The sequence below is a fragment of the Vombatus ursinus genome, unplaced genomic scaffold (genome assembly GCF_900497805.2).
Source record: "Vombatus ursinus unplaced genomic scaffold, bare-nosed wombat genome assembly UNPS02014798.1, whole genome shotgun sequence".
Classification (NCBI taxonomy): Eukaryota; Metazoa; Chordata; class Mammalia; order Diprotodontia; family Vombatidae; genus Vombatus; species Vombatus ursinus.
The window spans coordinates 20,291,621-20,435,799 of NW_020954576.1; the positions used below are offsets into that span (position 1 = coordinate 20,291,621).

Below are 144,179 nucleotides of genomic sequence, written 5' to 3' on the forward strand. Positions count from 1 at the left end.
CCTATGAAGGGTGAGGTGTTCTAGATTGCTTCCATTTACAGATGGCATTATTCTGGTTGCATCAAGCCCTGGAACTTTGTGTTCTCCTAGAAGAGATCTATAATCAGTAAAGAGAATTTGGCTTTACCATCCAGACAGTAAAAACCAAGTGGATAAAGAATTTCTATTGCTTAGATTATTACATGCAATTGGATGGACAATCTATAGAGTTTGTCCATCACCGTGTATAACTGGGATGATACAAATGGTCAAGTTGAACCCAGAATTAAGCATGAGGAAGAGTATGGGCTGGATTGCCTTCAGAAAATTGCAAAGGTCCTTTAATAACCTGAGATTTCTCCTGGAATCAAAGGCTCATCTTTTTAAAACATGCATTCTTTGTTGTTAGATGACTGCAAGACATAGTCTTTAAAGAAACCAAAAATTGATATCATAAAGAGGTTAAGAGAGATGTGTTTTGTGATCATGTGTCTGCTGCAATTAATAACAAATAAGGAACTTTGAAGAAAAGCAGGAGTAAAGACCATTATCAGGGAAATACATTATTAAAAGAGAAAACGGCCTGCTCACAGGATGGATAACGGGGACATCCAAGCTCCACTGGTATCATCATAATGTCTAGAGGAAATAAGGAAGGCTCCCCCGTGGGGAACTTAAGGGATGACATGGACAAGAGCCATACAGGATGGGCAAGAATGAATGGTTGTGATCCGCATTCTTGAAGAGAATTTCAGTACATACCTGACCCTCTCCTGTCCATCGTATGTTCTGTGCTTTCCTTACCTTTATAGTATTCCCTGTACTTAGCAAGTCCTTCTCCTAATCTCTGTCTGTTGTAATCCTATCCATTTTGAAGAACATGCTCAAAGCCTACATTAACCCTTTCCTGATCCACTCTGTCAGAAATTATATTTCCTTGTTTGGACTTCAAATATCACTTACCATGTTCTATTTTATATTATATACTCATCTGGGCACATGTCTCCTGTCCCTTACTAGATTCTAACTTCCTTGAGGGAAAGAAGTGTGTCTTATTTATTTGTGTCTACCCTGGTGCTCTAGATAGTGCTCTGCCTATAAGCAGATACTTAATAAAATGTTCTTGGACCCCCCAAAGTAATAAGGTTATTAATTCATTCAATAACTTTTTCACTGCCCCCTGACAATTCTCTAAAACTGTAAGTTGTAGAGGAATCTCCAATCTCAATGAGTGGAGGGAGTTTTCATGGTAGGAATTCCTTACCCAGATGGCATCACAGGTCCAGACAATAATAACTGACATTTAAATACTGTTTTTTTTTAAGTCTATGAAGCCCTTTATATACATTAACTCATTTAATCCTCACAACTACCCTGTGAAGTAGATAATACAAATATGATTGTCCCCATTTTACAGATGAGGAAACAGACTTAAAGAGTTTAAGTGACTTGCCTGAAGTCACACAACCACTATGTATAAAGCTCTGTGCTAGGTCAATTGTTGTTTGTCCTTAGAACCCAGACATCTGGGAGGTGATGCCATGACTTGCAAATGAATTAGATTTAAGTGAGGGAAGGTTGTGCAAAAGCAACAGTCTCAGTTTCTCCTCCAGAGCCATCTGGGTTCAATGGCCAGATATAGACCAGGGCAACTGGAGGTAGCAATAGGTCATGAATGAATTGCCCACAACTTTACATTAAGTTGGTCTCTCTGAGGTACTTTTGGATAATACATCAGAGGACTGATCAAAGCCATCCTCTCCTGGAACATCAAAGATGGGCTAAAGTGATCTAAATATTTGTCTCTTGTTTACAGCTTTTAAGTGTCTAAAAGTCATATAGGTTTAAACATGACCTCTTCTCCCTGGGCCTTATATCTTTGGTATAATTCCAACTGAAGTATCTGTTTAGCTGCTGGTTTTAATACAGTCTAGCATGGGACTTTCAGAAGCCTATCTACTTACTGGTTATATGTACAGTTTCATTAAGAATTATTTAATTAGGAAAAGTAAGATTCAGCAGTGCTGGCAGCTCCTGGACAGAGTCTAACTTTTAGCAGCTTTGATCCTGACTTTCCACGTTAGTCATCCTGGGCCACTTGGGTCATGAAATACTCTCTATGTGTCTATTTTCTCATACTGCATTAGGGAATGATTACTTTATCATCTCAGCATTTATTAATATTATTTATTTTAAATCATAGTAGTTCCCTGTCTGGATAATTCTGTTTTGCTCTCCTCTACTTATAAATAGATTTGACTACTTACCAATGGAGTATATTCAGTTTTATAGCTGTACTACGATCAGAATGGGAGGCTGGGGGTGGGGCAGGGTTCATTGGAGTGTAAACAAGAGAAAACTTCAAAGTCAGAAAGACCTGGGTTTCATTCTGCCTCTGACCCATCCTAGGTGGATGACCCTGAGCAAATCCTTTAACCCCACTCTTCCAGTCTCCCAGTGCTCTTGGAGAGAAGACATTGACCTGCATTGCTAGAGGAATTTTCCTCACTGTTCTCTATGCCAGTGAAATCACAGGCCCAAGCCCTACTTTTATTGTCACAAACTCATTTTGAGAGGTCAGAAAACTGCCCATAAAATGGTAGAGCTGGAAAGGATTTGGGGGATCATCTACTCCAATTTTCTTGTTACAGCAAGTAGCCCAGGAACCATCATTTTAACCTATTGAATGTTTTGGAAAATGGTATTAAAAGAAGGAGGGAAGATGTATTGGGGCCAAATCATGATCCCCATTCCCTTTTCAAATCCAAATTTCAACAGAAATCCTATCCCCTCCCCACCCCACCCTCCTGTCAAATTGATGAGAAAATCCACACCAGTGTGGGGCCTCATTCCACAAACGGAACAATGCATTATAGTCCCAAGCAGATTTCACAGGTAGGAATAGCATAATATAGCCACATGTTTCCATTTCACAATACTTAATCCGGTGATATTGCCTAATATCTTCAGATAGAAGTTTTTAAAGTCTGTAAATCAGTGTTTATGAATGTGGGTGGGGTGGAGAATGATAGGGGATGATTAATGAGTCATTCATTTATTCAAAAGACATTTACAAAGCACCTATTGTGTGCAGAGCACTGAGACCAGGAGAATTAAAAAATTGCAACAAGCCACTGTTTCTGTCTATAAGACACAAATAGTTGACTATAATGCACAACATTTTGTAAGTACATTAAAGAGTTGCAAAACAAAGTCCTCTCTGAGCTCTGAAGGAAAACTGACCAGGGAGATCAGGTAAGGATTCATTGAGGAACTGAGATCAATGTTGCCCTTTAAGGGATGAGTAAGAAAGAATTCAACAGGTAAAGAGGTGGAGGGAGGATAGCTTAAAGAACAATTGGAGAGCAAAGATAAAGATAACTAAAGCCAAGGAAGTCAAGAAGATTGCCCAGGAGAGAGCAGGACCCTAGATCTTAATGTAGAAAGGATCTCAGAGGTCACCTAGTCCAACCTCCTTATTTAACCCGTGAGGGGACTTAACCTTAATGAGGTTAAGTATTTGACTAAGATCACTCAGGTAATAAGCCTTAAAGGTAAGGTTTGAACCCAGGTCATCTGTGTCAAGAGCCAGTGCTTTTTTTCGTATTGTACCAGTCTGCATAGAGAGAAATGAGAACCATGGACAGAGCACTGGGTAACAGAAGAGTAGCCAACAGAGTGTTTTCCTGAGCAGGAAGAGAACCAAGATGGTGTAGTTTGGCTAAAGCCAAGGGAAGAGACTATCGTTGGTGACATCATTTACTGTGGGGATGTAGAGATGAAAAAAACCTCTCGTGGTCTGGCTTTCAGGTGGCCTTTCAGAGAATGGTATGAAAGAGGGACAAAAAGACTTGAAGGACTTGAAGGAGAGTAGCTGGTAAAGAAGTGGGGGCAGAGGGAAGGAGCATTGAGTTTAAACAACTTTTCAGGAAGTTTAGCAGTAAAGTGAGAGATGAAACAGTAACTTGTTAGGATAAAAAGAATCAAGGGAGGTGGGGGTTTTTTGGTATAATTTTTAAGGATAGGTTTTTTTAAAAAAAAAATACATTTGTAAGTGTAGGAGGAGGCAGAGGGGAGGTAAGAGATTGAATGGTAAAAAAAAAAAAGAAAGAAGAAGAAGAAAAAGGGGTGTTTGTTAGTACAAAGTCCTAAAGGAGAGAAGATGGAATCGGGGTGGAAATAGAGGAATCAGTCATCTTCTCATCCCTTATCATTAAAAGCCTCCTTTGAAGCCAATTTCCATCACCCAAAATTAGCTCACAAAACATATACATGATTTCATAACTTAATATTTTCAAGAGGAAAATATCATTAAGCAATCAAATTTTCTCACAGATCTCTTATTCCCACCCCATGAAAGATTCTATAGAAGAAAGTTTAGGAAATGCTGTTCTAGAACACTCTCAGTTATCTATGTCTCATTTATGTTTCCTCTTTCACAATAAGATTTCAGTAATGGATAGAAAAGTGATCCTAATTGTTTTTCTGTTTCATATGAATTTGGATTCTCCAGAGTTACCAAGAAGACACCATGAGCATGCTGTCGCAAAACTTGGCACAGTAGACTAACTTTTCAGTCAATCAACAAGCATTTATTAAGCCCCAACTATGTACCAAGTACTGAGTTGCTCATTGGGGGTATACCTATAAAAGCCTCTGCCCTCAAGGAACTTACATTCCAAGCCCCACTATCTGAGGTACTTCATAATACCTCAATTATGACATAAATGGTTAAGTCTAAGTCACCATAAGGGAAGTTTTCTATTTCATCATCAGATTTCTAAAATGAGGTTATCTAAGATACTACTGTTCTCCTAATGCTGCTTTTTTCCCTTTCATCATGTAAGAAGGGCAGATTTTCCTCCCACCTTGATACCAGCCTAAGCAGGTAACTCTAATGGTTATTGACTACAGAAACCTGACCTCCCAGAAAAGTAAATATTTCTGAAAACTCGCCAAATCTGTACAAATTGAATCTTCTTTTAAATGCTGTAAGGGAAGGAGTGTTAGGACTTGGTGGATGAAAGACCTGGGTTCAAATCCAATACATAGTGACCGTCTCTAGACACACTCTGCCTCTCAGTGTCCCAGGCAGCTCTTTAAAACTACCAACTGCAGGGCTGTTACTGAGATGCTTTGGTGGACAGAGTTTCCTCTTTGGCCTATGCATATAAAACCCACAGAGCCATGGGTCTGAACCAAAAAAAAAAAACGAAAAACAAAAAACTGGGCATAGAAAGTGGAAGAGATAGGTTGCTTTTTAAAGGAATCCTAGAGTAAATAATTTTAGAAGGCAAATAATTATTTTCTGAGCTTCAAAAGGGTGCATTTCATGATCTCTAAGGTCCCTTCTAAGTATGTTTATGAACCTATGATTTATGAGTGTCTGGGGTTCATGGATCTGGATCAATCTGCCATTGTGATTCATAATGCTCCAAAGTCCACATACAACATGTACATAAAAACACCAAAAAACTAGATGATAAAAATTGTTCTTGGATCCACTCCATTACACTCTATCTTGTGCCTGATTTTCTTTCTCTAGAGAAGTAGGGAAAGTGGTAGACCTGATAGTCAAATATGGTCAACACACTTCCCACTTAATATACCACATTGTATCAAATCAGTTACTAGCCAGAGTTGTTTAATCACATTTTGGAAAGAAAACGCTGAAGCCTTATTCTAGTCACCAGGAAGCTAATCTGGCCAGGACTACTCATGGTGGTTAGAGGCAGCACAAAAGATATTGGGCCTGGAATTCAAATCCAGCCTCAGACACCTACTATCTGTGGGACTTTAGGCAAGTCACTTAACCTCTCTCTGTCTCAGTTTCACTGTAAAATGGGGATAATGCTAGCACCTACTTTCCAGGGTTGTTGTGACAATCAAATGAGATAATATTTGTAAAACACCTGGCACATTTTCAGTTGTGTCTGACTCTTTGTGACCTCATTTGGGGTTTCCTTGGCAAAGATACTGCAATGGTTTGCCATTTTCTTCTCCAACTCGTTTTTACAGATGAGGAAACTAAAGCAAACAGGGTTAAGTGAATTGCCCGAGTTTACACAGCTAGTCAGTGTCTGAAGTCAGATTTCAACTCAGAAAGGTGGGTCTTCCTGACCTTACCTCAGCACTCGATCCACTGAGCCACCTCACTGCCCTTAACCCTGGCACCAGGTGCTATATAAATGCCAGCTATTATCATTATTAATTAGAATGTATTCCCCAGTCACTCTTCAAACTCTCCCCCTGTGCCTTAGACAAAGAGGTAGCACCCTCAGAGGCAAAAGAAGAAAAATAATGCAGGAATTAAGGGCAACTCTGGGAACACCCATTGACAACCAAATTGGACTTAGAGAAAAAATTGTTTCAGTTGATCACAGAAATTAAATACAGCTCCCTAAAATGGTCCTGAGTTTATCTAAAATAGATTAGATTAGGGCCCCGGGATTATGATTCTAAGACCTTGTCCTGTCCTTGGATCTAGCAACAATGACCTTGCTTCACCCACTGACTTCCCTGGATTCCTTCAAAACTCAGCTCAAATCCCACCTTCTTCAGGAAGTCTTTCCCATCCCTCTCTTGGTAGTGCCTTCCCCTCTGAGATTACCTCTCATTTACAGTTGTATACATTGTATATACATAATTGTACATGTTACACTTGTATATGTGGACGTGTAAACATATTATACTTGTATATACACAATTGTTTGCTTGTTTCCTCTCCCATTAAAATAAGACCTCCTTGAAGGAAAGTACTGTGAGGGGTTTTTTTTTTTGCCTTTCTTTATATCCCCAAACCTTAATTACAGTGCCTGATGCATAGTAAGAACTTAATATATGCTTTGCTTGTTGACTGGCTGACCACCTACCTCCCAGGATTATCGTAAAGTGTCATTTAAAATTCTTCACAATCTACCTTTCCGGGCTTATCAGACTGGACATTTTCCCTCTTCGTAGACTCTGTGGTTGAGCCAAACTGGCCTTCTTGCTGTTTCTCACTCATGACCCTCCATCTCCCATCTCCATGCCTTTCTTATGGCTATCCTCCATGCTTGGGACGTATTTTCTCACCTCCACCTCTTTAGATCCTTTGCTTTCCTTCAAAATTCAACTTGTGTCATCTTCCACATGAAGCCCTTCATGATTCCCACAGCTGCTTGTGCCTCCTTGTCTCCCATTCCCCCCCAAAAAATTACCTTGTATTTATTTGGTTGGAAAGAAGAAAGGAAGGAAGGAAATGAATAAATAAACAAGTAATGGAAATAAAGTATGGAAATAAAAATGGAAACAAAATATGAAAATAAAACAAACAAATAAATAATCAGCATATCAGATTATTAAGCTCTTTTCCTTTAGTTGAATTCCTGGGAAAAATTGTCTTCATTCCCTGCCTTTACTTCCTCTCCTCTCTTTAACTTCTTGGTGCTTTGCAATCTGGCTTCTGACCTCATCACTCAACTGCAACTGTTCTCTTCAGTGTTACCAATGATCTCCTAATTGCCAGAGGAAGTAGGAGGAGAACCCAGGGCTTCTCTGGACCTTCATCTTTCCTGAATTCTCTGCAGCATTTGACTATTGACTATTGACTATTCCTTGGATACTCTCTCCTCTCTGGGTTTCTATGGCACAGCTTTCTTGGTTCTCCTCCCACCTGTCTGACCACTTCTGAGTCTCCTTTGCTGATTCATCTTTTATATCATGCTCCCTAAATTTGCATGTACCCCAAGGTTCTGTCCTGGACCCTCTTGTCTCTCTCTATTCTCTCACTTGGTAGCCTCTATGATTTAATACATCCTATTCATATTCATGTAATACCAGGTAATGTCATATGGCTCTATTGTATTCACAATTAGAATAAACATTGTAGAAAGTGCTAAGGGTTCTAAATGCTTGCTCCTAAATCCAGCATGTTGAATAGCCATATAAAAGAAACCTGTGGTTCATTCCCAATCCCTAGGCCAGAAGTGTCCAGCTTGGGTGAGCAAAACCCTCAAGTGTAGCCTGAACCAGATTAAAATGTAATTGGGAAATGCTTAACAAAATAAATAAAAGTACAATCCAACGTAGTTAATTATTGGTGATTTTCTGAGTTAAGACGGGAGGAGGGGCAGAGTTCTATTTGAATTTGACACCACTACTCTAGCTGACTAATTTCATGGCAGTGATGTTTTTTTTTTAAAAAGTAGATCCATTAATAAGTTTTCATTTCAGAGTGCAGGGAATGTGACTTCCTAACCAATACAGCAGCCAGATAAAATTCTCAAATGTGGATCAAGCAGAACTTGAATCTTGGGGCTCTGTCTCCTCTGAGGCAAGGGACTTAGAGTTTGCTTTGGTTCTGGAAGAATTTATCATGTGAAAATCTGAAGGAGAATCCATCACTAAAGTTACAACCAATGAATAATAATCTATATTTTTTAATGAGATGAAAGATGTTGTTGATGATGGTGAAGAAAACAGTTACACAGTACAGGCTGACAAGAACATGGAAATGATGGTAAATATAACAGTGAAGCCCAACAGCTAGTGTCATGTGTTCATATTTCAGTTGTCACATTTAGATTGGGGATGTGGTTACATTTTGTAAGATTGACTAAAATATTCACAGAAGCCTATAATCATTTCAATTCAATTCAACAACAAATATTTATTAAATACCTGCTAGGTATCAGGCATTATGCTAATGCTAATGCTTTCTCTCCTTTTAGACTTTTTGTACATAGTCATTTACACGTTCTTTCCACCATTAAACTGTGAGTTCCATGAGAGCAAGGCTGAACTTTTGTCTCAAATCCCCGGTTCTTGGCACAGTACCTAGCACATAGTAGGTACATAATAAGTGCTTATTTGTTTATAAATTAAAATTATTTATAAACTTGTATATTTCATATTATAAATTTGTACATTGTATTTTATAAATTTGCAGGAGGTAACATCTGAGCTGGACTTTAAAGGAAACTAGGGATTTGAAGTAGAGATAAGAACTAGTACATTCCAGAGATGAGGTCAGCCCATGCAAAGACACTGGCAAAGGCAAATGGATGTCATGGAGGGGAGGTCTACAACCAGAAGGCCAGTTTGGCCTAAGTAGAGAACTTGAATGTGGAGTAAGATGAAATAAAAGTGGAAACGTTTGCAATTTCCTCTTACAGCATTCGTTTCTGTAAAGGAGAGAACAGAGGGAGGGCAGCCTGGTAAGGTGAAAGGAGGCATTGAACTTGAAGTCTGAAAACTGGGAATAGAGGGCCAGGCCTGGAATAAAGGAGACTTGAGTTCAAATGTGAGTTCAAGCACACTTAGTAGCTATGTGACCCTGGGCAAGTCACTTAACCCTGTTTGCCTCAGTTTCCTCATCTGTAAAAGGAGCTAGAGAAGAAAATGGTAAACCACTCCAATATCTCTGCCAAGAAAACTTCAAATGGGGTCATGAAGAGTAGGTCATGACTGAAACAACTCAACAACAACAAATAGCACTTCTGCTGACTGTCTCACAAAATTGTTGTTACATCTTTAAGGTAAAGTGCCAAAAACACTTGGTCTGGTATCAGAGGACTTGGGTTCAAATCCTATCCCCCCCATGTGACCTTGGCCACATCATTTAACATCTCTGCATCTTAATTTTCTCCTCTGCAAAATGAGGAGTTTGAACTTTAAAATCTGTGATCAGGTTACTCTTATTTGACTATGCCTGTGGGCTCATAAAGAGGCAGCCAGTGGCTCAGTGGATAGAGCACTGGGCCTGAAGTCAGAATGACCTGAGTTCAAATCGAGCCTCAGACACTTCTTAGCTGTGTGACCCTGGGCAAGTCACTTAACCTCAGATTGCCTGACAAAAGGATCCACTGGAGAAGGAAATAACTAACCACTCCAGCATCTTTGCCAAGAAAACCCCATGGACACTATGATCCATGGGGTCACTAATAGTCAAACATGACTCAATAACAACGGGTCCATAAAGTACTATATAAATGTTACCCATCATATCTATTGTTATGTGGCATAAGGAAGTTGTTGTAAGAAAAGTGTTTTTAAACTTTAAAACACTATAATAATAATAGCTAATATTTCCTGAATGCTTTATGGTATATTGGGTGATATACTGTGTATGTATGTATACATGTGTATATGAGTGTGTGTATATATACATATGGCTTCCTTTAAGTCCCAACTAAAATCCCACCTCCTCCAGGAAGCTTTCCCAACTCCTCTTAATTCTAGTGCCTTCCCTCTGTTAATTATTTCCTATTTATCCCATACATAGCTTGTTTTGCATATCTTTGTTGTCTTTCTATTAGATTCTAAGTTCCTTAATGATAGAGACTGTCTTGCTTCCATGTTTAGCACAATGCCTGGCACATAGTAGGCACTTACTATATGTTTATTGAATTGAATTGAAAAACAAGAGAGAGATACATATCTATTTATATGTATCTCTATCTACTTTTTCAGGATAAAATTATAGATAGAGATATATTTATCCTACATAACTATTTGAGATAGGTGCCACAGGTATTAATAGCAATTAGCACAGTTCCTGTAACTTAGTAGATGCTTAATCAGTTTGTTGAATTGAATTGAAAAAGTGTATGTATATATATATGTAAAAGTATATGTGTATATGTGTGTGTGTATGTGATATTACATGTGTGTATATATATTATATATATATATATATTATCCTAAATAACTGTTTGAGGGAGGTACTACAAGTATTAACAGCAATTAATTGGCACAGTTCCTGAAACATAATAGACACTAAATAAATGTTTATTGACTATTGACTACCCAATTTTACAAATGAGAAAAAAGACACTCAGAGAGATTAAGTGATTTGTTCACTGTCACACAGTAAACACCAATGGTAGAAAATGAACATAAATTTTCCTGATCCCAAATCCAACACCCCACACCTTGCTGCTCTTTCTTAATGTGAGTTATTGTTTTGACATAGAGGGCTAATGTTCAGAAAAGCTACTGACTAACAATGAACAGAAGAAAGTGGTATGATAAATAAATAAATAAATAAAAAGTATTATATTTGATTAAAGTTAGAGGACCTGGCTTTAAATCCTGGTTTTGCTACTACCTACCTGTGTGACCTTGGGTAAGTCCCATCATCCATAAAGTAGGAGGTTGGACTAGAAGACTTTTGAGTCCCCTTTGTGGTTCCTCAGTTGTGACTGACTCTTCATGATCCCATGTGGGGTTTTCTTGGAAAAGATATTGGAGTGTTTTGCCACTTTTTTCTCCATCTCATTTCACATATGAGGAAACTGAGGCAAACAGGGTTAAGTGACTTGCCCAGGATCACATAGCTACTAAGTTTCTGAGGCTAAATTTGAAATCAGGAAGATGAGTCTTTCCTGACTCCAGGCCTGGCACTTTATGCACTATGGCGGCTCCCAGCTGCCCTTGAATCCCCTCCCAGGTCTAAAACCTGTGATACTAAGTGAGTTAGCTGAAGGGGTAACCAGGCAGCCTCTCTCAGCCCATTTCCCTAAAAAGTAGGCACTGTCAATATCTATTAATTCTTTGAAGGTCAAGTTATCTGCTGTTCCCCAAGGATTCCCCTTTGACTGTAGTGAAAATTTGCCATTGATGTTGCTGCTTGAGTGTAGCAAACCAGGACTGCTTCTGATGACTGACAAAACTTGGTAACCAACAAATGATTTCTTTATTCCAAAGAGTGGTGACTCAGACTTTCTAGACGCTGACAAAATATTCCATTCTCAAAGGCAGAGTCAATTCCAGTTTTATTGGGAAGACATTTTTCCAGATCCACTGAGCTTATTTGTCAATGTCCACCACCCCTCATTTCTTCCTTGGGAATGAAAAATAAACTTTGATAGGCATGGCAGAGTGGAAAGAACACTGGATCTAGAGTCAAAGGACAAGGGTTGAATACTTGGCACCTCCACTTAATTTCTGTGTGATTTTGGGCAAATGGCTTCACCTGGGAATTAGGTTGAGTAAAGAGAGGGAGATTTAGACTAGACTAGGGGCGAGGAACATGTAGCCTCAAGGCCACATGTGGCCCCCTAGGTCCTCAAGTGTGGCCCTTTGACTGAATCCAAACTTCACAGGACAAATTGGATTCTGCCAAAGGGCCGCACTTGAGGACCTAGAGAGCCACACATGGCCTCAAGACCACAGGTTCCCCACCCCTGGACTAGACAATTCCTGAGGTCCCCTTCCATCTCTATGATCCTTAACAGCTATGTTGCTTTTCAGGCTTACACTATCAAATTAAGCACAGTAAAGTAAGTAGTTAAGCAAAAGCTTAATCCATTTTGTACTGGTTTCTCCCTGTTAAGAGACAGATGCTGGAGCAATGGGTCTGAAGTCAGGAAGAAACCTGAGTTCAAATCCAGTTCAGACGTTTACTAGCTGTGTGACCCTGGACAAGTCATTTAATGTCTGCCTGTCTCATTTTCCTCAACTGTAAAATGGGGATAATAATAGTACCTACCTCCCAGGGTGGTTTTGAAGATCAAATGGGGTAATAATTGTAAAAAGCTCTTAGCACAGTACCTGGCACACGGTAGTAGCTATAAAAATGCTTATTCCCTTTTCTCCCTTCCCTGCGTACATCTAACAATAACAATTGACGTTTATATCACTCTAAAGTTTACAAAGCACAAACATGCATTATGTCATGAGATATCCTCTCAACATCCTTGTGAAGTAAGTACTGAAGATATTTTTATTTCCATTTTTAAGGTTCATAGAGGTTAAATTACTTGCCCAAGGTCACACAGTTAGTAAACATCAGAGGTAGGCTCTGAATCCAGGTCTCTCCTGACTCCAAGTCCAGCACTATTTCTAATACACCAAATGGCCTCTTATAGCAGTGAGATACATGAAAAAAACCACTGTAATGAACTCCAGGGGGCCATCAAGTTGTTTGGTCATGATGGAATTATATCAATGTTAACACACTACATGAAAAGATAGTCCATCTTTTCAAGATATGGTGATAACACAGAGCTAATGCCCAACCTTCCTTATAACAAATTAGTTGGTGGAAAGCAATGTTTTGAATCCAGTAAGGGAAGGAAGAGGTTGTCAATCAAAGAGAACCATGGATTTATTTGATGCCTAGGACAAACTCAATGGTTGGGTGGGAAAGGTGGGCTAGGAAAGAAGGCAGACCACATGGGGTATTAGTTGGCCCCAGTTCAGAGCTCTGCAGTAGTAAGGGCAAACCCTGGAGGACAAGGGGAGAAACAAAGTCGGCGAGAGGCAGTAGAGAGGGTGGATCAAGGCAAGATCACAAAGGCACTTAAAACAGTCAGCCCTGGTTAAATGCAGTTGAACTGGGCAACCTTAGAGCAAAGAGCAGGAGGAACTCATTGGGAGGTTTCATAGTGAAACAGTATAGGAAAGGAATTCTTATGGTGGAAGATGGAACTTGGGAGAGAGGCAGGAACCCATAGTTTCAGCCTCTGAGAGGAGACAAAGAAGGGAAAGGCAGTAACTTAGTGGGGGAGGATTGAAGAGGAGGAAGGGTTTAATGGATGAGCAGGATATTACCCAGGTCAGATGTTTTCACCGACTATAGGTGAAATAGCTCTATGAGGCAACTAGTTGGTGCAGTGGATAGAAAGCTGGCCTTGAATCAGGAAGACCTGAGTTTGAATCCTGTCTCAGATACTTATTATTATCACTGTATGTGACCTTGGAGAAATCCCTCAGCCTCTCTTTCCTCCACTGTAAAATGTGGATTAATAACTATATCGCCTATTTCACAGGGTTATTGAGGGTATCAGCATATTTGTAACATGCCATAGAAAACTTAAACACCATATAAACATTAATGTCAAGAAAGAAGTCTTACCCTGTACCCTCCACTTCAACTAATATAATCACACAAAACCTTGAATGCAATCACAAGGCATCAAAGGGAAGGGGTAGTCACAGACAAGTTTTCAATGTTTTGTTACAAATATTTATCTTGAGCCATGCAATATGGGATGTCCCATGAAAGATGTTTCTTATGCATCGGTGCACAGGATAATCAACAAGCATTTATTAAGCACCTACTATATGCCTGGCACTGGGCTAGATGCTGGAGAGCACAAACAAAACAAAGAACTTATACTCCATTGGAGGAAACTATATATACATATATATATGTATATGTATATAACACAAACTATATACCCAGTAAACAAAAAAATAATTACAAAGAATCAAAGGAAGGCTAGCAAGCCGGGAGGTGGGGATAAGGAAAGGCCTCTGTAGGAGGCATGGCTTGAGCTGAGTGTGAAGGGAGCTAGGGATTTTAGGACAAAGAATGGAGGAGAGAATATAGTTGAGACGTAAATGTCAGCCTGGCAAAGGCATAGAGATAAGAGATGGAATATTGTGTATGTCCAACAGCACCTGGGCCAACTTGATCAAACCAACTTCACTAACTTTTTTTTTTGTTTTTGGCCTCCCCAAAGAGAAGCCGAGAGGCCTCTTTCCATTACCTGAAACTTGCTTTTGTGTTCTGGCTTTATTATAGCATGAATGTCAAGGTTAATACTATTCGGCTCCTCCAACAGTATGACCACTCACTGGTCACTGGACAAAGAGCTCACATTTAGAATACCCACAGTCAAGTTTAAGGTTCCCTACCCATGTTACAGACTATCAAAAATGGTGAGATTCTTAGTACCCTTTGCGCTCTTATCTGGCCCTCTGCCCCTTGGCTGCAGAGCTAGAGGGGGCTGAACAGGATGGAGGACCATGCTGTCTTCTCTGTTCTATGGGCTGCCAAAGAATTTATCATCAGCTTACTAATGCTGAACTTCTTTTAGTTCCTAAAGGGAAAATTAGCTTTTTCTTTTGAACTTAGTACAACTGTGCCTCACTTAACACAACAGATGTGCTACAGAGAAGATGTGTACAGATTATATATTTTTCATAAATTGAATCACATTGTACAGGCAGACCCTTGCTTAGCAGAGTTCATTGCTTCTATGAAAACATGATTTTAGAGGAGCAGTTCTTAATCTTTTTTGTGTCACAGACCCCTCTAACAATCTGGTGAAGCCAATAAACCCATTTTCAAAACGATGTTTTTAAATGTATGAAACAAAATACATGGGGTTCAAAAGGAAACCAATTCTATTAATATGTCATGTGTGATTTATATCTACATATATCTTATATAACTATTAAAGTGGTTTTATATATAATCTATATAAATGTAATACATACAAATACTGCATATGATATATATGTATACATAAATGAGTTCACAGACTTGAGGGTAAGAAAAAATGTAAAAGGGACAGTTTTTCCATAAGAACCCTGCCTAAAGTGTTGATTTTGGGGTTTGGATTATGTCAGTGTTTGGTTATAATATATTAAAAGCACCTAATATACTACCTTGCACACATAAAGGATGATATCATAAGCAAATTAAGAGAGCATGAAATAGCTTATCTGTTAGATTTATGGATAAGGGAAAAATTTAGGGCCAAAGAAAATATAGCTAGCATTACAAAATGTAAAATAGATAATTTTGATTATATAAAATTTTAAAGTTTTTGCGCAAGCAAAACCAATGCAACCAAAATTATGAGGAAAGCAGAAAACTGGGGGAAAATTTTGCAACAAGTATCTCTGATAAAGGCCTCATTTCTCAAATATGTAGAGAACTGAGTCAAATTGATAAAAACACAAGTCATTCCTCAATTGATAAATGCTCAAAGGATATGAATAGGCATTTTTCAGACAAAGAAATCAAAGTTATCTATATTTACATGAAAAAAATGCTCTAAATCACTATTGATCAGAGAAATGCAAATTAAAACAACTCCAAGATACTACCTCACACCTATCAGAGTGACCAATATGACGAAAAAGGAAAATGTTGGATGTTGGAGGGGATATGGGAAAACTGGGACACTAATGCACTGCTGGTAGAGTTGTGAACTGATCCAACCATTCTAGAGAGCAATTGGAACTATGCCCAAAGGGCTATAAAACTGTGCATACCCTTTGATCCAGCAATACCACTGCTAGGTCTATATTCTGAAGACATTGAAAAAAAAGGGAAAGGACAAATTTGTACAAAACTATAGCAGCTCTTTTTGTGGTATCTAAGAAATGGAAATCAAAGGGATGCCCATCAATTGGGAAATGGCTAAACAAGTTGTGGAATATGATTGTAATGGAATATTATTATGTCGTAAAAAATGACAAGCAGAATGATTTCAGAAAAACCTGGAAAGACTTCAGGAAATGATTCATAGGGAAGTGAATAGAACCAGTAGAACGTTGCACACACTAACAGTAATATTGTTCAATGAAGAACTGTGAATGAATTAGCTATTCTCAGCAATACAATTATCCAAGACAATCCCAAAGAATGAAGCAGACTACCCACCCCCAGAAAAAGAACTAATACTGATTGAATACAAACTGAAGCATGCTATTTTTCACTTTCTTTAATTTTTTTCTTTTATTCAAATCTTCTTGTACAAAATGACTAATATGGAAATGTTTTACATAATTGCACATGTATAACCTATAACTGATTGCTTACCATCTTAGGGTGTGGGGAGGAAGGGATAGAATTTGGAGCTCAAAACTTTAAATAAAAATGTTTTTAAAATTTTGGAAAAATATATGTCAGTTGAATCATTGGTCAGGGCATCAGAGTGTATCATCAGAATGGATGCTGGGCTTGGGGTCAGGAGAGAACTAGTTTCAAATCTAGCCTCCCTAGCTTGACAACCATGAACAACTCACTTAATGCCTCTGAACCTCAGTTTCCTCAACCATAAAATGAGAATAGTCCATACTACTCACCTCAAACAGTTGTGAGGGAAGTGATTTGCAAACTCTAATATGGTCATATAAATGTGAATTACAATCATTTATGCAGCTGTAATGTGGCTTTGTTTTACACGTGTCGATCACTTAACATGGACACCCATAAGGGAAATGCCAGGAAATGCCAGGATTGTCTTCGGAGAAGACAATCTTGTGTCCTCCCACCATGTAGATAAGAACAGCCTCTCTCCTTTGACAGCATAGCTGGAACAGGCTGCATCTTGAAAATTCCCACATCCAGCCTGGGGCAATTTCTCTCTCTTTCCAGCTATGTCCAAGAGGAGTGCTTCTTCCCAGTGCTTAGCACAGTGTTTGGTGCATAGTAAGCATTTAATAAATGTTTATTGACTGCCTGACTAATGCTACACACCTTGGATTCTCAGAGCTTCCCCGCTGATCTGTCTGCACATACAGTCTGGAATCTTGACTAATGGGTCCCTAAGCCTAGAGACTCGGTCTAGGGAGATTCCACACCTTGTGCTTGGAATTGAATAGGACAAATGGAACAACAAAACCACAAGCCTGTTTGTCAGAGCCATAGGACCTGAAAGGAGGGAAGGAAAGATATTCCTTCCTCTCATCCAGCTCAGTTTGCGGTCCCTATGCTGTGGATGAATAGGACCTTTGCCTCCCTTGCATGAAGCTAGAAAGAGAGATTGTCTCAGTCTGGTAGTTTTGAAGACCCAAGACTGTTCCAGCTACATAGCCAGTGGGAAAAGGCTGGTCCCACCCATTTGGTAAGGGAATGCAAAATATTTTCACCTGAAGCAGGTCTCTTACCCTGGGTATGCTTATAAACATACTAGAGGGCCTAGCCATCTAATTGCAGTTGGATGTAAATGCCTTGAAGGTAGAAACTACAGTTATTCCTTCCATATCATGGAGGTTAAGGGTGCAGTGCACTCCTCCATCGGGAAAATCTGCATAAAATGTTTTGGCCCTCCTTTTGTACCAGAGAAGTCTGAATTATTATGTTATTAAAATGTAAAATATGCTGATATTATATAATACTATGTATATATTATGCATTTCTGAGTTTCTAAACTTTTTCTGTATGTCTGCTAGACTTTGCATGTCATCTGCGGTTCCGTAAAACTCCCAAAAAATTCCCTTTTAATTTTTTATGCCAACCTGCTATAGTCGGAATGTGGAAGGGATAACAGGAGTTGGCTTTTATCTTTGTATTCCCAGCATCTAGGACAGTGTGCTGTCCATCATGGGTGTTTAATAACTCTTTGTTAAATGAAAGGATGAATGCTTCATCAAGTGAAAAAATCACTTCCAATACGTGCAAAAATCTAGACTTTTAAAAGTAGAATGAGCCTCCATAAAGCACAATCTGTATTTGTTGGCTTAGGATTTGTTTTACTATTACTTACCTCACCATTTGTGTCCTTCCCTAGGTATTCTCAAAGACGAATGTTCTTATTTCCTGGAAGAGGCTAGTCATCCCACGTGTCATTTTTCTTCTGTGAAGTAACCGGGGAGAGTCGAGGTTGTGTCTTAATGTCTTTCAATAGACAATTTAAAAAAAATTTTTCAAACACAAATATTCACCTTTTACATTAAATTTTTCCCACCCAGGCCTCTATCCACTATGTCTTTCATAAGACTACGAGAATTCAAGGATCGCAAGCCTGTCCAGCATCCCAGGTAAAGTACTTACTGGTATAGGTGCATCTTCCCAATGCCCTATTTGAGATGAGCAGATGCACACCAGAGGAATCATACAGATGATTCCCAACTGATTAGTTGGAATTAGTTGCTGCTGGAAATGCCAATAGTGGGGCTTTTTGGATGGCTGGCACAGTTTCATGGAAGCTCCATGAATGGTCAAGCCATTAGTTCTGCTCATTGAATTCACAAATCCTTCCACTTTGAATGACTATTGGTCTGGCCTCAGGAGAGCCATAACTGGAAACTTGGAGCTCCCTACCCCCATCACCTCTTGCCATTTGTTAATCACAAAATAAATAGGTCTCTAATCTTTCTATTATTTTTTTGAGAAATTTTGAAAGAAAGACTAAAGAAGACTCTTGCATTTTTCCCAGGCAACCCAGAGTCACAGCATTAATTAACCCTCAATAAAGTAAACACATTCATTGAGTGGGTACCTTCTGTGAGCTTAAAAGGGATAGGTATTATAGAAGTCCCCCATAACACTTTCTAGATATTTCACATGTCATAAGGTAAGCCTTCACTTTATAGTTAGGTTAGAAAGGCCATAGTCGCTACACTAGAACCTTCAGTTTCGATTCTCATCGATGCTTCAGCCCAGATCCTAAGTCTCACAGTGACTACATAGGCTTCAGTACCTCTCTATTACTGCTAAAATTAAACACACATTTCTTAGCATGGCATTCAAAGCTCTTCATAATGTGGCTCCAGCCTAACTTTCCAGGGTTATGACATACTATTCCCTTTCTACACTCTGTGTTCAGCTTGTTCTACTTGTCTCTTTTGGAAGAGATGTGTCACTACAGAAAAATATATTGGTTGTATTTCTTTTTCAAAAATCAAATCACATTAACAGGAACATCCTACCTAGCAGAGTTGATTGCTTCTATAAGAACATAACTTCAGAGCATTCCAGCTGCTGACTCTATGCCTTTGTCCCATGGGGAACAGAATAGGCCATCTTCTCATGAGGCCTTTCAGTCAGGTAACTTCAGCTCATTAAGACTTCTCTAATTACATTCATAATCTTGGGAACTCCAGTAACTATTGGCCTTTTTCGTTTTGTTCTTTCCAGACCAGTTGTCATTCTCTTTGGAAGAGAAAATAAAAGCAAACAAAAATTGAGAAGCTTTGCCTTCTCTCTTTTGCCATTTCTCATTGTCCTATCACCCTGAGCTGTGGTCCTATCCCTTCTCTTAGGTTTCTTTCTCCTAAATAGCTACAAAACCTGCCATTTCCTTTAGCTTTTTTCCCCAGACTCCATTCATTCTGAGCTCTAACACTTCTGATATTATTCTTAGAATTGTCCATATTCATCCCCTATTACCTTCTCTCTTCTTTATACAACTTTTAAGTTCTTTGTTGGGGTGGCTTCAGAGCATTAAAAGCACTGCACAATTTCTCAAGGGCAACACAGCCCACTTTGCTTCTTGATTTCAGATTGGGCCCAACTTATCTATCTGTAGCAACTATTCCGGGTATATCAATCTATCAATAAGCATTTATTAAGCACTTACTATGTGCCAGGCCCTGTGTTAAGAGAGATATGGAGGATGGGAATTGAGGGAGCACATTCCAGAGAAGCTCAATCTTCTCAATATTTTAAGAGCTGAAATCATTTGATTAGACTGTTTGGGTGGTGGGGAGGGTTGGGGTTGAGATGGGTTACATTTATAAACATTCAATTAATGACATCATAGTGTCCCATGAAAAGCACCCTATATTTCTATGGAGCATTTTTACTCCATAGATTCTTGATTCATAATCAGAGCTGTGTGTAGGTAATACTGTGCATGAGTGACATTCCTTGTTCAATCATTAATTGCACTAACAGGGCATTTAGGTGGCTAGGGAGGGTGAGAGGGCAGATTGGCTGGAGTTGCTGGCCCCATTGCCACAGTCACCTATGCATCCCCCAGCCTAGCCATGGAGCCCAGGGCACACCACCATCTGTGAAGGTTGGTTCCAGGAGACATGCAGACTTTGGCTCAGCTGGGCCATGCCTCTGCAGGTGGAAGAGATGTTTTACCACCAGCACTCCAGCTATGAGGAGATTCTGGTCTTCCACAGTAAGACCTATGGCAATGTCCTGATGCTGGACGGAGTCATCCAGTGCACAGAGAGGGATGAATTCTCATACCAGATGATTGCCAACCTACCCCTCTGCAGCCAGCCCAGCCCAAGAAAGGTGCTAATCATTGGTGGTGGGTACTGGGGCACCCTTCGGGAAATGGTGAAGCATCAGTCCATGGAGTCTGTGGTCCAGTGTGAGATTGACGAGGGTGTGATCCAAGTCTCTAAGAAATATTTAGGGGACATGGCCAGGAGCTACTCTAGAAGCTGACCTTGCACGTTAGAGATGGATTTGAATTCATGCAGCAGAACCAGGACATCTTTGATGTCATCATCATTGACTCGTCAGTCTCCATGAGTCCTGCCAAGGGTTTGCTCAGTTGTATTACCAGCTGATGAAGACAGCGCTAAAAGATGATGGGATCCTTTGCTGTCAAGGTGAATGTCAATGGTTGCATCTGGACCTTATCAAGGAGATGTGTCACTTCTGCAAGTCTCTGTTCCCTGTTGTGGAATATGCCCACTGCACCATACCCACCTACCCCAGTGGCCAGATTAGCTTCATGCTCTGCAGTAAAACTCTGGCCACTAATTTCCAGGAACCAGTGCAGCAGCTGATGCAGGAGTAAGTAGAGAAAATGAATTTCAAATAATACAATCCTGATGTCCACCTCGCAGCTTTCATGCTGCCCAAGTCTGCCTGCACTGCCCTGAGTAATGTGTGAAGAGACCACTATGCCTACCTTGGCTTTTCCCAGACACTGCAAGTCGCGAACGCCCATTCCAAGATATCCCTCTTCCTTCTTTGAGGGCATCAGCTGGCACTTGGTACCCCCTCCCAACTGAGGAACTGCCCCTCACCAACCATCCTGCCCATTGACCAAGTATCACTGAACCCAGGACATGACTGAGGGGCTCCCTGGGCCATGCTCTGCTGGGTGAGTAGAGGGAGTATAAAAGATGTCTGTCTGTCCATCTCTATCTCTGTTCAGTCTGGTCAATTAGCCATCTGATAATATTGATCATCTGTGTACAGAATGATCCTTCTCACCTCTAAGTATTTATAACTGTAGGGGAAAAAAAACAATGCATTTTGCCAACTGGGAGACGTGGCTTTCAATAAAGTTCTCATTTGTCGTACCCTCTTAGAAACAAGCATAAGAAACCAAGAAAAAAAAAACTTTCCTTTTTTTGTTTTTAAAATATTTTTATTTATGCTCTTTAAAAAATAGTCACTTGCTAATGATCCCCTCCACCTACTACCAATATCATCAAGTAAATAGCTACAATGGCTAAATCAATCATCATACTACCTCTAAAAATGTATGCCTCACTGTTACTGATAGTCTGCCACCTGCTGATTAGGAGATTGGAAGTCCAAAGTCATAACTGATCACTGCAATGATCAGAATTCTAAAGTTTTTCAATGTCAAAAAAACAACTTTCTTGAGAAGGCCATTTCAATGTCATGTGGATTTTTAAAATAATTACAATGCATGATCAGAACCTTTTTGAGCCTTCTTCAGCCACTCAGGCTGCTAGACTGTTTGTTCCAGGTCTCTAGTCTCATGGAGGTTATGATTCACATAAGCAGGGGTTTGGTTCCAACGGAAGCTGTCAGTTTCCTCCTCTTTTCCATATTTATAAATGTCATCTATTCCCTACCATTATTCCACTTCATCTCCCATCCTATGACTAAACTCTCCCTGCTAGCTTATACTCTTAGGATCCTATCATATGATTCCAACCACTAGGCAGGCTCAGACTTCCTGAGGTTGTTTGGAAAACCAGAACTCCTCCGTGCTTCTATTTATACAGACAAGCCCTTTATATACACTGTCTTGGGCTCTCTACTCTAAATTGGACATTACCCTACCAATGTGATGCTTACTCCTACTTCCATGTCTTTCCTCATGCAGGTTTTCTTGCCTGGGATACTTTCTCTTATCCCTTTTGGCTTTTCAGATCTTACTCATCCTGGAGCAATAAAAAGAGGGCTAGATTTAGAGTCAGAAGAACTGAGTTTAAATTCCTAGGAATGCTTTCATTACTTTTGGTCAAGTTGCTTAACTTCTCTAGGCCTCAGTTTCTTCATCTGTAAAATAACATTGGATGAGATAATCTGTTGGGTGACTTCCATCACTAAGTATATGATCTTATGATTAATCTCTCAAAACTAGCTCACACACCACCACTTCCACGAAGCTTCCCTGACCACTCTACACTTTGTTGGTCTCATTCATTTATCCACTCAACAGATATGTATTGAATTGTTACATAATGTACTGCATTGGATGAGTTGGAATTTGCCACTTTCAACCTATTTTTTAAAATATATATTTTTATATTTTCTTTTGTTTTGATATCACCTTCATTTCAGAGTATATTTATCCTACTTTCCCTACTAAGCAAACTAACTTTTGTAATAAATTTTTTAAAAGAAGATTAAAATTTTTGAGTAAAATCAACAATATGACAACTTATGTAATACACAGCACCTATATTCCCCTGCCCTTCTGCCTCTGCAAAAAAAGAGAAAAAAATACATTTTCTAAACTCTTCTCTAGGACCAAGCTTCTTGGTCATTATAATAACATGGTATTCTCTTTCTTTCTTTCCTTCTTTTTTGCTATTGTTCTTTCTATTTGCATTTTAGTAATCAATATGTATATTGCCTTCCTGGTTCAACTTGCTTCACTTTGCATCAGTTTACATGCATTGGGTTGCTTCTCTGAATTCTTCATTCTCAAATGGTTTGAGATCTCATTAATTCAGGAATTCCATTCAATGATCAAAATCATGCCAATTCATGACTTTCTATTTTATGTGATTTTTGTTCATGTTCTCTCCAAAGTTCACCACTTAGGGTCCATCTAACAGATTAGAGGCCTTCTTGGATTTCTCCCAACATTGCTAGGGCACAAGCAGAGCACTCTGGTTATCAGTCTTACCTGCCATCCTTTACTCTTGCCATGTGAGCAGTTCATCTTGTCTTCCTGTCATCCAATTCCTGGATGTTAGCCTTTATTCTTGTTCTTCAGAGTTCCTCATCTCTTACGTACTACAGTCTGCTTACACCCACCATGGGCCTCTTCATTGTTCTTTGTGTGATACTCATCTATAGCTCTTCACAGATAGTAGTGTTCCACTTCTTGCTGCCATGTGACCATAATGGTAAAACAGTAGTATTGAAAAGATGAGTCATTGTTTTCATAGGAAGCCTCAGGGAATGGGGAGAGGTCAGTAAAAGAACTGTAATTTTTCAAAATCAACTAGTCTACTCCTTTTTTTTTTTTAACTCTGTGCCCAGTTCATTGTTCATCAATACTGTCTGTCCCAAATCTATGTACCATTCAACAAGTGCTGCAAGGTGTCCATCCAAATGTGTATTGAAATTCAAGCAACAGACACTCTTCTCCACTGAGTCTTTCTTCTGTGAATGGTCAAGCCAAAGTCCTTTTAGTGATCAAAGTTCTCTCCCAAGAGGCTTTGCAATATCCTAGAGCTTTATGAAATCAGCAGTGACACACACTCACAAGAGCAAGAGCATCTGAAGGATCTCAGCATCCATAGGGAATCCTTCTTTGAATAGAACTCTGTCCTATATCTCCTTTATCTCAGGGCCAAATGACTTTGGTGAGCACTCATTTCCTTTCTTTCAATCATTGAAGAGGTTATTTCTGTTGTTAAATATTCCAAGAAATCCTGAACAATCTTGATTATGGACGGGAGACACCTCGCTGTAAAAGAGTCCATGAGGTGGGATTTTGTTCTGCTGAATCAAATACTTTTTCATAATCAGCAAACAATAAGCATGCTGGGATTTATAATCTCTACATCTTTCAGTTGTTGGAGGTTAACATGATCCATTGTTGAATATCTCTTGAAAAAGCCTTTCCCAACTAATTACCTTATTAAGGATATTCTTAGGAATATAACTCTCATAAAGAAAATGGGAGAGGGGATAGGTTTGGTAGTGTGACAAAAATGTCCCAAGAATCTGCTGATAAGTACTGCTGCCAATCAACAATCAACACTGCAGAGACAGGAAAGAACTGCAGTTTTACTATGCTCAGAGTTTAGGTTGCACTGAAATCTTAGCAATCACTCAGTTAGCCTAGAGTATCAGTTTCAGCAACCTTATATAGAATGTGAGTACATTAAGCAGAATGGATACAATGGAATTTTATAAAGAGTAGAAGGGAAAGGGAAAGGTTTACACATCAGGAAACAAACGACAGAAGGGGAAAATGGGGATACCTGTATCAGGAAGGTCATGGAACTAGCTGGTAAACCTAGAGCTATTTTTTATGTCTCAAGCTTGATTTTTTGCAAACTTCAGTAGGAGAAATGACCTGCCTGCTTCAGGCGAACAACGTCAAGAAGCTCAAGATAGATTCTGTGGCTGACTTTTTCTTAGCACAGTTAGCAAAAAAGCCTGAGCCAGAAATTCACTTATTACAGTAGTTACTGACATTCTTTTGGTCACCTTTTTTTTGGGGGGGGGGGTCAAAGATTTTTTCCCCTCCCTTGGCATCTTCCCTTCCTTCAAAGTCTTGTATTTTGGTCCCTTAATCCGTTTGCAATTTTATTTCCTCCAGCATGGATCTTCTCTACATATACTGGATCTAACTATCCTAGCTTTGTTCTACCTCTTCTACCAGCACGTTAGGGACTGTGAGGATAGAGTCCAAGTACAAAGCTTCTACTAGCCTTGACGGAGAAAACAGTTTGTCAACATAATTTCTGTAAATCTTTTCCATTTTTCATCCTTGAAAATATTTGCCAATCTGATGGATGTAACATGGAACCTCAGAGTTACTTTCATTTGCATTTCTCTTATTAATGACTTGCGGTATTTTTTTCACATTGTTTTGCTAAATTGCCTTGTTTTTATGTACTCAAAGTTGTTCATTTTCTTCTGTGATCATCTCTGTCTTGGTTGGTCAAGAATTCTCTCCTTCCCACAGTTCTGAAAGGAATCTCCTCCCTGCCACTTGAATTTGCTTGTGATGTGACTTTTTATATTTTTATGTATCTATTTGGAGTTATTGTAGTATATGATGCAAGATGTTGGTTTAAACTTGATTTTTGCTAGATTATTTTCCAATTTTTATCACATAATGAGTCCTTACCCAATATTTGGTGTCTTTGAATTTATCAAACACTAAGCTACTGTTTGGGTGCTTATGAATCTTGCATATCTCTCTGTTATACTACTCAACCTCTCTATTTTTAAGCAGTGCCAAATAGCTTTTACGGTTATTGCTTTGTAATACTGTTTGATATTTCATACTGCTAGGCCCACCACTTGCCCACTTTTTTTTCATTATTTTCCATGAGATTCTTGACCTTTTATTTCTCTAGATGAATTTTGTTACAATTTGGTTCTGAAATTGCCAATTAATTTATGGAATTAATAATTGTGACTAAGGGAATAGGACTGCAAGAGAGTCCTTCTGTGTCAAATAGGGGGCAAGTATGCTCAGTTCTCTGTATACTCTCCAGGAAAAACCATAATGTCAGCAATTAGGGAGTAATGCTTCAATCACCCTTTAATAAAGTACAGAGAATACAGAGGCAAACAGCACAGGGGTGCAGAAGTAGATGGAACACAGGGTGGGATGGTAGAGGAAGTCAGGCAGCATGGGGAAGACAATAGGAATGAGAAAGGGCACAGATAGTCAAATAACCATGGATCAGAGTTGGGAGCACTCAGGATGCATGGAACTGTAGCAAATGGAAGAGTGCTCAAAAGAGCAGGAGTCTGGGGTCTCATTTTTATAGGATTTTGGTGGTGAAGGGACTATCCATGCCACCTTAGGGTTAGTTCATTAACATAGACACATCATCCCAAAATTACCTGCAACACCTTAGGGTTAATTCATTAGCATTATATTTGCTAGTGTTCTGCTGGTCTTACTAGGGCTTATCTGAAGCTTACATGAGCATCTGGCAGGACTGAGGGTCCATTACAGTAAAGTCTACCTGGCTTCCCCTCATTTCGCACATAGTTTTAGGATGTGGCCTTAGTTAATGTATGAGAGTTTCCAGTGGCTCCTATGCTCTCCTAATCTATGAGACAGTTTGTAGGTAACTGTTATGCTCCCTTAATTTATGGGACAGTCTGCTAGCGACTAATAGGTTCCCTTCTGCAATCGTACTTTCTACTATTGTTACTTTTTTTTTTTTTTTTTGCTTTTTAGGCAATTGGGGTTAAGTGACTTGCCCAGGGTCACACAGCTAGTAAGTGTCAAGTGTTTGGTCAGAGGTCGGATTTGAACTCAGGTCCTCCTGACTTCAGGGCCGGTGCTCTATCCACTGCACCACCTAGCTGCCCCTACTATTGTTACTTTATACTAGCTATTTATAACTCACTACATCAACTAGAAGGGGTGGTGAGGAGGGAAGTAAGTGGTCAGGGGGATCAGAAGAAGGTACAATTTTTACACAGTCCTGTGTTATAGAGTAACCCATTAGTAGTTTGGTTGGTATGACACTGAATCTGTAAACTAATTTAGGTAGTAATGGCATTTTTATTAGTAGTAATTAATATCTTTCTAATTATTCAAGTTTTCTTTCATTTCTGTAAAGAATATTCTTTTTAGTTTCCAGGAGTTCTTGTCAAACAGGGAGAATCTTCTTTATGTTCTCAGGTTTATCAGACCCTTGATTATGAGAAATTGGTCCTTGCCCTCAAGAAGCTTACCATTCAATAGGAATCTGCAGTCTAGTAAGGAGTTTGTGATATAGTTTTTTTGGTTGTTGTTGTTATTTATGCCTCTCTAATGAAATTGTAAACTCCATGAAGGCACAGGACATGTTCTAAAAGGACATGGTGGTTAACTGATCAATTTACATTTGAAACTAGTCAGCTTTCACACTACTTCAGCTCACATTTATTTTTTTTTTCAGCCAAAGATAAGGTTTATTAGAACATCCATCATATTGGGCAGACTGTTAAGGAGTTTGAACATTAGTAAGCTTTTGCCTAAATTATAAGAAACTGAGCAATGGCTAGATTATAAGAATCTGAGCACCTTAATGGAGACAAGATGGACTTTATACACAGAAAGACTGTGGCAGGGATCTAGGAGTGGCCAAGTAGTTTGGGGGGACAGTGAGGTGATAGAATGCCAGCAACCTGGACCACGTGACCAAGGGAGAATGGAGCCTAGCTAAGATTAAGGGTGGGAAGTGGCTGGGGGCCATAGGGAGGTAAGACAATTTCAGCTCACATTTATTAAATAGTTACAATGACTTCTTTGAAAATTTTATTTTAAATAAAACACATATATAAGAAATATTTGAAAAAAATAAGCTTTTAAAGTGTATCTTTAGCATGAATCCTTTCTAATGTTTCATTTTTCCAGCTAGCTCTTCGTGTTGATCCCTTCCCCTGACAGTGTAGCATTTGGATAGAATACTAGCCTTAGATCCAGGAATACCTGAGTTCAAACCTTGCCTATAACATTTATTTCCTGTGTAACCCTGGGCAAGTCACTTATTCACTATCAGCCTCAGTTTTGCCATCTGTAAAATGGGGACAAAAATAATGGCAGCACTTAACTTTAGTGTTGTGATGATGATCAAGTGAGATGACGTATGTGAAGTGATATACAGCTTGTCCCAAAAGTCTTCATCCAGGTTTAGGTTTTGATTCTTCACAACAGCTCTGAGATAATAGCTTAAAACTATTAAAGCTTACAACCTCACTAGGACTTTTGGTAAACCCTATATAACTGCCAGTTATTCTTCTTATTCCTTCCCAAACAAAGCTCTTTGTACTAAAGATGGGACTTACTTCTTAAACTATTTATATGACATTTCTCAAAATATTGTTTCTCTGCTAATTCTGTGCTTTCTCCCCCAGATTGTGTATTCTTCATCAAGGAAAGTACATCAATGGATATTATACTGGGCAATTGGCAAAAATCCATCATGCTAAGGAACTTCAAAGACCGCCTGGGTGAGACAAGTTCCTAGTTTATAATTTCAAAGAATTTCATGAAGGAAATGCAAGAATTAATTTAGTGCAAGTTTAAAATTGCCTAATTTTATTTTGGGCAAATCACTTTCCTTCTCTGGGTCTGAGTGTCTTCATCTGTCAATGGGGGATCATTATCACATTACTCTAAGTCTAAGACCCTCTTAGCCCTAATGATCCATGATATCAAGAGCAAAGGCTATGTCATCCAAGGTCCCCTCTGAAGCATTTGACATCATTGACCTTCCTTTCCTCCTAGATATTGTCCCCGAATTTTCCTGATATTACTCTCTCATGGTTCTTTTCCTGTCAAACTGTTAGTCTCCTTTGCATAGACATTATCCATATCCCACTCCCTAGTCATGGGTGTGCTCTAGGGCACTGTCTAAGACTCTCTTCTTTATTTATATTTTCTTGCAGATATAAGTAGTTTTTATGAGTTTAATTATAGTCTCTGTGAATAATACCCAAATCCACATATCTAGCCCTTAGTTGCCTGCATTGGCACTTCAAACTCAGCATGTTCAAAGTGGAACTCATGACTTTTTTTTTCTTTAAACTCAACCTTCTTCCAAATCTTTTTATTTTGTTTTGGGGTTTTTTTGTAATTTCTGTCCAGGATACTATTATCCTTCCAATTATCCAGTTTTGAAACCTCAGATTGATCCTCAGTTTTTTTTACTTCCTTCAACTATCTACCCCCACATCTAATCAGTTGTTAATTCTTGTAGACTTACCTCAACAATCTCTTGTCCACTCACATGGCCAAAACATTCATTCAGATTTTCACCATCTCTCACTTGGATTATTGCAATAGTCTCCTAATTGGCCTTCCTGTCTCCAAGTTATCCCACCAACATTCTTTCATCCACATAGTTGCCACATAGTATAGTTGAAAAAGAATTGAACTGAGAGTTGTGAGACCAAAATTCAAATCTTAGCTCTACCACTTACTACCTATGTGACCTTGGGCAAGTAATTTCCCTATCATGCTTGCTCATCTGTAAAAATGAAGGGTTTGTACTAAATGACCTCCAAGGTTCCTTTCAGCTCTAGATATAATCTGATATTTCTCAAGCCCTGATCTAATCACATTACTCCCTGGCTCAAGAAACTTCAATGGCTACCTATTGCCATTTGTTTGGCATTTAAAATTCTTCACATTTTGGCATTTAAAATTCTTTGTTTGGCATTTAAAATTCTTCACATTTTGGATCCAATCTATCTTTCCAGACTAATTTCATATTTAATCCCTCTCAAACTCTCTATGTTCCAGCCAAACTAACAGATAGGCTGCTCCCCATACATGATATTTCATCTCCCACCTCCATGTCTTTGCACAAGAGGTCCCTCCACACCTTCATCTCTTAGAGTGGCCATCTCCAGTCATCTTACCACTGGACTCTGATGGCTCCAGAGGAGAGAGTGAGGATGGTGACTTTGCACAGCCCTCCCTCACTTAAATCCAATTCACTTGCAAGTCATGGCATCACTCTCCTGATGTCATGATCCTCTTTGAGAATGAAAGACAAACAACAATCATCTCTTAGAATCACTTGCTCCTTTTGAGGCTCACGTCAAACACAACTCACTCAAAGACGTTCCCTAAGCTCCATAGCTTTTACTGATCTCACCCGTCCCCTCACTACCACCACTACTACTGTTACCACCACTCATTATTTTGTATGTATATGTATATATAAATATAGGTATGTATGTGTGTATGTATGTATGCTAGAATTGGGCATGTCTAGCATAGATCCATGTACATAGGAGCACATAAAGCTTATTGAATGAAATGGAACAGAATTTAATTGAGTCACTAAAAATACTGAATCTTCGAAGACTTGACACCTTATTAAAAGTGATAAACCCAACAACTGCTTCTGGGAAGAATAAAAGCTTGTCAGAGTCAGTCTTAGACAAATAGAATGGCTTACCTATATGATATGTGTTCAACAAGCTCTTCCTACTTTCTTTAAGGCATCCTGAAGACTGGAGACCTTATTACCAGCCAAAAAGTTCTTATCAAGTTCAGTTTGACCAAATAAGCCTTACCAACTACATTTGTCATCGAAGGAAGGATCAACAACCATTCAAGGGGTGGTACAATGAAACCACTTACCAAAGAGCCTTCTCTTTGCCATTTTACAAATTCGGTAAGTTGAGCCAAGTGCTCAGAATTCTTCTGAAATATATCCTAATCTCCCTTTGGGCAAACTGGTCCTTTCTTACCTTAAAGACTAGGTCATAGATTAGCACCTTGCCATGTGGGAAATATTCAAAGTAGAGGAGGCTGTCTGAAATGGCCAATGGCTAGATAGGAACTCCTAACCCTCTCTCTCCCAATGCCTCAGGGAAGAATTTACCCACCTTCCTATGGGAAATGTCTTTGTGTCTGATTGCTCTGCTGAGAGCCTCATTACCATTTCTAAACTAATTATAGTGTCTGTTAAGGAAAAGGGACTTCAGAAGAGTGTGCTGTTTAATATATACATATATACATAGGACATATATTGAACATATACATAGGACAGTATAAATTTTGAGTTAGAATAATTTTCCAAAAAAAGCACTTACCAGTATTCTTCCAGTTGATAATTTATGACAACTATAATTGTTCTTGCAGACTCCTAGGTCAGACTAATGCATTTAATCCAAGTTGAGAACAAGGGAAGGGCCCACTTTACACAGTATTTGAATCACACCTCTGACACTAGCTATGTAACCATGAGAAAGTCACTTATGTTTTCTGACTCTCAGTCTCCTCATCTGTAGAATGTAGACAGAAATATCAGTGGTACTTACCTGAAAGGCTTATTGGAAAGATAACATGAAGTAACGTACTTTAAAACACTTTGCAAATCTGAATGCACAAAGAATCTTCAATTTCATCCTTGTAGGGAATTCTTGATGTGGGAATTGCGTTCAAAAATTCAGATTACAACCAGAGATTAAATGACTTGCCCAGGGTTATAATAATGATATTAGCTAGCATTTTGAGTGCTTTAATGTTTGCAAGCCATTTTACATAGCTATCTTATTTGATCTTCACAACAGCCCTATGAGGTAAGTGCAATAATTGTTCCCTTTTTACAGAGGAGAAAACTAAAGCTGAGGGAGGTTGTAACCCTCCCAGAGTCATAAAACTAGTAAAAATCTGGGGCAGGTCTTCCGGACTCCATGTCCAGTATGCTTTCCACTGGGCCACGTACCCACCTCAGCTAATAAATTCCAGGGATGGACTTTGACCCCAAATTTTCCTAGTTCCAACCTTGGCATTCTATTTACTACTACATGCTAGTTCTTCATAGACTTTGAAGCATAATATAAATGTCGATTATCATTATTACGATCGGTGGCTTTGTAAAGTGATTTATGCATTGCCATTCAGTCAACATGCATTTATTAAAGACTTTCTACAGACCAGATGCTGTGCTAACCACTAGGAATACACAGATTGGCAAATGCAAAGATCCTGTCCTCAAGAAACGTACCTTGTAATGGGGGGAAGAACATGCAAATAACAACATCTGTATCAGTTATCTGCAGTGCAAATGGAAAATAATCTTGGAGGGAAGACACTAGTAGTTCTGGTTATTTCTGCAGAAGGGTCTGGAAGGACGCCAGGGAAGCTAGGAAGTATAGATAAGAAAGGAGAACACTCCAGGAGCGGGGGCAAGAAGAAAGAGAGAAGAATCAGCATTTATATAGTGCCTGCTATGTGTCAGGCATTGGGCTAAGTGCTTTACAAATATCATCTCACTTGATCTTCCCAAAGGTCATGGGAGATAGGTACTGTTATTACCACTACTTTACAGTTGAGGAAACTGAGGCAGACTGAAATTAAATGAGTTGCCAATCACACAATTAGTAAGTGTCTGAGGCTGAATTTGAACTCAGGTCCTCCTGTCTCCACTCCCAGTGCTCTATCTCCTATGCCACCAGGAGAGAGTGATAAGGAAAGAAGACCAGACAGAGACAGCTTTAGAAGACTCATTAGTAGATACTATTTTTAATTAGTCATTCAAGAGGCAGCTTGAGGAAGAGTATTGGATATTATCATGCTGGATAGAAACATGAAGAAAGAGGGATCCTGCCTCTGACATTCACTAGCCATGTGACCTTAGTCAAGTCACTTAACCTCTCTCTATGCCTCAGTTTCCTCATCTGTAAAATGGGGCTAATAATATCACTGATACCTATGTCACAAGGTTGTGAAATTCTCAACAGAACAATGTAGTGCTTCACAAATTTTAACGTGCTCTATACATATCATTTATTATTAAAACATTTATTGGACATACACAACTCACAGGAACAGCCCAAGTGTTGGTGATATGAAAATGTGTAAAATAGAATAGAAGAGTGTAGATCTAAATGGTGAAAGAAAACATACAAAATAAGCCAATAACTAAAACCACAAGCAACATTATATGTTGTTGTTGTTCAGTAATTTCATTCATGTCTGACTCTTCATGACCCCATTTGGGGTTTTCTTTGCAAAGATACTGGCATGGTTTGCTATTTCCTTTTCCAGCTCATTTTATAGATAAGGAAACTGGGGCAAACAGAGTTAAGTGATTTGCCCAGGGTCACACAGCTAGTAAGTGTCTGAGGCCAGATTTGAACTCAGGAAGAGGAGTCTTCCTAACTTTGGACCCAACCCTCTAACCACTGTACCACCTTGCTGCCTTTAACAAGCAATATATGAGAAAATGCCAAATGACAGAGAGCAGATGTTTACTTGTGCCCATACTCAACACTGCCCCTTAAGGACCCATATTTGGCCTCTGGCACCTATATTTTTCTGTATCAGTCAAGCAAGAGACTAACTGGAGGTCCTAAAGATCATTTTAAAAAAGGCTTCCAGGGCAGGTAGGTGGTGCAGTGGATAAAGCACCAGCCCTGGAGTCAGGAGGATCTGAGTTCAAATCTGGACCCAGACACTTGGGACTTACTAGCTGTGTGACCCTGTGCAAGTCACTTAACCCCATTGCCTAGCAAAGGAAAAAAAAAAGCTTCCATCAGAAGGAAAAGAAAAGAGATGATGAGAGGGCAAAGCCAGTAGAAAAGAAACAGCCAGGTGCAGGGCAGTCAAATTGAAAGGGTATGGCAAAAGAAAAAGAATAAGCATTTATGTAGCATGGTCAGCACTCTAAACATATTATCTCTTTTGATCCTCACAACAGCTCTGTGAAGTAGGTGCTGTTATAATGCCTATTTTACAGTTGAGGAAACTGAGGCAGGCTGAGGTTAAGTGACTTGCCCAGGGTCACACAGCTACTAAGTGGCTGAGGCCAGATTTGAACTCAGTTCTTCCTGACTATAGGTCCAGTACTCCATTCACTGTGGCACTTGCTAGCCTACACAAAAAGCCTAACGGGGGGTTTTTTATACCATTGTTCTTATATAAATTGTTCTGCTCACTTCACTCTGCATCAAGAACTTTTAAAAATATTTTGATAACTGTATCTCAAAATAATCTATTTCCTTTATAATCTTATATATTTTATTTTCTGCATTTAACAACATGATTCTGACAGAGTCCATAGACTTCATCTAACTGTCCAATGGGTCCATGACACAAAAAAGGTTAAGAACTCCCCATGCTAGAATAAAGGCTGCTGGGCTTCTAAATCATTACTGATCAGAGAAATGCAAATTAAAATAGCTCAAAGATATTACCTCACACCTTTCTTATTGGCTAACATGACAGAAAAAGAAAATGAGAAATGCTAGAGAGGATATGTAAAAATTAGAACAGCAATGTACTGCTGGTGGCTCAGCTGGGTGGTTCAGTAGAATCAATTAGGTACACAAAGAACAGTAGGAAATGACCATACTAATCTAGTGTTTGATAAACTCAAAGAAAAAGATAAACTTTGGAGACAAAAGTTTGACAGAAGTTGCTGGGAAAACTGGAAAGCAGTTTGACAGAAACTAGGCACAGGCCAACATCTCACACCATTTATCAAGAGAAGGCCATAATAGATAAATGATTTTAGACATAAAGGGTGATATCATAAGTAAACTAGGGGAGCATAGAAAAATGTACCCTGGGTTTCTTGATACTAGAGCATAATAATAAAGGTTATTAGCTCCTTTTGTGGTGGCAAAGGATTGGAAATTCAGAGGATGCCCACCAATTGGGGAATGGTTGAACAAGGTGTCGTATATGATTGTGATGGAATACTATTGTGCTCTAAGAATGATGAGGGGAATGGTTTCAGAAACATCTGGAAAAATTTATATGAATTGATACAAAGTAAAGTGAGCAGAACCAGGAGAACATTGTACATAGTAACAGCAATACTGCATGATGATCAACTGTGAAATACAGCTACTCTGATTAATGCAATGATTCAAAACAATTCTGAAGGATTCATGATGAAAAATGCTTTTCACCTTCAGACAGAGAACTGATGGACTCTGAGTGCAGATCGAAGCATATAGTTTTTCAATTTATTTTTCTTGCTTTTTTTTTTTGGCAATACGGCTGACAACATATGTACGGGTATCATATTGCTTGCCTTCTCAATGGAAGGAGAAATGACTGGAGGGAGGGAAAAAAAAATTTAGAACTCAAAAATTTTAAAATGAATGCTATCATTTATCCAGCTGTGTGTTCACCACTGTGAAAGGACTATATAGAGGGCCTGATTTTCTTCCTTGTGTCTTTATTTTTTCTTTTTGTTAAACAAGTTTTTTTTTGTTGGCATCTTTTGTTTGTATATTCCCATCATTTACAAATGTATCCCCTTTCCCACCTCTACCCAGTAAGCCATTTCATGACAGAAAAATAAGAAAGAGAAGATGTCTTTTTTAAAGCAGTAAAACTAACCAACGTATCAACTGAATCCAACATCTTTATTTTATTTTTAAATTATTTTAGTTTCATTAAATATTTTCCAATTACATGTAAAAAATTTAACAATCATTTAAAATAATTTTGAGTTCCAAATTCTCTCCATCCCTCACTCCCTCCTTGTTCCTTGAAAAGGCAAGCACTTTGCTTTTGATTACACATGTAAGGTCATGCCAACCATATTTCTATATCCATGTTGCAAAAGAAAACATAAAATAAAACAGCAAAAATAAAGACAAAAACATTATGCCTCAATCTGCATTCAGAGTTCATCAATTCTCTCTCTGGAGGTGGATAGCATTTTTCATCATGGGTCCCTTGGAATTGTCTTGGATCATTGTCTTGATTAGGGTAGCTAAGTCTTTCACAATTGATCAGCCTTACAATATTGCTGTTACTGTACACAATGTTCTCCTGCTTATGCTCTCTTCACTCTGCATCAGTTCATGTAAGTTATTACAGGTTTTTCTGAAATCATCCTGTTCATCACTTCTTACAGTACAATAATACTTCATTACAATCATATGCCACAACTTGTTCAGCCATTACCCCAACTGATAGGCATCCCCTCAATTACGAATTCTTTGCCACCACAAAAAGAGCTGCTATAAATATTTTTTGTAAAAATAGGTTCTTTTCCCTTTTCTTTGATCTCCTTGGGATACACACTTAGCAGTGGAATTGCTGAGTCAAAGGGTTATGTACAGTTTTATAGCCCTTTGAACATAGTTTCAAATTGCTCTCCAGAATGATAGTACTAGTTCACAACTCTACCAGCAGTACATTGTTGTCCTAATTTTTACATATCCTCTCCCAGCATTTCTCATTTTCTTTTTCTGTCATGTTAGTCAATCTGAAAGGTGTGAGATAGTATCTCAGAGCTGTTTTAATTTGCATTTCTCTAATCAGCTGTGATTTAGAACATTTTTTTCATGTGATAGCTTTGAATTCTTCTTCTGAAAATTGTCTGTTGATATCCTTTGACCCTTTATCACCTGGAGAATGGCTCTTATTTTTTATAAATTTGGTTCAGTTCCTTATATATTCGAAAAATTAGGCCTTTATCAGAAAAATTTGTTGCAATTTCCTCCCCAGTTTCCTCTTCTCCTTCTAATTTTGGCTACATTAGTTTTGTTTGTGCAAAAGCCTTTTAATTTCATGTAATCAAAATCATCTACTTTGCTTCCTATAATCTCCTCAATCTATTGTTTGGTCATAAACTCTTCTTTTATCCATAAATCTAACAGGTACATTTTTCCATGGTCCCTTAGTTTACTTATGATATCAACCTTTATGTCTAAAATAATTTATCCATTATGGCTTTTTCTTGATAAATGGTGTGAGATGTTGACCTATGCCTAGTTTCTGTCAAACTACTTTTCAGTTTTCCCAACAACTTCTGTCAAACTTTTGTCCCCAAAATTTGTCTTTTTCTTTGAGTTTATCAAACACTAGATTAGTATGGTCATTTCCTACTGTTCTTTGTGTACCTAATCTATTTCACTGAACCACCATTCTATTTCTTAGGCAACACCAAATTGTTTTGATGATTACCACTTTGTAATATAGTTTGAAATCTGGAACTGCTAGGCCACCTCTCATATTTCTTTTCATCTATTCTCTTGATATTCTTGACCTTTTGTTCTTCCAGATGAATTTTGTTACTATTTTTTCTAGCTTTATAAAATAATTGTTTGGTAGTTTGATTGGAATGGCACTATTAACTTAAGGAGAATTGACATTTTATTAATATTGGCTTGGTCAACCTATGAGCAATTAATATTTCTCCAATTGTTTAGATCTGTCTTTATTTGTGCAGAAAGTGTTTCGTTATTGTGTTCATATAATTTCTGGGTTTGTCTTGGCATGTAGACAAACTCCCAAGTATTTCACATTGACTGCAATTGTTTTAAATGGAATTTCCCTTTCTATCTCTTCCTGCAGGGTTTTGTTGATACTGTATAGAAATGCTGATGATGTATGTGAGTTTATTTTATATCCTACAACTTTGCTAAAGTTGTTAAATGTCTCAACTATTTTTCAGATGATTCTCTAGGGTTCTCTAAATATACCATTATATCATCTGCAAAGAGTGATAGTTTTGTTTCCTCATTGCCTATTTTTATTCCTTCAATTTCTTTTTCTTATTGCTATAGCTAACATTTCTAGTACATTATTAAATAATGATGTTGATAATAGACATCCTTGCTTCACTCCTAATCTTATTGGGAAGTCCTCAAGTTTCTCTCCAGTACAGTAAGGCTTGCTCTCGGTTTTAGATAGATACTACTTATCATTTTAAGAAAGGTTCAGAGGAGGGGTGGGTGGGTGATGGAGGGGTGAGGACCCAGGGAGGCTGGACCTCCTCCCCCTACCCAGGCTCTGCCGCTGTCCAGTTTAGACCTAGCCGAGGGAGGGTGTGCAGGAGAGACCCAGTGACCAGAGCTCCCTGCCTTTGTCCCTCTGGGTAAAAACTTGGACGCTGCCCCTCCCCTAAGCTCTATCTAGGCTGCCCCTCCCTCTACCCCCAGCTGCACCCAGCTCAGGTCTTTTTGTGGCTCTCCTTATCTCCCAGCTTGGGGACTCCCTTCTGTCCTGTCACAGGAGAGAATTCCTTCATGGAGAGTCTCATAGTACAATCATGAAGTTTCTGTTTCAATTAGTTTCTTCTGGAAAAAATATAAATTTTATATGGCAGAATCAAGATAATTGGTTTGATGTATAAAAAAGTAGTGCATATTTTTAATAAATAAATAACCATGACAACTTCCCATATGAATGGGAATGTTACAGATGAATCAGACATTGAAGTAAAAAATGTTGATCTGACATCTCCAGAAGAGCCATTGAGAGATGGTGGTTGATTATCCTAGAGATTTGGGAACAATGATGCCAGTATGTCGAGGTACACAACTAGAATGAATTAGCCAACAGCAAGAGTACGTGAGGTGTAAGAGAGAAGATGGAAAAAAACAAGAACTGGACCTTAATTCTTCCATGGGACTTAAGAAACTAGCACAAATTCCTCCCAAAATTGGAATAGATAATCCTATATTTGATACTGAAGAAGGAGTTGTCTTGGAGAGTCCTCATTATGCTGTGAAGATACTAGAAGTGGAAGACCTATTCTCTTCACTCAAGCATATTCAACATACTTTGGTAGATTCCCAGAGCCAGGATGACATTGCTCTGCTTTTACAACTTGTACAAAATACTGATTTCCAGAATGTATTTAAGATACACAATGCTGTCACAGTGCATATGAGTAAAGCCAGCCCTCCATTTCCTCTTATCTCCAATGCACAAGACTTTGCACAGGAGGTACAAGCAGTTTTGAAACCAAGCCATCAGAAAGAAGGACAGGAGTTAAGTGTTTTGCTAAATGCTCCTCATATTCAGGCACTCTTATTGGCCCATGATAAGGCTGCTGAGCAGGAAATGCAGCCAGAGTCCATCACAGATGAGAGAGTTTATGAGAGCATTGGCCAGTATGGAGGAGAGACTGTAAAAATAGTTCGTATTGAAATGTTCGAGACATTCCATTGGGTGCTACAGTTCGTAATGAAATGGATTCTGTCATCATTAGTCAGATAGCAAAAGGAGGAGCTGCAGGAAAAAGTGGATTATTACATGAAGGAGATGAAGTTCTGGAGATTAATGGCATTGAAATTAGGGGAAAGGATGTCAATGAAGTTTTGGACTTGTCTGATATGCATGGCACACTCACATTTGTGCTGATTCCTAGCCAGCAGAACAAGATCCCTCCTGCCAAAGAAACAGTAATCCATGTTAAAGTTCATTGATTCTTCTGACCACCCTTATTTTACTTGCTGAGAATTAGGCCTGTCTTTTCAAAAAGCAGATATACTTCATATCATCAGTCAAGAAGATCCTAACTGGTGGCAGGCCTACTGGGAAAGAGACGAAGATTATCAACTTCTGGCAGGACTCATTCCAGGGAAAAGCTTTCAGCAACAAAGAGAAGCCATGAAACAAACCATAGAAGAAGACAGGAACCAGAAAAATCAGGAAAACTGTGGTGTGCTAAGAAGAACAAGAAGAAAAGAAAAGAAGTTTTGCATAATGCTAATAAAAATGACGATTATGACAATGAGGAGATACTAACTTATGAGGAAATGTCACTCTATCACCAGACAGCAAATAGGAAAAGGCCTATCATCCTAAACGGCCCATAGAAGCGTGGCCAGAATGAACTTCATCAGAGGCTTATGAATCTTGAAGCGGATAGTTTTGCAGCTGCATTTCCCCACACAACTCGGAGTAGACGAGACAATGAAGTAGCTGGCAGATTACCACTTCATTTCACGACAAGCTTTTGAGGCAGATGTAGATCCTGCAAAGTTTATCCAACATGGTGAATTTGAGAAAAATTTGTATAGTACCAGCACAGGTTCTGTGAGACAAGTAACCAACTCAGGCAAGACATGCCTTTTAAATCTTCGTACACAGGTAAAATTAGAAACCTTTCAGTTATCCAAATGTGCTGACATGTTAATTTTTTTCTACCTCAAGTTCATGAAGTATTGTCTACTAGGAAAAAAAAACAAAACATCTGATTAGGAACTCAAATAGTCATCACCTTATACATGAAGCCTTTTCTGACACACCCTCCCGCAACTGCTAGTGCCTTCCCTCCTTAACTACCTATATTTATTTGTTTTTACCGTGTGTGTGTGTATTTGTATCCTCCTCAGTGCCTGTCACAGTACTTAGTACATAGCAGTCTTTTAATAAACGCTTGTCGATTAATCAAAAAAGGGTAACAAGGTGACAGAAACTCAATGAAGGGCCATAGTCTCCATAGTGTTTCCTAATTCACATCCCCTGCCAAAATTTAGAATAAATAAAATAAAACTTTGGGAAAAAAAAGGTTCCATTAATTCCAATGGTTTCTAGAGTTTTTAATAAGAATGGGTATTGTATATGGTCAAAGGCCTTTTCTGCATCCATTGATATATGAAAAATCATATTATTTTTGTTGTTATTGTTATTGATACAGTCAATTATGTTGAGTTTTCATAATATTGAACCAACCTTTCATTCCTGGTATATATCCCACCTGGTCATAGTGTATTATCTTTGTGGTATATTGCTAGTCTCCTTGCTAGCATTTTATTTAAAATGGTTACATTTATATTCATTAAGGAAATTGATCTATAGCTTTCTTTGTTTTTGCTTTCCCTGGTTTAGGTATCAAAACCATATTTGTGTTAGAAAAGGAATTTGGTAGGATTCCTTCTTTTACCCATTTTTTCAAATAGTTTATAAAGTATTAGAACTAATTGTTCCTTAAATGTTTGGTAGAATTTACTTGTAAATCCATCTGGTCCTAGGAATTTTTTCTTAGGGAGCTGATTAATGGTTTGTTCATTTTCTTTTTCTAAGATAAGGTTATTTGAGTATTCTAGTTTCTCTTCTGTTAATCTGGGCAGTTTATATTTTTGTAAATATTCATCCATTTCACTTAGATTGTCAATTTGACTGGCATATAATTGGGCAAAATAACTCCCAATAATTGCTTTAATTTCATCTTCATTTGACCTTTACATTTTTGATACTAGTAATTTTTCTTCTTTCTTTTTTTAAATCAAATTAACCAAATTTTTTATATATTTATATGTATAATTTATATATATAATGCATATATATATAAATTAATCAAATTTATCTATTTTATTGGGTTTTCATAAAACTAGCTCTTAGTTTTATTAGTTCAACAGTTTTTCTTAACTTTCAATTTTATTAATCTCTCCTTTGATTTTCAGGATTTCCCTTTTTGTGTTTAATTTTGGGATTTTTAATTTGTTATTTTTCTAGTTTTTTAGTTGCATGCCCAATGTTATTGATCTGCCCTTACTTTTACTGTTGTACACACTTAGAGATGGTACATTTCCCCCTAAGGATTGCTTTGGCTGCATTTCACAAATTTTGCAATGTTGTCTCATTGTTGTCATTTTCTTTAATGAAATTACTGATTGTTTCTATGATTTGTTCTGTGACCCATTAATGCTTGAGAATTAGATTATTTTGTTTCCAATTAGATTTTAATCTATGCTTCCACAGACCTTTATTAAATGTAATTTTATTGTACTATAGTGTAAAAAAGGCACTTTTAATATTTCTGCTTTTCCGCATTTGGTTGTGAGGTTTTTAGGACATAAAACATGACTAATTTTTGTGAAGGTGCCATGTACAGCTCAGAAAAAGGTATACTGCTTCCTATTCCCATTCAATTTTCTCCAGAGGTCTATCATATTTAACTTTTCTAAGATTCTATTTATTTCCTTGACTTCCTTATTATTTATTTTATGGTTAGTTTTAACTAACTTTGAGAGGGAAAGGGTGAAGTCTCCCACTAACATAGTTTTACTGTCTGTTTCCTCCTGTAGTTCATTTAACTTTTACTTTAAGACTTTAGATGCTATGCAATTTGATAGTATTGATATTAATTTATTGTCTATGGTTCCTTTTAGCAAAACGTAATTTCTCTGCTTATCCCTTTTAATTAGGTTCATTTTTTATTTTGTCTTGTTTGAGGTCAGGACCCCTACCCCTGCCTTTTTCATTCTAGCTGAAGCGTAATAGATTCCGCTCCAGCCCCTTATTTTACCTCTGTGTGTGTCCCTCTGCTTCAAGTGTGTTTCTTGTAAACAACATATTGTTGGACTCTGGTTTCTAATCCATTCTGCTCTCCACTTCTGTTTTATGGGTGAGTTCATACCATCCACATTCACAGTTGTGATTGTGAGCTGTGCATCTCTCTCCACCCTACTTTCTTGTTTATCTTTCTGTCTTTTTATCCTCCTCGTCTAAAATTTGTTTTGCGTCTTTCCATTGCCTTTTTTTAATCTGCCCTCCCTTTTACCACACCTTCTCGATTTCCCTCCTACTTCTCTATTGGGTAAGATAGATTTTTATTACCAATTGCGTATGCATATACATACACTTCCTTTTTTTAACCAATTTAGATATCAGTAAAGTTCAGGCATTGTCCACACCCCACACCATTTCCCCCCCCACCATATAAATATATAAATATATATATATATTTTAGAATATTGGGGTTAAGTGACTTGCCCAAGGTCACACAGCTAGTAAGTATCAAGTGTTTGGTCTGAGGTCAAATTTGAACTCAGGTCCTCCTGACTTCAGGGCCAGTGCTCTATCCATTGTGCCACCTACCTGCCCCTCCCCCTCTACTATAAAGACTCTTCCTTGAACACCTCTTTTATGTGAGATAATTTTCCTCATTCTTCCTCCCTTTTCCTCTTCTCCCAAGGCATCCTTCTTTCCTGCTTATTCATTTTTTTTAGCCTCATCCCAACATAATCAACTCACTCCTGCACACTCTATATAGAATCCTTCTAACTGACCTAATAATTATAACACTCTTAGAAGATATTATGTATCAGCTTCCCACATAGAAAGATACTCAATTTAACCTTATTGAATACCTTATGATTTTTCTTTCCTGTTTACCTTTTTATGCTTCTCTGGAGTCATATATTTGAAAGTCACATTTTCTATTCAGTTCTGGTTTTTTCATCTAGAATGTTTTGAAGTCCTCTATTTCATTAAACATCTGTTTTTCCCCTAATTATACTCAGTTTTGCTAGTTAGGTTATTCTTGGTTGTAATCCCAAGTCTTTTGTCTTCCAAAGTATCATATTCCAAGCCCTCCACTTCTTTAACATGGTAGCTGCTAAATCTTGTGTGATACTGACTGTGGTTCCACAGTATTTGAATGGTTTCTTTCTGGCTGCTTGAAGTATTTTCTCTTTGACCTGGGACCTCTAAAATTTGGCTATAATTTGGCTATAAGGGAGTTGCATTTTGGAGTTTCAGGTGATGATCGGCGGATTCCTTCAATTTCTATTTTATTTTATTTTTTAATTTTTAGGCAATTGGGGTTAAGTGACTTGCCCAGAGTCACACAGCTAGTAAGTGTCAAGTGTTTGATCTGAGGCCTGATTTGAAGTCAGGTCTTCTTGACTTCAGGGCCGGTGTTCTTTCCACTGCGTCACCTACCTGCCCCCAATTTCTATTTTACCCTCTGGGTCTAGGATATTGGGGTAGTTTTACAACTTCTTGAAATATGATGACTAGCCTCTTTCTTTCATTATGGCTTTCTGGTAATCCAACAATTCTTAAATTATCTCTCAATCTATTTTCCAGGTCAGTTATTTTTCCAATGAGATATCTCATATTTTCTTCTATTTTTTTTTTCTTTTTTTTTGACTTTGTTTTGCTTTTTTTTGTCTTCTGGAGTCATTAGCTTTCACTTGCCCAATTCAAATTTTTAGGAATTATTTTCTTCAGTGAACTTTTGTATCTCTTTTTCCATTTGGCCAATTCTATTTTTTAAGGCATTATTTTCTTTAGTAATTTTTGGTGCCTCTTTTACCAAGCTATTGTCTTCCTAATTTTCTTTCTTTGCTTTCATTTCTTTACCTATTTTTTCCTCTACTACTCTTATTTAGTCTTGAAAATCATTTTAGTTTGGGGCAGCTAGGTGGTGCGGTGGATAGAGCACCAGCCCTGGAGTCAGGAGGACCTGAGTTCAAATCCAGGCTCAGACACATAACACTCACTAGTTGTGTGATTCTGGGCAAGTCACTTCACCCCAATTGCCTCATATATATATAAAAAAAAATTAGCTTCTCTAGGAATTCTTGTGCTTATGTTCAATTCACATTTTTCTTTGAGGCTTTGCTTGTAGATGTTTTGATTCTGTTGTCTTCTTCTGATTTTGTGTCCTGATCTCCCTTGTCACCATAGTGACTTTTTGTGGTCAGGTTCTTTTTTGTTATTGTTGTTTGCTCATTTTCCCACCCTATTTCTGGATTTGAAACTTTATGTTAATGTTGGGCCCTGTTTCCATTGTGGAATAGGGGGTGGAAGAAAGGCTCTGTTTCAAGCTTCAGGGTTTTTTACACTATTTTCAGAGCTGGTTCTTAGGTTTTGGAAATTTTTGGTGCTTCCAAGGTGATGTGGTCTGGGCAGAGGTGTGGTCACAGCTCTCTTGGTCTGCACTCTGGTCCTTACCCAGGAAGGTCCCCTGATCCTTGGGATTACAATCAATACTGTTCTTCAGGGCCCCTCCTCCCTTGGGACCGAAAACAATACTGTTCCTCTGGGTCCCTGATCCCTTGGGGCTGGACGTGATACTGCCTCTCAGTATCCACTCAGCTTCTACTCCCTCTTTATTGAAAGTGCTCTTCTCTATCCTTGAACTATGACCCAGAAGTGGGTACAGGCAAAGGTGTTGCCAAATAATGTCTGGTCCAGCATCTAGTACTCACACAGGGTACCCTGTAATCTTTCTGATTAGTTGCCAGGTCCCCTTGCCATCTCACTGGAGAGCTCCTGAAGCTGCTATTGCATCTATCATCACCACTTAGTCCCACCACTAATGTTTCATGCCTATGGGCTGCAGTTCACAGATCCCTCTCTCAGCCCTCCTATGTTGTCTTGGGCTGGAAGAATGTTTCATTTTGATTTTTTTGTTGTCTCTGCCACTCCAGAATTTGATTAAGGCATCGTTTTAGAGTTATTTGGAGGGGAATGCTGGGAGAGCTCAGCTGAGTGTTTCTCTACTTCACCATCTTGCACCATCCCACCCCTGACCAATCAACAACATCTTTATTTTAGAAAGCAATTCACATTTCCTTTTCTCTGACACTCAATTTTTTTCTTCATCTCAAAGAGGACTAAAGTGAAGCATAGTAACTTACTTAATAAGCAAACAACCATGCCCCCTATCCCTTACATGCTCAGCTCTCTACTAGGCCTGTGAGAGATATAAAAGAAATATGAAGTGGTATCTATCCTCAAGGAGCTTATATGCACAGAAAAATAACAAGTGTTAAACTGTATGGTCTTGATCCCAAGTACAATACAAATTTAGGCAGAGATCAGTACAATCACCAATGATTTTAGGTAGGTGTCACGTAGGAGGGGCACTTGAGCTTTACACTCTAGCAAGGAAGACACAGCTTACAAATGGAGCAAATTTCTTGAGCCAGGGAGTGATGTGATGGAAGAGGTTACTTTACAGAGCTCAATCTGGCAAGAATGTGCAGAATGGATTAATTTTAAGGAATCATATTGTACTCTGTTTTGTATTACCCACAGACATCTACTATGGTGCTTTGCATACAGCAGGCACACAATATTTGTTGAATAAATTTGTTTAACATTGTTTAAGTGTGGTTTTGCCTGAAAATGATAGAATGTAAACTTTTTGAGACTGGGAATCTTTTTTTTTTTTAAAGTTATTTACTATTTATTTTTAACATTCATTTGAAAATTTTTTTAGTTTCAATTTCTCTCACCCCTTCCAGTCCCTCCTCCACTCATTGAGAAGGTATTCAATATATCAACTATACATGTGAAGTCATGTAAAAACGCATTTCCATATTTGCCATGTAGCAAAAAATAAAAGCAAGAAAAATAATGTAAAACAAGTATGCTTCAACCTAACTCAGTCCATCAGTTCTCCCTCTGAAGGTGGATTGGAATTATCTTGGATCACTGTATTAATTAGAGTAGCTAAGTCTTTCCCAGTTGATCATCACTACAGTATTGCTATTACTGTGTACAATGTTCTCCTGGTTCTTCTCATTTCATTTTGTATCAATTCATATGTCTTTACTGGTACTGTTTCAATATTGTCTGTATACCTCCTGCCTTGCACAATAGCCGGCTCATAGGAGGTGCTTAATTAAGGTTTATTGACTCACTGACTTCTAAAAGTCTATGGTCCTTCAAAATCATTGCCTGGAATGAGATATAGTTATGATAAAGTTTTGTACACATTTGCCTTCCCAGAGCTCAGGTCATATTTTAGAAAAATAAGGTTGGCCTCAGTTCGCATAGCTCAAAGCATGTCAAAACCTACCCAATAATCATCCGTTTTTAGTGTTCATGACTGCAGCCCTTGTTGCCATCATGTTCATATTGAAGTTAATCAAAATTGTGACAGAGGCCCATCATGGCAATCTAAATAAATAAATGCAACTTTGGTTTATGGATTTCACAGCAACACTCTAGGTCCAGATTAGTGAAAATAATGAAGCTTATGAAGTAATCCCATTATTTGAATTGTGCTGCATATTTCCATTGGGCTGGAACCAATTACCTTATTTTACACAATTACAACTTCAAGTAGTATAAATACAAGACCACTTCACACTAAAATAATAATTGCTAACATTTATATGTCATCTACTATGAGCTAGGCACTGTGCTAAGCACTTTTTTTTTCATTAGTTCATGATAAGATCTTTTTTCAACTGAACTCTCTATGCTAGTATCTTAGGGTATAGTAAAACAGAGATCGAATGAAAACAGAATGATGAAATATAAGTTAAAGGAAAAAATGGAATGGTGTGGAGGTTAGTTTTCTTTTTTAAAATGACATTACTTTTTCTCTAATTACATGTTAAAACAGTTTTTTAACATTTGGGTTTTTTTTTAAGTTTTGAGTTAAAATTCTATCCTTTCCCCCTCCCCTCTGCTCCCCCTTCCCTGAGGCAGTAAGCAATTTAAATATAGGTTATATGTGTGTAATCATGTAAAACTGTCCATATTATTCATTTTGTACAAGACTCAAACAAAAAGAAAGAAAAAAGTGAAAAACAGTCTCCTTCAGTCTGTATTCAGACAACATCAGTTCTTTCTCTAGAGGTAGATAACAGGTTTTGTCATGTGTCCTTTGGGATCATCATGGATCACTGTATTGCTGAGGACAGCTAAATCATTCACAGATCTTCATTGTACAATATTGCTGTTGCTGTGTACTTTTTCCTGGTTCTGCTCCCTTCATTTGCATCAATTCATATAAGTCTTTCCAGGTTTTTCCGAAATCACCCTGTTTGTCATTTCTTATAGCACAATAATATTCCATCATAATCACATACCACAACTTGTTCAGCCATTCCCCAATTGATGGCATCCCCTTGATTCCCAATTCTTGTGCTAAGCACTTTTTACAAATATTAGCTCACTTGATCCTCACGATAAACCTGAGAGGTAGAGGCTGTTATCCCTATTTTACTGATGAGGAAACTGAGGCAAAGAGAGGTTAAGTGACTTGCCAGGGTCACATAAAGAATAAGTGTTCGAGGCTGGATTTGCACTCAGGTTTCCTGACGCCAGGCCAAGCATTCTATCCACTGCAATACCTAGATGGCCAAGGAACTTACTTGTCAACAATTTGCTTTGGGGGCTCAAATGAATTACTGACCTGGTTAGTATAAATGCCAAATAGAGTCAAAGAGGCACCAGGGTGTAGTGAGAAAACTAGTTTCAGAGTCAAGAAGACCAGAGGGATTGTCAAATCCCTCTAGTAAACTGGCTATAAGACTCTGGCAAGTTAGTTAATCTTTTAGGGCCTGAGTCCCTAAGATTACAATGCATTTTTAGAAAGAGTTGTTTCTTTACAGAAATTCCCCATATATCAATGAAATTAGAGGCTTTGTCTGTCCCTTCTACATAACCTTGCTAGTCTCCTAAATTTATCTAACAATGCAAATGTTAAAATCTAGGTATTCATTTTAGTGCAAATTTGGGTGTCAAAAGAACTAACTCAAAGCATTTATTAACAGGCTAAAAAGGTACTTGTCTTTGTGCAGATGTTCTTGAAATAACATAGTGTTATTATTTAAAATATATTCATTTTTAAGTAATATTTAACACTTGCAAATTAATTATAACCACAATTCATAAAATTAAGTTTAATTCCTTTTTTTTTTTAATTACAGAGTCAGATCAGATTTTAGCCACACCAGTACTTGATTCGAGACCACTTAACTCCCTACCAAAGCTCTTCTGATGAGAAGAAAGCTTTTGAAAGAAGCGGATCTGAACCCCAATAATAACTCCCCATGCAGGCAGAATAATATTTAGTATTCTCAGTTTCTGATTAAAGACAATAGTAGCAAAACCATGTCTAAAGGTATAAACAGGAGTACTGAATCCTAAAACATTTAAATTAAATATTAAAACAAATCCTAAAACATTTAAATCATACAAATGATTGTCTCTCACCAGCTAATTAGACTCCATCCTGAAGCCGTGAGGCTGAGATCAGGGGTTCTATCCCACGGGTAGTTCTCCTCTATCTTACAGTCAGACCACACACACTGCTGGCAGGCATTCTGCTACTGGTTATGAAGGTAGCCAAACGGATGGATTGGAAGCAATTCAAGGGATACTTGTGTGGTTGTGGGCTAATGGATCAATGTGCACCATTTTGGAAAGCAAGACATTTTGAGCAATAGGTTGAATTAAGGTAAAGTACAGGCACACATTACAGATGGATGGTATTGGAGATGACAGAAGACTCTTTGGGTTAACCCTCCCACTCATTTACTGAAATATCTATCTGCTAGGGAAGGAAACTCAATGTACAGCTGTGAAGTATTCTAATCTATGTTTTTCAAGTAGGTTTTATAGTGATAATTTCCATTATAACTAAATGAGCCTTCTGGATTATAACTAAATTACACCTTCTTGTAAGCAACAAGATGGTAAACTAGAGATTTTCTCTGATCTTCATGACCTCTCAAACCTCTCCAAAACAGAAATTACGTATCAAAGATAAAGCAATTTCAGCTGTCTCCATGGTCCAGGGCACCCAGAAAACCAAGAGTTAAAAAAAAAAAAACCAAGCCCCAAACCCTCAAACTGATGCTCACTGACCAACACTCCTACCCTACCTCCCATGCTCCTGGCAGAAAGGTTACACTAACAGATATGACATCAAAACCTACTTCAATACCCCAGTCCCCCTCCCCTCTTTCCACTGTCATGGAGACCCTGGCTCCAGGCTGCAGAAGTTTTTTTTTGTTGTTGTTTTTTTTGCTAGGCAATAGGGTTAAGTGACTTGCCCAGAATCACACAGCTAGTGAGCGTCAAGTGTCTGAAGCCACATTTGAACTCAGGTCCTCTTCTGCAGAAGTTTTTTTGGGCTTCAACAGCTAGCATGGTCACAGCCTTTTAGGAACAAAAAACCTGGTCAGGCGCTGCAACCCAGATGCACCAGTTGTACAAAACTCTGAAAGGTGATGTTCCAGAAAATGGGCTCTGAACTGTTTGTGATAAGTTAAAGAATTAAGGAACAGAGAGAGTGGGGCCAGCCACCAGGACAGGGCATTGTCATATAGGAGACCATGCAGCACTCCACCAAGCCTAAGAGAAAGAGCACAGCATCCAGCTGCAGTTGATTCTGACCACCTGAAAATCAGTTGAGGCAGATATCTAGGCTGGTGAGCCATGTTCCAGCCTCTAAGGAAACTACAATAAAAGAGGAAGTAAGAAAATGAGTGATAAGGAAAATGAGGGGGGTGCAGTGGGAGGTGAGGGAATTGAAAGTACTAAAGATTCCAGGAAAAAGAAAACTCAAAGACGTTGAACATAAACAGATAAACAGGAAAAACAGTAACAACAGAAGGAAATGTGACCTCCAACCCAGTAGATAAATTCAGGCATCTATAAATGAATACTACAAGATTAGGGAAAATGATTGAACACGATGAGACAAAGGACTTGGTAGAATTTAAGGAGAACATGGACCCACATCACACTATTTTTGAGTGCTTTAAAAGAGAAATGAGATTTATGAAAACAGAATTTGTTCTACACAGCAAAAATCACGAGCAGAATAGAAAAACCTGAATCTGCAATGGTAAGCCTCAGCAAAGGAACAAATGAGAGAACAATAGATGGGAAATGCAAATAGAAAGAAATGAAGGACAGCCTTGAAGAAAAGAAGCAAAACACAATAACAATGAAAGAAAATAGGGTTACTATGCAGATAGGATTTTTGAAGATAGGATGTGTAAAAACAACCTAAGGATCATGGGTCTTCCAGAAAAAAACTCACTAAGACAAACACCAGAATGAAGGAAATAATAAAAGATAACTGACTAGAACTTTTAGAAAATGAAATACTAATTAAAAGAATTCACAGATCACCTCCAGAAAAAAATTACCCAAAGCTACAAACTCCAAGACAAATGGTGGTTAAATTTAACAATTCAATTCAGAAACAAGTTCCACAAGCCATTAGGGAAAAAGACCTTCAAATACAAAGGAAAGGACATTCCACTAATTCTGCACTCACTAGAAAAAGGAGGAAAAAGAATAATGTGTTCTGAAGAGCACTGGAACTCAGGATGTACACCAGGGTGAACTATGCAGCAAATCTGAGCTAACCATATCGACAAAGATGGATATTCAATAATAAAGAATCTGAAATATTTTTAGAAAGAAAAATAGAACTAAAGAGATAATTTGCTTCCCAAACACCCCAAAAAACAGAAATGCAGGAGGAATCAATAAATGAAGGAGGCAAGGATAGCAAGAGCAACAAAGTGACAACAGAGACGAGGGTGAGACTTCTTTCTAAATGTACACAAGGGGAAGATGGCGGAGTAGGTCAGAAAACTTTCGGCTCTCCAAATTTCCTCCACAACAAAAGACAGAACATCGCCTCAGAGCAGCAGAAATAAACATGGGGTAAAGCAGTTGATCTCCTAAGACAGAGGTTCCCAAACGTATTTGGCCTACCACCCCCTTCTCAAAAAAAAATTACTCAGTGCCCCCCTGGAAATCTACTTCCTTTAACCCCTTAACATTTTTTTTGAAATTTGTTTTATTTCAAAAAAATATAAAATATTTTTTAAATAACACACCTTAAATTTAATAATTTATTGTAAATTTGTGGGTTTTTTTCTGCATTGAAATTTTGATGATGCAATATTGCATCATGTATTATCCATATAATTTCATATTGTAAAGAAGTCATTACACACACATATTCCTGCTGATGCATGCTGGACTTCTCAATAATGCACAACAAGCTTACCTGCCAACACTTGCTTGTTGAGACCTGTCGGTGGACTTGACCACACTTACATTGTGTATGTTTATTTGGAAAATAATGTAACCAATACAACTTTAACTGTTACATAACAGATGAAATATGTATAAAGATTTTTTAAAATTTTCTTATCTTCCCTTCTTTCCTTATGATTTCAACACCACCTTACTTTTATTCAATGCCCCTCCAATTGTACCCAAGGCTTTACTACTGCCCCCGAGAATCATTCTAGTGACCCCGAGGGGAGGTGTTGCCCACTTTGGGAGCCTATGTCTAAGACAATTTGAGAAGACCCCAGGAAGGACCAGACCTCTGGTGGTTTGGCCTGAGTGAAGTGCAATAGCTCTAGGCTGACTATAGAATCAACAAACAACAAGACCTTGGGGAAGCTGGGTTGAGAGTTGGGTCTAAGCCTCAGCCTTAGAAATTTTCATTTTGCCAACAGTGTGGGGGTCTGATGGCTGAGTAGAAGAAGACTGAAGGACCTTCCATTATGGAGGGATGCCAAGCACAGCTGTGCTGATCCCAGCCTCCCTGGCTGTGGCTGCAGGGAGAAGGAGCTAGCACACACCTGCTGAGCGCAGTAGGAAGGGGCAGGGATCCTGCTGGCTGTGGACACCTGCAGGAGAGAAGAAGCCCCAGTTTCACTTCCAGGGCAGAGAGGACAATTGTAGTTTGCAGCCACCAGAAGGACTATAGGGAGCTAGATCATTTGCGAATAGTGTGGCTGGGGGCCCTGGCTGAGGCTTATGAGTGGAGATGAGAGCCCAAGGTTGGGCTCCCAAGACAGACCTCAGAAAATAACAATAAGAAGGACATGAGACTTGGTGCACATTCCCCATACCTTGGGACTACAACTTGATTACACTAATAGCTGCTAAAAACAAAATAAAACAAAAAAATAAATAAATAAAAATGAGTGAGCAAAGGAGAAAGAACCCAACCATAGTTACTATGGGGATAGAGAAGATCTGGGTTCATATTCAGAGGAAGACACAGGAGCTAAAAAAAGCCACTCCTTTTTCAATGAGAAATGTCAAATGGTCCCAAGCACAAAAAGAGTTCTTGGAAGAACTTAAAAAGGACTTTAAAAATCAAATAAGAGAGACTGAGGAAAAATTAGGGGAAAAAAATAAGAGAAGTCCAAGAAATCAAAAAAATTACGAAAAGAAAGTGAACCAACTGGAAACAGAGAATCAAAAACTTAAGGAAAAAAATAATTCCTCGAAAACTAGAATTGGGCAAGGGGAAGCTAATAATGTTCTAAGACACCAAGAACTCATAAAACAAAATCAAAAGAATGAAAAAACAGAAGAGAAAGTGAAACATCTCATCAGAAGAACAAGTGATCTGGAAAACAGATCAAGGAGAAATAATATAAGAATAGTTAGACTACTTGAAAATTATGATTAAAAAAAAGAATCTTGATACAATACTATAAGAAATTATCAAGGAAAATTACCCTTAAGTTCTAGAAGGCGACAAAGTAGAAATAGAAAAAATCTACTGATTATCACCTGAAAGCGATCCCAGGAGAAAAATTTTTAGGAATATTATAGCCAAGCTTCACAGCTCCCAAGTTAAAGAGAAAATATTGGAAGCAACAAGAAGAAAAAAAAAACAATTTAAATGTCATAGAGCTATAATATAGATTATACAAGATCTAGTGGTTACTACATTGAAGGACCATAGGTCTTAGAATACTATACTCTGCAGAGCAAAAGAGCTTGGGTTATGACCAAGGGTAACTCACACAAAGTTAAGTATAATCCTGAGGGGGGGAGGCATTTAATGAACCGAAAGACTTGCAGGTTTTTGTGACAAAAACCCCAAAACTTAAGGGAAAATTCAACATAACATCCAGGAGATATAGAAGGTAAACATTAAAGATGAATTATAAGGAACTCAATAAGGTCAAACTGTTTACTTCGTATATGTGAAAATATTAGCAGTACTCTTATGATTCTCATCATTATTTAGGTAGTTTGAAAGAAAGGCTTGGGTTAAGCCAAATATGATGGGGTGATTCTAAAGAGAATAAAAACTGTAGGGAAAGATAAAAAGGAGTAATTATCATACAAATGAGACATAAAAGGAAAAACTGATACAGAAAAAGCTAGTAGGAGGTAGGTGAGTAGTGCTAGAAATGGATTAAAGAGGGAAATGTGTGTGTGTGTGTGTGTGTGTGTGTCTTCTAAATTCAGAAAGAAATAAGAGGGCAAAGGTATAGACAAGTTGGAGGACAGGATAAGGGGGATGGGGTAGGTTAAGGAATAGGAGGGCAAGGTAGTGGGTAAAGTAAAGCAGAGGAGTGAGGAGAGATAGGGTAAATAAAGTGAGAAGGATAGTGAGGAAAATACGTAGGTAACTGTAACTTAGACTGTAAATGGGATGAATTTACCCATAAAATGGACATGGATAGCAGATTAAAAATTTGAATTCAACAATATGTTGCTTTCAGGAAACATTATAAAAATGAAAGATAAACACAAAGATAATATAAAGGGCAAGAGTAGAATTTATTATGTAAAAAAAGCAGAGATAGTAATCATGATCTCAGACAAAGTTAAAGTTAAAATAGATTTAACCAAAAGTGAAAAATAAAGGAACTACACTATGTCAGCAATATTAATCAACGTTATTGTATACCATTTAAAATACCTAGCCAGTATAAAATACCTAAGTGTACACCTGCCAAAACAGACTCAGGGAACTATATGAACATAAACACAAAACACTTTTTATACAAATAAAGTCAGATCTAAATAACTGAAGTAATATTTATTATTCATGGCTAGGTAAAGCCAATATAATTTTTAAAATGACAATTTTACCTAAAATAATCTATTTATTCAATGTCATCCCAATTAAATTTCTAAAAAATTATTTTACTGAGTTAGAAAAAATAATAAATTTGAAACAGCAAAAGGTCAGGAACATCAAAGAAAGCAGGAAAAAAGATGTAAAGAAAGCACCACATCTTAAGCTATATTATAAGAAAGAGCATTGTTGAAGTACAAAACAAATAATTTTGATTATTTTAAATTAAAATTTTGTTGAATAAATAAAACCTATGTAGCCAAGAATAGAAGGAATGCAGAAAATCTCTCAGATAGGATGTGATTGGTTGGAATATTGTTGTGGTATAGGAAATGATGAACTGGTTGATTTAGAAAAACATGGAAAGACTTGGAACTATGAAGGAAGATGCTATCCACCTTCAGAGAAACAAATGACAGGTGGAAATAAGCATAATATGGTCATATATATATACATATATGTGTGTGTGTGTGTGTGTGTGTGTGTACATTATGTGTATATTTATAAATATCTATGTGTGTATATATATATATATATCCACACTTAATTGTAACATTCTTTAGGGTGGTAGAGGGAGGGAGGGGGGAAAAATAAAGTAAAACATGCAGAGCAGAAAACAAAAGAAAACCAACAAGGAAGCAAAGAAAAGCTGGGCAGCTCTGAAAACAATGTGTAGTATTTATTAAATAGTTTTTCTTGAAATGAAAATTTATTGTTTTATACTGAATCCTCTCTTATGGTCTGCTGCATACATGGCAACGGTTTTTTTTTTCTTCTTTTTTCTTTTTGCATTTAAGTTTAAAATAAAAGGTATATAAATAAATAAATGAACATGAAATCAAGAAAAAATAAATGTACACAAGGATAAAGGTAGAAATCTGGAAGAAGTAACAGTGAAGAGGCAGATGGGGCCATTATGGACAGAAATGGTCATACTCTGTCTAGAGGTGAATGCTTCTTTTGTGGGACTACATTACAACATGAGAGAGTACATGAAAAGGAGGAAGAGGAACAAGGAGACAGAGAAGAATGAGTAGTATGTCACAGTCAAATCAAGGGTTAGCAATGAGGGTAAGCTGACCTTTATGGTCTCAGAAAAAGAAGAGACTTCAAGGAAGGTAAGAAAGGGCAGGGGAGACTAATAAAAGGGGGGCAGAAGGAAGGAGCCTTACTTTGGAGGTAGGAGGTTCCATTGATGAATGCTCTTATGGGTGAAGGGAGATATGAGGACCTTACATTGGATGAGATCTGAAGGATTTGGTGCTTAAAAACTTGTTTGGAGAGGGAACAAGTTGGAACCTCTTGGGGCAACTGGCACCTGGAAAAGTGGAGATATTCAGGTAAGTGCAAGGGGGGAAAGGTCAACAAGAGAGGATATAGATCAGTGGTATGGGAGGGGCCCTAACATGGGACAGTGTCCTGTCTGATACCTGCAATAATTGGCATTGCTCTGGGAGTGAGGCACAATGGAAAAGAGGAAACATGGGGTAAGCCCAACAAGGCAGTGGCAGAAAGCATCTAGAATGGAAAGCCTAGAGTAGATACCTTGGAATTTGTGATTGCATGAAGAATACAGAGAAGAGAGAGAGACCAGATAATTATAGGGGTCCTGAATCAGAGACTGAGGATGTAGAGTAAACAGAAAGAGAAGATGGATAATGAAAAGATTGAGAGAAACACTTTTGTAAAGGGAACCAAAAAATTAAATTAAAAAAATAACAGGACTAGGTAAAAGGAAGGAGAGGAAGGTAGAATCTACTTGACTAAAGAAGAAGAAGAGGGGGAAGAAACCAAATAAAAGCAGGAAAGAAAAAGGAACTAATAAAACCCTAAAGGGAAAGGAGTAACAAATGATAAGAGGAAATCTGGGGTCAGAGTAGGTGGGAACAAGACCACTTTAAAAAAAAGATTAAAATAATTGAAGGAACAGAATATTGTATTTAAAAGCTTCTGCACAAACAACATTAATATATCTACGATAAGAAGGAAAGTGGTCGAATGGGAAAGAATTTTTATATCATTTTTCTGAAAAAGGTTTGTTATCAAGATATATAAATAATTTATGTGCGTGTATATGTACACATGCACAGACATATACACAGATGACTAACAGCCATTCCACAATAGATGGCCCAAAAGATAGGAACAACCAGTTCTCAAAAGAAGAAATGCAAAATATCCAAAATACACATGAAAAATGCTCCAAATCACTAATAATACAAGAATTGCAAATCAAAACAACCCTTAGATTTCATCTCACACCCTTTAAATTAGCCCCCCCCCCAAAAAAGACAAAAAATGGCAATAGTGTTGGAATTGTAGAAAGATAGGCGTACTAATACATTGTCAGTGGAGCTGTGAAATGGCACAGCTATTTCGGAAACCATTTTGGAATTCTGCAATAAAATAACAAAATGTCCCTACTCTTTGAACCAGAGAATCCATTACTGGGCTTATATTCCAAAGAATTCATCAATACGAAAATAGTCCCTACAGACTCCAAAATATTTATCACTTTTTGCGACAGCTAAGAATTGAAAACAAAGTAGATGACCATCAATTGGGGAATGACTAAACAAACTGTGATATATGAATTATAATGGAATATTACTCTAAGAAATGATGTGTGTGATGAATATTGCTCTAAGACATGATGTGTGTGATGAATACAGAAAAGCATGGAAAGATCTATATGAAGTATAAGCAGAGTGAAGTAAGCAGAGCCAAGAAAAGAGTACCCAAAGAGCAACACCAAAACATTAAAAGTAAATGTAACAAAACTATAAAGGTCAAATGTACTCAGATGAGGAGGTATGAAAAGATACCCCCAAACTACCCCTTTATGGAGGTGGGGGATCCATGGGTGATTTTTGCTTGTTCTGTTTTTCCTGATATCAAGCTTAAATTGGCCTCTTGGCAACTTTTATCTATTGTGCTTTGTTCTGCCTTCTGGGACCAAACAGAACAAGTCTAATTCCATTTTCATATGACAGCTTGAAGATAGTGATCACAAAATTCTCAAGTCTTCTCTAAGCTTAGCATCCCTAATTCCTTGTACGGCATGGATTCAAAGACCTTCACCATTCTAGTTGCCCTTGTCTGGACACTATCCAGCACATCAATGCCTTTCTATAAGGATACAGAGGGACTATCTATGTCTTTATTCCAGGAACTGTGCCTTAATGCAGGCCCATATCAAATTAGTTTTGTTTTGTTTGGGGGTTGGGGGTGTGGGGAGAATCCTGTGATAATATTGCTGACTCATGTTGAGCTTGTAATCTACTAAAACTCCCAGAACTTTTTCAAACTGCCATCTAACCAAGCCTCTCCCCTTGTATTCTTAAGAAATTAATTGTTTGAACCCAGGCATAAGATTTTATATTTATCCCTATTAACTTTTATTAGATTCAGCTCAAAACTCTAGCCTTTCAAGTATCTGTTTGGATCCTTCTCATTGCCATCACCTAGTTCTCTGCAAATTTAGTGGCTGCATATTAAAAGAAAACAGGGATTCTGAGAAGTTCTGAAAGTAAGAAGGGCATGAATTCCAAGTATGGGAGGTAGATGAAAAGCTAGGAAATAAGAAATGAACTGAGGTCCTTAGACTGTGAGCTCTTGGAGGGCAGGGACCATCTTGCAACATGCCACATTTTGTTCTTATCCAAGTCACGGATAAAAGTTTTCTCAGGAACTGAAATCAGTCTCAGTAGTTTATAATTTACACTCTTCCCTTTTCTGAAAACCAGGACATTTACCCTTCTCCAGACCTACAGTACTACTTTTCATGCTCTTCCAAAGAGCACAGATAATAGCTTAGCAGTCATACCTGACAATTCCCTCAGTTTCCCATCATGGCTTCTAATTTGTATTAATGAAATGAGCATTCTTCCAGCCTAATTGAGGTTTTCTTCACCTGGGTATTCCCTCTACCAATGAAATTATATATATATGTATATGTGTGCATATATGTATATATACATATATACACACATATATATGTATCAGTCTTTATCGCTATGATATGTCTAGACAAAATAGTAAGAGCCTATAAAATGATTTTAATATAATGTCATAATCCTTATTTTTAGCATCGCAAATTACAAGGTAAAGGAATACTTTCACTTGAAGCATGGGGGTGAAAAGGGATTTTCATAGCCATGTTTGAGGAAAAGACTTTTGACATTGAACTTTGTTTTCTGACTTGCTTGTTTTGTTTTGTAAAGGTAATCAACAGGGGATGAATCTGTGGGGTATAGTCAAAAGAGTGTGGAACTGCAAGTCAAGATGGGAAGACAGGACTGGGTTCCTTCCAGTCCTCAAGGTTTCCAATGAGCAGTTGTGTGACCTTGGGGCACATGGTTTAATGTCTCTGGATCTGATTCTTACCCCAGACAAATCCAAGAGCAAATAGATACTCCTACAATCTTTAACTTGGGTATTAACTCTGTTAGCAACTTTTGTCCTGTCATCTCCAGTGCAAAGAAAACTAGCATAGCAAATTAAGAACTGGGTCACTTGCCTTTCTCCTGGTTTCCAATATCATCCTATCTACCCCAAGCAGTACTATTTTTAATTATCCTTTCTCTCTAAATGCCTAAAAATTCCTTTTTGTTATCCTTAGCTTTTCTTGCCAATTTCAGTTCATTCCGAGTTTTGGTCAGTCATTAAGCATTAATTAAGTGCTTACTATGAGCCAGGAAATGTGTTGAGTGCCAGGGATACAAAGAAAGGCAAAAGACTATTTCTGCCCTCAACAAGCAGACATTCTAATAGAGGGAAAATGAAAATAACTAGGTACCTACAAGATATACACAGAGATGAAGATAATGTGAGAGGGGAAGGCACTAACAGCTGAGGAGATCAGGAAAGGCCTCATGCAGTAGGTGGGACCTGAAAGCTCAAGGAAGCCAGGGAAGCTAAGAGGTAAAAATGAGAGACTGAAGATTCCAGGAACTGGAGGACAGGAGATGCCAATGCAAAGGCAGAGTGGAGAGACAGAGTGTCATATTCAAGGAACCAGTGTAGTTAAAGAATATGTGGAAGGAGTAAAGTGTAAGGCTGGAAAGGTAAGATGGCTTCAGGTTATCGAGTTTTAAATTTTGTATCTGATCTTGGAGTAAAAGGGAGTCACTGGAGCTCACTGAGCTGGGGGCAGGGGAGTGACTTGGTCAAGCTTATGCTTTAAGAAAATCATCTTGGCAGTTGAGTGGAAAATGGAATGAGTGGAGAGAGAGAAGAGGCAGAGATACCAGTTAGCCTCTTGCAGTAGTCCAGGTGAGAAGTGATGAGGGCCTGAACTATTGTTTTATGAATGGAGAGAAAGGGGTATACACGAAAGTTATCAAGGTAAGGACAACAAAATTCAGCAATAGATTGGATGTGTATTGAGTGATGAGGCAAGGACAACATCGAGGTTACAAGCCTGGGTAACAGAAGATGGTTGGCGCTCTTGATAGTAACAGGGAATTTAGAAAGGTGGGAAGATATTGGGGGGAGACATTTTTAGAGGACCACACCAACATTCTCAGCCATCTTTTATTAACTGCTCTTACTTCCCTCTTCCATGCTAGCTTTAAAGAATCTGTGGTCGGCAAGTTCCCTGGGCATCCACATTGGTTTCCTTCTGTCTTCACAATTTTATGGACTAAAAGATGGGAGGAGTAATGCCAATAACAAGTATCTGTTTTCTTAGAAGATTCATTATAAATAATATAGAGTAGGCAAGCTTCTGTATACAGTACATAACTATAATAGAAACTTTGATACTTCCTATTCATCCTTAAGACATTCATTGACTTGGGTAATATTCTAACCTGTAAAATGAAAACGGCTTGAGATAAAGTCTTAAATGAATAGACATAAGATCAACATTATGTGATTTACTTTATACATTATAATGTATACATACTGTATACATTCTGTTTACAAGTTTAAACATTTTTTAATTGCTTAATCTCTTAGAAACTCTTGCAACTCTCCATTTCAAAAGAACTGTGAAAGAAAGAAAACTAAAATTACTTTAAAAGATCTGTGATTTCATCAACATAGTTAATTCTCACCAGTGAGACACGCTGAAGGTCCATCCATGCCTGCGTATCCTGTGTGACTTTCATCCATATCTTCTCCTAAATTCTCCATAACAAGTAATCCCAACCTGTTAGGGGCCTCTTCTCGTTGTCTCTCTAGATCAGAACCAACAACTGAGGCACAACTGACCTATTCATCACATGTACTATTTCTGTTGTTGTTCAATCATTTTCAGTCATGTCCAACCCTTTGTGACCCCATGTGGGATTTTCTTGGCAAAGATACTGGAGTAGTTTGTCCTTTCCTTCTCCAGCTCATTTTACAGATAAGGAAATGAAGCAGACAGGGTTAACTGACTTGCCTAAGGTCACACTGGTAGCTACCGAGGATGGATTTGAACTTAAGAAGATGGGTCTTCCTGACTTTGGGCCTGGCACTCTATCCACTGTGCCACCTAGCTACCCCAACAACAAAGGTCCTCCAGTGCCTTCTTAACTAATAAACATTTCCATCTATTTTGCTATGTTATAGCAAAGAACCAAGTATTTTATTTAAGACAGTTCTGCATAGCTGACGTTTTTGCTGAAGATACCACGGCACTCAAGTACATAAGGAATCAAAGCTTACATTACTATAGTTGGTACAATTGTGTCATTTTAACATTCTAATTCTTTGAAAATTGGTAACCTAGGTATATATTATGGGAGCTTTCAAGCAGTAATAGAGAAGCTGACCTGGAATCAAACAAAACTATTAAAATCTTTCTGACACTACTGGCTAGGTGACCATGGATAAATTGTTCTCTTAGCCCCAGTTCCCTCTTCTCTAAAATGGAATTTTTTTTTTCAGCCTAAGACAAGGTTGATTAAAGATCAACCATACAGGCCAGACTCTTAAGGAATCTGAACATTAGTGAGCAATTGGCTACATTCTAAGAATCTGAGCACCTTAATGGAGACAAGATGGACCTCATATACAGAAAGACTATGGGAGGGATCTAGGAGTGGTCAAGTAGTTTGGGGTGACTAGAGAAGGGGTCTAAGGAGGATCTGGATAGGAGTGGCCAGTAAGCTGGGGCTAACTAGGCCAAGGGAGAATGGAGTCTAGATAGGATTAAGGGTGGGAAGTGACCAGAGGCAACTGGGAGGTAACAGAACAGAATCGAGAGATTGGGCTTAGCCACCATGAAAAGCCAGTTGATAAGGATTATAGCCTCAGGTGACCTCCAGAGATTTGGCCAGGTGGGAAAGTCCAGGATTTTTCCTTTTTGGGGTCCAGATCCCAAAGACGTGGTCTTTTCCTTTCAGGAGTTCATATCCCATCCCCATCATTCCTCCCTCAAACAAATGGGACCCAAATTCTTTTGGGGTAAGGGATGAAGGTCTTGGCTTCTGAAACTGCTTCCTCCTAGCAAGGGGCGTAGAGCTGTCCCTGCCTCGTCCCAAAGAAGCTGACTAGAATCGAGCACAGGCTGTATCCAGGGGACAATGGGGGGGACATTGGCTGGTACCCACTGTTTGCTACCAACTGTAGGTGAATGGTCCGTAGTCCGGAAGACACAAATCTAACAGAAAAGACTGCAGAGCCTAGATGTAGGGAAAAGTAAAAGTATAAGAGCCCCATTAAAATCATTTACATTTGACCTGCAGGATTATCTGATCTTGTTGCTTTTTCTACACCTTTGCTGATAGAATAGGATCAACAGTTATACAAATGAATTTGCCAGAGGCTGACTTTCACTTCAATTATCACTGAAATTATCCTCCCCAAACCAAACTGAAGATGTTTCTGATTTAATTTCAGTTGTTCGGGGTATTGAATGACTACACATTCAGGTCAAAACAGCAAGATCTCACACACTTGCTTTGATCTTTTACTGACCACTTGCTCTGATTATAGAAATTTGCCATAAAAGGATAAAGCAGGGATAAGATTTAGGGCCCAAATATGACAGGATAAAACATCCTTAGCTTTGTTTGGATTCAGATAATTCAGTTTTCCAATCATACAGTATCAAATCCACCTCATAGCCAGACTCAGGAACAGCCAGGTAGGTAACATTCCTTTTCAAAGGAACATAATGGGGAAACTGAGCCAGGAGGATCCCATCGTAGACTGAGGCTAAAATTGTCCTCTCAGCTTTTCCAGATGTAGACTTCCCACCAGTATCACATTCTCTGAGTAGTTCGTGGCATTTCTCTCAGATGGTAGATTATTGATTATCAATGGATTATTATGATCCATCAAATCAGACAACTCAAAACAAAATCCCATGAGCTTTTACCTCAAACAGCAAGTTTGACTAATCACAGCTTAGTTTTGAAAAAGCTTTTGCAGGATTTACATCTCAAATTTAAATTTGCCCTAATGTAAAAAACCAATCTTTAGAGATTATTTCTATACAGACAAAACCCAAACAAGCTTTTGGGCAAGTTTACACATTAAAACAATAACCAACAATAGCCAAATTGTTTTAGCTATAACCAAATTATGAAAAGTTGCTTGACCTGACAGAAAAAGTTCACCAATTTGAAACTTTGAAACAAACCCATTGCCAATAAAGTGACTCCACCTTTGTTAAATGCATTTCCAAATTACTTTACACAGAGAATCAACACCTCATCATTAACAGTTAAAACTACAACGTTAAAAGTGCATGCTTACCCAAGTTTGGAGGCTAGCTTCTTGACCTTCAGCAGGATATGCTGAATTTGGGTGATGCTTCTGGGTAAAGGCTGCCCCAGGGCCCCAGGCCATCGCCAGTGGGGCCCATGCTGCAGAGGGTAATTCAGAGGTGGGAGGGGGAGGGTAAAATTCTCTTCTCCTATGAGAGGGATTAACAGATACCCTCTTGACTCAAGGGAAGGGAATAGGAGAAGGGAGTGAGCAGGGTTGTAAGTTGTTTCAAAACTCCTTAAGCAATCACAAAACCTCCAGAATCTGCTAAAATGTTTTTAGCTGTTCTAACTTTTCCCTATAGCCTCCATAAAGGATGATCCAGGGGTACAGAGGGAAGAAGTAAGTAAGCCTGAGGGAACCACAAAGCACCTGCAGTTTTCCCAATTCCCTAGCCTGAGAGAATTGACAGAATTGGGCATACGATTCCAGAAAGGGTGTCCATCCTTGTCCTCTATGCTGCAGAAAGTGTACCCAGGTCCATGGCCTCGAACCGAACCAGTGGACCGAGAGCCTAGGAGCATTAGGCCAAGCGTGAGACAGCCTCATACCTGTGTGCCTGAAAAGCACCTCCAAGCCTTCCTAGGTGCATGGAAAGCAACCCCAACTGCAGGACAAGGGGAGGCTTACATACCTTCCAGTCTTGGCTGGAGAAGAGCTTGGGGTCAGGCAGCTTGGCCACACAAGCCACCAATATGTTAAGGTTTAGGAGTGTTGGGACCCCAAAATCATGACATACAGGTCCTGCCCGAATGAATTAGAACCAAGCTTTATTTCAGCCAAAGACAAGATTTATTAAAGATCAGTCATATACGCCAGATTCTTAAGGAATCCGAATGTTAGTGAGCTATTGGCTAGATTTTAAGAATCTGAGCCAGAAATATTTCTACATGTAGAAGGTAGGTACTACATTGACATCATGTTGTTGTTCAGTCATATCCAACTCTTCATGACCCCATTTGGGGTTTTCTTGGCAAAGATACTGGAGTAGTTTGCCATTCCCTTCTTCAACTCACTTTATAGATTAGGAAACTGAGGCCAACAGAGTTAAGTGACTTACCCAGGGTCAAATAGGTAATAAATGTCTGAGGATGGATTTTAACTCGGGAAGATGAGTCTTCCTGACTTCAGAAGACTGGTACTTTATCCACTGTGCTACCTAGCTCATAGAGTTTTGGTAAAACCCAAATGATCTAAGTACTTAGCAAACCTTAACAGCACTGCATAAATATCCATTATTGTCATTATCCCATTGCCTAACTGCTTTGGATAAAGAGTAGGTTGTGTACATGTACACATTAAGCATGTGTTTGTGCCATGATCTGAATATTTTATAACATGCTCTTTTTCTCTGCAAGTCAGCTTTTAAAAGAATTTTACAAGTTTGCATTAAAGTAACTGATTGTTTCTAAGTTATTCCGGAGTTTGTGCATTTGTAGTAATTAATTATCTTGACCTATGATCTGTGGAAATAAATATCTCATCTATGATTTCTGTCTGGTTACAAACTCAAAGGTAGACTCTTACCTCTACCCTATTCAACTTAGAAAAAAGGCCATGTTTAAAGAGAAAAATGCCTGTCAACCTGTCAAAAGCATTACAGCCTAATCTCCCACTTCTCAATTACTCAAAATATATTCTTTGCACCTGTCTCCTAACCCTGCTCACCATCATTCCAAAACACAGTTCCAGATGCTGATAACAATACTAGCTAGATAAGTCTACCTTCAAATACAGGTTTTGTATTGTTTTACACAGAGAAGGCATGATACAGTGAAAAGAACACTGCATGGAGAGCTGAGACCTGGAGTCTAGTTTTGGTTCTGTCAATAATTTATTGTGTGCTTAAGCAAGTTACTTAGAAAGTTCTAATAGATTTCCACATCTACATGAAAAGGGTTGCTAATGTCCCCTTTTAGCTCTGGATAGCTGGCCTATCAGTGCCCAAATTAGGGGATTCAGTCAGGAAAGAAGCAGAAATGAAAGCATTGTTTTAAAAATCCACATAAGATACTTAAAAATCAATGGACTGGTTTGTTTCCATACCAATGCTATCTTGTTTCCCTTTTATTATGCCATTCATTTTCAATTATATCAAATGACTTTCAAGTAATGAGGATCAAGAAGTCCTTAAAAAATGAGGCCTACTCACTTATCTACTTGGAAGAGAATGCTTAGAGACATCTCCAATTTTGCCAACCTTCTTGCCTTCCCTAGCTCTTATTTTCCATCACAGGACAGGTATTGACAGTATCGGTGTACCATAACAGGGTAGTTAATAGGTAACACTTTTAAATCTCTAACGTTGTTCTTCCTCAACCTTCTTTTAAGCCCAATTTTTCCTCTCATGCCTGGGTCTTCAATAATCTGTAAGGCATTTCAAATCAACTGGCATAGAGCTTCTTTTCTACTCCAAAGGTTGCTCCTATTTTTATTACGGTAAAGCTTCAACAAATAGGTTTTTAAAGAACACATTCAAGACCAGGAAGTAGTTCTTAAAAATACACAAACTGAGTCATCCCATCACCAAAAGTTAAAAAGAAATTATACAAGCCTACTTTATATACAAGCCACACTTAGATTCTATTTTTCCAGAGAATAATAATCTCTGATATTTCTAACACTACCAGTAAAAATTTTGTTGCCTTCCTCTCCAGAACAAAGACACAATATGCAAAAGTATACTAAAAATATTTGGTTCTTTTTAATCAGCTATTGATGATATAATAAAATAAAGGAATTTAAATGGCACCTAATTCAAACATTTAAAATATCCCATTTAATGTGTCCTTGTAATCTGAAACACAATATAATTTAAGCCTAATCTTCAAAATTGTGCCCTTTTCCCCCAGGAGAGCAGAAGCATAGTCATCCAAAAATGATTTACATTTTGGGGAGGCTTGTTTGGTGCATTTGGCAACATGTGATTTTATAGGCAGTGGTAGGCACAATGTTGAAGAATAAGCCTACCAGATGGAAGAACAATGCTAAATCACAAAAAGGTACATGATTCTGAGTTGTCTGAAATCACAAAGAATCAAACCCACCAAATATCAGACTAGTTCTTTAATTATTATAAATGAACTTTTTACAATATGCAGCTTTGTGTGGGTAACTTTTTCCTTCTTGACCAATTAAATGTTCAAAGTACTAAATAATTCACAGAAATCAAGTTCTCCATGCTGTCTGTACAAATTAAAATCTGGCAATGGTCTCTGGACAAAAGAAACAGTTCACAATTTGAACAGAATTTACAGCATTACAAAAATTACCAGAACTTTCTTCCTTTAATCATTTACTCTAACAGCAAAGATTACAATGACAGAATTTGAATGATCAGAATGTAAAAGTATTTGTGCAAAATTGCATTAATTGTTCTTACCATCTAAGATTTGTGGGTAACACCAATGACAGCACAGAGACAATGATGAAAATTAAGTACATTTGAAGGGGCTCTCTACGTTAGATTTCTTAAAATGTGGACTATATTACGACTAAACATTAAAAGAAAATGTGGCACCATGAGCAGCAGGAGCAAAAACAATCTGGCAGTTATGCCAGTTAAAGAAAGCTGACACTGGAATATGCCAAAGGTTCTTTCCACAGCAGTCATTGATCCTAAAATCTGAAACCAATGGTGGGACATATTTCCATTCAGTGTCCATATCCTTGGCTTTGCAGATTGAGAATGAAATGTTTAAGAATAAGCAGTCTTTTTTCTTCTTTTTTATTTCTTCCTTTCTTCCAGGAGGGAGGAGTGTGCTTCTTTCCTGCATTGGCAGTCTTTAAAAGAGTTGAATCATTGATTCTCTGGATTTACCTACACCAATCCATTTAACTAAGAAAGAGAAAATAAAAGTAAGAGAAACTTACTTTGGGACTGAACTAATTTACTGAAATCAAAATTACCTATCATGCTTCATTTCCTTTTTGTGGCCTTTCTGTCAAGAACAGTAAAAAGAAGCATAGCTAAGTCACTTAAGAATCATGTAACTCTAGGCATTCCTATTCACCCTTCTGACTTCTGTTTATTCATTCATAAAATGAAGAGCTTCATTAGACCATCTAAAAGTCCCTTTACAGTTCTCAATCAGAAGAATCTATAAAGTGAGTTTTGGTGAGAATATACTTTCTCTTAGCCAGTCATGTACCTGATTTTTAGGTCCTTAATGCTGTTTGCAAACTGAGTTTCACATCTTTTTTTTACTCTCCTCATATTTGGCCAGGTATATATATGCTCTATAAAGGTCCATTTTAGAAAATGTACTATTTTATGAAGAACAGCAATCCTCTATCTCCCAAAGATTTAAAGATATATATAAAATACTCTGTGTTTTAGTTACCTGGAACTTGAAGCTCATCTTGAATGAACTGAACATAATTCTGTGCATTGACAGGGAGATCTTTAAATGTCCTTGCATTTGATATGTCTGTGTTCCATCCTGGGAGAGTTTTATATTGAACTTCGACTTTATTTAAGACTTCCTGGTTTGCTTTATTAAAAAAAAAAGTACATTTTGTCAGCTAACCTATTACACAGTTTGTAATTCATACAGTGCAACATGGTCAACATTTAACTATTTTAACAATAACATTCAACTACTTAACAATAATTACAAAGGAACACTGAACATGATTTGCTTGCTTACGCTTATCTGAAGAACCTAATACTGTACATGGACCTGAAAATGTCTAAAAGCTTAGCCAAAATTTTATCTAATCCTCTTTCACTCTGTATAAGAAACTGAAAATACAGACTGGAAATGGTTAACACTCTCCTTTCCCCCATCCCCACTCAGTATTTTACCCCAGATTTTTTAAAACAAGAAATGAGTATGGCTATCATCAGAGCAAAGTTATTTAATGTAGCTTAAAAACTAAACCCCAAATGTACAATTATACAACCCACAAAATTAATAAGTTTCAATGACTTCACTATTTGACATAATTTGCTTACCTGAATTTGAAAACAGAATTTTCTTCTCACACCTTGACAGATTTATTGGGAGCACCCCATAAGTCATGTTTGACATGATGAGATTCTCCTTAGGGTCTAAGTTAGCCCTAAAGCACTTCTGGAATATTGTGAATCAGTCCTTCAGGCTTTATTCAGAGGAGCTTAGACACTCTGACCCTGCATAACAATGCTCAACTGAACTCATATGTACCAGCTTCTAAAAAGGCATCAAGTATACTTGCAAAGCTGTTTTTTGTAGAGTAATTGTTCACATTAATCTGTATGCAAAGAATATAAAAGATTACCTGGAAAATGAGGTATAATTTCGCCATCTAACTTGTAGGCAACTCCAACTTTGATTTCTGTAAACACGTCCAAGATATCTAATTTGGTAAGAGCCAACCTAATTTGAAAGAAATCAACAATGAAACAGCAAACTACAAAATTCATATTATCACAAACTCATATTGGATTACAGATAAACTCAGACAAAACTACAATTTTCATATCCATCTGATTGACAGAGAAGACAAAGTAAAATGATGATTACTGATACAACTGTTAGAAAATAGGCATACCAATCAATTCATTGTCTGCAGAAATGTGAATTGGTCTAGTCATTCTGGAAAGCAATTTAAAATCATGCCCCTAAACTCACTAAACTGTAAATATTCTTTGACTCAGCATGTCTATGTACAAAGTAAAAGAAAGAAGGTTGTATGTGAAGATGTGAATCTAAAATAGTTTGTTTTTCCCTTTATATAAGTATATCTTAAAGATATCAAAGAAAGGAGAAAAAACCTATATGTACAAAATATATTTATGGCAGCTCTTTTTGGTATAGCAAAGAACTAGAAACTAAGGTGTTATCCATCAATTGTGGAATGGTTGAAAAAAGTAATAAATAAATAAAAATAATAAATAATAGCTAGTATTATATGCTAGGCACTGTGTTAAGTGTTTTACAAGTATTATCTCAATTGATCTTCACAATAACCCTGAAATTATTAACCCAATTTTACAGATGAGAAAATTTAAGGCAGATGATAAATTACTTGCCCAGGGTCACAGAACTAGTAAACATTTGGGGCTGGATTCAAACTCAATTCCAGGCCCAGTTCTCCATCAACTGGGTCACCTGGCTGTTCTGTTATTATGCCCATATCATGTTATATGAATGTATATGAATACTACCGTGGTAAAAGAAATGATAAAGAGATGGTTTTGGATAAAATAGGAAGACTTATATGAATGATGCAGAGTGAAGGAGGCAGAATCCAGAGAGCAATTTATACAATAACACTGTAAGAAGCGAAAAAAAAAAACCTTGAAAGAATTCTGAGTAATCAAAGCAATGGTTAACTATGATCCCAGAGGACAGATGATAAAGCATAATTCATGTCTCCTAATGGAGACATGATTAACTAAAAGTGTGGAATGATATATACATTTTCAGACAGTGTCAATGAGGTTATTTATTTTGCTTGACTATGCTTACCTGTTACAATGGTTCCCCAATCATGAACCCAATGGAATGGAAGGGAAATGGGTTACAACAGGCTGCCAAAAAAAGTCATTGAAGCTCCACCCCCCCTCCAAAAAAAAAAAGCAAAGAAAGTCAAAAGGAAACATATACAAGCACAGCAGCTTTGAAAGTTAAAGTAATCATAAAAGGAATCAGAAGCTGTGCTGGAGATTTACATTTCAAATATAAGCTGCTTTTTCTGCTCCACTTTGAAAGAGAAACACTCGTTTTATTTGATGTTCATTCCAGAGTAAAAACAATTTTAAAGGAAAATTGCTCTATCAATATAGGTTCAACATCTTCTCTGCAACTCTGCAGTCTTAAGAGATTTGACTATACAGAGATTAAGTTTATCCTGTTCAATGCTGCATAAGTAATTTTCCATAAGCATAGATCTGGCCATGAAACCCCAGTACTCAGTCAACTCCAGGAGTTTCCTGTTGCCTCTAGGATAAAATCTTTTAAAGGGCTTTATAACCAGGCCCAACCATCTATCATATGGTCACTAAAAATTTATAACTATTTGAGAACTGTTTATTCTCATCTCTTGACCACTTATCCATTGAGGAATGATATGTCAGTGGTCAAGAGATGTGAATAAACAGTTCTCAAATAATTATAAATTTTTAATGACCATATGAAAGGTCATTCTAAATCACTAATAACAGAAAAGAAAATGAAGACACCCAGCAAATTGGAAGAGATAACAAAAGATGGGAAGTCAATGTTGAAGGGGTTGCCAGAAGATAGTCACACTAACATACTGCTATGGAACTGTTCTAACCACCCAAGAAAGCAATTCTGAATTATGCTAAGGAGTGAATAAAATATACCTTCTGTCTGCCCCAGAGATTCCATTATTAGACATACAATCCAAAGGCAGCTAGGCGGTAGAGTGTTGGGCCTGGAGTCAGAAACAGCTGAGTTCAAATCTGACCTCAGACACTTAGAAGCTGTGTGATTCTGGGCAAGCTACTTATCTGCTTCAGTATCCTCAATTTTAAAATGGAGATAATGATAGGATTTACCACCCAGGGTTGTTGTAAGGATCAAATGAGGTTAATATTTCAAATACCTACCACATAGTTGTTGTTTGTCCTTCATTTCTGAAGAGAACCAATAACATGAGGTGATGTCTTTAACTTGCTCGTGAATTGGATTTAAGTGAGGCAGGGCTGTACAAAGTCTTCAGCCTCATTCTCTCTTCTAGTCATCAAAGTCCAGTCACAATAAACAGTCAAGATGACTGGTGATGGCGTGGGATGCAGTGGATGATGACTTTGGTGTCTTAGATATGTGACCACACTCTAAACATTCCACAGCACCTGCTTCAGCTCCCTTCATGTCCATGTACAGAGATGTAATCTCTGTACAGTTGATCATCATTACAATGTTGCTGGTACCATGTACACTGATTCATGTCTCATTCACCCACACTGCTGAGGGAAGTCTTCACATGCTTGGGGTAGATACCCAACTCACCTACAGGTTTTGTTATCCTCAACCTGGTTTAGCCCGTCTGCTGAGACAGTTTACCAGGGTGTGGCTATTGAGCATGCTATAGCATGGCATAGCATAAGCACTTAATAAAATGTTTGTTTTTTCTAAAGCTAGAAGAAAAGTCTCAAATACAATCTTTACAATAAAAACTTTTTGTAGGGGCAAAGAACTGGAAACAAAGGAAATGCTCATCACCTGGGAAATGGCTACACAAACTGGGATACACTAATACTACATTATTGTGCTCCAATTAACCATGAATATGAAAAATCTGGAGAAGGATTGGAAGACTTGTGTAAACAAATGAAGAGTGAAATAAGCATATCCAGAGAAATAACAAAAATAACAAAGACAAAAACCAAATGCTGCATAATTATAATGTTCAATCACAGCCCCAAAGAAGAAATGAGAAAATATTATTAGTTTTGTCAAACTGCTTTTTTCTCCCTTTTCTTTTTTTATTCTGTTACAAGGCATGGAACTCTAGGTTAGGAGAGGAGTACACTCACAAATGATGGTGATGTAAAACAAAACGATATCAATTCCTTTTTTAAAAAATCAACTTCACAAGTACAAATCAGAGAAGGCAAAACTAGGTAAGCATTTTTTAAGTTACACTATTTATTACTGTGCTGTAGATTTTCTGACTTTCTTTTTCAAAATCATTCTTTAAAATATTAACATAATTTTTTTAAAAACCCAATAAGCTGCTATTTAGGAATCCCTCTTTTTTATGTGAAATCACACAAAACATATTTCCATATTAACCATGTTGCCCCCCCCAAAAAATTTTTTTTTAAATTTTAAAAAGCAAAAAAAATATACTTCAGTTCACACTCAAGAGAATAACAGTTCTCTCTGGAGGTGAATAGCATTTTTCATTATAAATCCCTCGGAATTTTCTTGAATCATTGCACTGATTAGAGTAGCTATGTCTTTCGCAGTTGATCATCGTTAACAACGCTGCTCGTACCGTGTACACTGATTCTGCTCACTTCATTCTGCATCACTCTGAATATGGAACTTCCCAGGTTTTTCTAAAACTATCCCTTCCCCCTCACCCCGCCTCATCATTTCTTATAGCACAACAGTATTGTCACAATTATATACCACAACTTTTTCAGCCCTTCTCCAAATGATGGACACCCCCTCAACTTCCAATTCTTTGCCACCACAAAAAGAGCTGCTATAAATATTTTAGCACTCACAGTCCTTTTCCTTTTTCCTTTGATCTCTTTAAGATATACTTCTGGTAGTGGTATAGTACTGGGTCAATGAGTAAGCACAGTTTGATAGCCATTTAGTTATAAGTTTCCAATTGTAATCCAGAATGGCTGAACCAGTTCCCAACTCTACCAACAGTGCATCAGTGTTAGGTAAGCCTTTTTTTCCCCCCGCCAAATCTGGAGGTTTCAGTAGACTACAAAATCAGCATGAATAAAGTGTGTGACATGGTGGCCCAAAAAGTTCATACAATTTTGGACTGTATTAAGAGAGGTACAGCTTGTAAGAATAAGAAGGTGATTGTCAGGCATGAGCCTGAACCTAATTTAGAACGCTGTGTTCAGTTCTGGGCACGTTATTAAAGACACTGACACAAGAGTGTACAGAAGAGGGCAGCTGACGTAGTGAAGTGCATTAAGTCCACATTATATGAGGATCAGCAGAAGGAACTGGGAATGTGCATTTTGGAGAAGAAAAGGCTCAGGGGGAACATCATGTCAGTCTGAATATTTCAAATACTCCATGCTGATCAGAAAAGAGCCTGGGAAGAGGAGAATCTAAACAAAATTTTAAAAAGTAAAATGATCACTTTTCTAACTTCTACAGACCAGTTTTCTAGGTAACATTGACTAAAATATGTTAAAATAGCTAAAGCAACTTAAAAGTCACATTCGGCATAAACAACATAAATTCTTAACTTTTATCATAATAAAATTAAGTTACTTACGCAGTAAATCCATTAATCATATGAGCATATTTGAGCAAAACAAGATCCAACCAGCCACACCTTCTTTTTCTACCAGTAGTCACACCAAATTCTCTACCTCGGGTCTGTAACAAATCCCCAATTTCCTGCATAACAGAATAAAAATTAAGTAGTACATAATATAACGTTCTCATTGCTTAGTTAAATCATACTAAGAGAATCATCATAGCTTACATTTACACAATGTTTTCCTCAAAGCAACTAAGTGGGTATAGGTAAGACAAAAATATAAATATAGAAACACAATATGCCCATATATTACATTAACAATATAGAAATATTCATATACAGATGAAGAAAAGCAGGTCAAGAAAGGGAAAATGAATTGCACCGAGTCACTCAACTACAAATCCAGGGCTCAAACCCAGGGCTCCTGAAGTCAAGTCCGAGCTTTTTTCTATCACCTCATACATCTTCTCTAATTAAAAGACTATGAAATAATTTCATAGTCTTCCTGAGGTAAATAAGCAAATATCTACCAGAATATAGCCAAATAATCAAATATTAGTAAAGTGAAGGAATTCTACAAATTTTTTAAAATTTAATCTGGAAGAAGTAACACTGTATAAATATACTCAGTGTATTCTTTAACACGCCCCACCTCCAACCTCCCAAAAGAATATAGCCAAAAAGAAACCTGTGGAGGAAAGGCCCAAAATTTGTGCTTAATCAGCTACAGAAATGAAACCTAAATACCGAATTGTCAAAATACCTATTAATATGTTTAGAAAATTTGATTTATTACAATACTCTTATTTTATAAATAAGAAAACTAAGAGGAGTATAAGTATAGTTCAGTGAACTTCCTACAAGTCACAGAAATAATTGGGCACAGTCATAATTGTAGTTCACAGCTCCTAGGTAAGTCAGGAAATCACAATGTTTCTTAGAAAAGAATTAATGCTAAACATAACAAAATGAAAGTCATCACTTAAATTTTCTATCTTTAATTCTCCTTCCCCTCTCTCTTTCTAGCCTCAGGGATCTACTCCACTGCCTCCTATTTTTTCATATTCTTCTAATTAATTTACTAAGAACACTGTTCTGGGTCAATCTTCCAAATGAGATAGCACAAGGAGTAAAGGCCATTGAAAAAGAGAACCCATAAGAAAATATAGTAATGTATACTGTTATTTTGTGAACAAGATTTACTGAGAAATCAGCTTACATTTTTCTGTTCTGTTGGAAAGGCTCCAATTCCAACTCTAGTTGTATATGCTTTTACAACTCCATATACCTCACCCACGTTCTGAGGAGGCATACCCAAACCTGTGCAAACACCTCCAACAGTACAATTTGAAGAAGTCACAAAAGGATAAGTACCTTAAAGAGAAGAAAACAGAACTTTAGATTAATCTTTTTCAATATGAGCTTCAAATGTCACACATTTGTATTAATTTCATTTCCATTTGAGTCCTATTATTTCTTCAATTTATCCCCAAAGAAGTTGCAGAGCAAGACAAAACAAAACTTTATCAGTGTTTTTTTAATCTAAAATCCATGCTGAATAACTACAATTTTTGATCTAGTAAATTAAAAACTAAGCCATGACCTTAAGAAGTTAACTCTATATGTATATATAAAACATAACAGAATTAGGTCATTGGGCTAAATAAACCATTAACACTTTAAAACAAAATTACTAACAAGATTTAGAATTTTAGTATACCTTATATAATTAGAAGGCTTAAATATATCAGTGATATTTCCTTCTCAAATCACTTTTTATTTCTAGTTACCACTCCCTTCTTGACAAGAGGAGGATGGTGGTGAGAAAAGAGGTGTTAAAGTTTTAACACAGGCGCATAAGAACATACAATTTAAGCTAATTTTTCCTTAAAAGGTACTAAGACCATCCTGTAGTCCTGGTTGGCTAAAAGGACTGATATTTTAGTCTAAGAACATCATTTCCTGGTGGACCAAGAAAAAAGCATCCATGAGGAGCTCACGGGCAAAAGCAGACATATGACTGGTGGATCAAGATGGGCAACTCAGGCAAAGTAGTTTCCTTTGCTCAAATGAATCAACTTTGGGTGCCCTCGACGCCTATCTTTGTTGAATATCCTTCATTGGCTTTGGTTAAGTAAATTTCTTTTTGTTAACTGTTGAATAATGTCTTTTTGTTCTAATACTAAACCTAAACTATCAGAGGACTGGCCTGAGTCAGGGCCAGACCAGAACAACTCCTTTCTGTCAGAAAACTAATTAAAGCTCAGCAGCACTTCCCAGGGAGCCACCAAAGTATATTTTTGCATTCCAGGAAGTAGCCTCAGATTTCACTAGAAGGTCAGCTGCTCACTTTGACCCCAAAACAAATCAGACAACACTTGAAGACTTCTGACCTCCACAAAGGAGTGTAATGCGGGTATCTTCTCCTATCTCTTCTGAGCCATCAAAGAGTTTTATAGTTTACAAATACTGTTCCATTCCACATCACACTTAATTAGACAAATGTTTGATTCATTTTATATGTGAAATTACTTGGCTAAGATATTAAGATTTAGAGCTAGAAATCCAAAGTTCACCTAGTATAACACCCTCATTTTACAAAGAAATTAAGCTTAGAGAACTGATTTTTCAAGTCACAAAGGTAGAACCAACAGAGCCAAATTTGAATAAAGGTTCTTTAACTCTAAATCCAAAGTTCTTTTGATTACATCATTGTTCTTTGTCAATCCATAACTATTCTATACACAGAACCATGAGATTATATCTATGAAAGAATAAAGGTTATCTTAGCTTTCACTCACTTGAGCTTACACTCCAATTTGCAGAGCATTCTAGATTATGATTGTCATTTCAACTAAGAAATGAACAAAATGAACAAGAAAGTGTGATAAAACTACCTATATAGAAAATTGTTTTAATTTTGATGGGCTAAATCTCTATAGTATTCATCTGACTTTTTTTAGGGGAGCAAAAGCAGTAACAATTTGTAAAACTACAACCCAGAGTGATCTGAATCAATGTGTAAAAACAAAAAGTAAATTAAAAAAATACTCAGTAACCAGGTCTTGGGAAAACTACTGAAAAATTTAAAAAACAGGGACAGCTACTTAGCACAGTAGATGAGACACTGGCCCTGGAGTCAGGAGGATCTGAGTTCAAATCTGGCCTCCTACGCTTAGTAGTTGTGTGACCCTGGGTAAGTCACTTAACCCCAATTGCCTACAAAAAAAAAAAATAAAATAAAAAACAAAAACCCACAACCCTAAACCAATAAAATATTACCCAAATAAAACAGACACTGGCCTTAGCCAAAAGATAACTTTAACCATTTGGGTATGTGCACCTTGAAGTCATTTTTGTGAAATGTTGTAATGCCAATATTTAATAATGAAAAGTACAAAAACATTTTACAGTTTTATCAAGTTTTCAATAAATGGAAAACACTTACCAAAATCAATATCGAGCAGGGCTGCATTTGCACCTTCTACCAAAATTTTCTTTGGAGGGCCATGGAGGGCCTCATAGAGAAAATAAACACCATCCCTTACCATTGGCTTAATCCGTTCCATATAGCCCTATGCAAAGAAATCACTTTTTCAAATGAGGTTTCTTTTAACTTGATAGGCTACACAAAGACAAATGAACTTTGATCATTGTATACTAAATCAACCCTACGACTCCCACCAATACCATTTATTCACATTATCATCTTACCCTATACATCTCCTCAGGAAGCAAGTGAAGTTTATTTACAGATTAAATACCACCATAGTAAATATTGCTACCAAAAATAATTTCCATTTAGAACACACACTATGAAAAACACCAAAAATACTTCTGAAAACCACTTATTTGATATATAAATCCACTTACATTTGATATAACAAAATTCCAGTATAAGAAAAGGATTGAAGTCCTTTACAATTCATTTGAGTAGAATATGATATGTATATTTTCAGTCAAAATAACTCATGAAACTGTTAGGCACAAAGAAGCCTTGACTTGATTCAATGAAAACAGCATATATAATGATGGAATCATAAATTTCTTTCAGTTTAGTTTGTTTTTTTTTTTACATTCACTTACGGTGCTTTAGAATTGTCTGTGAACATACTTTTGAAAAATGGCATGCCAGGTTGGTGACCTTTGTCATCCTGGTGTGGGGTTGGGTCTGGGGTTGTATGAGTTGATTCTTGTAAGGAAAGGAAGTATAGATAGCATAAAAGAGAAGGTCCAACTCTCAAGAACAACATGAAGATATTTGTGGTGGTAGTGACTGACAATACGCTACAAAAAAATGTCCCTTGTGTTATAATTTGTTACCACTCTGTGCTAGCCTATCATCATTTAACATACACTCCTCTATTTAGCAATGAAAGTCCTTCATAACCTGGCCCCAGACTACTTTTCTAGGCTTATTCTATACTATACTACTCTTTTTTCCACATTCCACAATCCAGCCAAAATAAAATAAAATAAAATAAAAACTTTTTACTTAGTTCCTCATACTGGACATGCCATTCTCCTGTCTCCAAGCTTTAAGGACTGGAGGCTCCCAAATCTGGAATAAATTTCTCTCCTCACTTCTCTTAGGAGTCCATTGTTTTCATGAAGACTGACTCAAGTGTCACCTTCCCATGAAGCTTTTCCCGATGTCCCTGTCCCACTCTTGCCATTACTTTGTATTTATTTTGTAGCTACTAAAGGTTAAAACACGCTAAGACTTTTGAGCCATTTTGAGTAAGTACACATTTTGTCCCCTAGAAGGAACTATTTTACTTTGGTCTTTGTATCCCTAGTGGAGTGTCAGCCTTCTGCAGGTACTTAACAAATGCCTGCTGACTGGTTTAACCTATCTGTTTAAGCCACAGGACTAGTGGAAAGAACAATGGATTTTGTAGCCAAAGAAATCAGATTCAAATTCCAGCTCCGCCTCTTATTACCTGCAAAATCTCGGGCAAAGTATTTAGCCTTTTTAGGCCTCAGTTTCATTATCTGTAAAATGAGGAAATCGAAACAGACAACCTCCAAGGTCCTCCTGGGGCAGCTAGGTGGTACAGTGTTGGGCCTGAAATCAGGAAGACCTGAGTTCAAACCTTGCCTCAGACACTTCTAGCAATGCAATGTGTGATCCTGGGCAATTCATTTAAACCCTCTCTGCCTCAGTTTCCTCATCTGTAAAATGAGTTGGAGAAGGAAATGGCAAATCACTCCAGTATCTTTACCAAGAAAACCCCAAATGGGGTCATAAAGAGTCAGACACAACTGAAAGAACTGAACAAGGTATCTCTCTGTTCTCTCTCTATAGAATCCTTAATCAATGTAAGGAACTTAATTCCAGTTATAGAATTCTTAACTTTCATTTGTTTTCCTATCACAGATTACACCTACCTCTACCCTTATGCAGGCATTCCTCAAATAAAACGCTCTAAGCAGGTTAAAAATGGGGTTCAAGTGAGTGATCTTAAAACTTATGCTATGACGACACTGGTCAGTAATGCAAAAGTTAATAATGTTCATAATAAGTAAATACATTGCCCTGTAGTTATTTCACATCTGAACGTGAATGCTGTGCCTAACTTGAAAGAAAGCTCTTTAAAGGGCTACTACTACACTTTTATTCCCCACAAAATGTAAACAATGCTCAGCACACAGGAATTGATAAAAGCCTGATGAAGGAATTGGTTATTTTCTGCTTCTCTACTTTTAATACTTTTTAGACAGAACAGGAAAAAAATTAATGTATATTTTTATTTTCTAGACATGATTTCATAATAGCACAAGAAGTGCTTTTTTTCTCCTTTCTTTACACAAATGCCACATGGATTCTGATAAATTATGCATATTGCTCATTCTATGGACCCTGAGAGTTAATCCGTTCCAATGCCCTCATTTTGCAGATGAGATACTGAGGCCCAGAGGGGTTAAGAATTTGCAGAAGGTTACCCAGTGCCTTAGTGGCAAAGCCAATAGCTGAGCTTAGGTCTCCTAATTTTAAGTACAATACTTTTTTCAAACTACATAAAATCTAGCCCTTTGGACACCAAGTTGTTCGGAGCCATTGCTACCATAATTCTACAGAAAAGTTTTTATTCACAGTAAGTATCCAAGAATTCTACAGGTAAGGTACTTTGTCCTCATAGAACAAAATATATAATTACCTTATAAACTGATCAGAGAAGGATTATTAATTATTTTACAGCTACTGTGGGTCAACTTTTAAAATTTAATCACCAAAGTAACTTTAGGAAATTTGTTGTTAGTAAATGTATGCATAAAAAATTTTAAAAATGATGTCCACTTCTTAAAATATGGGTACTTTTAAAGGAAAAGTAATAATATCTGAAAACCTTGCCCTTTATATAAGTACACATGCAAAAACTGCTAAGAATGTCGCATAGCTTTACCTTGAGTTTTTGTAATTCACCCTCAATATCAATTTCCAAAGTGGGATATATAGATTTATATTGATTAGCTAAAACTTTGAACCTGCAAAACAAATAAATTTTGGTTAGGGTTGCATGTCATTTGATTTTAAAATCTCCACAACTATATGAGGGTATAAAGTGAGTATGTGTGTGCTCAGCACACATGACTTGGGGGAGTTGGGGGGGGTAGAAGAAAGAAACAGAAGAATAGCCAGTACTTTTTTTTGGCGGGGGGTGGGGGTGGGGGGAGGGCCAAACTTGTGATTTTATTGATATTGGAAATTCCTTGGAAAGAAACTCCTCTATCATTGCAGACTGGTAACTGCCCTATAACTTAAGATGAACTGAGAGGTTAAGTGACTTGTCCTCCATTACCTTTCCTGTGTCAGAGGCAAGATTTGAAGTTACATCTTCCTGATTCTAACACTGGCCCTCCAGTCACTTATACTTGCTGCCTCAGCATATCATTAAGTGAATTTAAAATTTAGGTCAGTTAGACCATAATGGTAACCCACTAATGTAATATTTAACTAGAATATCATTCCTAATGTCACTAACCTGCCACCCTAAAATTTCTAAAACTCAGCTTTTTTTTTATTTTAAACAAAATGTGAATTACCTCTCAGAGAAGCCATCAAAGTCCGAAACAAGATCGCACATCCTGAGTCCACTTCGAGAAGCTTTAGAGGAATAAACTGGGCCAATACCCTTTTTTGTGGTACCCAAACTTAAAAACAAATAAGAAAACTTTAAGCCTGACTTTTCCTTAAAATTGGCAATATAAAAACAAAGTTACTTCTTTAGTTCCTGTGATCATGTCAGCACAAAGAACATTTGCAAAGTAAGCCTAGTTTCTGCTTTAACTATCTGCTAAATTTATCTCAATAATAAATTTACTGATACCATTTAATTGAAGCACTAAATAAAATTATCTAATATTCCTTTCTGTAAAAGTTTGATCCACCAAGTATATGGCATGAGACTGTGTGTGTGTGTGTGTGTGTGTGTGTGTGTGTGTGTGTGTGTGTACACATGCATGCATAAATAAGTAAAAACAGACAGGGACATACACTGAACTTGTGATTTCACTGATATAGGGAACAAGTGAAGGAGGAAACACCCTCTATTAAGATAGGCTGACACCTTTGACAGTTAAGTGACTTGCCCAGGATCACCCTGCCAGATTTGAACCTAGGCCTTCCTGGCTCTGAGTCTACCTCTCTCTATCATTACACAATAGCATACACTACACAATAGCATACACTACACAATAGCATACACTACACAATAGCATACACAGGTGGCCTGAACTATATAATCAGATCTTTGATGAAACAGGACATACTTCTTTCCGGCTTGTTCTTGTCTCTGTTGTTCCTGAATGCCATCTGCTGCTTGATGGAAGTCAAATACTAGGAAAAGAAAACCATAACTATTGATGAAATCAAGACACAGACTATTCATGTACTTGGATCTGCTAAAACAATCAAAAACAAGAAAGTCATCTTCTGTGATCTGTGAAAACCAAATTTATATGGGAGCCATCTCTCCACTTTAAACTCCTATGTATTCAGATGTTTCTCATACAACTGGGCTTCTACCCAGTATGTGTATACACACACACACACACACACACACACACACACACACTCACTCACTCAAAGTTCTTGAGCTTTGGGTAGTCTTTACCCTACAACCACATGAGGAAAACAAGAACACCTTACTCACAATTTTTAGATCCTAGGGTAAGTCAATGAATTTCTCCATGCCTCCTTAACTATTTCAGGAATATAATGTGTATCATATAAAAATATATCTGGAGAGCCTCTTCAAAATATTGCCACTTGTTTCTCCAAATGAGAAAAATCAGTATAGAATCTGTCTAGGAGGAGAACCTGGGACAGAGGCCATACAGACAAATGAACAGAAGGATAACTTGTTTCTATATGTATGCTCCCCTCCAAAAAATTTATTAGAGATCAAAGATTACATGGCAGAACTACTGCAATGAATAATATTTACATTGCTGAGGAGGTATCATCAAAGAGTTCTTTAATTTGGAGTTAACATGTTAAAGCTGGTAAAAATATCCTTAGAAGGATTCAGATGTTAAGGTTTACCTTATTCAACTAACACTAGTCAGGACTCTGGTTCTAGCCTTAGTTCTGTCATTAATGTGCTCATTACCTTTGGCACCATATTTGGATTTTAGCAAAACATTTAACAAAATATCATGTATAATAACTATGGGGGAAATTGGAGATACGTGGATTAGATAAGAGTAGTTAGAGGGTCCTTAGCTGGTTGGATAATCATGATCAATGAAGCAATGCTAATGTGTAGCAGAGGTCTATAGAAGTATGCCACATGGGTCTATCCTGCTCAACTTCATCAACAACTTAAAACAGATACTACATTTATTAAATTTACAGATGAAAATGCTGGGAGACCTAAGATTAGATCACAAAATTAGCAAGTTGGAAAGACAGGGCAAAGCAAACAACTTAAAGGATAGAAATGTAAATCCCGCAAGTTTAAAAAAAAAAATCAACTCCAAAAGTGTATGATGGGTGAAAATATGGCTTAAGAGCTATAGAGAAAAAGAGTAAGTAAACTGATGAATAGTGTGAACAAAAATTCCCACCTAGGTTGATTTAACAAGTGCAGTGCTCAGAACAAAGGAGTTTATAGACCTACTGTATTCTATGTGCTGATAAGATCACATCATGAATATTATTACTCAGTTCTGAGGTACCACACTGAAAAAATGTGTCCAGAGGAAGACAAGCAAGACACTCTGGAAACCCTGTCATCTGAGAAATAGCTGATTGAACTGGGGATATTTAGAGAACACTTGGGTTAGGGAGGAAATTTGGCATTTAAAGTGAAGAAATTGGGGGATTATGTAATCTAACACCCTTATCTGTCTGCTTAGAGAGAGGAAGTGACTTTCCCCAAGGTGCTGCACAGCTAGTAAAGGCTGTAGAAGTGAGTTTAATGCTGAGATTTTTGCCTGAATTTCTTTTAACAAGAGAATGGAACTTGCAAACCTAGGCCAGGGAGCCTGACTTCAATTACTGGTAACATTCTATTATTAAGGGAATAAGTCAATTAAGTGTTTAACACAATGTCTGGCACATAGTAGAAGTTTAATAAATGCTATGTTCCCTTCTATATCTATCTAGAAAAGTAACTAGAGATCACAAAGAGGCTTCATAAAGAATATTAGCCTCATTTCCTTTTTTATTTTTATTTTTTTTACCACATGGGCAGATAGGTACATCAGAGGCTATAGCTATAATTTCGGATTTTAGCAAAGCATTTGGGAAAAAAAAAAAACATTCATACTAATCTTGTGGAAAAGATAGAGTCGTAAGCTAGAGGACAGTAACAGTTTGATGACTTTTGTAACTGGTTGAATGGGAGACCCAAAATATAGTTGCTAATGATTCTATGTACCCAAAAAGACACTCCATCTCCTTTCTCCAAGACTTTGCAATGGTTCTCTTTCATACCAGAACACTCTTTCTCATTTCTACCTCTTAGAACACCTGGGTTTCCTTCAAAATTCAACTCAAATGCCATCTTCTGCAACCTTACCTGGTCCATCCCCCTCCTCCCAGCTGTAAAAAGCCTTTACCTCAAAAGTTACCTTCCATCTACTGTATGTGTACCTCGTATATACTACCTACTAATTTACATGTTGTGTTCCCCATTAGAATGTAATCTTCTTGAAAGCATGTACTGTTTTTGCCTTTTTTGTATCCCTAGTACTTAATATAGTGGCTAGCCCACAACAAGTACTTAATAAATGCTTGTTGCTTGAAATCACCTTGGAAGGGCTCCAAAGGAGTACCTCATGGAGTCATATTTGCCTTATGCTCTTTTTATCAATGACACAAATAAAGGGATAATTACCAGGTTTACAAATGATACAAGGCCAGGAAGTATAGCTAACACACTTGATGACATGCCCGTGTTGGGATTCACAAAGATTTGAGGCTAGACAAACTAAACAATGGGCCACATTGAATAAGATGAAGTTAATAGAGACAAAGGCATAAAATCAACTAAGTGCAAGATGAAGGAAGCATGACTAGAGGGGTTTGTCTGAAAAAAGACCGTGGGTTTAACAAGACTAAAAACCAAATGAGTCAACAAGATAATATGGAGGCCAAGAAAACTAAGGTATATTTAGAATGCATTGAAAGGAAGTGTAAAGAGGACTAAAGGTGGGGTGGCCTTTGTAGGACTGACTTTGTCCTGGTCAGATTGTATCTGGAATATTGTCTTCTGTTCGTTCCGGTTGCCACAGAAATTGAAAGAAGCACATTTTGGCTTGAGTTAAGGAAAAAACAATTATTAAAGCTATCTAAAATAGAATGGGTTGCTTCATAAGGAAATGGATTCCTCTTCACTTCAGGTCTTGAAGCAAAAGCTAGATGACAACTTACTGGGTATGATATAAAGGGGTCTCGTTCAGGTACAGTTGGGGACTAGATGGCTTCTGGAGTTCTTTCCTTCGATTCCAAATGTCTAGTATCCAATCTGCCCCGCCCCCCACTCAAACCCCTCCCCAACTGCTGCCTTCAATTTTTTTAAAGGTTGTCATACGAAGATGAATGCACCATTCTGAGCAGAACTACAATCCACGGGTGAAAGGGCTTTCTAACAAAAGCTGGCCAAGGATACACATGAGGCAATTTAGTTAAGTCGAAAGAATGTTAATTGGTCTAGGAGGAAGAAGAGCATAGTCCGAGTTACAGCTTTTTTCAGGCAAGCAACAACTTCTCAGTTTCCTTATTCACAAAATAAGGATAATAATTCTTGTTTAGGATCACAAGAAAAATATGTAACTCAAGTTACTAAAGAAATATAAGCTCCTCATTATTTTTCAAAGTAGTGAGTTTCCTGTCAACAAAAGGTGCTCAAGCAAAGGCAGGATTACTATTTCTGAGCGTTGTTCTAGAAGGCTTTGCTTCATTAAGTGAAGGTTCAAATAAATTCTCTCTTAAAATTCAGGTTCCTCAAGTCTAAGACTTAGCTATAATCTGTCTTTTTGAATATGGTTATTTGTTTGATTAAAAAAAAACTATAACTTAGATCCTAGAAACTTTTACAGTTAACATGGATCCCTCAGATTCTTTACTTCAAATTCCTTTTGAAATATAAAGTGATAACAAGGACATGATTTTGTGCCAAGATAAAAGCTTGTGAAGATCATCATTCTGTTTGCACCAATGGTCAAGATTAGGAAGCCTCAGAGAAAAGAAAAAAAAAACAACCACCAAAAACAGGTTTTTTGGGGGGGGAGTAGTGGCCAACTTTATCTAGGCAATTGGTCTACCTGCTTTTCCCATTAAAATATTTACATAATTATGGCTTGTTAGTAGCTTGCTCCTTCTCTGATCATAAGAAATTTTAGACCACAAAAGAAAAACAGACACTTATAATAGCAAAACAAAAAAAAAGTTTTATTTTTTTAATGTCACACAGCAGTGAAACAATGAAATCAGAACTGATGTATCCATTGGATGACACTATCCAAAACTGACACATTTCAACAATACTGAAAATATTCTTTATCTACCCTGGTCCCTCCAAAGAGGAGGGTAAACGAGAAAAGAGAAAGAGTGAAGCAACAAACCAGAGCATCAAGACAAAGAAGTCCTTCCATGTGGTTCAGAATGATTGTGGGTTGAGCCTTAGAACTCAGGCAGCTGCACTACCACTGCTCGAGAGGTGGGGAGCATAATGTTTATGTCTGGTGACATCTATGGAATCTTTCTCAGAATGTTATAAAATACAGAGGGAATTGCAAAGAAAATCAATTATACTGAAATAATGGCGTGAAAATATCTGTAATACTTATAAGCACCCTGGTCCCAGAGACAGGTGGGTACACTGTGGCTTTCGACCCATCACCACAAAATTCAGCAGCGCTGACAAAGACTTCCACATGCACCCAGTCTCACCATTCTCATGCAGCAATAGCACACCTTGCTTTTCCAGTCACCAGCGCTTATTGTCAAGGAATTCAATCAAATACAAAGGCAAGGGGTGGATGTGAAAGGGAGCCTACAACGACAGCTATCCAGTGTTCAGCCTATTTGGTTTGAGAAGCTGCTGCTGCCCAACTTCCAGGATGTACGTCCAGGAGAAAAAGCACAGGAAGAAAACCAGCAAGATTCACCTATCTCTTTTCTGGTATCGCTGCTGCCCGTGTCTGCTCTTTGGGATAAGAGCTCCAAAGAACTCTCTCTCTATGTTCATCACTCAACTTCTAGAAACTTTAATAAAGTTTCTGTTCTCATGATGGTTAAATTATAAAGACTGACCATAAACTATTTCTATCAATAAATAAGTCACAAACAAAATATTTAAGAATTTTACAAAACAAAATAAGACAGTTGTCACTGGTGGCCTCTTCTGGTTTGTCAACCACAGTCATTCCTGTGAATAAAGATTTATACATGAAAATTATGATAGCTATATAATGAAGGCCTTGGGTTTGCTTTTTTTTTTTTAAGTGAGATAACCTTTCTATACTAAACTTTAGCTTTTTTTCAGTCTGATACATATATGCAAGTTACAATTCTGAACTTTTCAGAAGTTGATCTAGAAATTCAAATTTGAACACTGTTTAATTAAGCTTTCAAAAATACTACTTATAAAAATTAATTTAAAAAACTCAAAGAATGTTTAATATTACAAGTTTAACACTAAGAGATTTGAAGATGTGCCAAGGAGGTGGACAGCTTGCTCTAAATCTTATCCTAATTCACTGGAGAGTTAAACACCACCACTCCCACCAAAAATTAAGCCTCAATAATGAAACCAGTTAATTTAGTAATCAACTAAGTTGTAATAGGCACTGAAATAGGATGATGCTTTTAAAATTTGGATAAAATAATTTGCAACCCAAAATATCCAAATCTCTCTAAAACATCTTTCATTTGCAAGATTTTCATGGATCTGTGGGCTTTTTGACTAGTTACAAACTTTCATACAATTTTAAAAAAAAGATTGTTTACATTTATATAACTTTTAAGGTTTACAAAAGTGCCTTAAATACATTGCCTTATTTGATCCTCATACAAAACTGTGAAGTACATAGTGTAAGTATTAGCCTTATTTTACAGGCCAGAAAACTGAACCAGAGTTGGTAACCTGCCCAAGCCAAACAACTATTACACATCGGAGTCAAAATTTGAACCTAGATGCTCTAACTCCAAGATCTGTACTACTCCTATGACTTTAATGGAACACCAAAACCAAGAGGTTATCCCTCTCACCTGCCTTCTTCCTATAAGGGTGCTTGTGGTATCTGGCCAGCCAGTCTTTCTTTTTTGTCCTAATATTTTTAAAGAACTCAAACTCAGGTTCCCAAAGATTTTGCAGGAAATCTCAAGAACTCTTTTTCATCAACTCTCCTCAAACTATACGGATTCATTTGGTTCATTTGTTCAGTTAATATTTAACCATTTTAAAAAGGTCTCGGACTACTAAGGGGTAAGAGAACATATACTACACTAACAGGATTTATAATTTAACAACACACAGAGTAATACTGTTTGGTTTCTTGGGGAAATGCAGAAATGAGGTAATACAGACATTTCAAGCTTTAGCTGGATAAATCTGATTTATTAACATCACCTACACTCAAAATCTAAAGCAAAAAAGTATCTTAAATATTAGGATGATCCCCAAACTCTGGTTACCAAATACTGCACCCAGTTGGTGATTTTGACTCTTTTGAAATGTGATTGACATGCACACACTAAAAATATAAATTGAAATCAGTATGTTTTATCTTATTCATAATCTAGCTACAGCTTTTAATTTCAAATACAGTGTTAAAATTATAACTGACACCAGAACAAAGATGGAAAGTATCAGGCATTAATTGGTTATGAAACAAAATTTGACTTCAGACCATTTCTCTAAAGTGATATAGTCCATTAAAACCTATTACCAAAGAAAGCAGTCCCCAGGAAATATAAGATATTAACAAGCATATACATGTGAATTAAATATTTGCTAGGTACCCATTGTGTAAATAGCACTACAACAGGCACCAGAAGTATACAAAGGTAAGGGAAATACAAAAGATACAGTCCCTAATCAGAACAAGCCAATAATCAAAAATTACTTCAAATGAATAAGTTCCAGACAGGGAAGACACAAGACATATATCAATTATGTCAGCCTGTAAGCCAGAAGGACCTGTGTTCAAATACTACCTCTGTGTGACCCGAACAAGTCACTTCATTCCTCAGTGAGCCAGGGAACTCTTAAAAACTGTAAACTGAGAAGGTTCTGATATGCACTTGCAGGGGTTTATCCAATGAAATCAAAGGTCCCTCTAGTCCCTATCCCTAAATCAGTCTTTATTTAGTTGCTAAGTTGAAGAAAGGACTATGTGGGATAACAGAATTCTTTATTAAGGCAAATGAAATCATCTACTTAATTCTTGGTTATATAACTTATTAATACTAAAAGACTTTACCTAAAAATATTGCTTTAGATTCCAAAACTACAATTCAGCCAAAGGAGATAACAATACTGAGCTCTTTAGAATATAAAGTCAATAATTTATCATTGATGACTGCTATTACTATGAAACAAACAATATTATATTGGAAACATTGTCATGCTTCAGTAAATTCCCACTAAAATGAATACTTATTGTCTTGGATGAGATGATTTGGCTCACCAATTCACAATGGTAAGCAATTGCTTACACTGCCTAGCTGGTATATTAATGAAAAAATTCTCCAGCACAAAGGTTCTTAACTTTTTGTGTCATGGACCAACTTTGGCAATATGGTAAAATTTATAGACCACTTCTCAGAATGTTTTTAAATACTGACAGTTCTAGCTTTATGTAAGTGGACCACTCTGCAGACATCTACATAAAGTGATGTTTACATATTGCAGGCCTTGGGGAAAGGAAGCAGGAAGGGAGGTAAGGAAGGGGCTGAACACCAGTGGAAGGAAGGGGCTGCATACAGAGAATGGAGAACAGGAGGAGGAACAAAAGAGAGGCAAGGCTGGGGCCAGCCACATGGGGACCTGGCTGGAAATGAGAACACCACACAGAGGGCCCAACACATGGACAGTGAAGGCAAAGGGTCTCCTCTCTTGGCACTGGAGGTCTCAAAGACAAGCCTCTGATTCGGTAGCCATGGTGCTTCCATTCTTCTGCTTTCACTTGGAAGGTTTTATTTTTTCGTAGTTTGGTTGTTTTTTTGGTGGGGGTGAGAAGCCACAGAGCCAAGGGGTATGAGCAGAGATAGAGAGGAGAGACAGAGAGAAGACAGGGAGGGAACAATATTGTAAAGTTAACATGATAGTTTTTTTGGAATGTGGATTTCTTTCAGAATTCTTTACATGAAGTCGAATTTGCAGAATGTGAATTTATGTAAAGCAAGAACTGTCTGTACATAAAATAAAGTACATAGAACTATTGTTGACATTCAGTCATTTCAGTTGTGTCTGTGTCTTCGTGACCCCATTTGGGGTTTTCTTGGCAAAGATACTGGAGTGATTTGCCATTTCCTTCTTCACATCATTTTACAGATGAAGAAACTGAAGCAAACAGGGTCCCAAAGCTAGTGTCTCATGCCAAATTTGAACTCAAGTCTTCCTGACTCCAGGCCCAATACTCTATCCATTGTGCCACCTAGCTGCCTCTTACACAGGATTACAAAGAAAATCATACACCTAATTTAGATTAAAAACAATACTGATAAAATATAAAAATATTGATAAAAATGTAAAATTCATTCAAGTTCTCACACATTAACAGAAAACTTTTGCAAAATTAAATTTAGATTTATTTCTTAGCTTTGCAGATTTAGGGCCCTAAGCATACAAATGGAGGACTTTAAACGAAAATTGTTTAAAATGTCTTTCAATTTAAAGACAAGTTAATGGGGAAAAACACTTCCATTTTTTTGAAAGTGTTTAACAAGTAGACTCAAGTGTACCTGTTATACTGAATTATATTTGACTCTCTATACTTTGCTGAATAATACCCAAGCTATAAGAACAATCTTGATTAGGGTAGGTGGCCTATTTCAAAAAGCGACTAGCTGGGGGAAAAAAACAGAGTAGTAACTTTGTAATATAAATTGCTCTATTTCTAGGTAAAATTTCAGTACATTTGATCATCCAGATATTTTCTTTGAGTATGTGGATGCTTTGGCTTTTGTTTCCTTCCTTTCCATACCTCTCGTTTCACTATCAGGATTGCTAATTAGGAGATTTAAGAGAAAGGCATAAAAAGAAAAAACCTTTAAGTAATCATCTTTGAAGCTCAGCATTTTATTGCTGGCAGAAACAAAAAATTTTAGAGTTAGAAGGAACCTCAAAGGTCAACTATATCCAGAAACAAATACTTACATATCCCTAAAGTGGTCAACCAATCTATGCTTGCAATGATGCTTGAAAAATTAAAAATAGAAGCATTCTACTTTTCCAAGTAGCCTATTTCCACTTATGCAATGACTTTCTGTTATCAAGTCTAAAGTTGTGCCTCTCTGCAACTTACACACCCATTGTTCCTGCTTTGCTTTCTGTGATAAAAGAGAACCAACCTAATATACCTCTTCTGGCATGAAAACCTTTCAAATTATTGAATATTGCTAACATGTCTCCCTAAACAAGTCTTCAGTTTTCTGAAATAAACAAACACTCCTCCCCAATCCCAGTTTCTTTAATATATCCTCAGATATGACATGAACTAAAGACTTTTCACCATCCTAGTTACCTCATCTATACATGCTCCTACCTCTTAAACTGTGGCATTTAGAATTGAAAACAATACTCCAGATGAGGTCTGACTATGAGGAAGAACATTAGGACTATCACTTCCTTATTCCTAGAACATAGGCTTCTCAATATAACCCAGGACATCAACAGCATTTTTGGCTGCTATATCACAGTTCACATTGAGCTTAGACACTCCACCATCTCCCTATCTTTTTTTTTTTTTCCAGACATATATAATAGACATTGTAAGGTGGATACAGCAGCCTAAGAAATCTAACAAAATTTTACTTTTTGTGTAGTGACATCTGGAAATAGTTTGATTCCTTTCCAGTTCTACATTTCTATAAAGTACTTTAAAAGATTTGAAGGAACCCCAAAATGAGACATGACAGCTTTTGCTCTATGAATAACCAACAAGGCTAATTAATCTACACTAAGTCAAAGTCAATAAGCATTTGCATTTATTAAGTGCTTCCTGTGTTCCGGGCTCTGGGGATAATAATCCCAGTCCCTGCTCTCATTTTTGGCATTTGAAGGGTTTAAAACAGCAGCAGTGGGGGAAATGAAGTTCATAAGAATAAAGCAGAAATAGCTGAGATGCAGTTAGGGATTCAGCTGAGATTATGAAACATAAGTTTGTCTAAAATCAACTCAATTTCATGACTTCCTCAAATGATTCTCCAGCAGTCTGGGAGTAGCAGCAAAAGTATCAGATGATAGAGGTTACCCAGAACTGACATTACAGGTGCTACATGGGATATATCCAGTGTTACCAGGGAGATGGTAAAATAGTACCTTTGATAACTGTGTGCAAACAAATACTCCTAAAATGTTTTGAAAAGGGTTTTCTTAAGTTAATTTAAAGATGTTCCTATCTTTCGCTTAACCCCTATAGTCCACAATAGTTAAAATTTACTTCAGTCCTCATCAAATGATCCCAAATTTCATAATTGATAAGGTTTTTTCATATTGGAACTCTGAATAACCCATGCTAATCTTATAACCTACTACCAATCATAATCGAGAGTTAGATATTAAAAATATTCCCAGACATGGTATGAAGGTTAAAAAAAAGTTAGGTCTCCAGTTATAAAAGTAAGAAAACAAATTATCACTAAATGCTTTTAAATATTAAGTAACATGAACAAAAATTAAATGCAATAATGTTCCACTTACCAATATGAGCTCTGTCAGAAATTATAAGCCTTTTTTCCCAACCTTCAAGACCTAGAGGCAACAAAAAGGGAGGAAAAGGGAAGAAAAAGTCAGCCTTAGATCAAACATTTGTTTTACAATAATTCTTGAACTAAATTTTTTAAAAATTACATTTCTTCCTACCAAGCCCAAGATCATGCTTTTAACAATGTTTCTCCTTGAAAGAGTTCTCCAAAGAGTCAATGAAATGTTGAATGATGCAGTTATTAATGAATATTAGTGCTCAGCTAGACCAGTTTTAAAGATAATGAAACTAAGATTTGAAAGTTAACTCCAAACCTCTACCCCAGCAACTTACATCAGAAACTAGACTTGTGAACTATGAAGGGAGGCAAATCTTCTGAACTCTTAAGAAATGTGTCTTTTCCCAAAAAGGTCCTTAGAGGAGTGATTCTAAAGAATGGCTGACTTTTAAATATTAAGAATTTACATTTACACAAATTACTACTGTTTCTGAGAAAGAGAACTTATTCCAATGTTACCATCACGAAAACCATTTTTTTGGAATCCTTCCCCCTTTTCCTCCCAAAAAACCCACATATACAAGTATACCAGTCTGTTCAAATTTAAATGTGGAGGCTAGGTCAAACATTTTTTCAGGAGGGACAAGAGTCAGTAAAAGAGCCCACCCTTTAAGATCACCTGGTAGCTTCCAACTCAACAAGTATTTATTTTTAAATATGTCTACTTTACATAAAGCACTGTGCTAAGTAACAGGGATACAAAAAGTAGTTACTGCCCTCAAGGAGCTTTATATTCTACTATTTCTTGAGGGATAGGAGAGATAGACAACAACATAATTTTTAAAAAGAACTGCTAAGAAGGGAGACTCAGAAAAGGTGTTCTCTGGAAGTTAGGATATGGTTTGAGCCTTGAAACAATCACTACATCCAAGGGGCTTATGTGCTATTGGGGAAGACAAACTAGATACAATAAATATCAAAAGATTAAATACAAATAAATGTAAGGTTGTTAATTAAATAATAGGTAGTTAGGAAAGTATCCCTACATTTGGGAGTTAATATGGTATAGTATGAAGTGGTACTGGCTCTGGAGTAAGAATATTTGAGGTCAAAACTTGCCTCTGACAATTACTTCCTATGTGACCTTGAGCAAGTCACTTAAACCTCCCTAGGGCTCAGTTTCCCCATGGTAATACTACCTTTGTTCAATTTGTTCACTGTAACCCTCTACAAACAGTTTTGGTTTGCAACTAAACTCCATGGATCTCAATGACGTCCTATTTGCTAATGTGTTGGCCCAATAGCTTTTTCTCAGTCCTGATCCTTCTGGACTTCTGTGTAATTTCTGACACTGTTGATCATTTCCTTTCCTAAAGTATCATCTACGCTTAGTTGGACCGGTCCTCAGAAAACAATCTATTGTCAAGACTTTTCTTAAAGGCTTCGCCACAGCTAATGCTCAGCTGACATAACCTTTGAGAATACAAGGTTACACTATGCATCCATGATGAAATATCTGAGGACTTTATAAATCTATGTGTATGATTTCTTTCCCCTGCAAGATAGGTCTTTTTATTTATAGTATGGTAAGTCAAACAAGAGATGGAAATATCTCAATTTCTATATTTTTATCACTGGCTATTATTTTAAGCAAGACAAGTTTAAGATATTAATTTAAATGTATTTTAAATGTAATAACCAACCTATATTTAAAAATTGTACTATAAAAAGGTAGATTTCAAATAAAGCAGAAGATGCTGTTAAATTTGGCCAGCATTTTATCTTTAAAAACGCTTTACAAAAGTTTATTACAGACCTAATTCTTACCTTTTCCCTTTTGCACATTTTTCTCTGCTTCTTCAAATAATCCTGGTACATGAATTACCACACCATTTCCTGAAAGAATAAAAACATTTAAACTACAACTCAATCTCAGATGCATTTTTTTAAAGTAGAATAAACTGTGATTATCTAGAATGATAGTAAAATGGGTTATATGAGTTAGCCAAATATTCTGGTTATGAATATGACACACACCTTTTATAAATTACCAATTTTCAAACAACTAGAAAATACTTAAATATTCTTGAAGATGAAATTATACTAAAGAAGAATTAACTGCTACTTGTTAATACTTCCCTTCCACCAATTCCTGGGGGGAAAGCAATGTGGCTATGTATTTCAGATGAATTAGTAGATGTTTATCAACCAGTTGGGTTTCAGTAGGACTCTGAAGGAGAAATGTCAAGACCTGGTAGAGGATGGTAAAAAAAGATATTCTAGGCAACATAGCATGAGTCTGATGGCCTTGATCTCAGAATGTCATAAATAAGTAGGACACAGTAACGAGGAGGGGAGGGATGAAAGTTAAAAGATTTCAAAATCTGATTCATTAGACCAAGGTAATGGAAAAAAGAAATCTTATAATACAGTAAAGCTATAACAAGCAAGCAAAACCTCGTAATAGACCAACCCGACTGATACCTATTATTTCCTAAATTTTCAGTTGCAAGGACTCCTCTTACCTTTTCCACTAAAAGAACCTCTCCAAAAAGCTTCTCTCCCCCCACTCCTCCCCTTTCCTTCCCCATTCAGAAAACCTGGCTGTTGCAAATAAAGCCTTCAGCACAAATTCTTCTACATCTTTACAAAAAAAGAAAAAAGAGAAAAGAAAAAGATGAAGTGGTCTTTGAACAAGTCACTTAACCTTTTTGGGTATACAGTTCTATACACTTGGACTTGGACTAAATTTTCATGAAGGTCCACTTCTACTCTAAAACTCTGATTCCCACATCCTTTTTGGTATCACAAGAAAGAAATAATTTATTGACAACAATTACAATCAGGTATAAATAGCATTCCAAAGGTACTATTCATGATCTTGATGAAAATAATAACACCAACAGAGACTAAGGGAACAAAACTAGACCTCAATTTAATGATCAAATACCACAAGGGATCAAAAGACAAGTACAGAATCATTTTTCTGAGCATTCAAAATAGAAAATTAACCATCCAACTGTTGGGACAACACTACATATTTACCAATGAATGCAGTGACGTTTGGATTGATGATCCCACTTGGTAAGAGATGAAAGTCATACTCCACAGAATCCACAACAACTGTATGGCCAGCATTGTTTCCTCCCTGAAATGTACATTTTAATAGGAATTATTCTACTGATCCTGAAAATTAAATCTGTATTATAAACACTTTGCTTAAATAAGGCATTTCCCAAATATTCAATATCCCATACCCCCTACAAAATACATTCCCAAAAAAGTTAAACCAAAATTCCCTAACAGAGCAATCATAATTTATACCATGTTCCATTTTTGCTGCTTACTATCAACAGAAAGGATGTAAACAACAACAATTTGAAATCTCTGTGTCGCCACCATAGTTGACCAGAGTTTCCCTTACTTAGGTTTGTCTTCATTTATGTTTTGGCATATATTTTTGACATTGCTTTCTTTACTCTCTTAACATATTTCATCTTCTTTTATGTCTCTGAATCCTTCATAGTCAATGTCCCTTAAGACAACAATATGCTATTACCTTAATATACCATAATGTGTTTAGCTACTTCCCAACTGTGGGCACAGTTTGTTTCCAGTTATCCATAATTACAAACAATACCACTATGAATATTTTTACATACGTGACTTTGGGAGGGGTAGCTTATCATATTCAGGAGCACTGACCCATTAGGATAGGTGGATCAAAAAGTATAAAACATGTAGTAACTGCTTGCACACTTCCAAATGGTTTTCCAGAACAGCTCCACCAACATTGAATTAATGTGCCTATCTTCCCAGAATACCCCCAACATCATCTTTTTCCATCTTTGCCAATTTGATGGGAATGAAGCTATTTTAATGAGCATTTCTTATTAGTGATTCTGAACACTTGTTCTGCTTTTTTTTGAAAACCATTCATATCCTTTGAACACTATAACAATTAAAAATTAACGATGGATACTACGATATAACCTTCTGTCCAGTTGGGAGTTCAAAGTTTTGGAACCACAGTGAAGTTATTAAAACTAAATTCAGATCTGTAAAACCTCCCTCTACCTGTCTTTAAAAAAATCCTAATCCCAACTATTTACTAGCAAATGGAAAAGACCTTTCCAGTTTTCTTACTTCCCTCCTTGTACTCTGCAATCCCATGACACTGGCCTCCTTGTTCCTTGCACACAAAACTCAATTCTGCTTCTGAGCTTTTTCATTTGCCTATCCCCATGGCTGGAACTCTCTCCCTCCTCATCTGTCTTCTAGTTAATCTGGCTTCCTTCAAGTTTCAACTAAATTCTCTTCTTTTCTAAGAAGCTTTTATCCCAGTCCTCCTTAATCTTAAAGCCTTCCCCTCTGAGACTGTCCTCAATTGATACTATATGAAAAAAAAAAGTAAAAAAATAAAAAAATAATTTATACTACATGTATGCATGTATGTTATTTGTACATAGCTGTTTGGAGGTTTTCTCACCCATTAGACTGTAAGCTCCTTGAAAAAAAGGGAACAGTTCTTGCATTTCTTTATATCCCCAGAAGTTACCAGAGTGCCTGTTACATAGCAGGCACCTAATATATGTTAGTTAGATTGACTGAAATGTCTCCAAGGATGACGGGACCTAAAGACCTGAAACCTCAAAAGGTCACCCTGGTCAACCTGAACAAGGTAAAAAAAAAAATCCTTCTACAAAATCCAGCAAATTGTCATCTAGCCTGTGCCTGTAGAATTTCAAAAAAGGAATTCCATTACCCCATGAAGGATTCAATTCCATGTATGGATAGTTCTAATTATTAGAAAAATTTTCTTTAAATCAAGCCTAAATCTGCTTCTTTGAAACAACTACCCACTGCTCCTAGTTTTGCCCTCTATGGCAAATAATAATAATAATTTTGAAACCTTCCATACAGCCCAATCCTTCCACATAAGCACTTGAAGAAAGCCAGTCTGTTCCCTCAAAGCCTTCTTTTCTCCAGGCCAAACATCTCTAGTTCCTTCAACCAATCCTAATATAGCATATTTTAGTCTTTGCACAATACTGATTATCCTCTCCCTGTTTGTCTTTCTGAAAATAACATGGTCTTACCAGAGTAAAATAGGGAGTTACTACCACCCTTGGACTAGATGCTGTTTCTCAATGCAGAACAGATATTAGCTTTTTGGGCAGGCACGTAATTTTTTCATCCACTCAACTTTGGGTTCATTAAATATGATATCTGACAAGTAACACAGATTCCCTCCCTTTCTGCTCTAAGTACGAGGTATCCTCTTTACATTTTTTTTGCTTCCTTGTCTGATGGAAATTAGAAGTGGTCAACTGGACTTACTAGAGTAGTGGCAGATATCTATCCAGATTAGGATACCACTCAGGAAAAACTCACTGGATATAAACAACAACAACAACAAAAAAAAAAGAATTCCAAAAGAATGGCAGATATACCTGAGTCTCCAAGGTATTCACAATAGCATTAACAAACAATATTGTAAAAAATGGACAGAATATTTTATCAACTGGGAGGGACGATTAAATTAAATCACAATGTGTATATAGAGGAACCACTTGTCCCTTCAGTAATTAATAAAAGCTTCTAGGTCACTTAACATTGTTAAAAATAAAGTTATAGTAAATTCCACATACCAAAATCTAAGGGTTTGTCCAAAAAGTTAACATATAAGATATACAATCATCTGATTCAATTTGCCCTAAAGAATGCCTAGGTAGTGCAATGGATAGAGCACTGCACTTGGAGCCAGGAAAATATGAGTTAAAATCCTGCCTCAGACACTTACGTGACTTTGGGCAAGTCACTTAGCTCCTATTTACCTCAGTTACTCATCTATAAAATGGGGACACAACGGAAAAGGAAATGACAAACCACTCCAGTATCTTTGCTAAGAAAACCCCAAATAGGGTCACAGAGAGCCGGACACAATCGAAACAACAACAACAACAAAGAATCCTATTCCCAATCCTGACTGCCTGTTTTTGAAATCCTAATCCTTTAGTTCCAAATACGATCTCTCATTTTTTATCTTTTTATCTCCAGTACACAGATTGAATACACAGATAGAATAACATGAGTGGTTAATAAATTCTTGCAGAGTGATAGTAAATATACGCTTATAAATTAAAAGGGATCTTGAGGATCTAGGTCAACTGGTTCATTTTAAAAACACAAAAACTAAAGCCCAGAAGTTCTTAGTGACTTTTGCCAAAGTCACAAAGCTCGGACTCAAACTTAGGGCTTCAGAATTCATATCCAACAACTGTAACACTCTTGTACTGCAGTCATACAATAGTTTTAATCATTTACGCTAAATTTAATCTCAGCACTAAAGAAACTATGTCTCATACTTGATAGGTCCGCCACAATGCCCTACATACAGTAAGTGCTTAATACAACTACCTTGAATGTTTGTGATCGAGAGCTCCATCTAATAACAAAAAGTTACCTTCAAGTACTTAGTGAAGTATAACATGTGGCTACTTGGAAAACGCTTATTGACCTGTACATATTTATTTCAGAATGTCAGTAATAGTAGTGATAGCAGTACTAATAACAACAGACAATAGATTATATATATGTATGTATAAAAACACATAGCTATAATGCCCCCCCACACACACACACTGAAGCACGTAAGCATGAAGAGAATTAACTACCTAAAGAAGTATGATATCAAGAATCCAATTCTCTAACACCAGAAGAACCACAGCATGTGAGGTTTATTTTTCCTTCTGTCAGATAAAGATTGAGGTAAACTGCAGTAGTTCAAGAGTTTATATTGTGAATCAGTTTCAAAGTTCATAAGAATTTATTAATCCACTACTTAATGTGTCAGGCCCATGACAAGCTCACAATCTAATGGGAGACAGAAAGCAAACAAATGGGTTCCAAAAAGCTATACACAGGAAAAAATAGGAAATAATCAACAAAGGGAAGGCACTAGAATTAAGGGAGGTTTAGGAAAGGATTCTTATAGAGGGTGGGATTTTAGTTAGGACTTGATGGGAAGCCAGGAAAGACAGGAGATTCTGATGAGATGAGAGAGCATCTCAGGAATGGGAGATAGCCAGTGAAGCTGCACAGAATTGAAAGATTTTGTGTCTTGTTTGAGGAATGTCAAGGAAGCCAAAGTGGTAGGGAACAAGATGTAAAAAGACTGGAAATGGGGGGGGGGGGGGCCTAGACTGTGAAGCTCTCTGAAATACAGAGAAATTTGTATTTGATTCTAGAGGGGACAATACAGCCACTGGAGTTTTCTGGGGTAACCAGTGCTGGAAAGTGTGATCAGAGGGGCCACATAAGTAGCATGAAACCAGGTCTTAGTTAAGTACAAGCAAATGGAAAGAGTGAAAAAGAAGAGTTTAAGATAAAAGCAAGTTTCTTAACTATGGAGCAGATATTCCAAACAACAGAATGGAAGGGATGGTTAGATCTGGAGAGGGATGTGGGCAGATAGGTTGAGGAGAACAAGATGTGAGGGAATGAGAAATAGCCTATGTATGATCCCAGTTAAGGGTTCAGAATCACTGGGACACTGTCAGTGACGAATAAGTGGATGAAGATACAGGAGTGGACAGGAAGCAGGAACTGGCAATTTGAGGTAGATCTGTTCTAGAAATAGGCTCAGGAGCAGTGGAGATGGTTTTGGGGAAAGATAAAAGTCAGAGGTCCTGACGCCAAGATTTGAGTTTGAGGCATCATAAGAAGAGTCAGGAAAAAAGAAGCCAAAGGAGGAGGGCTGAACTGGGACTAATGCATGGATGAAGGCAGAAGGCATAGGTAAACAGGCTAAATTCAGGGCACCTTGGAAAGTCTCGGGGGAAGGCCACACAGGCCAGCCAGGACTGGATCCCTATGAAGCAATACTCATCGGGAAGTTGCAGAGGTAAAACAGAAGCCACAGGTGCCTGGCTAGGACTGGATTCAGGTGAAATAGGCCTCCCTGGCAAAATTCAGCGACAAAAACAAGGGGCAATGTCTCACAAGCCTTAGCCACCAAGCTTCACTTTATTCCCCACTCTTAAGTAGACCTCTTTCATAGCCTGTTCTGTCCACCACTTCGGTCTTGCCTCTCCCTCAAAGCAACATTTCAGTAACACTAATCTACAGTAGCACTACGCTATCTGTTAAGCTTGACTTTGGCAATTAAAAAAAAGGTAAGTTTAGTTACTTCACAGTTGTGTGTATCTACATACCAGTTCCCTTCAAACCCTAACCAGCTGTTCTGTCAGTTTCACAAGACCTTGGAATCTGTGTACCAGCAAGCAGAAAGAATTCCCAGATACAGAAACTCCCTCTACCAATGCAGGCTGAGACCTTCTCTACAACTTGAGAATGTTCGAGTTGCTTTAAGCATTACAGACTAAGTGACTTGAACTCAGGTCTTCCTATCTATCAGGTCAGCATTCAATTCACTATGCCATTCTAGCTCTCAATATTAACAATTTATTAACTCATTAACAATAAAAGTATGGGGAAAAAAGAGATTTAAAAAAAGGAAAGGGATGGATGTAACTTACAATGGAGCTAGAGATGACAGGATTTGTCAACTGACTAGATAGCAAGTGGGGGTGGAGAGAAGAAGGAAATGCAAAAGGAGTGAACCTTGGTGAACACCTAAAATTGAAGAGATCTATCAATCATTTTCCCCTTAAGTCCCTTTTATCATTTATACAACACAACCTTCAAGTAGAACATAAGCCTAGTTTTCATAATTGTATTGCCAGCAGTGGAAAGAGCACTGACTATGGAGGACATGGCTCCAAAAGCCTGTGGGACCTTAAGTAAGCCTCCACCTTCCTGTGCCTCAGTTTTTTCATCTTTAAAACAAGGGGATTGATCTATATGGCCTCTAAGGTCTTCCCCAGTTTGAGGTCTATGATCTATGAAGCTAGCACATAATAGATGTTTGTGGTTTGAAATGAATCCCTGTGGAAGGAAGGAGGGAGGAAAGGAGAAAGGAAGGAATAAAATACTCTTAAATCAACTACTGCATTCGACAACTGATCCAGTTCAAACTTCTAAAAGTACAATAGTCTATACTTCTTTACCTAGCATTAAGCTCAACTCCTAACCAAAGTGTTTGAAACAGGCAAATCCAAAGACTTTTTCTCTCAGAATACCACAAAAGTATTCCCTTACAACAAAAGAGAATTAAACAAAACCAACTGACACTGCAATGTGGCAAACTCCATTAGGCAGCTAAGAGAAGGAAGGTACATTTCTTCATTGCTAAGATTGGCCCACACAACTAAAGTGTGGGGCTTTTTTGTGTATGCCTTTCATTTTTTTTTTTTAAGAGGCCATTCTTTGCCTCATTTCTTATTAAGCCTTAATCAGTGAATAGGGGTTGCCCTCCGTCAAACTGATACTTGTTGAAGACCTTAGCTTGAAAAGGCCAAGGTTCCCCACTGCATCCTAGGCCATCTCCAGTCATCCTACTCTATATCTGGCCACTGGACCCAGATGGCTCTGGAGGTGAAAGTGAGGCTGCACAGCCCTCCCTCACTTAAATCCAATTCACTTGCATGTTATGCCATCACTTCCCTGATGTCATGGTCTCTTTCAGAACAAGGGACAAATAGCAAGTCTCCATCTTTCCAATTTTTGCATATCAATCAGTCCATAAACATGTATTAAATGCCTACTATGTGCAAGGCACTGTGCTAAGCACTGGGGATATAAAGAAAAAGCAAAAGACAGTCCTAGTCCTTGAAGTACTAACAAATCTAATGAAGGAGACAACATGCAAACAACTCCATACAAACAAGCTAAATACAGGGCAAACAGGAAATCATCAACAAAAGGAAGGCACTAGTATTATAGAATGATTGGGAAAGGATTCCCATAGAAGACAAGTTTTTAGTTGGGACTTGAAGGAAGCCAAAGAAGCCAGAAAGTAGGAATGAGGAAGGACAGTATTCCAAGCATGGGGGACAACCAGTAAAAATTCCCAGAATCAAGAGATGAGAGTGTCTTATTCAGGGAAAACCAAGGAAGCTAGCTAGTGTCAGGGATTGAAGAGTATACAGAGAGCAGTGTAAAGAGTTAGAAGACTAGGAAAAGTGGAGGGGCGAGCACCAATGTCATAAGGGGCTTTTGAATGCTAAAGGACTTTATATTTGCTCCTGGAGGCAACAGGGAGCCACTGGAGTTTACTGAGTAGGGGGCTGTCATTTCTTATAGCACAACAATATTTCATTTCGTTCATATACCACAACTTATTCAGGAATTTTCCTATTTTGTTTCCAGCTTTTTACTACCAAAGTTCTATTAGTAATATTTTGGTATATATGAAATCTTTCTTCTGGTATGCAGCCTTCTGGGGGGGGTTAACCCAGCAGCATGTTCTCTGGGTCAAAAGAATTCCAAATTGTTTTTCAGAATGGCTGGACTAATTCACAGATCGCCCAACTGCTTTTTTTTTTTCTTCTGCAGTATTTTACACTGCTGACCACTTCCTTCCTTATTCTCCTAGGGCTTTAACCTCTTACTAGTTTCCTTCTCTGACGGCCACCCCCCTCTTAGCGTATTTTTCCTAAAACTCTAGCAGGGATGGCGAACTTGTGGCCCTTTGACTGAATCCAAATCCTCTTAATAAAAGGATTTGTTCTGTAAAACTTGGACTCAAAAGGCCACACCCAAGGCCCTAGAAGGCCACATATGGCCTTGAGGTGCAGGTTCCCCAGCCCTGCTAAATTCTCTTCAGGCTCCTTCAGAAGAGGAAAAAACCCATCATTTTTAAGATTGTACATTCCAAAAACTCCAACTCAACTTGTTCAAAACTACTCTCTCTAAATCTCCTCTTCCTCCTCACTTCTCTATTATTGCGAATAGCACCACCAATTCTCTTGGTCACCCAGATCCAAAACCTTTGATATCTCCCTCACTCATCTCTACAATGCTCTTTCTCACTCATTCTTTTTTCTCTTTTCCTTCCATTCTCATTGCAACCTAGTCCCGGGCCTTCATAAGTTCTTGCCTAGCCTACATTAGGGCAGCTAGATGATGCAGTGGATAGTAGTGCACTGGGCTTGGAGCCAAAAAGATACGAGTTCAAATCCAGCCTCAGACACTTACCAGCTGTGTGACCCTTGGCTAGTCACTTGATCCCTATTTACCTCAGTTCCTCATCTGTAAAATGGGGACACAATGGAGAAGGAAACGGCAAACCACTCCAGTATCTTTGCCAAGAAAACCCTATGAACAAAAAGTCCAGGAGGTCATGCAGAGTCTTCCATGACTGAATGACTGAACAACAAGAAGACTACATAAAGAGCTTACATTTCTGGTCTCACTCCCCTACAATTTTCTAATGCACAACTCTCAAATGATCAAAAATTTTCAATAGGTTCCTCATTCTGACCTAAGGAAAACAACATCCCCTTGAGAGAGCATCCAAGGCCCTCCATAATCTGGCTTCAGTCTGCCTTTCTAAACTTTTCATATTGCTCCATGCTTTGTTGAAAAACCTCTTCCAAGCTTTTCCACCTCTTCAACCTTTACTTTAGTTTTACACTTAATTTCCTTACACCCCTCCCCTCCAATTCTAACTGCTGAAATTCTACTCAATCTTCAAAACCAACCACAAATGGTTGCCTTCTCTGGTCAAACACAAATGCTGCCTTTTTTTTTTCAGGTTTCTGTTTTTTGGTGAGGCAACTGGGGTTAAGTGATTTGCCCAGAGTCACACAGCTAGTGAGTGTTATGTGTATGAGGCTGGATTTGAACTCAGATTCTCCTGACTCCAGGGCCTGTGCTCTATCCACTTCACCACCTAGTTGCCCCAATGTTGCCTTTTCTTGAAGAAGATTGTCTTCCCCCTGCTCTGAATTCTCACAGTACTTTGAAATTTGTCTCTCATCCATTTAGCATTTATTTTGCATGTTATGTTTTTGTAAAATCAAAGAATATCTGACAACATCCTTGTGGGAGAACTAGTCATACTTATCTTTATATTCCCCTCAAGACTCATCAAAGGCACTTTTAGCCTATATCCACCCATGTGGACTTTTCTCCCTGCTCATTTTGAGCTACTCCTGTCCACATATTCTAATACATGATCCATGGGGGGTATTCCCAACATGCTAGGGGATCTTCCTTTTATCTCTTCATAATACCTATATATGAGTGGAGCACTTGGCCATCTACTGCTTACTTTCTTAAAAAAACTCCCCATTTAAGAAAAAAAATCATATATGAATATCAATTAAAATTTTTTAATCCCTCATTTCCTTCAAAGGTCATCTTCAAAACACCATCTTCCAGCATAAAGTCTTTCCTAATCTCCTTCAGCTCTTAGTGCTTCCCCTCTTTCTAAAAGTCCCTTGTCTACACATAAACATACAGGTTGTCTCTATAGATAGGCTATAAAATCCTGGAAGGCAAAAACTGTTTGACTTATGTCTTTGTATTCTTTACCTCTAGCACAATGCCTGGTACACAATAGGAATTTAATACTTACTGAATAAATACAAAAACTAAGATAAGAGCATCTGAGTAAATCAAATTAAACCTAACCCTCAAACCACTCTGATCCTTAAGGGGAAAATTTAATGACACAATATACCAAGATTTATCTCAATACAGGTCACATTCTGATATAACCAATTACTAAATTTTGTTATATTACTTGAGAAGTCTAGCTAATTTTAAGTGTGTGGTCTATGATTCTGAATTAAATTCACCTAGCTTGTCAAGTTCACTACAATTTAAGTCCACTACATGTTCACTAAATTAAGTGGATGAGTGACCAAATATCACTAATATTAAATAACATCCTGGTCAAGTAATACAATAACATTTTAAAAACCAATTTTCTGCTCAAAATACTGGTGTACAGAAAGGGAAATAAAAAAACCTAAAGGAAATGGCCAACTTCTTTTGAGCCTGTAAGATGAACATAGGTCAAGAAAAAAACCTGAGAACTTGAACAAGAGAGGCAAGCACCTAAATACAATACTGAGTCAAGTTTTAAAATGTAAAATATACAACTAAAAAATCCCCCATTATTCATTTTCTTGCTCTGTAGTGGCTTCAACACATCCAGACAGCCAGGGTCTGATTCAATTAAGGGAAAAAAACGACTGTTCATTCATTTTGTTCTTTTAACTAATACCAGAGAGATGTGCTTTTGTCAGCTACAGTTACCTATGACTTTTAAAAATCCTAGGAAACTGTTGTCTGAGACACATAAAGGTTTTCAACTAACTTGCTAGAATTGATACAGGTATTAAACACACCCTAGAATCTAAACTACCTTCATGTTGAGGTTTAGAGTTGGGAGAGCTGGTTCAGGTGTGAAAGAATTCACTCAGACCTCTGTAGCCATTGGTGATGAATTCAGGGGGGACCTTAAAAATGTTGGGGTGCTACCTGAGATGATGAGAAATAGACGTGCAGGTCCTAGTGTCCTGAAAGAATTCACTCTGACAGTCTCCAACTTAAAGAAAGGCATTTATTGGGGTGATGTACCCAAGTGGGCCTGGTCCCCATAAGGCAGAGCCCCAATCTACCTCCATGTGGGAGGCAGAGCATAGGCCACAGGCCCCGCTCCCCTAAGGGAGAAGAGCGGCCCCTGCTTCCCATAGGAGGCAAAGACCTTTAGCCAGGTCAAAGGAATGGTTTAAATACAATTTTATGGAATTGGGGGAAGGGGACAAGAGAATGGGAGGAGCAAGCACGGCTCCAAAATGCCTGGGATATCAGGTAGTCCAGAGGTGATATGCAAAGAGAACAGAAAAGGAGAGGGGAAGAGTTGTTCTGGAATTGAGGGTGCTTTGTGAAAAAACATAAATAAGTCCACGGGGGGGGGGGGGGGGCTTCAATGCAAGAGTCTTCTTTGATCACTTTTCTGGCTGGTCAGGTCTTGCATCTTACTTCCTATCTCATGTCCTGCTTGTTCCATCTGCCTCAAGCACTCTTTTCTATCTCATACATACTAAATCTCTTACGCTTTCAATTTCTTACACCAGATAACTTGACTTCTCCCTGAAGACACTACCCTTACTTAGCCTCTCCAGTCCTAGATACACCTTCCCTTAGTGCCACATCAACTGCCTGCTCCATGTTCCCACCAGATGTTCTGCAAAAACTCAATACATCCAAAACAGTCACCTCACAATGCAGCTCTCTAAACTTCTCATCTTCTGTTGAAAGGTCCACCATCCTTCAAGTTCACAAACTTGGAGTCAAATCCCTTCCTCTCCCCTTTATCCCCATGTCCATATCCTATCAGTTGCCAAGTTTGGTTGATTCTACTTCCAAACCTCTTTCATCTGCCCCCTTTCTCTCCACTCATAGCCCCTACTTTAGTTCAAATCCTCAGCAACCTTCTAGCCAAATCCAGACATGTAGTTTGACACAAGACAGTCTGAGAAAGAAGATGCTAGCAATTGAGGTGATTAAGAAAAGCTTCACATAAAAACTGTTTCTTGAATGAATAAAGAAATTCTTGGAGACAGAGATGAGGACAGTGAGAGCATTCTAGGCATGAAGGGTGGCAAGTGAAAAATGCAAAGTTAGGAGATGGAGTGTAATGTTCAAAGAATATCAAGGAGGCTTAAATCACTGGATCAGTGTGGGAGGAGAAAGCATAAGACTAGAAAGATAAGAAAGGGCCAGGTTATGAAGGGCTTTAAAAGCTAAACAAATAATTACATGTCGATGTCATTGACTGAATGGGAAAGAGAAGAGAACGACATGGTCAATTCCGTGCTTTGAGGAAAATCAATGTGACCGCTAAATGGAAGATGGACTAAAGTGGGGACAGACTTGAGGCAGGGAAATCAACTAGGAGGCTATACTGCAATAGTCCAAGCATGAGGTGATGAGGGCCTATATTAGGGTGGTGGTAGTGTCAGGAGAGAAAACCACAGGAATTGGCAACTGAGTGGATGGGGGAAGGGGGGCAAAGTTGGAGAGTGAGTAGAGATTAATAGCAGCTAATATTTATACAGTACTTCAAACTGTATTTATAAATTTATCTCACAACAAGTGCTATTATTAGCCTCATTTTACAGATGAGGCACAGAGAGGTTAAGTAACTTGCCCAAGGTTATGCTGCTAATAAGTGAGGTTGTATTGAACTCAGGACTTCCTGACTCCCAAGTTCAATGCTTTATCCACTGCCACATCTAGCTGCCTGTAAAGGAAGACACCTCTCTGGCTGGTAAGCACAGTTGACTGGAGCCTGAGTGACTGGAAAGATGGTAGTGACCTCAACAAAAATAGGGAGTTGAGAAGAGGAGAGGGTTTGGAGGAAAACATGAGTTCCATTTTGGCCACATTAAGAGTCTGGAAAGAAAGGTTGTAAAGACCTTTAAAGCTAGTAAGTAGAGTTTATATTTTATTCTAGAGACAACAGAAAGTCAATAGAGTTGACTGAACAAGGAAATGACATGGTCAGATGCAAACTTATGGAAAACTTCTCTCACAGCTGAACTGCCCATAAAACCAGTTCTGAAAAAATATTATTACACTGATTAATCCATATTTGTCTTCTCCAAAAGAAAAGCATTATATACTTTATCAAAAGTTTTACTAAAATTTATGTAAACCACATCTACATTATGTCCCTCATCTACTTGTTAAATAATCCTGTCAAAAATGGAAATGAGACCAAGATTTATTCTTGATGAAGCTGTTTGGGCTCTTCATATTCACTTGATAGGTACTGATTCTATCAATCATCTCTTTAATGCTCTATTCTAGAATTTTCCCAACAATAAAACTCAATGGCAGTTTTCAGACTGCCCTCTTCTCTCTTCCCCTTAAAAAAAAATTATTTGCCCTTTCTTAAATCTTGTGGCATTTCTGCTATTCTCCACAATCTTTAAATACATCAAACATTTATTAGGTAATCACATCTTCCAATTCTTAAATTTGCTACGGGCAGCAGAGACAACTGCAACAATTGGTCTAATTCCCAAGCTTCAAAAATCTCCCCTCCCTAATCCATCCTTTATACAGCTAACTTTGATATTACTAAATATCACAGGTGCTGACCAATTCCTCCAAAGATAGAAACTCCTTTATAAAGTATTTTAAAGTTCTTCACAATAGGGTTCATGTATAGCTTTTATTCAGTCATCAAGCATTTAAGTGCTTACTATGTGGCTGGCTAAGAACTGGTGATACAAAAGAAGACAAAAATAAAATTCCTATTCTCAAGAAACTCACATTGTAACAGAGGAGACAACAGTAATTGTGTACATATAAGATAATATACTGTTAATGGAAGGTAATCTCAAGGGAAAGGGACTGGTCAATAGGGATTAACAGAAAAAGGCCTCCTTGGGATATTTTGAGTTGAATCTCAAAGGAAGGGAGAAGGCAGAGATAAGGAGGGAAAGCACTCCAGTCTTGGGGCACAGTAAAAGCTTTTAGACAGGATATGAGAGTGTTGCATGTGACCAATATAGCAAGCAAACTAGTGTTTCTGGATCATCGAATACATGAAGGAGAATAAAGTATAGGAAGACTAGAAAGTTAAAGAAATTGTGAAGGACTTTAGATTCCAAACAAAGGATTTTACATTTGACCCTAGAGTTAACGGAGTACGAAAATGACAGGACCTTTGTCGGACTTTAGAAAAATCACTTGGGCAGCTGAGTGGAAGATGAACTGGAGTGGGAAGACTTTGAGTCAGGGAGACCAACCAGCAGACTATGCAGATAACCCAGACAGGAATTGATAAGGACCTGCATAGGATGGTGGCTGGGTGGGTAAAGAGAAACAAACAAAAGCAAGAGATGCTGTGAAGATCAATAAAATCTGACAACAGATTGAACATGGGGAGTGAGGTAGAATGAGTTAAATGCAAGTTAAATGAATGACTAGGAGATGCCCTCAAGAGTAATAAGAAAGTTGGGAAAAGGATGGAGAGGGTGATGGTGAGTTCTATTTTATTGACATATTGATTTCATGGTGCCTATTCATCCAATTTGTTCAAAAGGCAGTTAGTGATAAGGACTCTAGCCCCTTCAGGTAATCAAGAGAAAGATCAAGGTAGGATATAGAGTTTGGGCAATGATCTGCATAGAGAGAGAGGATAGTTGAACCTATGGGAACAGCAGGATGGAATAGAGAAAAAAGAGAAGGCTTAGAACAGATTCTGGAGGGACACTCAAGTTTTTGGGCATGATATAGATAAAGATACAGCAAAGGAGACTGATAAAAGAGTGTTAAGATAGGGAGAAGAACAGGAGAGAGTAGTATCACAAAATACTAGAGAGGAAGGAGTATCCAGGAGGTGAATGACTGATAGTGTCAAAGGTTGCAGAGAGGTGATCAAGAAATTTAAGGACTGAGGCCACATTTCCACATTTATTTCACATTACTTCCCCCTTAACTCTACATTCCAATTACACTGACTTATTCAAAGTTCCTCATATAGGTCCATTACAGCTCCTACCTTCAAGCCCTTACCCAAGCTACCTGCTGTGCCTAAAATGCTTCTCCTTAGTTCTGTCTTCTGGAGTCCCTAGCTCCTTTTCATGTTGAGTCCCTTCTACACCAAGTATTCCAAGTTACAACCCAACCACCCCCAAATTATTTTGAATTTACTTATGACCATGATGTTTTCTTTCCTACTGTATCATCAGTACAAAGTACACTCTTTAAAGGCTGGAACTAATTTTTTGTCTCTGCATTTCCAATGTCTAGTACAGAACCTTATAAATAAGTGTTTATCAAATCATTACTTAATTGAAAAGTTCCATTTCATTTTTAACCAAAGGTTTCCTGATTCCAAGTGCAGTAATCTATCATTGCCTCTAAAATTATGACAATACTTACACTGGGAAATTTGGAAAGTATTTTACATAGCAGGCCAGAATATTTTCCAGTACTTTTAACAACTTCACTTTTTTATAGGGAGCTTTTACCTTCAAAGACCTACTAGGAAGCTAATATCACTTTACAATGGTAGGTATAGGGTACATGTGATTGATTTATATTTAGGTCAGGAAACAGTATAAAGATTTACTGCACTAGATCTTCAAAACTGTAAGATTGAGAAATGCAAGTTTACAGAAGAGTAAACTAAAGCACTTTAGTAGTAGAATTAAGTCAAGATTGCCCTGCTGTTCCCCTCTATAATATTCAACTACCAGTGTTTATCTAACTTTTCTACTTCCAACTTGGTACCTCTAATTAACTGCTTACACAGCAGTTATGGTTATAAGAGGCAGATCCTTGCTTGCCTTCTCTTTAGGTAGGCTTTATTTCCTAGCCAAGTGAATACTAACATAGTTTCTCCCTAAACCTGGTAGGGTGTTGACACTATGAAACAATTCAGATAATGTAAACCAAACCACTTCACAAACCTTAGAAGCACAATACAACTACAAACAATTCATTAACATTTAGCTTTTGTTTGATTGTCCCACCACCTCAGCAACCCCTGGCAATGGGGCCCCTCAATCTGATGGCTGTCTGGGAGTTCCTCCCTGGATCCAACTCCATTTAAAGATAGCACTAAGGAAATTCTCATCGTTTTCCACCTAGTTACTTTCCTGGACTTCATCAAACTCCCAAAACCAATCGTTCTGCAAGATGAAATCAAATCGGGAAATTCATACTTCCTCAGATCATTTCCTATCAGGACAGCATAACTTCATCATGCCCCCCCAACAAAGTAAGCACCATTCCTCCATTTCTGCTTCTTTTTATGTGTTGTCTCCCCAGTAAGTTGTGAACTTAAAAGCAGGTCTATCTTATGCCTTTCTTCTCATCGCCAGGGCTCTCAGCACAGTGTTTGGTACAAAGGAGGCACTTAATGTTTATTGACTTTGACTCTGCTGGTGCCAGTTGTTGGTTTAATTTGATAGGAGGATGGAGAAAGTTTCTCATAAGACTTAGAGCTAGGGAGCAGCTAGGTGGCAGTTAGGTAGCCCAGTGGATAGAGCACCAGCCCTGAAGTCAGGAGGACCTGAGTTCAAATCCAGCCTCAGACACATAACACTCACTAGCTGTGTGACTCTGGGCAAGTCACTTAACCCCAATTGCTTCACCAACAACAACAACAAAAAAGACTTAGAGTTAGAAGACCGTTGTAGCTCAACTTCCTATATTACAGATGAAAAGCAGGCCCATTAGAGGAGAAGCAATTTGCCCATGGACACACAGGTCAGTAACTGGCAAAGTCTGGACTCTGGTCCAAAACTTTTGGTTCCAATAAACTTATGCACAAGTCTCCTAGCACAAAATCATGCTTTACCTCCTAAAGTATGGCTATAGTCTTAAAGTTTTTATTAGAGAACGGATGGGAGAGGGAACAAGGAAGTTAGTAATGCCTACAAATATTGTCTCATTTCATCCTCACAAAGGCTCTACTCTGTAAGGTAGGTACTATTATTATCCCCATTTTACAGTTGAGTAAACTAAAGGGGAACAAACAGCTAGTAAGTGTGGAATCTGAAACTCGTGCAGGTCAGACATTCACTCAGTGCCCAGCTGCCTAATCAGACGGCCAATGCTAAACTCTCGGAAACTGGTACTGGTAGAACCGTTAGTCGAAAACCTTTATTAAGTCCCTACTAAGTGGAAGGCGAATTAGCCCAGGATCCGGCGATTTGAAGGGGAAATAAAACAAACCCAGTCCCTGTGCTTCTGGAGCTGGCTGCCTTTAAAAAGGCCTAGCTCTCTCTACGCACCTTCAAAGCAAAACACAGAGAAGGAACCGTAAAGACCACGTGTCTCCGACCGAAAGTACATGACCTAGACTCGTTCCCCCAGGGCATGGGTTCTTTCCTGGGTTTCCAGATTTTTTTGATACATTAAACTTAAGTAGTTTCCTTTGTAATGCCCCGTTTTTATTTTGTGCACTACTGGAAGCAGGGGGTCCCCGGGTTTCATCAGACCGCCTAAGGAGGTCCAACACGGCACAGAAAGGGGTAATGGCCAACTCCGAAAGTCACTCGGAAAATGAAACGTACAAAGGACACGTGCCTACATGCCACTTTAGGGATCTTATTGTTCCAATACAGCAATACATTCTTCCCCTTGTGATCCTAAGGAGGGGAAGGTGAGTGGAGAGGCTTCGTAAAGACTTCGGGCTGGGCCCCCGAGAGCCGGGGGAGCCCGCAACACAGCCGCCGCCCACCCCGGGCCGCGCCCAGCCCTGCGTCCACGAGAGGCCTCCGCCCCGCCCGCCCCGGGCCGGCGCCTCCCCGCCGAAACCCGGGCCCCCGGCCGCAGGCTCCCGCGCCCCTTCTCCCGCCATTTTCCCAGCGGACGGGCGAGGAGGGGCCGGCGCCGCGCCTCCGGGCGAGGGCGGAAAGGACCCCGGGCCCCTTCCTTCCTGCCTGTCTCCCGCCCCGCGGTCTCACCTGGCAGCGGCAAACGATGTCGGCGTCCTGCGCCAGCAGATCCACCACCTTCCCTTTGCCCTCGTCGCCCCACTGCGCGCCCAGCACCACCGTCACTCGGTTCCCTCCCGGCCGAGCCACGGGGTGGCCGCACTCTCCGTTGGGCACCGAGGCCACTGCGGAGCCGTTCTCGGTCAGCGACATGGCTGTCGCAGAGGGGCACGCAGGGGAGGCGACACTCGACTAGTGAACGCGGCTCCCCAGCGGATGCCGCCGCACATGCGGAGGTGAAAAGAAGCCCGAGGACGGTCCCCGCCCCTCGTCCGGGGCGGACACCACCCCGCGGCGTGGCCCCGCCCCGCTTCCCTCCTCTTCCCCCTCAACGGGGAGCCATGACTGGCCCACGCCGGACGGCCAGCAGTCCGAGGGGGGCCAGGGGGCGGGGGCAACCGCCGCCTCCTGCCGGGACGCGGCGCCCTGCCCCGCCTCGCGCTCCGAGGATTGTGAGATCGAAGAGGCGCAGGGGCGGAGCTTGGAACTCTTTCCGCGACCCTCGCTCCTCCCTCTTCCCTTCCTCCTCCTCCCTGCGCCGGCTTCCGAGACCGCGCCCAGCTTTGCGGACTGGAGAGGTGCTGGATGGATGCCCCAACCAACGGACCGCTCCCGGCATGCAATGCGCAACGGTTGCACGTTGCATCCAATTGCAGTCGGCCCCTTCATGAAGCAGTGAATTCTGGGAATTGTAGTGTCTTGTGTTTGCAGGTGTCACTGTAGGAGGACCAGCCCGAGTCTGGCTGGGGTTCTCAGACTCCGGCTTCCTTGGCATTTCAATTTTGTTTTCTTGAGCGTAGGAATGGTTGAACAAAGGGAGTTCCGCTTCTTCCTTCTGCGATTTCTATCCAATTGTATTACTCTAAATTAGAGACAAGTGGCAAAGCTAGTCTAATGAAGGGGTAAAGGAACAAACAAATTGTAGCAGAGGGAGGGGGGGGTGCAAATTCAAAACAGAATAATTGTTAGAATAATAACATTTTAGAAAGAGGAGGAAGACTTAAAGATTTCCTTCCAAAAACTCTCATTTTACAGCTGACTAAACAGGCCTAAGGAAGTTAAAAGATGGGCCCAAGGTCACAGTCAGTAACTGGCTTGAAGGTTTGCAAGATGCTTTGAATAGCTTATATTATTTGAATATTACAGGTATTGTCCCCCATTTTACTGATGAGGAAAGTAGGACTTAGAAATGTCAAGTGACTTGCTCGTAATCTTGCAACTACAACACTGCTGCCTCTGCTAGCTAGTAACAGCAACAGCACTTAAAGTTCAAGATCTCTGGGCTTGTTACATACGTTGTAATGGGGATTGTTCTTAGCACAGTGCTTAATAAATGCTTGTTGCCTGTTTGAACGTATGGATTGAACTAGATTTCCATCATGTACCTTTCCTTTGTGGTTCTGAGAGTATAGTGTCTTTTTATCATTACACGATTCTGGCATTTTTGACTGGACTAATTCACAGTTCTACTACCTGTAAATTTATATGCTCATTTTTCTAGTCAACCATGAATTTTTCCATCTTTGGCAATCTTCGCTATGTTGATAGGTGTCAATCAATCAACAATCATTTGTCTTCAGGCAATGACTGAATACCAGGAATGTTGTATTGAATGTTGTAATGAAGTGTTGGAAATGCAAAGAAAGACAAAGAGTAGGCCCTACCTTCAAAGGGATTCAATTCAAATGGAGGTGGGGAAGGAGACACCATGCAAATAACTATGTAATACAAAATATATACAGTGTAAATGGAAGGTAATCTCAGAACTGAGTGAAGTGGTACATTAGTTTTAATTTTCATTTCCCTGATTATTAGCAAGTTTGAGCATATTTTTAGGTAGTTGTTCATAACTTACTTTTTGGAAATTGTCAATATCCTTTGACTACTTATAATATTGGGAATGACTTTCAACCTTTTAGATTTGTGTCAATTATGTGTGGCATTGGGATGTCAGAATTTTATCAAAAATAGTTCATCAGTTGATATCTTTTTCTATTCATTCCATTTGCAGTTAATTTTAACAGAAGCTTTTTTATTTTTATGTAATCAAATTAATCTGTTTTCCTTTTGTAGTGTTATATAGTTAACAAATTTATCTCCTATCCTCAATCCACGAGAGAAAATCTTCCATTCTCCTCTGACTTTTTGACGGTCAGATTTTTAATGTGTATCTTGTTTAGGCATTAAACGTTAGAAATTTATTGTGGTATATGGTATTGTGAACCATTTTGCCTACCCCCCACCCCCCCAACTGGTAAAGGACTAAAATCCAGATTGGCCAATCAAGAGAAAGACATTTTTGGCCCACTCTGAACTTGATCTACTATAATGCTTTTCATATTCTGGCATAACAGACATGCTTTGCTTTGCTCTCTGAGTGAACCCAAAATGCCCCTTCTTCTGTCCACAACTACAAGGCCAAATGAAGTTGACCAGAAGCATTCTTCTGTTTATGACTACCAAGGATAAGGTGGACACTATCTTGAATAATGGGACTTTTCTTATGTTTTCTTATGTTATGTTGTGTCATGTTAATGAAGAAGGAAACACAGATATCCTGGATCTGTAATTTCAATTGACACTTTGATATTCTCTTATCTTATTGTATTTACAACCTATCCTATTAAGAAATTCCTTTCTCATATTATGTTTGACATACATGGAGACTATAATTTTGGTTGACACAGGCATCCCGAATTGGGATTGCTCTTAGTACATAAAGGGTCTCCTTCAGCTTGCTTACCTATGAGTTCAGAATTATTTTCTGACTCTATCATGCATGATTCTCTAGCTTAATGAGAATAAATTAGCATGTTATAGCACATGTACAGCCTGATTATGTTTGTTCCTTGTTCAAACCTTTGGTAAGGTGAGCCCCATTCTGTTTGTTCTTAAACAAACGTTTGGTAAGGGGCAACCCCGTTTCAATTGTTCTTTGGACAAACGTTTAGATAAGAGGGAAGCCTATTCTGTTTGTTTCTTTGGACCAAACCTTTGGTAAATGGTTGACAGTATCAATCATGATCTAAATATTTTCCCCCAAACAGCTACATCATTTTCCCAACACATTTTGTTGACTAAAGAGTTCCCCTCCTCCCGTTTGGTGTAGCTTTACATTTGTGGGAGCTAGTACTAGAGTGCTTTATCTATTTCCTGCTATATTTTGTCGAATTTATTCCACTGAACAACTTTTCTATTTTTTTTTTTTTGTTTACTCCTGGCCTGCACAACCTGCAGCCAGCAGGCAGCCTACAGCTCAAGAGCTGCTTTTGGCATGCCAAAGGATTTCCTCTACATACAAAAGATGTTTTCCTCTACATTTTTCATCATGGCACCTCCCCTCCCCCCCAATCCTTACAATCCAATGTAGCAATGTAATTGCTACAAGCAGCCCAAGGGTTGTAATGGGCCTGCATGCTGAAGGTTGTGTAGGCCTGATCTAGTCTTTAAAGTTACAAAATTGTTCATAGTATTTGAGCCACTTATAATACTATTGGATTTTTACTGAAAGGAGTTTTCTAACAACAACAACAACAAAAACTTAACTGTTAAAAAAAAATTCATAGCAACACTATTTATAATTGCAAAAAAGATGGAAACTGTGCCCAATGACTCAAGAAAAACTAAACAAAGTGAAGTATCAGAACAAAATGGAATATTATTGGACCACGTGAATGTGAAGAATTCAAAGAAATGTGGAAACACATGTGTGAAGTGATAGAGTAAAAAAAAAAAAAGACAAAACCAAAAGAAAAATATACACAATTATAATACACGTGAAAAACATTGAATGACAGTTAAGGTCTTTTATAGTGTCATTGAGGATGTAACCAGGAATAAGTCTGCACAATTTAACAAGTTGTGGAATGAGGCCTTTATTTGAGACTTGGAGTATATCTCATTGATAAGTATAGATATCCCACAAACTTCTCACTTAGTAGTTTGGTGGGGAGAAAGAGAGAAGGGGAAGAGCAGAGATTGTTAGTCTGATTGCCTGTGGAGATGGTAGTGCTCTCCTCAGAGCCAGGAAAATTTGAAGGAGGAACAGATTTAGGGGAAGAAGATAATAAGGTTTCAGGTTTGTTTTTTTTTAATGTGTCTAAATAAAATTTAGAATAAAAATAAAAATAAAGTTTAAAAACAAATGAGATGTTGAACTCAGCTCTTCCAAACTGAGTCATATTCTCTATTCTACTCCACTACACGGCACAATTTAGCACTTAAATATATTGACCAGTTAACCAATTCTGTTTTTAAAGTTTTATTGATTATTTTTACACCAAAGTTTGTTCTATTACTGAAGTACATTCTATATTACTAATCAACCTTACCTTGTAACCAAAACAAAAACAAGATAAGCAGAATGAACCAACACAGCTACTATATCTGATAGCATATGTAATTTTCCTCTTCCAAAAGGAGTGAAGTTATCCATGGTTCTTTTTTGTTTGTGTAATGGGAATCTGTCACGTGTGTAGACCCCATCATCTTGCTAAGATGGCACCTCCACATGGACCATACTAGGGAGCTGCTTCTAGTAGAATCATGATAAAAGCATATGTGGACATTCTGTAACTGGTTTTGAAGAGATGGGGGGGGTTCTAGGGTGCTGCTAGTTTCACAGAGGTACCCCAAGATCGCGGAAGGTTTTGGGGTGCTGGGAAAAAGCCCCAGATCACGGTGTGGATCTGCCTGAAAGAATTCAACCCAGATCTTCTTCCAGCCAGAGAAATAGTTTATTAAAGATAAAGCATATAGGCCAGACTGCCAAGGAACCCAAACATCAGTGATCTAAATGGGGGCTAAGGTGCTCAGGTGACACTCATAAGGATGAGTGGGCTTGAGAAAATCTCAGCCTCTGGGCTTGAGAGATTCCCAGCATCAGAATGGGGCAAAGGTGAGTCTTAAGTACAGAAAGACTGTGGGAGGGATTTAGGAGTGGCCAGGCAGTTTAGAGTGACGGGAGGCAGGGCCTAGGGAGATCTGGATGGGAGTGGCCAGCAAGCTGGGGTGAACAGAACTCCTGGGTCCTGGACCTCGTGGCGCCTAGCTAGGATTAAGGGTGGCCAGAGGAAGGGGAGGGGGCTGGTTGGGTCCATTTGGAAGGTAATAAACAATGAGAATAGATAATGAAGGGAGCTGAAAAGGGGGACGTTTGCTTTCAAATGGAGATAAAGAGAGCTTTCAAAGGGAAATAAGGCAGTTTCTAAAACTTTAAGGTTTTCCTGGGACTGGTAGACAAACTGAAGCCAGGTTCTTTTTGGGGCCAGGAAGGAAAGCCCATTTGAATAAGATTTCAAAGAGAGAATCTAAAAGTTTTAAGATTTTCTGGGAATTGTAAACAAAGGAGCCAAATTCCTTTTGAAAAGGGGCAAAAGGGAAAAGGGGCAAAGGTAAACCCCTTCAGTTTCAGGTTGTCTACCACATATTTGGGAAGAGTCTTTTTCAATTGGATACATAACCAGAACTGTTGGGGAAAGTCTGAATAGACTCTAGCCATTTCTTTTTGCTGCATTGGCTTCTGAGGGAGTGAAGTGACTCCCTCACAGTATCTGCATCAGAGGAATGGCTTTAAGGCCTCCTTCTCTACTTCCCCATGAGGCCCCTCAAGAAACAGGGTTTCTTTGGCTGTTGTTGTTGTTTTTTTTTTTTAATTCTTTTATATCCCTAGTGTACAGAGTAAAGTCTCCAACCTTGGGAGTTTCAAACTACAAGCCACCCAAATCTGGGAGTCCATGAATCCAGGCAGAATGTTGTATCCAACCCAGCCCTGAGGCCTCTCAGATTACATACAACAATCCTCTGGAGTGACCTTCAGAGATTCTAGTCCAGCAGAAGTTAAGCAGCAATGCCTCCTTTGGATATAACCTAACACCTTCTTTGTGTCTAATCTTAGAGCTATTAAGAGCTGTTAACAGAAATGGAAAAACTGTTTACAAATTTGTACTTTCTTATTTCACCTGGGCCTTCAGTCCACCCTAAACCTTTCTTAACAAAGGACTTGGCATTCTCTTTTAGTTAAAAGATGCAAACTTTCACCATTTTCCTCCCAACCTTGTGTTTTCTACTATTCTCTCCTTACCCCCTCAAATTAAGACCAACCTTTCTTACTGAAACTACCCCCTTCTCGTGTGCTCTTTAATTCATCCCAGTGCCATTTCTTTGACTCTATCAACCAACCTCACTCCCTCATGCTTCTTTAATCTTGTCTTGCCTAGCCCCCTCCCCTTTCTATTTACAAACATGCCTCGGTCTTTCCTATTCTAAAAAAGGACCCTTCCTTTGACCCTGCTATCTCCTCAAGCTTTCTATTTTAAATACTTTGTTACAAGGGATGACCCACTGGAGAAAGGGGATGTTGGCCAAGGCTCAACATATTCAGAAAGTACTATTTTTCACAAAGGTGATGACTCCAGGAGGAGACTTGAGAAAACTCAAATGTACAAACAAAAAGATATCAATTAAAGTTTTGTTTAAAGGTTTGGTAACAAAAGAGAGGAAAGAGATAGAATGTACATTGATTCTTTACAACAAGAATCGAATTACTGGAAGCAAAAGATAACTTTTTTAAAGGTATTTCTACAGGGCATAAATTGCACACATATTAAGAGTGGGTATTCCATAAACAATCAATTCAACATTTATTAAAAGTGACTACTATGTGCAGGGTACTACGAAGATGAAAAATTGAGTTCTCTGTCCTCACAGAGGTTGCTGTCTATTAGTGAGAATATGCTTACTAAATATGAGAGTTCCCCAAGGCTCTGTCCTAGGCACTACTCTTTTTTTTTCCTTTTTTCCTTGTCTCTATTGGCAACCTCACCAGCTCTATGCATATTACTTAGAAATCTATATATCCAATTATTGTTTCTAGCCTCTTGAGCTTCAGTTAATCATCACCAATTGCCTGTTGGACATTTCAAATTAAATGTCCTAGAGACATCTCAAATACAATATATCCAAAAATTAACTCATTATCTTTCCCCCAAAACCCTCTTCTCTTCCAAACTTTGCTATTTTTCAGTGTACCAGGTTCATAACCTCAACATTAACCATTGGCAACTAGATATTGCAGTGGATAGATTGCTGGACCTGGAGTCAGGAAAACTTGAGTTCAAATTCAGCCTCAGATACATCCTAGCTATGTAACCCTTGGGCACATTACATAACCTCTATTTGCCTCAGTTTCCTCAACTGTAAAGTGGGTGTGATAATAGCCCGGACCTTAAAGGGTTGTGAGGATAAATGAGCTAATATTTGTAAAGTGCTTTGTAAACCTTACAGCACTAAATATATGCTAGCTATGTCCTGGACTCTTCATTCTCCATCATCTCCCATATCCAATCAGTTGCCAAATCTTACCATTTTACTTCCAAGATATCTCTTGCATCTGACCTCTTTTGTCCACGTACATAGCTACCCCTTAATTCAATCCCTCATCACCACTCATTGTAGTTATTGCAACAACTTCCTAATTGATTCCCTGCCTCAAGTTTCTCTTCATTCCAGTCCATCCTATATACTGCTATCAAGTAATTTTCCTTAAGCAAGTCAAGACATCACCTTCCTGATGTCTTTGGTCCTCTTTAGTCCTCCACTTCTCTATTTAAAAAAGTAAAATGTAATAAGATTTCCCTGGGTGTGCCCATATTGCCTTACAGGGTGGTTCCCTAAATCCCCTATAACTAGGATGAGGGTAGCTTCCTTTGGATAGCTACATAGGTGGAAAGTCTAAGTCTTTAAAACTGGCCAGACTGGGATAGTTTCTTTCTTTACGGCTTATGCTCTTTCCTGCACATTTCTGCTTGCTGTGTCTAGAGCATGAAAACCTAAGTTCAACCACAGCACAGGTGACATGAACTGAGCAGAGAAGGACTTCCTTCTTCTGCTCACCCTCCCTTTTACCCTGGCTCTGATAAATGGGATTTGGGGGCATTTGACTTGTTCTGTTTCATTTGTCTTTCCCAGTTTCAGGTGCTGGCTTTGGTGCTTGATCTGGGAGTTTAAACCATGGCCACTTTGGGGTGAGGATTGTAGAATGAATAGTGTAGCCAGTGAGCTATATAAGGGTACCTAAAACTAGAGCTAGAGTCAGGGTTTGGACTTGGAAATGGGACTGTGTGCTCTATAGGGACTGATAGAAGCTATATATTAATCCTTTTCCTCAGAGACATAGGTGATATATACTGGGATGGGGGTAGGAGAATAACCTCCCCCAAGTTGAGGGAGTATGTTTGTATATTTGTTAATGTCCTTTTGAGGTAAATATTCCTTTGTAAAGGTTAATATGACTGTTAGTAGCTAAATGGAACTGAGATTCAGGGACTATCCCCTATACTTGGGGAAACATCATCAGTGTGGGCTGGAGTCAATGACAGAGATTGTAGACAACCCCAGCCCCTTAAGGGTACAAGAGAACCCAGAAAGAAGGGTGAAATGTAACATATTTTACCTTCAGGTGATGGAGGCCAGGGTAATTGAATATTACAAAAGTTAACAGAAATATATATTTTTTTGTCCTTCCCACACTCATTGTATTGTAAAGAAAAAGAAACAAAGGGGAAAAATTGTAGCAAATATACATAGTCAAGTTAGAAAAATTCCCTCAATGGATCATAAAAATGGGAAAAGGACCCATATGTACAAAAATATTTATAGCAGCTCTTTTTGTGGTGGCCGAGAATTGGAAATTGAGGGAATATCCATCAATAGGGAAATGGCTAAACAAATTGTGGTATATGAATATAATGGAATACTGTTGTTCCATAAGAAATAGTGAGCAGGTAGACTACAGAAAAACTTGGAAAGACTTGAATGAACAGATGCTGAGTGAAATGAGCAAAACCAGGAAAACATTGTACACATTAACAGCAATATTGTGCAATGACCAACTTTGATATGCTTAGCTCTTCTCAGCAATGCAATGATCTAAGACAGTTCCAAAAGACTCATGATGGAAAAGGCTATCCACATCCAGAGAAAGACCTGTGGTGTCTGAATGCAGATCAAGGCATACTATTTTTGGGGGGTGGGGAGTTTCTTTCTTGCTGTTTTTCCCTTTGGTTCTAATTCTTTACAACATGACCAATGTGGAAATATGTTTAATATGATTGTACACGTATAGCCTATATTAGATTGCATACTGTCTTGGGGAGGGGGAGAAAACTTTAAGCTCAAAATCCTATAAAAGTGAATGTTGAAAACTAAAAATAAATAAATATATATTTTGAAAATTCCTTCAATGATTATATAGTATATGTGGATATTTAAGTAGATAGATATATGTATATGTATGTACATGCATGTATCTATATAAATATATACAGTATATATGTGTGCTATATACTATATATGTATATGTAAAAATTTTATGAGTGTGTGTATGTTTAATTCTGCACCTTTAATCCATCACATCCCTATAATGGATAGTATGTTTCATTATTGGTCCTCCAAAATCACGAACGATCATTGTATTGATCATAGTTCTTACAGCTTTCAAAATTGTCTCTTTTGTGTTGTTATTATATAAATTGTTAAGTTCATTTCATTCTTTATCAATTTATGAAAGTCCTCAAAATAGTTCATTTTTACAATATTGATATTATATTATAAATTGCTCTGGTTCTGCTTCCTTCATTCTGCATCATTCATAGAAGTCACTCTACATCTCTCTGAAATCATTGATTTCCTTATTTCTTATAGCACAAAAATAATCCATCTCATTCATATATGACAATTTACTGAGCTATTCTTCAATTGATCATAGTTTCCAGGGTTTTTTTCCTACCACAAAAAGAACTGTTATAAATATTTTTGTACATAAAGGACCTTTTCCTCTTCTTTGATTTTTTTTGGGGGGGGGATGTAGGCTTACAGTGGTATAACTCAGTCAAAGGGCACCACTATTTAAATTTAAGTATAATTCCAAATTATTTTCCAGAATGATTATATCCATTCATATGTCTACCAACGCTGCATTAATGTGCCTGTTTTCCTTCCACCCTTCCAACATTTATCATTTGCCTGTTTTGTCATCTTTGAAATTTTGGTAGGTGTGAGATAAAATCTCAGAATTGCTTTACTTTGCAAAACTAACCAGGTAGGAAAATTTCCTGTATGGGAAACTGAGTCAAGAGGGTCCTACATTAGCTTTCCCAAATTTGCCCTCCCTCCCTTTCCCCACCCCCACCTCCAATCCTGGGGACAGATATCAACCATTAGCAGTTCACAAATCTCACTCCCATTGAGCTGCTGGAATTTTTCTTGAAGTGGTGAAACATAGGCTTAAGGACACAAACATAACTGAAAATAAAGCTCAAAAAGAAAAATTCAGTCCCCAAAGATTTTACTTAAAAAGTAAAGTTTCATTAATCATAGCTCATAGTTCGATACAGTTATTATAACTCTCATGTTGTTGCAACAAGTTAATTAGCAATAAAAGTTTACCAGACTAACAAAAGTTTACCACACACACAATTTGACTCAATATCTTTTTCTCCTTCTTTTCCCCCAGTTTAAACTCATCCTGGTGTAAATATCAGTCATGAGAAACTATGAAAATAATTACAGCCACTTTTGGAGCCAAGATGGCAGAGTGAAGCAGGAACTCACCTGAGTGCCACCATATTCCTCTCCAAACAACCTTGGAATAACTCCTCAAAACAAATTTGGAGTGGTGAGTCTGTTTTCCAGCACAGGACAGCTTAGACAATCAGCAGGAAAGTTCTCTCTCACTGGGGTAGAAGGAGACCTCTGTAGTGCCCAAGCAAGCTGTGGACAGGCATACCCCACAGGACTGGCAGCAAGGTCCCAAGCCACCAGTAAGGCCTCACCCCCAGTGCAAGCCAGCAGTAAGAACCTGCGCCAAGCCAGGAAAACATTGTACATAGTAACAGCAATATTGTGAGATATACAACTGTGAATGACTTAGTTATTCTCAGTAATACAGTGATCCAAGAAAATCCTAAAGGACTCATGATAAAAAATGCTATCCACCTTCAGAGAAAAAAACTGATGGAGTCTGAATACAGACCAAAACATACAATTTTCATCTTTCTTTCTTTCTCTTTTTTCTTTCCTTCCTTCCTTCCTTTTTCTTTCTATATTTCTTTAGATTAGAATTTTCTTCCACAAAGTGACTAATATGGAAATACATTTTACACGATTGCACATGTATAACCTTTATCACATTACTTACTGTCTCAAGGAGGGGGGAAAAGAGAGAGGAAGGAATAGAATTTGGAAGTCAAAACTTAAAAAAAAGTATATTAAAAATTATTTTTACCTGTAATTTGGGGTAAAAAATATTATTTAAAAGAAGAAAAAAGAAAAACATTACAATCTGGAATTCCACATTGTTTGATCAGGCACTCAAAAAAAAAAAAGTAACATAAAAACATTGGCTGATTAATGAAAATCTCCTAATCTCCAGACTAACAAATAAGTAAAATTAGATTTCTAAGAGTGGAGTCTGTTAAGACTAAGTAGGTTCAAGATGTAACTTCAGTACATACTATTCCAGATCTAACTTCATAAATTTCATAATGTCAACACAAATCACTGCTATACTATAAACAAACTTGTAAATCTTCCCCTACCCCATATGTCAGGAAGTGTTTATAATACAAGATAGGATCCTATTTTCTCAGTAAATCAATTCACAAGTTCTTTCACAGGGCTGATAAAATTTTATGACTTTGACCAAGTTTACCAATAAGAAGATTTTACAAGGTCTCTCTCCTACTATTTAATTAGTTTTTTTCTCCACAAAATTATTCTTCCTTTTTAGAATATACCCAATTAAATTAAATGCTTCATAAGTTATAACATTGTAACAACAATTTCCAATAACTTAATAATTTTACAGTAACCAAATCAAAAGGAGTTAAATTCTCCAATGGCACAATTTTATCATCCTTTTAACAACATATCTTATACAATGATTTCCCAGAATTTATAATACAAGAATATTTAGAAACAAAATAACAACATTCACAATATCATGAATTTAAAACATTAAACAAAACTTGTTACTAGTCAGCTGACATCAAGTCAGTGAAATGCATTTCCAAATTATCTTGCAGAGAAAACCAGCAGGTGAACGGCCAGGCATCAGAAAGCCAGTGACCAGGCCTCTGGCCCCAGTGCAAGAAACTTGGAACAATACCCCCTGTACTCCAGAAGCAGAGTTCAACTTTAAAAGTCACAAAATAGGCTAGAAAATGAATAAAAAACAAACAAACAAAAAAGCCCTGACCATAAAAAGCTACCATGGCAACTGGGAACATCAAAACACAAACTCAGAAGAGGACAACACTGTCAAAATACCTACATGTGAAGCCTCGAGAGAAATAAGAATTGACCTCAAACCCAAAAGTTCTCTTGGAAGAGCTCAAAAAGGATTTTAAAAATCAAATGAGAGAGGTAAAAGAAAAACTGGGAGAGGAAATGAGAGTGATGCAAGAGAATCATGAAAAAAGAATCAATAGCTTGGAAAAAGAAAACCACTCCTTAAAAAGTAGAATTGGACAAATGGAAAAGAAGGTACAAAAATCCACAGGAGAAAATAATTCCTTAAAAATTAGAATTGGGCAAGTAGAAGCTAATGACTTTATGAGACATCAAGAATCAATCAATAAAACCAAAAGAACAAAAAAATAGAAGAAAACATAAAATACCTCATTGGAAAAACAACTGACCTGGAAAATAGATCCAGGAGAGATAATTTAAGAATTATTGAACTACCAGAAAGCCATGATCAAAAAAAAAAAAAAAAGAGCCCAGGCAGCATTTTTTTTCTTTTCCTTTTTCAAATTACATGTAAAGACAATTTTTAACATTCATTTTTTAAATAAAATTTTGAATTCCAAATTTCCTCCCTCTCTCCTTCCTCTCCCTCCTCCCTAAGATGATAAGCAATTTGATACAGGTAAGATTTGTGCAATAATGTAAAAATATATTTCCATATTAGTCATGTTGTGAAAGATGAAACAGGACAAAAAGAAACTATGAAAAAAATAAAGTGAAAATGGTATGTTTTTATCTGCAGTCAGACTCCATCAGTTCTTTCTCTGGATGTAGATAGTGTTTTCCAAGATGAGTCTTTTGGAATTATCTTGGGTCATTGTATTGCTGAGAAAAGCTAAGCCAATCATAGTTGATCATCCTTAATAATATTGCTGTTACTGTGTACAATATTCTCCTGGTTCTTCTCAATTCACTTTGCATCAGTTTATGCAAGTCTTTCCTGGATTTTCCGAAATCCATCAGCTTATCATTTCTTATAGCACTGTAGAATTCCATTACATCCATATACCACAACTTGTTCAGCCATTCCTCACTTGATGGGCATCCCCTCAATTTCCATTTCTTTACCACCACAAAGAAAGCTGCTATAGTTTTGTATATGTGGGTCCTTTACCCTTTTTATGATTTCTCTGGGATACAGACCTAGTGGTGATGTTGCTGGATCAAAGGGTATGCACAGTTTGATTGCCCTTTGGGCATAGTTCCAAATTGCTCTCCAGAATGGTTGGATCAGTTCACAACTCTGCCAACAGGGCATTAGTGTCCCAGTTTTCCCACATCTTCTCCAACATTTTTCATTTTCCTTTTCTGTCATATTAGCCAGTCTGATAGGTGTGAGGTGGTACCTCAGAGATACTTTAATTTCTCTAATCCATAGTGATTTAGAGCATTTTTTCATATGACTATAGATAGCTTTGATTTCTTAATCAGAAAACTGCCTGTTCATATCTTTTGACCATTTATCAATTGGGGAATGACTTGTATTCTTATAAATTTGACTCAGTTCTTTATATATTTTAGAAATGAGACCTTAATCATAGGCACTGGTTATAAAAAAAAATGGTTTCCCAGCTTTCTGCTTTCCTTCTAATCTTGGTTGCATTTGATTTTATTTGTGCAAAAACTTTTAAATTTAATATGATCAAAATTACCAATTTTACATCTTGTAATGCTATCTCTTGCCCTTCTCCATAGACCTGACAGGTTAAACTATTCCTTCTGGACAGCATCTTTCAAGAAATTATCAAGAAAAACTGCCCTGATATACAAGAACCAGGGACTAAAATAGTAATTGAAAGAATTCACTGACCAACTTCTGAAAGAGATCCCAAAATGAAAACTTCCAGGAATATCTTAGCCAAATTCCAGAACTCTCAAGTCAGGGAGAAAATGCTACAAGCAGCCAGAAAGAAACAATTCAAATATTGGGGGGTCAGTCAGAATTACATAGGATTTAGCAGCTTAAACATTAAAGTATCAGAGGACTTGGAATATGATATTCTGGAGGGCAAAAGAGGTTGGATTGCAACTAAGAATCAACTACCCAGCAAAATTAAGCATAATATTTCAGGGGAAAAAATGCGCATTCAATGAGCTCTCATTCAAAAAATGTGGTCTATACTTATAAAAATGTATTCTACCCTCAATTTAGGGTCCCTTGACCAGAAGCAGGGTCATTAGATCTATCCTTTATCATCAGGTCCCATATTCAGTAAAATAAATGATATCTAGCTCAGATATATGCCTCAGTTTATCCTTTCTGGTAAATTTCTATTGAAACACGTGCAAGGACAGTTCAGCAATAATATATCTCTTAGAGCTAGCTTCAGGACTTAAAAATAAAACCAGATGCAATGGTGTTTGCCCAAAAGCTAATGGTATAGAAGACAACAATCCTTTCCTTTCAATTATAGTGACTTATAAACAAACTAACCTTTAAACTAGCCCAGAGGGGAAAGCTAAATTCCTGAACTTGTGAACTAATGAACACATAACAGGGTTTCTTAAACTTTTTCCACTCACCACCCCTTTTTGCCTTTTGGCAATGTTTGTTGGCCTTTCGTGGCCTGAAGGCCTACACAGTGCAAAGTTCAAATGTTTTGTGTTCAGAACCAAAGCTGCAGGGAAGTTATATGATACAACACGGGCCAAGGCTGTCAGAAACACCTCAGATTCATTACACATTTGGTTTTTAATTAATTTTTGGTCATTGCATGTTCAGAAATCTTTTACTGTTGTCAAATTTTTCACAATCCCATGTAGGATTGCAACCCACAGTTTAGGAAGCACTGATCTAGGGCAGGGGCATTTAGCAGAACTAAAGGATTCAAAAGTGGAGGACAGACAGCACCTCTTGTTGAACTGGTTAGGAAGAGAATCTGAAGAGAGAGAAATAACCAGATGGTTACAACTGAAGGAGATATAAACAATTTTACTGACTCCTCCCCTCTCCCATAAATGTTATGCTATTAATAGCTGGAAAAATATAGGACAAAAATCTATTCTAAAATTTATTTTATTTTTAATTTATGAAATAAAATAAGCATTTCCATAACATAGTAGAATAAAAAAGATGATTGCACATGAAACTGCAAATCTATTACGTACAACTTGCAATTCTTTTTAAATATATGATGAAGTTATCATGTACCTTTCTTATTTCTTTTTTCTTCCCTCTTCCAATAATTATTTTAAATGAATATTGTTTTTATTAATAACAAAATTTACATACACATATATGTGTTTTATACACATACAGAGGTATAGATGTATGCACACATATATATATATACATATTTAAAAGAAAAAATATATCTATATTTAAAAGGAAATCTTTGTTTGAGGCTTGCCCTCAATAATGAAGCAAACCCAGGAAGAGAAAATTTAAAAATTGTAGTGCCCAAGGCAAAAACACATTGTTGTGTGGTATTTTTAAAGACAAGTTTGGTAATAAGAGAAGACAATCCTCATAGGTGCAAGTTTCTAAAGGAGTTGGGCTAATGTTACGTCAGAGAAGAGTATACAATTCAAGTAGATGTAGATTTCTAAATGAGATCACAGCACATGCAGCTGCACTTTCCTGTGCTTGGGTTGGCATGTACTGCCGCCACCCTACAGTCAGATTAGCACATACTGTCTGATTTGTTGTCCTTTGTTCTCAAAGAGGACCAAAATGACATCACTATGCTAGGGTCAAGTTACACTTTACACTGTGTCCAACTGTGGCTGATCAGACCAATAAGAGCTCAGAATGCTCTACCACAGGTCGGGCACAAATAGTCCATCTGAATATCTGTGAACATCCATGTGAACCCATATCATTTCTTTTGAACTACTTCAATTCTGCTTTGCTCATAGAGCACAGTACCTTCTTTAATGAGGGCATGCCATGCTGAGCAGTCCTGTGCCAGTGCCTGCCATGTCACAAATCAATTCCAAAGTTCTTAAGAGAGATCTTGAGAGTGTCCTTGTATCACTTCTTCTAATTTTTCATTCTTTTGAATTTGTTTTACAATGTCTTGATTTCTCATAAAGTCACTGGCTTCCAATTGCTCCATTCTAATTTTTAAGGAGGTATTTTCTTCAGTAAGCTTTTGGACTTCCTTTTCCATTTGGCCAGTTTTGCTTTTTAAGGCATTCTTCTCCTCATTGGCTTTTTGGACCTCTTTTGCCATTTAGGTTAGGCTATTTTTTAAGGTGATATTTTCTTCAGTATTTTTTTGGGTCTCCTTTAGCAAGCTTTTGACTTGCTTTTCATGATTTTCTTGCATCGCTCAGTTTTTTCTTTATTTCTCTTACTTGCTTCTCAAAATCCTTTTTGAGCTCTTCCATGGCCTGGGACCAATTCATATTTTTCTTGGAGGTTTTGAGTGACCATAAGCACTCTTTTCTCTCTTGGAACTGTGAGGAGGATTCTTTTTCCAGAGTCACTACAAGCTCCTCCATGCCAGCGCTCCTCCTAGCCCTAGGACCGCCACCCAGAACTGTGACCCAGATCCAAGCATGGGCAAAGCAAGAGAATTCTGCCTGAGCACCAGCAAAGAGATCCTTGCAATCCCCCTCTGATCAGCCACTCAATTCCCCCTCAGTCTGTGGGCCAGAAGCTCAGGAAGCAGCCACTGCCCCGGAGCTGAGCTCAGGACCAGGGCTGGGACCATGCTTCTCTCTCACCATCGCAGACACAGACTTTTCCTACTGACCTTCTAAGTTGTCTTTGGCCTTCATAGGTTTAGAAGTCTGGAAACCATCACAGCTGCCCATGATTCAGTCCTCTGAGGCCTGCTGCAGGTTCACTGAGGCCTGCTCACCCATGCTGAACTGCATTCCTCTCCCAGCCTGGCACAATATACCTTTCGATCAACAGTCAAGGTTGTCTTGGGCTGGAAATTTGTTTAACTCTGTCTTTTTGTGGGTTCTGCTGCCTTAGAATTGTTTAGAGCCATTTTTTATGGGTATTTGGAGGGGTTTGGAGGAGAGCTCAAGCAAGTCATTGCTTTTACTACGCCATCTTGGCTCTGCCCCCCAGTGTCTTGTATCACTTCTTCTGACCACCATGTGAGCACTTGCCCTGTGTGAGTTCTACATAAAATAGTTGTTTTGGCCAGCGTAGGTTTTGTATTTGAGCAACGTGGCCAGCCCATCATAGTTGTGCTCTCTGCAACAGAGTTTGAATGCTTGGCAGTTTATTTCAAGAAAGGACTCGGTGTCTGATATTTTATCCTGCCAGGTGATCTTCAGAATCTTCCTAAGACAATTCAAATGGAAGCGATTCAGTTTCCTGGCATGGCGCTGGTATTCTGTTCAGGTTTCACAGGCATACAACAATGAGGTCAGCACAACAGCTCCATAGACCTTCAGCTTGGTAGTCAGTTCAATACCTCTTCTCTTCCACATTTTTCTTCAGAGCCTCCCAAACACTGAGCTAGCTCTGGCAATGTATGCAGCAACCTCATTATCAATATGTACATCCTGGGAAAGTATACTATTAAGGTAAGCGAATTTATCCATAGCATTCAAAACTTCTCTATTACTGTAAATGATGGTTCCACGTATGGATGGTGTGGTGATGGCTGAAAACCTATGTTTTCTTGGTGTTAATTGTTAGGCCAAAATTAGCAAAAGCAGCAGAGAATAGATCCATGCTTTATTGCATCCCAGTATCAGAAACTGCATTGAATGCACAATTATCTGCAAACAAATAATCATGCACCAACACTCCCTCCACTTTGGTATTGGCTTATAGCCTTTTTAAGTTGAAGAATTTACTATCAGTGCAGTAGTTGACCTTGATGCCATGTTCATCGTCACTGAAGATATTTGACAACATGGCTGAAAACATCATGCTAACTTGGGAGCAAGCACACAGACTTGTTTAACTCCATTGGTGACTGGGAAAGCATGAGAGCATTGTCTATTATCTAGAATTTGGGCAAGTATGTCATCATGAAATTGATCTACAATATGGATAAACTCTGGGCAACAAAATTTTGACGTAAATTACCATAAGTCTTCATGACTGACAGTATGAAGGCCTTGGTCAGGTCTACAAACATTGTATACAGACATCTGTTCTGTTCCTGGTATTTCTCCTGGAGTTGTGGGGTAGCAAACACCATATTGACTGTTCTTGGGCCCTTTCTGAAGTCACACTGGCTCTCAGGTAGATGACCATCTTCCAGGTGAAGAGTCAGCCTATTAAGGAGGACTTTGGCAAGAATCTCACCAACAATGACTAAGAGAGACAACCCCCTGTGATTGTCACAGGACAATCTATTTCCTTTACATTTATAGAGATGGTCAATGGAGGCATCCTTGAACTCCTGAGTAATAACCTCCTCTTGCTATATAACCTGGAAAATTTCAGTCAACTTTTATATAAGCAATGGACCCTCTGCCCTGTAAATCTCAGCTGGAATAGAATCAGCACCAGGTGCTTTGCCACACAAAAGGAGCCTAATGACATTCAAAACTTCTTCTTCAGTTGGAACTTCAGCTAGGGAGGGACTGACTTCAACCTGAGATAAATGGTCAATGACTTCAGCATGATGGTCTGTTGAGAACACTATGGAAGTGTTCAGTCATCTCTCTAGGCTCGTATCCTTATCATTAATCAATGTGGCTCTATCAGCACTGAGCAGTTGAGATGTATCATAGGTCTTTGGCCCATAAATAGCCTTCAGAGCATCATAAAAGTGCTTTGGATTATAACTATCAATATCAGATTTTCATCTGCCTTCTTAGTGAGCCAAGAATACTACATATCTCTAAGCTTCACTTGTACTTTTTATTTTTTATTTTTATTTTTATTTTTTTTTTGCTTTTTGGTGAGGCAATTGGAGTTAAGTGACTTGTCCAGGGTCACACAGCTAGTAAGTGTCAAGTGTCTGAGGCCAGCTTTGAACTCAAGTCCTGCTGATTCCAAGGCCAGAGTTCTATCCACTGTGCCACCTACCTGCCCCTGTCCTTTACTTTTGATAGAATTAAATGCTGCCTTCTTAGAGATGGATGAACTGTCCTGCTGATAAATCCTATCAAGTTCTCATTTTTTCATTTAGCAACTTCTGAATTTCCCCATCATTTTCATCAAACCAGTCTTGATATTTGTGAGTGTTCTAAGATGAGCAAATGCAGTGCTGTGCACCAAATCTCTGAAAAGCTGCCCACTCTGTTTCTGCTCCACTGTTGTTCTGCTCAACTTTCCCTCCACGTTAGCAATAAACTGTTCCCTCTCAGAGAAGCATTCTAATCTGTTGACGTTAATTCTTCTGGTAGTCATTTTTCCTTGGGGCCACTGCTTTTGTTGAACGTGAATATTGAGCTTGGAGAAGATAAGTCTGTGATCAGTCTAGCACTCTGCACCACACATTGCCTTCGTCACTCTCACATCCTGTCTCTCTCTTCTCTTTATAATGACATGGTCTATTAAATGCCAATGTATGCTGTGAGGGTGCATCCACGAAGTTTTATTGCATTTAGGTAAACAGAAGACAGTATTGGTGATGATTAGGTCATGAGATACACAAGTCTTCAGTAGTAAATGACCATTACTGTCACTGTTTCCAACTCCATCCCTCCCTAGCACTCCTGGCCAAGCCTGGTAATCTGAGCCTACTCTCGCATTAAAGTCTCCCAGAATTATGAGCTTGTCCTCTTTTGGCACATTGATGATGAGGGTCTCCAGGAGTTCATAACATTTTTCTTTGACTTCATCAGGGTTCATCGTGATGGGAGCACAGGCACTGATGATGGTAGTATGGCATTTTTCTGCAAGTGGCAATCTCGTCATGAGTCTGTCATTCACTTCTTTTGGTAGTCATATGAGCTGGTTGACTAGATTAGGTTTTTTTGTTGGTTTTGGGGGGATTTTTTTTTGACTAGGCAATGGGGTTAAGTGACTTGCCCAGGGTCACACAGCTAGTGAGTGTTATGTGTCTGTGGCCAGATTTGAACTCAGGTCCTCCTGAATCCAGGGCCAGTGCTCTATCCACTGTACCACCTAGCTGCCCCTGACTACATTAGTTTTGATTGCAAAACCTACACCAGCTTCACTGCACTCCCCTTCACTACAGCAACTCCAGAAAAACGTGTATACAGCTCCAACTTCAATAAGTTGGTCTTCATTTGCTAGCCTTGTTTCCCTCATGGCTGTTATTTGGATGTGATACCTACTGAGTCCTCTTGTAATAAGAGCTGTTCATCTTTCAGGTTTACTGGATTTTGTGTTGTCTATAAGTGTGTACACATTCCATGTACTGATGGTGAGTGGAATCATCTTTGCAGACGTTTTTGTACATTTTTTTGTGTGTTTCAACTACAGGGTGGGATCTTAGCCTGCCATGGTAATTAGACCAGGGCTGGGTAAGAAGACAACTTTTAGGGTGCCTTCCTCACACCAGGAGGTGAGCAGTGAGATCCTTAAAAGACTGCTCAGATACCCGGGGGCCTGCTGAATCCCACTGCTGCTTCCAGCAAGAAGACGACCCTATGGCCTAGGCCGCCTGTTTGAAGGGTTGTGACTGCAGCTCCCAGTGTATCTACACCTGCTGCTTTGTCACTTGTCTGTCACCACAGAACTTTGAGAGAAGTAAAAATGGTAAAATGGTATGTGTGATGTCTTTTGATTTGTGTGTAAATTGGATTTCAGTGAGGCAGAGTTGCATGAAGTCATCAGTCTCATTCTCTCCTCCAGAGTCATCACAGTCCAGTGGCAGGACAGAGTCAAGATGACCGGTGATGGCTCAAGATGCAGTGGATGACCTTGGCATCTTCAATGTCTAGCCAAGCTCTAAGCGCTCCACGGCACCTGCCTCAGCTGTCTTCATGGCCATTCAAACAAATTGTCCTCATCCACCCATCCCACCAGGGATAGTCTTCACAGGCTTGGGGTAGACAACCCCCTAACTCACTAATGGATAAACATGTATTGTCACCCTGTATTCGGATTGGTGCATACTGCAGCCAACTCTTACTAGAGGGCTTGCATGTACAACTAGGAAAGGGAGATGATAAATCATGGATTCACTCAATTAACTTGGCAGTAGTGGCTAAATTTTGTACAATAATCCTGCCATATGATGCTAACCTTGGTTGTTATCCTTCATTCTCAAAGAGGACCAAAGTAACATCACTATGTTGGAGTAAAGGTACAGTGCGTCTGGCTATGGCTGATCAGACCAGTATGAGCTCAGAAGGTTCTACTGCAGGTTGGACACAAATAGTCTACATGAACATTTGGAGTGCAGATGTCACTAAATTTGTGCATCTCATGTTTCTTTTGAGCTACTGCAATTCTACTTTGCACATAGCACACAGCGCCTTCTCTGAGCTAGGCACACCATGGTGGGTGGTCCTGTGCCAACATCTCCCATGGCTCAATCGATCTGAAAGTTCTTTAGAGAAACCTTCAGAGTATCCTTCTATTTCTTCTTCTGACAACCATGTTAGTGCCTGCCTTGCATGGGTTCTCCATAAAATAGTTCTTTAGGCAAACTTACATTTGGTATTTGAACAAAGTGACCAGCCCATCAAAATTGTGCTCTCTGCAGTAGAGTTTGAATGCTTGACAATTTAAGTCGAGAAAGAACCTTAGTGTCTGGTACCTTATCTTGCCAGGTGATCTTCAGAATCTTCCTAAGACAATTCAAATGGAAATAATTCAGTTTGCTAGCATGTCACTGGTATACTGCCCAGGTTTCACAGGCATACTACAGTAAGTAGTATGCAGCACAAAGGCTCTGTAGACCTTCAGTGTGGTAGGCAGTGTAATACTTCTCTCCCACACTTTCCTTTAGAGCTTCCCAAACATTGAGCTAGCTCTGGCAATGCATGTGTCAACCTCTTCATCTATGTGCACATCCCTTTGGGTAGCACATGGCATTTCCTATGAATAGAGGATTATTGGCTTAAAAGCAATTCAGACAATCATCCCTGAAATCAAATTCAGAACAATATCAAACTACAGTTCCATGAGAATTTGCCTCGAATAGCAAATTTATACTAATAATAGCTTAGGGGTAGATTATTATCCTTTTTCTCAGGTTGAAAGAATAGTTAACAATGAACACATATAAGGACATCTCATTTATCCTTCATTTATAAAAATAACTACATTCTGGAGTCTCACACATACAGCAAATATTCAATAGTCAGCTCCAAATCCCAAGAAAAATGCTGTCTACAGAAAGCCTCTGCTTTTTTACTGCCCATTAATCCCTGAGACAAATGAAGTCTTTGAATCTAAGGTCCATTGTTACCAAGTTGGATCAAAGATGTAACTTTAGTACTTGAGAATTTTACAACAGTGGTCAGTAGGGCTGATAAGATATTATGACTTTGCCCAAGTAGAAAGTCCCAAGGAACCTCACAGATAAGAATAACTTGAAGATGCCTTTGTTACCTTTTCTCCCAACAGTAAGTTAGCAGTATTATCCATTTTAAAATTAAATATTTAACAGTTTTCAAACATTTTGACCACATTCTTTTAACAGCTCAAAAAAAGAAGTTACTTTTCTAACAGCATTTCTGATACAATGCTTTCCCAAATTTCACAATATAGGAAAATTTTTAGAAACACTAATAACGTATATAAAATAATGTATTTAAAAGATGAAACAAAACTTATTACCAGTCAGATTACTTCAATTCAGTTGCCAGTTGGACTGGAACCAGCCTCTAACCTGTGGGTGACTAGAGCCAAACAAATAAAGAAGGTTAGAAACAGGAAAGTCAGGACAGAAACAGAAGTCCTTCCTAAGAAGGAGGACTTAAGGCTGCTAAGGCTAGGGACACTTATATACATGAAAGGGGTTGGCCCACAACACAATCATTCTTAGATCTTGAGATAGTTCTCATAGTTATCATTTCTTGGGCCAATACAGGTGTTCTTTGGTCTGTGGGTGCAGTCATTGTCTCAAGTCTTGGGGGTCATGGCTACCCTGCAGGGCACAGAACCAGAGTTCTGTGATGGGAACAGGAGTGCAATACCTGTCAGTGAAAAGGAACAGGAATTGTGAACAGAGCTAAATCCCTCAGTGAACACCTGGTGCTGGTCCAAGCAATACACTTTGCCAGAGGGTGATATCATGCTGAGTGCAAACGATTATTGTTATGCCAAGCTCAGGATATAGCCTACTTGCTGGTTCTTAGCTCTGGGAAACAGAATACATCCAAAATATTTTGACATTTCCCCCTTTTAGCCAAAGGGAGGGGGGCTGAAAGATCCCCTACCTTTATGGCCAATAAAAGAGAGGCAGGTATATGTCACAAGATATTGCCTGGAGGTGGAGAGAGTTAGTTCCTTGAGGGGGCCTATTGAGGAAGTGTGTTCCAGGTGTCATTGCTAATCATTGTTTGAAAAGAGAGGCAGGGCCAAGAGTGTCAGAGTGACTAAATGCCAATACATGCTTGAATCAAGGTCTTGATGGTTGGGTACATAATAAAAGGGGATAGAGAAAAAAAACCAAGACAGTAGTCTCAGCCCTTGTCCAGAATCTTCAGACAGCTGTCTCATCTGGATGTAAGCTGCTTCTGGGTCCATCCACTCAGGAACAGGGGATTTCTTCAGATGATCCAGTTTCCCAGCCACATAGGGCTAGGTTTAAACAATGCAATAAAGTTCTTTTCTCACAATTCTCATAATTGCATAATTACATTAAGTCAGGTACAGACCAAATTAGTTAGAGGGCTCACAGTAGAGTAGCTCTGGGAAGGGAGATTTACATGTTGCCAAAGTAACCATGAAAACTTAAACATTAACATCTTTATTCTCAAGACAATTCTAAAAGGGGCTTCTCTGGTTCTAAATCTAGAGGTTCCTTGATAATTCTAACTTAATATAGTTTAGTACAATCACTGAAATGTGGTTCTCCAATTCTGAAACTTCAGAGAATTTCAGTTTATATATCCTTTGACCTAAATACTCTACCTGACAAAAGAATCTCTAAAAAATTTATGAGGGTCTAACTGAAAATGAACTCTGTCCTTTAAGATTATTAGATAGATACTTTTAAAATGGAGAAATAATTTAACTTTTTGTACTGTTATCAATACAATTTTTGTGTAAAATTCAATTAATCCTTAATTAATAAATCCTTAATCCAATTTTCAGAACTTATTACCAAAACATATTACTGAACTTAAAACTAAAACTCAAAGCCTGAATTTCCATGATAAATAAACTTTGGAAGCCAATCTCTGTATAGTTCTTTAGAGAAAACAGCTAATCCTTTGTTGTCATTTTCAAATTTTGCTATTCCATTTAATTAAAAAGCTTTTACGTTACCTCTTTGTCTTATTACTTTGTCTAATCATTTCCCACTTTGGAGGATATCATCCCTATATTACAATTTGATCACAAATATAGGTTACAATTATAAGATGTTCAAACTTGCATCCTATTATAGTAACTTAGAGATGTTCCACTATCAATCTATTATTTAATAGATTTAGTGTTATGCTTACAAAACTTCTTGATTACAGAAATTTGCTATAAAAGGAAAAAGAGGGATATAGTTATGTCTTAATAGAGGGGAAAACTTCCTTAGTTCTGTTGGGGAAAAACATTCCCTTAGCTCTGTTTGATTTCAGGCATGAATTATATCTGACAGTCAATCATATAGTCACAGAGTGTTAAAGGCAAGGCTTAGGGTTAACCAGGTAGGGAATTTTCCTTTTCCAGAAAGAAAATGCACAATGGGGAAATAGAGTCAAGAGGATCCTACCTAGACCGTGTTATAGGTCCTCCCTACAACCTTTCCCAGGCACAAACATCCATCTTTAAGCAGTTCTCAGATTACCATACATGCCATTTTCTACTATTGGCTTTATGATATTTCAGACAACTATCCTGGTAATCAAAGCTCAAAAAACAGTAAATTTACAATCCCAGAAATTTTGACCTCAAATAGCAAAACTTCACTAACCTCAATTTCAACCTTGAATATCTTCCTGATGTTTCCCTAACAGTTAATATTTCATTAATACTTTACTTATAATTTAAAACTACCCATATTCTGGGACTTCATAGAACAAATACCTAATAGTTGATTCATCATCAATATGTTGAAGCTACATCTTTAAACCACCTTATATACTTTCATAAAAGCCAAGATTTTCAAATGAAAATCTGCTATTATAGTAAATATTATTATTATCATTAGTAGTAATAGTTGTTATTTTACCTCTTTTATAATTATATATACTTTATTAAATATCAGTTTTCAAATATTCAGTTTTTATCACATCCTTTTAAAAGCTCAATTCATTTGCACAAAGTCCAAATTAAAAAAATTATTTCATCTAACATCATTTCTGTTTTACAAAGGTCTCTCAAATTTTATAATATAAGAGAATCCAGAAATACAATACAAACCATAAACTTTAGATAACATCAATTGCATTTCCAAATTACCACATATAAAATCATTGATCTTATTACCATTAGCATTTTAAAACCACTTTAAAGTTATCAAATATGGAACAATTAAATTCAATTAGAGAAATAATAATAATGTAGTGCTTAACATATGCCAGTCAGTGTATTAAGCACTTTACAATCATTACATCATTTTGATTTTACAACAACAACCATCACTACCTTTTCTTTACAAATCAAGAAACTTGGGCAAACAGAAATAAAATAACTTGCCATAAATTACACAGCTAATACATTTCTGCAACTGGCACAGTGAAGGGTAGGCTTACCAAGGGCAGAGACTGGCTGGCTCCCCACCCTGTACTGCCATGCAAGGTGCTGCCAGGGGCACCTGGATTCTCCTGGCACACAGGTGGGTGGGGTCTGCTGAAGGCTGGGCCACCTTGGAGACATTAATTGACTGGGCTTTGGGTGGTGTGGCAGAGGACACTGCCTAGAGGCTGGTGCCAAGAGCCTCCCATTGGTGGTAGTAACTGGTGGTAGGGCTTAAGGAATGCTGGCCATAGGGCCTGACACTTCCCTCCCCACACACAGCTGCAGGTACTGGAGTCAGGGAGCTGCTGGGGCAAGGTGTGAGGAGCCTAGCTGTAGCTGCTACTCCCCTTTTTCTACCAGGTGGGGCAGAATTCAAGTTTCCCAACCATTCTCTCTTCTTAATCTGATCTGAGATGAGAGGGGATAAGAGAAGGACATAGGCTTTAATGGTCTTGTTAAGCCCCACAGCTGAGATAGACTCTGGGAGAGGGGAGTAGAGCATGCTGAGGGAGGGTCCTTCAATACTTCCTGGGGTGCTTTCCCTTTTTCAGGATCTACTCCAGCTTTTATTTAAAGGGACCATACTTTTCTAATGGTGAACAGAGAGACATGGGGACAAAATAGGATAAAAGCTAAAAAAGTCAGGGACAGCTAGGTGGCACAGTGGATAGAGCACTGGCCCTGGAGTCAGGAGGACCTGAGTTCAAAACCAGTCTCAGACCAGACACTTGACACTTACTAGATGTGTGACCCTGGGCAAGTCACGCAACCCCAATTGCCTCACTACAAAAATAAAAAACAAAAACAAAAAAATCCTAAAAAGTCAAGGGTTAACACCAAAGATTACTATACTGTTTACCTATTTTTTTCTACACTAGGCTTTCTGCCAAACCAGTTGCCTTCGTTGCCTTAGAACAATGAAACTATTAATCTTGCCAATTATTTTAAAACTTTTTAAAATGTTTATAAGATTTAATTCTTATTTTTCCTTAAAACAGATTTTACAGAGTAGTACCTCAAAACTTACTAAGATGTTTCAGAAGGGAATGAGTTCCTGGAATTACCCTCTAAAGTTTCAGGAGTTTTCTCCTGCAATCTTAAAATTCCAAATTCCTTAATGATTAATATTAAAACCTCCAGAATCTGCTAAGATATTTTTAGCAGTTCTACAACTTTAATTATCTAATTTTATTTCTGTAGCCCCAACTTGACCAGTGTTGGGGCCACAGGGGGAAAAAATGTCTTACAAGCTTTTCCTCTTTTCTTATAACCTAATCTCCCACAGAAAGCCTGAGATGGGAGTTAGTAAAGTTAATAAATCTTTCCCATTGTTTTCTCTAACTATAACTCTTAGAAGTTTTTCTGGGTGACTGCATTCTTAAATCTTTCAAGGTAACAAAATCTAGCTCATAGCACAAACATGACACCGACTTTCTGCATTTTACAAAGACACAGACAAAACAGATACAAACAGAAAAAAAGAAGAGTGCACAATTAAAATGCTAACTTCCACCAGTTCCAGACACACACAAAAGCAAACATATAAGCAATTCTTACACAAAATTTGACAAGTACAGCAAATAAAAATTAAAAAATTAAAATTAAAAAACCAGATACATAAGAAAAATCTGCCAATTCATATGCAGAAAAAAAAAAAAACAGAAGAAAAAAACAGGCCTTACCAGAGTGATCCAGGCCAAGAAAAAGGGCCCTGCAGTAGAGGACAAAAAAAAACCTACAAAGCAGCAAAGAAAAGAAAGACTGCTTTCAATATAACACATAGTATTTAATATATAGGCTTTCTTGAAATAGAAATTTATTGCTATATATTTTGAATCCTTTCTTATGTTCTGCTGTGCACATGACATGTTTTTTTTTCTTTTCCTATTTTATATTTAAGTTTTAATATTTAAATTTATATGTTTCTTCTTCTTTTCTTATTCTGTATTTAACTTTTAGTATTCAAGTCTACAATTTTAAGATATTAATAAAAGAAAAGAAAAGAAAAGAGGCCTTGGAACGTTCCTTACTATGAAAAGCCAAGCTAAATCAAGGGTGAGCCGGAGGATTTGAGCAGGAAAGGGCAGTAGACTCACCAGGCGAGGTGGGGTCAGACTTCAGAGAAATAAATCTCCACTAGTGCCTAGTCCACCCCCACTGGTACTGGAAGGTCCAATTAGCCCTGTTCCATATCAAACCCCACTTCTGACACCAATTAATTTCAACCAGGCCAGAACCAGCCTCTAACCAGTGGGTGGCCAGAGTCAAACAGAGAAGGCTAGAGACAGGAGAATCAGGACACAAACAGAAGTTTAATTAATTTCAGAGTGAGGAAAGTGATACCCGCAGGCAGAAGCCCACCTTCCTAAGAAGGAGGGCGTGAGGCTGCTAAGTCTAGGGCCACTTATATACGTGAAAGAGGTTGGCCCATAACACAATTATTCTTAAATCTTAGGATAGTTCTCATAGTTAGCATTTCTTGGGATAATAGAGGTGTTCTTCAGTCCCATGGGAATAGTCACTGTCTTAAGTCTTGGGGCCACAGTTCAGTACCTGTCAGTGAAAAGGAACAGGGATTGTGAACATGTGAAAGATGGTCCTGGAAAATAGGGGGAGCTAAATCCCTCAGTGAACCTGGTACTGGTCCAAGCAATACACTTTGCCAGAGGGTGATATCATGCTGAGTGCAAAGGATTATTGTTATGCCAACCTTTCTTGCTGGGCATAGCACTGGGAAACAAGTAGCTCCAAAATATTTTGACACAGTCGAATGCATTTCCAAATTATCCTACGTAGAAAATCATTCATCTTATTACTTTTGGCATTCTATACTAATTACATGTAAACCCCAGTATAAAGTAATCCAGTATGGAACAATTATATCCAATTGAAAAATAATAATAACATTTATATTGTGATTCCATGTGCCAGACACTATGTTAAGTTTGTTATTGTTGCTCATTCGTTTTTAGCTGTGTCTGACTCTTTTTTACCCCATTTGGGGGTTTTCTTGGCAAAGATACTGGAGTGGTTTGCTATTTCCTTATTTCAGGAGGTCATTTCACAGATGAGTCAACTGAGGCAAACAGGGTTAAGTGACTTGTGCAGGGTCCCACAGCAAGTAAATGTCCAAGGCCAGACATTGCGTTAAGCACTTTACAATTATTATATCATTTGATCCTCACAACACCCCTGGGAAGTAGGTGCCATCATTACCCCATTTTACACATGAAGAAACTGAGGCAAACAAGTGAATGACTTGCTGCATATCACACAGCTAGTAAATTTCTGAGGCCAGATTTGAACTCAGGTTTTCTGATCTGAGGAGTTCGAGTATGTCTCCTTACTGCCAAATATCAAATGTATTTTGCATTAAATTGTGGCTAATTTACCACAATTATCCCAGTAGAACACATCTCACTGCAAATGACCATATAATTTAGTTTCAGGACAAAAAAACTTCAATCAAATCAAATTTGTATATAATCACAAAAGATAACATTTAGAACCTCAATTTTCCTCCAAGGACCATAAGCAGCCTACTCCTCAAATTTTAGGAGGCCCCAGCTGTTGGCTATCATGTTATAACTTGCTAGGATACTGACTGTCTGAAATTGCTAACAGGTGTTTCTTTAAAAGTTTTCTTTTATCCTTCTTATCCCCACAGAACCAAGAGCTTCTCTAACCTTTTTCCAAACTCCAAACCCTTTCCCCCTTAAACCTTTATTCATGAAGTCAGTACAAATCTGACTTCAGCTTTCCTTACCTTTCTACCTATTTCCTCTTAAAGTGCTTAAACTTCCTTCCTTCCTTCCTCCCTTCCTTCCTTATTGTAACTCTCCAGGAGACTTAGATTATAGCCTACTAATTTACCTAAATACCAATAGCCTACCTATAGACTACTAATTTACTAAACAATTAAATTCTGCTGAATTATTTCCAACTGGTTTCCACAAAACAGGAGAAAAAGGAAAGGAGAAAAAAAAATCCCTTCTTTTCTTATCTGTCTTTATCTCTGTCTTCTCCAGCTGTCCAAGGTGGTAGAGGCAGAAAGAATCTCACAGTTTCCTCTTTATCTCCCACAGAGAGCGTGATCAAAGGTCAGTGAGAGTAAATAGATCAGTTTTAAGGTTTCATTAGTCACGCACACACACACACACACACCCTTCTAAGTTCCTGTTCCATCATCAGTCATTGTGAATATTTATCCCCATTATCCACAACACGGTACAGGCCCAACAGATGTGGGGGTGGGTTTGGCAGTCCCACATTGTGACTGTTTCTAATAAACAGGCTGTGCCCTGAGCATGGCATAACAATAATCCTTTTCACTCAGGATGATATCACCCTCTGACAAAGTGTATTGCTTAGACCAACACTAGGTGTTCACTGAGGGATTTAACTTCCCCTATTTCCCAGGGCCATCCATCAGATGTTCACAATCACTGACAGGTATTTCCCTCCTGTTCCCATCACAGAAATCTGGTTCTGTGCTCCAAAGGGTGGGCATGACCCTTAAGAATTGACACAGGGGCAGCTAGGTGGCGCAGTGGATAGAGTACTGGCCCTGAAGTCAGGAGGACCTGAGTTCAAATCCAGCCTCAGACCAAACACTTGGCACTTAATAGCTGTATGACCCTGGGCAAGTCACTTAACCCTAATTGCCCCACTACAAATAAATAAATAAATAAAGACGACACAAAATTGCTCCCACAGGGCCCATGGTAACAGTAACTCAAGACCTAAAATGATTATGTCATGATCCAACTCAGGGTGTATATAAGACCTGCCTTTAGTCCAGCATGTTAAGCCCATGTTAATAGGAGGGGGAGGGGAGGGATTCCGTATGCAGAGCTCATTTTCCTCACTCTGAAATTAATTAAACTTTTGTTTGTGTCCAGACTCCTATGTCTAGCCTGCTTTGTTTGTTTAACTCTGACCATCCACAGGTGAAGGGTGAGTTCTGGTACAGTTGACAGGCCCCTTTCCATTCCTTAATCCCTTCTCTTCCGTCTTTTCCCTTCCATTTCAAAGGCCCTCTCAATAGCGCTAAAAAAAATCCTATTTTTGTATAGGCTTTTGATCTGTGGATTGTATTTTTAGCATTCAAAGACTCGACTTTTATCTGACCAGATTTTCTTCACATAATTTTCCCAGTGCCTACCAAGCCTCACTGCTTACTTGTGGGCTTAACTGGAAGGATTTCCTTTGGCTGAAGCAATAATAGCTTATGTACCCGAGAGTCCACAGACTTGTCCGGCCTTCCATTTTGAACACCAGTATTTCCTTGCAATGACACATCTGTGCTTGCAAGTCCATTGTCTTACTTGTCCCTCTTCGTGGCGCACAAATAAGAGGGGGGAAAATCAAAATCTTGTTTTGGGGACCTACTTTTCCTTTACTTTCCTGACCTTGGGGAGTTAATTATCCAATCACCTCACTCTGGCTGACTGTTGGGGAAACCCTCTCTGGCTCCCCACAGGGAAAATGAAAACCTGGCTTCCAGTCAGAGTAAAATTCCCCATTGAGAGACTCAGGGCAAAGTGATTCTTCTGTCTGAGTTTCGACAAAAATTGTTTAAAGAAAAACCTTTGTTTGAACCTTGCCCTTAATAATAAAGCAAACCCAGGAAGAGAGAATTTAAAAGAGTTTATTGTAGCACCCAAGGTAAAACCACATTGAATGCGGCCAGGTGCCAAATTTAAGTGTAGCGCTACTTTAAAAATTTTTTTATTAATTCATTTTGATTTATCAACAATCACTCCCATAAGCTTTTGAGTTTTTAATTTTTCTCACCCTCCCTTCCCCCCTCCCTCCCCAAGATGGTGCACAATCTGATATAGGCTATATATACATATATATTATATATATATATACATACATTCCTATTAAACATATTTTCACATTAGTGATGTTGTTAGGAAGAATTAGAAACAATAGGAGGAATCACCAAAACAGAAGAAAAAAATAGCAAATAGTATGCTTCAATCTGCATTCAAACTCCATAGTTCTTTCTTTGGATGTGGATAGCATTTTCCATCATGAGACCTTTGGAGATGTCTTAGATCTTGCATTGATGAGAAGGGCTAAGTCTATCAACATTAGTATTCGAACAATGTGGCTGTTGCTGTGTACAATGTTCTGCTCATTTCACTCAGCATCAGTCCATACAAGACTTTCCAGGTTTTTCTAAAGTCTTCCTGCTAATCATTTCTTATAGCACAATAGTATTCCATTACATTCATATACCACAACTTGTCCAGCCATTCTGCAATTGATGGGCATCCCCTCAATTTCCAATTCTTTGCCACCGCAAAAAGAGCTGCTTATTAATATTTTTGTATATGTGGATCCTTTTCCCATTTATGTGATCTCTTTGGGATACAGCCCTAGAAGGCTATTGCTGGGTCAAAGGATATGCACATTTTTATAGCCCTTTGGGCATAGTTCCAAATTGCTCTCCAGAATGGTTGAATCAGTTCACAATTCCACCAACAAAGCATTAGTGTTCCAATTTTCCCACATCTTCAACATTTATCATTTTCCTGTTTTGTCATGTTGGCCAATCTGATAGGTGTGATGTGGCACCTCAGAATTGTTTTGATTTGCATTTCTCTAATCAATAGTGATTTAGAGCATTTTTTCATATGACTAT

The 144,179-nt window shown here is 38.0% G+C and overlaps 2 protein-coding genes and 2 pseudogenes across 2 annotated transcripts; 3 read left to right on the forward strand and 1 right to left on the reverse strand.

Moving 5' to 3' along the window:
• The first annotated feature begins 18,409 nt into the window (after nucleotides 1-18,409).
• On the forward strand, nucleotides 18,410-48,273 carry LOC114050180 (uncharacterized protein C1orf100 homolog). The gene is made up of 4 exons (XM_027871810.1): nucleotides 18,410-18,465; nucleotides 28,436-28,531; nucleotides 30,533-30,708; nucleotides 48,203-48,273. The coding sequence occupies exons 1-4, from the start codon at nucleotides 18,410-18,412 to the stop codon at nucleotides 48,271-48,273; spliced, it is 399 nt and encodes a 132-aa protein (XP_027727611.1).
• Nucleotides 20,283-21,287, forward strand: LOC114049766 (annotated as a pseudogene).
• Nucleotides 38,177-44,603, forward strand: LOC114049767 (annotated as a pseudogene).
• A 16,977-nt stretch (nucleotides 48,274-65,250) lies between the features above and the next one.
• LOC114049753 (adenylosuccinate synthetase isozyme 2-like) lies at nucleotides 65,251-112,177 on the reverse strand. The gene is given in 14 exon segments (XM_027871144.1): nucleotides 65,251-66,685; nucleotides 67,191-67,340; nucleotides 68,110-68,207; nucleotides 72,781-72,905; nucleotides 73,988-74,142; nucleotides 76,217-76,343; nucleotides 79,176-79,257; nucleotides 79,816-79,923; nucleotides 80,542-80,608; nucleotides 91,149-91,199; nucleotides 92,978-93,046; nucleotides 94,196-94,298; nucleotides 111,502-112,045; nucleotides 112,047-112,177. Coding segments are annotated over 14 exon segments (1,863 nt in total). The 3' UTR covers nucleotides 65,251-66,632.
• Nucleotides 112,178-144,179: the final 32,002 nt, after the last annotated feature.

Bases quoted from the DNA above. Each gene is read 5' to 3' on its own strand.
- LOC114050180 (XM_027871810.1), top strand. From the start codon at position 18,410: ATGTCTTTCATAAGACTACGAGAATTCAAGGATCGCAAGCCTGTCCAG. The intron at 28,532-30,532 runs GTGAGACAAGTT...ACTTTCTTTAAG, and splicing joins GAACTTCAAAGACCGCCTGG to GCATCCTGAAGACTGGAGAC. The intron at 30,709-48,202 runs GTAAGTTGAGCC...TTTTAATTACAG, and splicing joins TTTGCCATTTTACAAATTCG to AGTCAGATCAGATTTTAGCC.